Below are 144,179 nucleotides of genomic sequence, written 5' to 3'. Positions count from 1 at the left end.
TGTCAGGAAAGCTGCACTGTGCAAGTGGTATCATGCATGTACAATATTGCCCATGTTCCCCGGGAGAGCTAGATTTGCTGGTCATGCACCAGACAGGTGTCATCTGCAAGCACACAGCTAATGTCATTTTTACTCCAGGGTTTCCTGTATTGGAAAAACTATGTCCTGTTAAAATAATGTGTAGAGCCTGCTCTTTGCAGCTATCTTCTCCCAGGAAAGCACAAGTAATGGGTGGCAGGCCACAAGAACTGGTTGGCATAAAGGGACCCCATATCTGACTTCCCATTTTCCTGGGGTCATTGAGTCCTTCTGTCTCATGTGACTTCCTCACATCAGTGACATGGGAACAGCTGAGGGGATTTGAACAAGATTTTCTGATCCAACAATTCTGATTTTTTGGTGCCTAAATTGAACAGTGTATCTTCTTTTCTGCTTCACTCTTTCATGACTCAGGTGCCGTTTCATGCTTGTCATCATCAGCTACCTCCCCTGAGAACTTTGTTTCCGTCAAAAGCTACTTCTTTTGGATGCCATGCAGCTGGTCATTCCCCAGTACTTATTACTAAAAATCAAATTCTCCTTGCCCTGCCAAACTGCTTGTCTACAAATGACATTAGGTCTAAGTTAATTTTTCACCCACTAATATGGTTGACTGAATGATTTGGAAGATGACTGATTGACTTCCCAATGATTAATCTCTCTAAATGTTTCAGGTATCCATTAAATTGATCTCTTTCATGCCTCTGAAAAGGCTAAGGATGAGCTCAAACACAAGTAGTGCTAAAAATAACTCAAGTTCACTAATATTAATAATGGTTAATTGACACATAGAACATTTTCATAGCACTGGTTATTAATGAATTGTCATGAGCTGCCATTATTATTAACTTATCCCCTATCCCATCACAGAATCAGTAACTGATGGGCCACTAAGTGCTTTATCAATACAGACCAAAATAAGCAGCAATATCTCCAAAACCAAAAGGTTTCCAATCTAAGCTTTGTTTCCCACGTGAGGAGGGACAGCAGTCAAAATTTTAGCTGACAGGGCTTCCACCTCCTAGCCATTGCGAGAAGATATTTGTGGGGTGACTGCTCAGCTTCTGGAAAGGCTGGGTCAGAATGAGAATAAATACTACTTCTGTTGTGGCTCAGTTTGGGAAAGTCCTGACAGGTCATAATGGTTTGTATAGGAGAAAACAGGAATTTGCGTATTTGTAGGGAGATACTCAAGCTTTTCACATGGACAAGCACAAACACTTCCCTAGACTTACAGGCAAAGAAAAGCCCTAGTCAACCTATTCACACAGTCCTAGAGATTCGTTTATTGAAAATATTTTCTCTGTAATCCCTGTGTTGTCTTCAGATCTTAAAGATAAAAAAATAATGACAGTTGGAAAAATTCTCTACAGAATACCTTAGTCAGCTATACATATTTAACTCACTTTTCCACTCAGTGGATTAAACTCAGTTGTTCTGACAATGCTTGAAGGGACAAACCTCCTTTGCTGGAGCCAAGCCAAGGATTTCAGCTCTGCAGAGGACTGCCAGACCACAGTGCCTAATGCTCAATTACTAATGCAGCTACGCAGTCACTGCTCTGTCCCTTTGGGAGCGGTGGGATTTAGGTGAGCGGTATCTGTGCTGTTTCGGACAGGTTAGAATGAAGGCAGGAACAAGAGAAGTGGAAAACTGTTAGCATTACCTCACTTCTCTCCCCCTGCTCTGCCCACTTCTGAGAAACGAAAACCAAGAACAATTCTTTTATATACACATATATATATATGGTTGTAAATATTAGATAGAGGAAATAGAGGCCTTTGCAAAAATTCATGATTCTCCTGTTACGAGAGTCATGAGATTCTCTTACAGAAAATAGTGCAAGTTTACTTGGTGCCATATGGGTACAAGTTGCTATTTGAGGATGGAAAATTTATTTCAGCAGAGAGGATAGTTCCCAGCAATGCTTATGCAACTTCCCTACAACAGCACACGGTAGGAACTATCACTCCCAAAACTTTCAAAAGTGCAGCCCAGTGACTTCTCAAGTAAACAGTTTACTTAAGATTTTGTTGAAGATTTAAAATGGTTTTGAAAAGACAGTCAGAGAGCTGGAAGAGATCAGGAGTGCTCTGAACTGATCTGCTCAGGAATGTCAGTTCCGCGGTGAAACTAAAGGGATAGAGCAAGCGTGAGATCATATAACAGAAAAAGGGAAAAACCTTTACAGATGTTCTGAAAGCCTGCCACAAAAGCGTCGTCCCCACTGCAGCATCCTGAAGCTCACTGCACTTGAGCAGACCGGCGCAAGGGGAGGAAGCCGGGAGCCGGCGCAAGGAACGGCCCTGGGAACGTGCAGTGCGGTCCCGGGCAGGGGTGACCGGCACCGCCTCGACACCTTCACGGATAATGCGTGTTCAATACTGTCATGCCACCACGGTCCACATGCGGTAAATACCAGTGTTTAGGCTTTTGGTTAGAGATGGCTTTTAGGGCATTCGTGAGGGCAAAAGATCTGTTATAAGTTAGAAGGGGATATGAAAAGAAAAAAAAATCTTTTCTAATAGTTGGCTGCATAATTTCAAGCTGCAAAAAATGAAAGGGAACTAGCTTCTATTTCAGTCTTTCTGAAATCCAGGCATAAAACTTTTTACACATGAAAATTAAATTAGCTGTGGATTGGAGCTTACACTTTTTGGTATCGATATTTAGCAAGTTTCTGCAACACATGCTAGTTCGCTTATGAAACTAAGTGATCATTCCTACAACTACTGAGGTAAGAATAAAAGTTATAATTCTACAATCTTTAAGAAACTGAAAGAGCTAGAATTTTAACACAAATCCTAATTTCCAAATCAAAACTTCTGGAGCATGGTCTCATGTGTTACTGAATCTCTCAGAACATACAAGCTATTGCCAGTCTTTTTTTTCTGCCTCCTAGTCAATAACATTTACATTCTGCTGAAAAAAAAAGAACATACGTCTGAAGGGAAAGTGCTTGATGAAATCAAGTGAAGTCGGGTGGTTGAGAGTTAGTGTACTCCACTGGATGAAATCCCTTCTCCTTTTTTCCTTTGATATGAAGAAGATTTTTTTTATGCACAGTTGGACTCAATTCTTTTCTGCACTTTACCTTCCAATGAAGTCACTTAGCCTAAACTCTGGCACATATTGTTCCAATTTTGATATTAAAGAAACCTGTGGCCCCATTCTTTAGCACACGGTAAAATAAATATAATTCAGTCTTCTCTTTCTCCATCATGCCTTGCTTTGTCATCTCATAAAATATATAACTCTTACAGACAGCAATACTTACCTTATGTGCAAAGGTAAATCAGAAAACATTAAAAATCCTCTCACCATCAAGGTAATTGTCTCATGGAGTGAGCATCAGCTGGGAGTAGTGGCTGTGCTGGTGAATATATTTTGACACGGGTAGAAAATTGGAATAGATCAAGAAAGATTTGAGTGGACAAAGACTGGCCACTCTTACTACTGGCTGAGGAACTGAGCCCACAAACCTCTACCAGTTCAGTTACTCACCTCATCTCACGTGCAGCCCAATTCTGAGGTTTGGTGAGTTTTCAGTATGAAAAACTCCCTTTTCTGCCTATCATTTATATTGCTTTGGTTAACTGAAAGAAGATGTACTACTAGTATTATGGCCTACAGGTTGCAGGGAAGAGGGACCCTTGAATTTCTAAGAGGCAGAAGCAGGAAAAAAAACACAGCTCTAGTAAAAAAAATGGAAGACTGAGAAATTTTCTGCTGCATTTCTTGTACTCATGACCACTAGTGACAAACTATTTCAAAGGAAAATTTCAAAGGAAAATTTACAGTGATTCCTTTGTTAGCGGTGGGTATCCAGCTGTTGCCATGATCCCAATGCAGAAAAATGCACCTTCCTTGTAGCAGGATTGGCTAAAAAAAAGCAGTGACACTGGTGAAATCATCACCTACAGTTAGCCCCAGAAACACTGACTTTGCGTTAGTTTTTACAAGCAAGTCATGATCAGAGGCAGCTGCTGACAAGAAGGTTTTCTCTGCTGCCTTTGCAATGCTCTCCCCGGGGGCCAGGCCTCACCACCAGCCTGACAGAGAAGCAGGAGATCGCTTCTTGTTTTACTCCTGCTAAACCTACAAAGATTTTCTTTCAACTTGCAAAACAGCCATCAGATTGAACATGAGGTAGTGGCAGGGTGGAAATGCTATGGCTCCAGGAGGGGGTGGCCTGCGGAGGCAGCTGGCGAAGGGAACAGCTGCACTGTCCTTTTCCTGGAGGAGGAGGAAACAGTGCAGGTGGAGGGAGCTTAAAATCACTTGCAAATGTGTCATTTTCAATTGCTATGGATGAAGAAGTCACACTGGGACAGAACATTGCGTTCAGTCCCCCACCACCAAGAATGGCGGTCAAACACTTGTAGAAAGACCAAGCAAAGGAAGCAGCCAGGAGAAGATGCAAAAGGGGCTCTGGGTCATGAAGTACGACAAGAATGAGTCATTCTGAGGGATTGCAGATGATCTTTTTCATTCAGACACAGAAGAAGACACTAAGAATTTGGCTTCTTTTCCCAGATCTGTTTTTAAAAATTCTCTCATGGAGTTGGTCAGAACTAGGAAAACTTCGGTATTTGCTCCCAAAATTGGTACTGGGAGCTATATGCCAGCCAGGCAGAGCAGAATAGGATGAAGCCATTCATATAGAGAAATACAACGAAGATAGATTCTGGTGGAGAAGTAGGAGTGAGAAGGTATCCCTTCTCTATCCTACTTCTAGAGTAAAAGACACAGCAATGTAGGCTGTGAGGACTATACTTTCTTTGTGAGGATGGAAGTGCCAAGTGTTATAAGCTACTTCAGTGAGTAAAGTTGTCTGTGTTGAGGGGTGGTGGTGGTGGCAGAAATCAGTTGAAGGTAATGCATTGCTATACACATCAGCACAGATTAGACTAAATTTCCAGTCTGTGATAAGAGGTCACCTGTACCTTTAGGCAGGTCCCCAAGTCAAGGGCATGAGTAGCGTAGTGCCCTGCAGGCAGAAACTGAGGCTCTAGAGGTCTTGGAGCTTCAGCTTCTCTCTTGTGAGGGAAGCAACTCACTTTTCACCTGTTCTGAGTAGCCAGGTAGATGAAAATTCTGGGTAATTCTGTACTTTTCTCAGCCAGAAATGAGGTATATGGATTTTGACCCTTGATTGCTTTCATGTCAGCTGAAAGAGAAGTATTCCTGCTTTTGTACAGGAAATTCAGAGAATCCAGGGAATTTCTGGAATCTGAAAAGACAATATGGATTTAATCTGCCATGTATTATCCTTACAACACCTTTTATCCATTTTTTCCTGGCTCTTGACAGACATCTTTCTTTACCTTTACAAGCCAGTCATCTTTACTATTTTTGGTGTCAAGATACCATCTAAGAAAATGGGCATTATTGATGTGCTCAGTAACAGCACTGGTCTCACTGGAATCACAGGACAGTCTGACCTGGCAGTCCCTAGAGTGAGCTGTAGGTTGGGGCTGAGATCATCCTAGCAGTGACTGTGCTTTACCCTTGCAAACAACCTGACCTGCCATCCAGTGAAATGAGAGGTTATGAGCAACAATAAGGTTGAAGGCTGCAGATTGGTATATTTGAAAAATAACATCCTTGTCTTCAAAGTTATTGTGAACTCACTTGATTTCTTTGAAATGCACCTATTGAAATAAGTATCATAAATAGTAATGGAAGGTCCAGAAAAAAATTCATAATTTATCCTCTGGCCACAATAAAATTGTATATGCTGAAAACATACCACAAGAGCCTGTTACTTTAGACCCTTTTTCTTTTAGGGATATTTTAAATTCCCCTTTTCTGTAGCATTGGACTACCTCCCAGTTTACCAGGGCATTGCCTTTACAACTGCCTTACAAGATAGGGAATCCATTTTCGACTAGTACTGGAGGTGCAGGTAGGTTAAATGATTTCCATGAGGTTGTTGAGATGTCAGCACACACTCATTTCTTGTGGGCAGAGCCATGTCCCGGGGAGAGCCTGCTCAAGGCAAGCAGTGGGGCTCAATTGCTATGAGAAGAAAAAAAATCAGAGCCTCACTACAAACAAGTGTACAAAAATACCTACCTCACATGTGCCCTTAGGGAACCAAGATGTGCCTGTGAAGCGAGAATCTTGAGCACACCTCGAAATAAAGCACCCCAAAATAGAAACACATTGTCTCCACATCAACACCCATCCTGGGGTCCCAGAGGCTGAATCACGGATTTTGGTTCCTATAAAGAGCCTGCTGAGTCTAAGCCGGCAAAAACTCACCTTTGCTTCTGATGGGTTTATAAGCCAGGGCTGAGTCAGCACTCTCCACTGATGCTGGGTTATTTCCTTACCAAACTCTGCATTTGCTGTGAGTAGGCTCATGGTTGTGTCCCACAGGCCAGATCACACAGTCAGCTGTCACTGTACCACAATTAAAGCATTTTCCCATGCAAATTGAAGATGAGAGTGTTCCCATTTCCCCTGCAAGCACTCCATTGCTGCAAGGGAGACTCATGTTCATGGGAAGCTGTGGCCTGACTGGTGACATTACATATTGCTCTTTCCCCAGCTCTGCCCATGGATGCAGAATAACCACAGTGTCATCTTTGGCCATGTAAACCTGGGGCACTAGCTCAGCTGTAACATGGAGCACATTAGTGCAATGCTGCACAAATCTGACAGTGATGCTTCCAGAGATGGTCTGAAGCCAGCAGCTGGCAGCTGCTCTCAGACAGTAAAGCGGGTCAGGGTTTGTTGCAGCTCATGGCTGACATGGGACCCCCAGAACAGAGACATAGCATCTGTGCTCAGATCCAGCCAGGTTTGCAGACCTGTTACGGAAAGCAGACCCTCCCTAGTGCAGCATCTGAGACCATAGCTGTGCCTAGGATCCTGCTGCAGGGCTCCTGCAGTGACACTGCTCCGGGTGACACTGCTGCCCGACCACAGGCACCTCAGCTATCTGTGCTGCAGCCTCCAGCTCTTCACTCCAACCAGATGTGCTTGACCTCTGTCTGCACAGGTCTCAGGAGGAGTTTGGAAAAAGAATAATCCTTCCTATAATGACTGTAAGTGGGGAAAAATGATTAATACCCACAGTGGAAGATGGGGAAGCTGCTGAGTAATAATTTGAATTGAGGGCAGGGCTGGGTTTTCTTTAACTGAGACAAATTATGCTATGCTGTTTAAGGGAAAGTGCCAGAGAAGAATGAAGAGCTAAGGGGAAGGCAAGCCACTGAGGGATCAGGCGTGGGTAAGTGCAGCATGAAAGAGACCAGATGAGACATTTTGACTGACAGATAACAAGGATGAAGCAGCTGTGGAAAGGGAAGTAAATGAGGAGTGAGGATAGAGTGGAAGGTATTTTTAAATATTTTTTGTTGTTGAAATGTTGATGCTCTGAGTGGAGAAGGGAAGTCACAATGTCAGTGAGAAACAGTCCTTAAACAGTCTTATAATTTGTTCTTTCAGTATTAGGTCTTTCCTGTTTACTCCTGAATTGCAGGACTTATTTGTATTTGTTTTCACTCACATAATGGTTATAGATTATCGCACAATTTATAGATTATAACACAGTTGCTACATGTTTCTCAGATGAGACATTCAGACCGATTGAAGAAAGACCAGGAGAATCCAGCTGTCTCTGGCGCAGGTGGGCTGAAGGGAATAAGAACAACTCTTAAATGGTCCTAAGTGCCAAGGAGCAGCTACCCTGACTAGTCTAGCTTCAATTTCACTTTAGAAAATGTTATAGATTCACTGGTTAGTCCTGCTTGGGCTTTACACTGCACATTTGATAATGGCCTTCAGGTGCAAGCTTGAAGTACTGAAAGGGCAGAGAACAAAATACAGTGTGAAGCAGCAGGAACGCATATTATTTGCCATTATAGGCGAGACAAGCTAGTAAATGACTAAGGAACCAAATGCTTCATTTCTTGTTATTGATTTCATTTTTTCAAGGCTTCCCCCATTCCACTTCAAGGCCATCTGTTCAGCTGACATCAAGGGAGGAGCCAAATGGCTCCAAGCACTGCTCTGCCAGAGCATGGCACCCTTTTAATTCTCATTCCTATTCTTCTGCAGTTAGTGGGGAAGGAGGGGAACTTTTGTTTTGGAAGACCAGATGTTGCTAGGAGTCTCAAGGGTAGCACTGTTCATGCGTGTATCATTAGCAGGAGAGTTGGACATCACTTAAGTTACTTAAGTTTCAGGCCTTAGGTAACAGAGAAATGTGATTGATTTTTCTTGTCTATTCCTATAACAAATGACGCCTACTTTTTGAGAAAAAATAAAAAAAGAAAATAATTTGAATCTTGCTTCTAACTATCAGCTCGACAGCTGATCTGAAAGTTGTCCCAGCGATGAGCCCAGTTTCTCAGAACAGGCCCCAGCGGCTTAAATTTGCCTTTAGGGTCTGAAAAATGGTCACAAAAGGGGCAGATAACAAAAATATTTTTGATGCACCTTTGAGCTTCCTCACTGCTTTTGTAATCTCAAAATCTTGTAAAAAGTACTAAATCTATCTCTTGGAGTCACACACACTAAGGTATTGCCTTCAGCCTGACAGAGGTTAAGGGGTGGCAGGTCCATGACAACATTTGGTGGATGCCCTGAAAACCTGAAAGCAAGGTCCAGCTGAGCATGAAGAATAAACCAACCAGAACTGCTACAATTTTTTTTTGGATGATATCAGAAGTTTTTTGGCAACTCAGAAGTTACTTCTAGTAACATCTGGAGCTCTTTGGTGGCTGAGATGAATGCTTGAAAAAACTGCTGACTTAGCTGATAGCTATCACGCACACAGTCAGACAGATTTTCTTGCCAGCCACATTTCTTTAAATGGCAGCATAGCTAATGTTTGGGGAGGGGAGGAAAGTTTATAATGAACAAACACAAACAGGTTTCTAGTCCTGATTCCTGGTTTAAGAGAGACATGGAGCTACTGGAGGGAGTCTAGCATAGGGCTATGAGGATGATCAGAGGGCTGGAGCATCTGACCTGTGAGGAGCAGCTGTGAGAGCTGGGCTTGTTTAGCCTGGGGAAGAGAAGACTGAGGGGGGATCTGATCAATGCATGCAAGTACCTTGAGGCAGATGTAAAGGGGATGGCGCCAAACTCTTTTCAGTGGTGCCCAGTGACAAGACAAGAGGCAATGGGCACAAACTGAAACACAGGGAGTTCTGCCTGAACATAAGAAAAGCTTCTTTCCTGCGAGAGTGACAGAGCACTGGAACAAGTTACCCAGAGAGACTGTGGAGTCTCCTTCTCTGGAGGTATTCAAGGCCCGCCTAGACCTGATCCTACCTAACATGCTCTAGGTGACTCTGCTCAAGCAGGGAGGTTGGACTAGATGATCTCCAGCGGTCCCTTCCAACCTCAACCATTCTGTGATTCCTATAGAACTAGGACTGAATAAAATCTCTTCACTAACTCTGTTAAAGCTTTCTATGAAACTTAATAATTTACATCTGTAAATCTGTGTCTCTGTAGGCAAGTATATCCCATTTATGTAAGTGACTCATCAAGCACTTTGCCTTCTTACATGTTGTTTTGAAGTCACTGGGAGCTATAGGTATGTATCACCTGTCTCTATTGCAGGTTGGGTTGATTTTCCCATTTAAATATGGCACTAAAAAAGGAAACAAATGCACAGCCTCTGCAAAGTTTAGGAATAGGGACATTTTTTCCACAGCTCTGCAGGGCCTGTGACACTCACTGCATTTGCACACCACACACCTTTGCACACCTTTTTGCTCGACTCTTATTCAGGAGCAAAGTACCCAAAACTGAGTGCCGCCTATTCTATTCTATGAGGGATTTTTGCAAGCATGGAAATTTTCCTTAAGACAAAAAAGAAAAAAGAAAATACAATAACTTAACTGTTTTGATTATTCAGAAAGCAGGGGCCATGTGTGCACATGGTGGGGAAGGGAGAAAGTAACATCAGAATGAGTTTCCCCTCACAGGATCAACTTTGAACAATTTAATTTCCTATCTTACAGGCAGTATAGCGTAAAGATGTTTGGTAGTGCGCAACGGTCATGGGCAGCGGTTGAGTTGGGTGAAAGTCCATTAAGTTTTAAGATCAGCTGGATGACATCAACAGTTCTGAAATTGGGGGGAAAAAGGTTGAAAGCCTTTGAAAGGCTGTCACTTTGTGATCTAGGCCCTTATCCCTTGCGTTCCCTGCGCTATTACAGAAGGAAAGTAGATTAGATGTAAGATAAGTGCAAGGCAGCTCTGTCTCTGGGGCACAGCCATTGAACCATTTTCGCAAGGGTTCAGGAGAATCCTTACAGTTCACCAAAGGAATAAGGGTGTTATTTGTTTCTGTGTGTTTCTAAAATGAAACAGTTTGATCTGGAACTGATCTGAAACAGGTGCATGGCCTCAGCTTAATAACAGAAAAACAATTTAGAAAACTTTGATTTGCTTTAAATCTGCGGTTTTAGGAAAGACTGTTTCCATTCATTTCACATGCTTACCTTTCACCAGGAGTATTACTAGCTAATAAAACTTTCAGTGCATCAGTAATTATGGGCATTGTTTGATGGCTCCAGCCAGCTGGTTACAGAGTAGATATTCCATTGCAAAAAATAAGATTTCTATGGTCCCAAAACTTAAGTAATGACCTAATCAGATATTCATCACATAATGATTTCTTTTTCTTCTTTCAATTTCATTTTCCAGTTTCACAGAAGCCTTATGAATGACACATTTTGTTATAAGATGACTCAGGATCATTTGTTTTTTCCTGATGGAAAAATATCAATAAAACCCAAACAAACCCCAAATGATTGCCACCCAGGCAGGCAGCTACTCAGTGCTCACAGGGCTCACTATATTTTCTGCTGAGTTTAGTCAAGTCCCATAGACACAGTAGCACTCTCTTGCTTGCTCCACAGAAGGGAAAAAGCAGCAGGCAGAGAGCACTCTTTGCAATACAAACATGGGAAAATTTTCACCAGGGTACAAAACCAGATCAGCTGCTGTGTTCACATACACTTAATGGCAAAATAGCTTAGAAATGTTTCACCTAGGTAGTACAAGCATAGCATAGTCTCTTGCTTTTGGTACAAGACTGAGGGGAAAATTTCTCTCTCTCCTCAGCAGAGGGCATCAGCACAGGGAGATGTGCTTCCTTCCTAATTTTGTACAGAGCCAGATGGCACAGGCAGGAATGGAGGTATTCCCCTTCCTGGTATTTGCAGTCACCTACAAGTGATAACATCAGGTCCCTCACAGTGTCACACAGCTAGTGAGAAGGCAGGGGAAAAAATCACCCTTTGGCATCTTCCCCTGAGCAGTCATGTTGAAGGAACCATTTAACTCCAATAAAAATAAGGCCATTTCTTGCCCTCTACACCAGATCAGAATACCCAAATATCATGCTGTCCCCAAACCAGCAGTGTCGTATGTCATAGAAAGGTGATATTTACTATAAATATTGGAAAAATATTATACAACTAGCCTTCTAGCACATGGAGAGGTTCAGTTAATTAATATTTGAGACCATGGGATGGTTTCACAGGATTGTAGTATATTTGGTATCTAGCAACATGGACTTAATTCAGTTATATTTATTTTTTTTTAAACAGAATTGCCTTCCAATACTTGCTATTTTGGGGACCTATGAAGCAAGACCATCCTTGGAAAAAGGATGTAGCTCACATGTTTAAGAGCTCCTCTGACATTTCTAGAATTACTGGAAGACTGGGCTGGTAGTTTCCAAAGCAAGTCTGAACTGAGAGTGTGAACAAAAGATTTGGTTGCATCATTGACCTGATCTGTTCAGATGACCTGGTCTGAGAAGGTTCTTGCTCAAGGAGATCAGACAAGAGAATCACAAAATTGTACTCTCCCTTTCCTACGGGGAATCATTATCACTGTCAATTAAGGGATATTCTGAACTCACTAGCTCATTTGAGACACTGCTGTAGAAATAAGTGTTATCCAAGAAAGAGATGAAAAGGTAGGTAGAGTATGCAATATCAGTTAGAGCTAAGATAAAATTAAGGACTTAGGAAAAGACATTGAGTTAAGTACATACACGGGTATTTACTGCAGTATGCAAACATCCAACAACCTGTCTTCACCCTCACAAGCATATCATAAGGGAGCCTATCATTTTTATAGGTGGAAAGCTAAGACAGAGATAGGCAAATTCCCTGTAATCACATGGAAGATCACTAGCACCATTTTAATTTGTACCTTGCTCCAAGGCAGCTGCCTCAGGCAGGTATCCTATGATTTCTGAATAAGTAGAAAGAAACACTTTACTGCCCCATGAACTTCTTGCCTCTTGCACTCAGGCTCACTACCCATGTAAGTACACTTCACTGCAGTGCTTTACTGCCACCTGTACCCCCACCACACTTACACTCACTGATCTTCCTCTGCAAAAATGCTGCAATTGCCCAAAAACAGAGCAGGAGCCTGAAGAGCAAAAATCGCAGCAAGTAAGTAGTAGCCTCCTTCAAAGTAAGCAGTTGATTAAAACCCAGAACCCCCTCATTTTCCATAGCAATTTAATCGTTGAACATCTCCACAAAGTAGTACCAGCTGTGAGAGAGAAAACAATAAACACAATGGGTGCAATTTAGGAATCAGACCTGCTTGGGTCTTCAGGAGATTCTTAGCTTCTTCTGCACTATCAGGATCATCCAAATGGTTATCCATAAGCATTCAAATATATATACACAGCATGTATCAATCAAGCTGGGTGAGTCAGGCAATCAGCCTGCTAACTGCGAGAAGAGCACTCAGCTGAACACAAATCTGCTCATCTAAAGCTCTTACATCATCGTCTTAGCACAGCTCCATCTACAAACATGTGGCATGTGTGCACCCAGGTTTCCAGATCATGCATTTCTCACACCATTCAAATGAGTGATTGCAGCAATATCAACCCGTTATTACTGAAGCACGTTAGGCAACTGAGTTGTACCAGAAACCTCTAGACAATCGTTCACACATTTTTAATTTTTACCAAGCCTATTACATTACCAAAGGCCTACATTATTAACTGCCTCAGAAGGATTTGTATAAAATCTAGTTTTCCAGAGGAGAGTTTTTTTTCTTGAATGGATTCCATAATGCTTATTTAGGGAAGTACAGTGCATGACAGAATTACAGATGTTTCGCTAGATTAACTCCTTGGTGCCTAAAAAGACTGTAAAGCAGATTTTTTGCTCTGCACCCATCTCATTAATTTTGCTTGCTCCATGAGCACTGAGCTTTCTGCTGTTAAAGGAATGTGAGTAACAACACACAGAACACCACACTCACTGAAACACAGTAACTTGAATGCAGTTCAGTCCTGCTGGGTACACTGCAAACTCTGCTATATTTTGTTTAGAAAGTGTGGATATGGAGGTTTGTTTACCGAGTTGTTTCGCTCCGGTGTGGCTGACAGTATTGACAGTATTGTCCCCTTCAAAGGCCTTCACACCAGCTCAGATAGGGACCATGCTGGGGGAATTCTTGTTCTAGCTCAAAAACGTAGAGAGATGAGGTAAGTGAGAATCAAGTGCAGATTCCTAGTGGAGGGCTTGACCACAGACCCTCGACCAGTTCAGCACAGGGCCAGAAAGCAGGGAAGTGGCTTGAGCTGATGCCCAGAGGATTTCATAAACATGTGTTGGCAGCTCAGCTCTCATCTGCTAAATACCATCTCACTCCCTCTCACTCCACTTTCTCCATAAACATCACCCCAAAGCAAATGGTCCTACTTCTTCCTGTTGGTGGTGCTGGAGAGGAGGGATCTCAGTGGTACAAAATGAGCAAATTTGGAGAATGAAGCTCACGTGCTTTTCTGTGCAGGTGACTGACAGAGGTGGATGGGGAATGGGGGAGAGGAAGGGGAGGGAAAAAGACCAGTAAGGGGATAAGAAATAAGTGGTGGCAAAAAGATGATGATAATGGCAAAATGAGACAACACCAGAACTTAATCACTTGGAAAACACATATGCAGATTCTCATATCTGATGTAACTTGCATTGTTTTCAGAAGACAATAGCTCTGAAAGAAGACAAAAACAATTCTCTTTCTGAGTGTGTTACTGACTGGGCCTCGTGTTACAGTCCGGTGTCAGCCCATGCTGGGCCACCCTGATGATCAGAAAGAGCAAGAGTCGCAAGATGAAGTTGGGACCACAAAACAAAACCTGGCTTATCTCAGGATGACATGTGTCATGGAGGATGGAAGGGCACCTCCGCTAGGTTTGGAAGGGCTTTCCTCCCAGGGTCACGAGGAGGCTGGGAGTACAGTCACAGGAGCAAACAGCTCTGGCAGGAGGGCACGTGGTATGAGGGGTTTGTAAGCAGTGGAAGTCCTGTGACCCCAGACGCTGCCTGCAATGTGGCCACACTTGGTTAGCTGAAGGAGACCCCAAGAATTATTAGGCTGCTCAGGAAAACAAGCTCTTCTCTTGGACAGAACTGTGAATGAACAAGAAATTAGATCCTCTGTAAAAATACTAGTTCAGGTTTCCAAAAGGCTTTCTGGGAAAATCCTGAGGCCTAGCAACCTCAGAAAGTCTAGATGGACTTGAGCAGTTCATTTCTTTCTTCCACGTGCCTGTTACTAATCATCTGAGATAACAGTCACTTGAGAGGTAATGAAGGACATCCCTGCCAAGTGTCGAAGACCTGCCACTTTGAACAACAGCTTGCTGAAAGCAGCTTCGTTCATTTCTGAAACCACTGTGGCCCACAACCCTTCGATTTAAGAGACAAGAAATTTTGTGCCATGCTCAGCCTTTCCCTGCACTATGCTGCTAGAATCAGATTTGTCTATTTGCTTTTGGCACCAAAGATCTAGCACTAGAGCCTGCCCACAACTTCCCTTGTCTATGTCTCCACCTCTGGATGCCTGACAGATGCGGCAGCTAGAGACAGAAGGCAGCTGCAGCCTGTGTTTGCCCTCGGAGTGAGCGTCAGAGAAGCATAGACCATGCTGTGTGTGACAGTCTCTGTCTCTCATGGTTAGCTTTAGGCATAGGCAAAATAGAAAACTGCAGGATGGCTAAATAGCACCACTAATGGACATCCACAGTGCTCTTCTCTGTACAGATCCTGCTAAATGTTTGGCTGCTTATCATTTTCCTTGGCTATCTGAGTGCAATATAAGAAGGTCCAAGGCTCAAATGTGCTGCTACTGCAAGAACAAGTCAGCATTGCATGAGCTGCAGTCTCTCTTTTCCTCCTCTCTCTACTGCTTGCAGCTCACAGACTGCAGGAGCACTACCAGCTGGACATTTCCAGGGGAAAATTTAGACATCCTCTAGATCTATGTGAAATATCTTCACAATAACTTACATTCTTTGAAATTTGCCTCTTCCTTCTGTACAAAAGTAGTGCAAGTGACAGCAAAGGGAAATTCAGCCTTACAAAGCTGGGACTGTTTCAGCCCCTGAGGGATCATTGTGAAAGCCAGTGATCCTGCTTTGTGGAGCACCTCAGTGGTATGACACACTGTCGCTGAGAGGCATGGTGTTACCCATGCAGCTGAGCTCCACTCATGCCAGGCTAACTCATGCTACCCCCCTCAGTTTTAGATCCAAAGCTAATCTCGTCTGGGCATAGTGCTCTGAACAGAGCGGGTCTCCTGCAAATAGTAGCAAGGGAGTTGGGGATGCTTACCTGCTCCAGCTGACTGCGCACTATCATCCCAATCCAGTACTCCCAGTGCCTGAGCAATTCCCATCATTCATCTGCTTGGGCTCTGCCATCATGGACCCGTTCAGACATGTAGCAAAGGCTGTCTAATATGGTAACCTGTCAGTCAGTCCCAAATCAAGTGAATTTTTTCAGTGTTGCAGAGATGGAGCCAGAACAACTCCAGTGCTTTTGCTTTGTCTGCACTAGAAGGAGTAGGGATCTTAAAAAAAAGCATTATGTTTCAGTTCTAAAGACATAATGCATCATTGAAAGATGAGTTAAATACTGTGTGCTGAAGTTCATCATCTCATGGGCAATCTGCGGTCCCTAATTTGTTTTCTTTCACTTTTGCTTTACTGAAAACTTCCCTCCTTGACCCCAATTCAGAATTACAGCCCTCTTCCTACAGCTCCCACACCGGTTTTGCAGATGTGGGTTGAATTTAGTGAGCAAATAACTGCACATTTCACCTTGCTAGATCAACCTCTTCTGTTTATGCTACTGAGTCCAAAATATTCAAGACCTCCTCTGACTGAGAAGCTGATTGATTTCCACCTCAGGCCTGGGACCACCTGCTCTCTCACAGTCATAAATATTGGTCTCCTCAAAACCACCTGAAAGAAGCAGAAGAAGCAGAAATTAAACAGATTTTTTGAGAGTAATGGTATTAGTAATATTTCATGGTAATTGATTATGAAAAGTTTCCCATGCATCATTGCTGTCATCTGTTCTTTGCATTACCACAGGGTTTAGGAGATTCAGTCACCACAAGCAGGATTGGCAAAGCCGCTTCAGCTGCTGCTCAGATGTGTATGCGTGGGATGACTGCCTGTCCCCTTGGAAGCAGGCTGATGCACATCCCAGATCCTCCAAACCGTTCCCTAATCCCCCCCCCCCCCCGGGTCTCATCCGCAGAACAAACCAAACACCACACCAGAGCAGTGCTAACAACCAGTTTCAAATTCGCCTTCTGAATGAAAAACACTGTCAGAAAATCGCTTTCCATTTCCTCAGGAAAAAAGCAGAAAGGTTCTACAATCTATCAGCATATGTTGTCTGAACCTAACTGAAAAGCTGAGCATTATTGACAGTCAGGGAAGTGTTATGAGGGTCAGATGAGATTAAAAGTGAAACTTTTATTTATACTTTTTGAGCTCAAAGATGTCTAAACTAAATGTTTTAATGTTGTCATTTAAAAATTATTTGGGAAGAAACTGCTAGGTGGGTTCAGCACAGATTTCAGGAATTGCTTTGGGCAACCCAAAACAACCTGTTTGGATGAACAGAAATGTTGACAGAAAATTTTCACTTAGTCAGAAGCCCCTCTCTTTTTACTATGCAGCTGACCTCTGCATCTGTAAATGGCAGATCCCTAAGCATTTGTGAAAAAAGAATAGCAAACAGCATCTACATTATTTGCTCTTCTTCAGGAGGGATTACTCATGTCTGGTCTGGTTAATGTTTATGATATAATCTGGGCTTATAGCACTGCTCAACTGCGGAATCAGTTGACAAAGCAGAAAAGTAGAACAGACCGAAAGAACACTGCCGCTCTGACTGTCTGCCTGTGGACTTGGAATAGTTGGCTAGAGCACAAATAAATATCTCCTACAAATTAGAAGATGTATAAACAGCTTCTGAGCGCCAACTCTTCCATAAAGTGAAATCCCTAAGGGCTCAAAGTAGCCACTGGTAGCAGAGCTCAGACATTTCTACCTAACTTGCATTCTCCAGTCACTTCCACGGTCGGCATCACCCAAACAGCTGAGTGCCTTTACTCATTTTCAAATTAATAAAGAGAGATTCTCAGATTTTTTAAAGAAAGATAGTAAGCCAAAAGTCATGAAGCAAAACAAAACAATACAAATCTTTGTATTACAAGAAAAAAAGGTTAAAAAAGAAGGTAGACAGGAGAACAAGGTGCTTTTATTGGTTAAGACACATTTCAAGCTGTTCCTCTTCACCTACAGACCTGAAACAACTCTCACATGGTAATACCAGTGCACACTAGACACTCTTCAGCTAGACTGTGCTGGCTGTATCTTTGCATGCCCAAATTACTAGTGGAAATGGTCAAGACCAACCAGCTTTATTTGCTATACATCTGTAAACACTATTTTGTAAACAGTAGCAAACAAAATACAGTCAATGAAAGCCAAAACAGAGCTAAATCAATGCTGAAGTTGCATAATGGACTGCTTAGGTATTAGGAAACACAGAAGTTAATGAAGTACTAACAACCTGGTCTCAGGTCCCCCTGTGCAGACATTCTATGTTACTATTTTACATTTGGGTTTTCTTGAGAGTCCATCTTGTTTTTACCTTGAAGAAGTGCTGAATATCACTTATCTTAAATATATGAATATCTAGGACCAGAGGTGAGACTGAGTTCACAGAGAGTGGGATTTTTTTGCAGCTTGATCCATAAACTTAAAGTCACAGCGGAAAGCCAAAAGCTATGGGTTGCATAAGCAGCTGGTAATCGGGCAGAGCAATGTACAGATGGCAGAATTGCAGCTGAATAGAAACTTAAGAAGGATTTTTCCCCAGGTGCTGGCAGGCACCCAGCCAACACAAAAAGTCCTCTCTAGAGGAGGGTGAATTCCCTCCACTCTGTAGTGGGACCAGAGCAAACAAGGAGAAGCAAAGTCACATCTCCAGCAAACCAGCTTTCCCTCCTGGGCATCCCTGACCTGAGGACAAGTGCGTGCTCAGAAGAGCAGTCTGCCCCTCTGACATCTCTAGAGTCTCACAGCTTCTTCATACAAAGGGGGGAAGAAAGAAGAGGGGGTTGTGTCATGCTACCCTACACACGCACACGCACACACAAACACACGCACGTATTGATAACACTGAAAACTTTTACGTTACTCATCTGACTAACTTCCTCTTCCTTCAATACAGTCAGAATTCCCTACCCTTGCAAGGGTCTTGAAAAGAGTCCTAAAAAGTTTTAGCTCATCAAGACCCACTTTGAATCTCATTGTGAGTAACATTTTCTGTGAACAATTATTCCTTGGCTGGAAGAAGACAAGCTGGGATCAGTAAAATGTCTACTGAGACCAAAGCCTCTTTAAAGGTAATTGGTTGCAAAGAAGCGATTTTGCTTAACACAGAATATGATTTATGTTACTTTTTAGACAAGATGATGCTTTTACAAAAAGCAACTAAGATTCAGTTGTATCTGTGCTACTCTTTTGCTTCATGTGATAGTTCACAGCTGTCATCCCTCTTGCCCAGGAACTGTAGTGAGTATGAAGATCACAAACACACAGACTAGTAAAACAGAATGTAAATCAAAAAAGAACATCTTCTGAAACATTTTCTACTCCCAACAGCATTTCCACCACTTTTGCACTGTTGGCATTGGATAAGAGATCTACCATGCTAAGTTGAAAAATGAAATGTTTTCCCTTTAACCTGTTAGAGAGTTGACAAGAAGGAGATGATAGGCAAAAAGCTCATGTCATCTCATTAAGATGCTAAATTATTCAGACAATGCCCAGATAAAGTTAAATATGGGAAACATGGTGTTCATAGATAAGTGGATGTAGCTGCTACAGATGTTTTCAGTTGTTGCCAAAAACGTTCATGAAGCAGAAGCTTTCTTTAGTGACCTTTAGCACTTCACCAAGACTGAGAAGCAGATCAAGAGCTCCAAAAAGCACATGAGATAATCACTAACAATGTCAAAAGTCTTGATCCCTCAGACATACCAATGCTTCTTGTCAACAACATTTTTCTCAACTGTAGGAAACAATGACAATTTAGTAGGTAAATATCTGCCAGATCTCACTTGTTCATTCAGCCCACCACTCCCATGCCCTGAGGCTCATTTTAACATCAAAAATCTTCTCAATTGTCTAAAGATACTTGAAGTAGGAAATTTTTTTCAGGTGAATAACATCTGTATTTCTAATGGCTGATCACCCATTTCAATCCTATTATAGTGCAAATAGTATTATAATTAACTTGTAAAGATGGAATTATAGTGTTTAAAAAATGTTGAAAAATTCATTGAGGAACTATTAAAGAGTGCATGGGCATTTCACCGTGAGATACTTGCACAAGAAGACCTAGCAGGGGTTATACAGGGGACTTCCCAAGAGATTTCATAGCACGTGGTCATCATGAAGATTTTAGAACTGCCTTGCATACATCCAGGAAAATTATATTTTTATATTGTATACATATATTGTCTATAGTATAAAACATGTACAGTAGCAACAAATATTCCAGTTGGTACTTCTGTTGAGGAGAATTTAGAACAAATACGAGGATATCAGCAAAATATTGTTTTAATATAATAAAAGAAGATCATTCTAAATTGTAGCTGCTTCATTTTTTCAGAATGCCCTTATTTTCAGATAGTCCAGAAAACTTGTCCAAAAGAAGCCCCATTAGGAAAATAACATTCACATTTGCGTAACCCTCTGCAGGAAAAAAGTAATTTCACAATACGTAACCCTTAAACTGCTTCTCTTTCAGTGGATATTTTACATAGACATAAAACACTGAATTATGCAACATAGTTTACTCTTCTCTTGACTGGAGGACTAAGTGATAAATTAAACAAAACCACTCAGGAATGTGAGATGACTTTAGGGCACGAATAGCAGCTCCGGGACATCAGCGTCTCAGTTGTGCTTCAGCACCTTGGAAGCGCATCTCCTGGCGCCCTCACTGCATCTGGTGAGCCTCACGGCATGCCTTGGAGCACGGGAACTGGGCTCCTTCTGGGTGAGACTGGACTGGGCAATGCCTTCAGGAGCAGCTCATATGTCTGCTCCCCACCACCATGCTAGAATTAGTCCAAAGGGAAATTCCTCTGAAATATGTCTAGTGGAGACACCAGGCTCTCAGCAAAACCAAAGGTTTTGCTGCCCTGTCATTAAATAGCTTCATATAATGCTAGGCTTATTAAAGAAAAAGGATAAAATAAGGCTAACTTATCTGAAAAAAACAGTTTTAAAAACCTAGGTAAGCTCTTGCTGAATGCTCTAGATCATCCAGTTCCCCCCCTTCCCAAAGATCTCCCTTTTTTTCCTGCAACTTAGGTACTGAGGGAAGTACTGTGCACAGTGAAGAAAAGGAGTAGGTAATAATATTCAATCATTGATCTTGGTTATTTATATTTTCAGTAAGTGTTTATGTTGAATCTTTTTCACACCAATTTTCACTGAAGATATTCACACCTCTTTCCTTGCTATTTTTCCCCACTCTCTCTGATATGTTCTTCTGTATTTTCTGTGAGTTTAATACAAAACACACAATATATTTTAAACCTGAAGTTTATAAGTTATATTGTACAAATCTCTAGAGCAGAGGGGTGATTATGTAGTGTGTGTAAGTTGATACTGGTTTGAGCACGTTGTATACATGCAGATCTAAAACAAAACCTGTGCCAAAATCTTCTCTCAGTTGCCCTAATTATCCACACATGTGCCAAATACTGCCATCAGTCTCCTTAACAACACAAGTGGTAGTTTGTGCTTTTAGTGTTCATGAACGAAGACTTTGTGTAATACATGTATATGTGCATGCAAAGTTTTTACTTTGAACATATGGTCGCTTAAATGCTTTAATCTTTATTGTAGGTTTTCTTTTCCTGAACTGTGGCAAATGTTTGTATATCCCAAGATTGTCCATGTGCCTGCATTGACACGCTCAAGGAAAACGAATGGGATCAAAGTATTCACCAAAGCACCCCAGATTTGGGGGGAATTATTGGGAAATGAAACTGTGATTCCAGGCAGGCATGCAAAGCCTGGATGTGCCTACATGCCTGAGGTGCTTGGGGAAGGGCCTGCCTGCGTACTAGGTATTTTATCAGCCCTGATCCAGGCTTAGGAGCAACTCTTTCTTATTTTCATGGAAAAAAAATGTGAATAAGATATTTTTCCTAGCTAAGGACCTTCATATGCTCCACAGAGATGATGGCGACTTTTTGCTTTCTGCCTGGGCTGATACCAGGACCAGCTTGGCCCCCAATGCAAGTTGGGTTGAACAAGGCAATTCCCGCTCTGCTGTGACCTCTCAACCAACAGCACCACCTCATGGATCACTTGTATTAGGTCAAGGTTAGACACTTTGCCAGCCAGTAAACCTCATTTGTTTAATTTTGTTTTTTTTCAACTACAGACAAGAGTGTACAGCTATGCTTTAGAGAAAGGCCAACCATTCTGCTTGGACCTCTGAAGGAGCAACTTCAGCACACATGGGACAGGCAGCTGCTGAGATTGCTCTCCTGCACCCAGTGCCTAGGGCTTCTTTCTGAACATAAGTTTTCCCAGCATTTTGCCCACATTGCTGATGTTATTTACTACTAAACTAGAGAAGGAAATCCTTCCTCTGCCTAGCGACACACCTCAGGATAGTGAAGAATAAAAGTCACTTCCAGCTGCCTCTGGAGGAGAGACGGGATCGTGAGAAGATGGGAAAAATCCATGAGGTTTAGAGGGAACTCTGCCTGCACACAGGTGGGGAGCCACAGGTGGGTGTTGTTGCCACATTGGCCTAAAGACTGTTTCTCGGGAGATCCTTATTCTGTCACAGACTTTTGCTGAAATTTTGACTTGGAGTTTAGCCTTGCCATGGCTTGATTTTCCCTCTGTTACTTTACAGTTATCACATTTCACATGGGCCTTGTGTGCACTGAAAATAATGATGTGCAGTGATACTCAGTGACGAATACTTTCCAAGGTTCCAGTTTTTCATTTTTCACATATCAGGATCTCAGTTAAACTGATTTCCAATTGAATACTAGGAAAAGAGAGTTTTACATAAAGAAAGCAGAACTTGCAGGCTTTCATTCTTTCTCCCCTCCCGGAAGAAAAAGCCTTCTTCAACTCCAGATGTCTAGAAGTTAATACAAATACTGACTTCATGTAAGCACTCACTTGAGTTACAGAATATTGGAAAAATTTGTTGCTCCCTTCTAAACACCTGGCTGTATGCCCTTGTAAAGCAGACCTCTCCTGTTGTAATTCTCAGTGCAACTCTGCCGAAAGCATGAGAGATGGATTTAACCTTGAATTCTCAAGACCCACAGTTGGGGATTTCTACCTAAAAAAAGCACAATGACTACAATTGCTTCTGCAGTTCACTACACTCTTTCTGCAATAGTACTGCGAGACAGTTTGCTGTATGGAGACTGCAAGATCAGTCCTGTGTGCTCCATGAAAGCCATTCGTGATTTGTCTGTTCAATGGCAAATTCTCTTATGAGCAGTTCAGATCTACAAAGACTTCTTTATAAACTCATATGTCTCATAATTGAGAGGAAACAATTACTTCTTGTTATTTCATTGCAAAATGTTTTCCTAAGCCTGTGCTTGGTGAGAAAGCCATTGCTGCAGGAGATCCTAACATGCATGCAGGACCAGAAGTAACTCCCTCTTCAGTACATTGATCATCCTCTTCCTCCCACTGCCTGTTAATAGGCCTACCAATAGCATTCTCATTCTGGGAAAAACAATGAATCTCTTGGCAAAATACATACTTGGCAATTCATATTGTTTGTCTTTGATGTACTAATTCCAGAGGGGCTATAAAACTTGTTCACATCAAAAGACACCTATAAGGTATGTTTCCATAATGGTTGCTTTGTTACTAATTAAAAGCCTTCAACTATTAAAATAGTTGGAGGCGTTAACACTGCCAGCATTGACTATAATGTGTTCTACATAATCAGGCATAATTTCATCTTTATCCTTGTGTGTAATTTGTAGTCAAGCAGTAGCTTGGAGAAGGGGAAGGGGTGCACCCTCATACACATCTCTTTTTACAACTTTTTTGTGCTCCTTACCTCCAAACTGTAACTGTTTTGAGCTCCTCAGATCCCACCAAACCCCCAGAAAAGGGTAGACGAGGCTGTCTGGAAAACAAGACAACATTAAAAAAAAAGAAGATGAAGAACAATAATTTTTCAGAGTATTGGAAAAGGATAAAAAGTATCTTTGTTCAGAAAAAGGAGGAAAAGAAGAATTAGGGAAGTACAGGCCGCTCAGACCAATTCACATTCTTGGAAAAATGCTGGAAATATTAATAAGAATAAAAACCATGGTAAGCATCTAGAAAATAACAAGATGATAAATAACAAAAAAAGAAAAACACAAGATGTCAAAAACAAAATTTTTTTTTCAAAAACAAACCACATCAAACCAACCTAATCCCCTCCTATGACAGAATAACAAGCCTTGTCATTAGGAAGTAGTTGAGCTAAAGTACAGCTTAGCTAAGCAATGGCTAGGTTATATTTAGTTTTAGTAAGGCTTTATTGTCTACATGACATATTTTTAGATTGGGTACAGGAATATGTACTGAAAGATTGATGTGAGATTGGAAACCATATTCAAAGTTTTTAATGGTCCGATGTTAACCAGAAATTGGGCTTCCTCAGAAGGGTGTTCTGGGTCTGGAATGGTTCAATATTTTCATCATTGGTATAAAACCCTTTGGTGTGACCCCACAAACAGCTGTGGCAGCAGCAAGAGGCCAAGTGCAGCACAGGGCAAGATGAGGCAGCTGGGTACAGAGAATGGGGGGACCTCTGGTTTGGCCACTGGAGAAATGCAATGTCAAAGCAGTCTGAGCAGACCTCCAGCAGTCCTCTGTCTCTGCTCCAAAAGCACAGCAAAGCCACCTTAATCCTGACATTTCCTTACTGCTTGAGTTCACAACAAATGTGTCCCACAGAGGAGTCTGGTACATGATAGTCCGTCCTCACCCCACTCCTGCTCGTCCTCCCCTGGGGCATTGACTCCAGCAGAATGTAGTATCAACCCAAGAGACCCAAATTTTATCATTGGCAGGACCTGGTACTACCTGTTTCTTGGGCATCTAAGGACATGATAATCAAGACAGATGATAAATGTGACAAAGAATGAAGTTCTGATGGAAGAAAAGACACAGCAAACACTGGGACAGTCAGCCTAATGCACAGGAGACAACAGGAAGACTTACAGGGTTTAAGCTCAAGCCAAAGAATAAGCTAGCTTTCAGTCTGCTGGAACAGCTATATCCGTAAGCTGCCAAAGTCTAAATTCCTAGCCTTTGAAAGAGACCTAAAGGCATCTTGGCAGAGGTGAGGTGCATTTTAAGGAGAGATTTGAAAGAGGGAGTGTTTCTACTGAGCATGTGCAGGCCACTAAACCTGGCACCCTCTGGGCAGCTGCCAGGGTTTAAATCTCCATGTCTCACAGAGAGGGGCAAGAGGCGGAAGGAAATTTTAAGTCTACAGAAGCCTATGGCTTTTCTTTCCTCAAAGAACCAGTCATGATCATAATAAAGATATAACTGTATGTTCAGACCATAACATTTAAGAACACAGAAGCAACAGATTCACTGAATCTTCCTTTTTCCCTGTGGTTCCCAAGAGGGAATAACTGCAAACAGACATAGAGAAGAATTAAATTTGCCCAGATGAAAGGTGAAGAACTGTCAACATTTGTTCTCAGACCCACTCACATATATTGTTTATTCATGGCACAAGAAAGCAGAACATAAGTCTATTCAAATAATTTAAAAATGTAAATGTACAAAACAAATTAACATGCATGGAACATTTTCCAAACTCTGATCTTCTGTGCTAAAGGATATTGTTAATAATCAGAGACAATTCTTTCCTCAATAATAACATGAACTCATCTCTGAAGATGCTTCATCTGTCCCAGGCCAGCCACAGAAAAAATGAATATGTTGAGCCACCTGCTGTAATGCTTCTTGTACAACTCTAAGGAGGCAAATACTGGAAACAGCAATATGGGATCTTCTCAAGTGCTTGAAGGCCCAACTAAGGGCACTTTTTGAAAACTGACCACCTTTGACAGGACCAAGGGTTTCTTTGGCAGCAGCTTACTCCTAATTTTGAAATAGTCCATTCAAGTTCACCTATTCTAAAGCTAACCATTTTTGATTCTCCCCTCCTGCCTAGACTTTTAAAAATCACATCATCACCAGGTCTTAATATAGATCTAGAGATATCAAGGAACCTAAATGGATCTGCACTGAGACTACCATTAGTGCTGCAAAGTTTTGAGGTCTCTGAGGAGAAAAGCACAGTCTTATGCAATGCTGCAAAGGCTGGGACCAGGCGGTATTACACAGTGGTGCACGATGCCTGTCTCAGCTGTGACTTGAGCGGGTAGCACAGCAGATGGTTGAACAGATTTGTTTGTTCCCTGTATGTGTATCGTCTGCTGTGTTCTGGTAAAGGCTGTGTTGGGGCAGCAGGAAGAGAGGCTGTCTGTTTGCCTTGTACTGGCTTCCTGGCTTTGGGGCTCTCCAAAAGACAAGGGGGACAACACCTTCCCGGAGGGGCTGAGTGTTTCAGGAAAAAATTTCTAGAGCCAGGCAGGGAGGAGCAGAAAGAGATATGTCTGCAAGGTGAAGAGCAGATCTGCAGAGTGGAGAGAGGGACTTCTGCAACTGCAATGTCATAGTCATTTTAATTAGAACCATAGAATAATCCAGGTTTTAAGGCACTTCTGGAGGTCATCCAATCCTATCACCTGCTCAAAGTAGCACCAGTTTAGAAACTAGAAACTACGTTGCTCAGGGCCTTGTCCAGACAGGTTTTGAGTGTCTCCAAGGATGAAGATTTCATAGCTTCACAGCAAAACATGTCCTAGTGTTTGACCACCCTCACTGTGAACATGATTTTCCTTATATCTAATTTGAATTTCCCTTGCTGCAGCTTGTGTCCCGTGCCTCAGATACTATTGCTGTTCATCTCTGGCTCCACCACCTCTCTTGTCTAGCCCATTAATTAGCTAAAGACAGCAATTATATCCTCCCCTTTGTTTTCTCTTCTCCAGGCTGAACAACACCGATCTCTCCTCATGCATCTTGTGCTCTAGCCCCAGACCATCCTGGCAACCCATTGCTGGACTCACTCCAGTGTGTCAATATCTTTCTTGTACTGGGGAGCCCAGAACTGGACACAGAAGTCCAGATGCAGTCTCAAAAGTGTCAGATAGAGGGGAATCAGCCCTTCATTTAATCTATTGGCTATGCTCTTGCTAATGAAGCCTTGTATATGGGCAGCCTAATTAAATCTGAGTGCAGACTCATCCCAAAAGCAGCAATCAAGCGCCGAGCATGCTCCTAGCTACATCTTCTCCCTTCCTTCTTTATGTGACTGCTAGCACTTGGAGAGTGGAAAAGTACTGGTTTTTACCTGTTTTTTCTTTTTTTTCTTTTTCTTTTCTATTTTTTTTTTATGTTGGGGAAGTACCTAAATGTGCTGCAGTTGTTGCAGGAGAGATGGCAGGAATGCAGGGTGATGAAAAATCTCTGGCAGTGGCAGCCTGCACTTAGGTCAGGTTAAAGCAAGACCATAGCTTGAAAAGAGGAGGAAACAGACTCAAAGACAAATTCCAGAAGCGATGAAGAGTAAGAGTCTCCTAAGGATCCAGAAGGAATTTACTGCATTGCACAAAGCCACTGAATGTTGCTGAGGAAAAGACACTTAGAGAGAAAGCAAGTGGAAAGGCTCACTACAGCAGCACAGTGGGCAGGAGAGTGCTGCATGTGTGTCCCCTTGGTGAAGGACTAGAACAGATACTGATACAGTCGAACCACAGCTGTTTTGGCACTACAGGTGACTTGCTGCAGAAGGTCACTTCTAAACTGTTTATGTGATCAAGGGTACATTTCCCTTTGAAACACATGGGGAGAGAGAGCACTGAAAATTAAACAAAGCCTGGCGTTGGCAAGAACGATAAAGCCTTCACCAGCTCCACACCGACATTTGATTTCAGCGGTATCACAGGAGGGACTCTGGTGTGCTCTCTGTACTCCAAAGGGCATTAGCCCAACAACCTCCCATCATGTTTTAAAACCACTATCAGAGTAATTAGTTAAATATTCTATGCCAGAGAAGCAAGCATTAAGTTTTTCTAATTTAAATATTCTTTTCTTTATTATCACCAGATTGTTTCCAAGGAAATGTTTGCTGGATGACTCCTGTGAACATTGTCAATTTGGTGAAGATGAAATAGTATTATTACTAAAATCTTGTATCTAGTATTATTACTAAAATCTTGCAATAACAATAATTAAAAAAAAATCTTGGAGTTCAAAATAATAAGTTCTCTAATCCATAGCATTAATATTTTGATCCAAATCTACAGGAGCTAATCGAAGGATTTCTAACAGCATAGTAGTTAACAAGGTGTCTTTCCAAATGTCAGAGAAATGACTACATAAGCCTATTTCCTGCAAAAAAGGGAATTGCAAGTTCATATGCAGCATATTCTGCTATCTAATATTAAAAGAGTATCTGAAAGTTTCAGAACAATTTACATGATAGTATGAAGCTGCTGTATATGTGAGGGAAAAGAAGTAGAGTATCATGTTGAAGATAATACTGGAGATTGGTATGGATTAGATCTCACTTTTTCTCTGGTACCTGCATACGAATGTCAACAAGTAGGGGACACTCAATTGCAAGACAAAATTGTTTTTAAGTGAAGTCATGTGAAGTCAGTTGCGTTCTTTCTCACTTTTCTCAGTGACTTTACTTGTAGCTGCATTTTTCTCTTTCAGTGCATTCCCATTTGCCTCTCAGTGCACATTTCATTCATCTTTAGTCTGCAGGCATCTGCAGGTAAGGCTCTGCAACCTCAGAGGTTGTCTTCATGTGTTATTTTAAAAACATACTGTCTGCTTGTGCTTAACTCTTTTATCAGATGATAAACAGTTCAAGAACATGGTCTAGCAGCCAGGATCAAAATTTGTACCGAACCAAAAGGCTGCTCACCTGTGTGAGTCAAGTGGGTGAAAGGCATCAGCAGAAGAGACAGAGAGGAGAAGCCAGGAGAGAAAGCAATGCCAGCAGTTCCTGCAGCCCTGCGCGTGTGGAGCCAGCCACGCTGCCCCACTGCTGGCTTCACACATGCATGCAGAGATATTGGAAAAAAGAGGAAAACAGATTCTTCATCTCATTCTAACTAGGAGGAGTGGTCCGGAGGAAAAGCCACTTTTATCTACCAAAACGCCATCTATGGCGTTTGCTACGGCACAGCTTTACCTTCTAGAGTGTGTTTTTATACCTTTCCTTAAATTTTAGCACCTTTTCTTTGAGCTCCAACCCACCATAGCAGGTGCAGTTGTGCTCTGCTTTGAACCCACACGTGGTCCTGATCGTTTATAGGCTCAGGACCTTTCAAACTGAAACCCCTGTTTCCAAACACTCCTTGCAAAGAAAACCCTCAAACCTCTACAGAAGAGTGAGCACTGCCTCCCCCCCTGCCGCCACCTGCCACCCAAGGGGTCCCAGTCATGGGTGGGAAAGGTATTCGGGTCTGGGCTGCCCTACAAGCTTTTCCTAGTCCCTCAGTTATCCCCATATTCACGCAGCTTCTCTGATTGCAGCCTCAGGGGCTGCACGAGCACATGTTCCTGTGCAGAGCTGAGACATGAGGAGGATGGCATGGATAGTGACAGCCTGGCCCCACGGCTCCACCTTCACGCAAGAGCATGCTCTAGCGTGGGCCTGACCCCCTTGGCAGCATTTGGGGAGAGCCTGTCCCATGCAGACCTACTCGCAGAGCGCACAGTGGCAGCTTGTCCACCCACCGTTACGGCACGAGGCGCAGGGCAGAGGGAGCCCATGAGAGTGCACCGGGCATGGGGGCTCCTGAGAGGCCACCACGGCAAGCCTGCGCCTAGCTTGCTTGTGCTCCCACAGCACAACCCAGTGCGTTACTAGCACGTGCCCTCGGGCACACTGCAGTCCCCGTCTGCGTGGAAATGACAGCAACCACCACGGAAAGGGAGCCCGAAGGATACCCTGCACCTGCTCGCGTTGGGCTTGCACCATGTTACAAGCTAGGCATGCCACTCATGTCCGCGTGGGTCTCCCGCATGCCAGATCCTCTGCCAGGAGAGCCTGAGGTGGATTGGTATTTATGCTAAGGTCATCTGTCAGGTGTCAACTGCAATCATTTTTGAGTCCAAATACAGTAGACTCTGCCATCTTGTCACTGTTTCTATAGCAACCTTCAGTCACTACCAAACACTGGAAATACCATTTTAATTTTATGTTTACTAGTGATGTCTCCAGCTATTTGTCATTATTGAAGGCAATGTAGATAATTAAGATATAATGGAGATTTCAAAATAAATAGGTCAAATAAAAGCTATTCAAAGTCTGGTATTGAGGAAGTAAGATATCTCTGTGAAAAATACTGGGAAGAGATCCTGCCGCAGGATCCTGCATCTAGCTCCGTCTTTTCCTTAAGTTCTTGTCTAGCATTACGTATGTGCTTGATTTTATTCGTTTCAGCAGTCCTACTTTACCTAGTCAGTCTGTTAACACAAGTTAACAATGCATGCAAAGTATTTGCTAAAGTACAAGGCTAGATTCCCACCTGGGAATTTTGTGGAAATGGTGGAGAATTCTTACAATTCTTGAAACTAAAGGCACAGTTAGGCTGTGCACATACAGCAAAAATTAGGTGCCTTCCCCCCAAAATTGTCATCACTGTTTACTCTGCACTGTTTCTGGAGTAATAACACTTGGCTGCCCTGGTTAATGTTTTCTAGAGGACGCTTTGCCTTTCATAATACTATCTAACAGTATAAATAAGAGGGAGCTGCTGGGTAGTCAGGGTGAAGACAGCAGTATCCTTGGAAGCTGTTGTAAGTAGCGATTTTTTTTGTTTCCTATAAAGACTTGAAAAGCATATCATTTGGTTGCATGCAATTGATTTCATGTTTTTTCTAGGGCTGTATCTTATATTGAAATATGTTTTAGCAGTTGTTCTAGGAATAAACAGGCATCTTTGGCCACCTGGGTATAAAGGACATCACCATCACAATTTAGGCATGGAGTTGCCTGTATGCTAGGTGGCTGGCAAGGAAAGTAGAAATCTAGTGGCCAGAGTGAGGTGGCTAGCTGCCTCGTGGGGAAACAAGGTGATATCTGAAGCCAGCTAATCCTACACACCCAAGAGTGGGTCTTTCTTGGATGTACCCTCCGGCCACTTCTGCTGCAGAAGATCAACTGTGCTCCATTCAGACACAGAGGATGGGTGCTTAGAGCTTTTTTTTTTTTTTTTTGATGCACTGGTGATTCTTTTTAAGTAATCCTGCTGATTTTTATATTCAAGGCCTACAGTAAAGATATTTAATTAGAGAATGGAATACGTGAGATCCATTTCCCTTTTACATAAGACACCTCATTGCTCTAGTCTTCAGATTACAGGAGAACTGAGTGGGAATGAAGGAGAATGATGTCTTCCACACCCTCAGGAAAACTAAGATCACAGGTAGCCAGCATGAAATGTTCACAGAGCCAGAGACAGGATAGTGGTCAGATGAACACTGGAAAGCAGAAACCTGTAACTCTGCTCAGTCTGTTTCTGCTTTACACAGAAAAGAAAATCTCCTCTGTCCCAACAACTGCTCTAACCATTGCACTGATTCTTTCTGGCCTTTTTTTTATCCTCTAGTCTCACTAGTATTTCACCCCTGACGGCATGTAGTAGCTCAGGTTCAACAGGCAATACTGAGGGTTGCCTGGCAGAAGAGTAAGAGCTCATGTTCACACATTTCCATATAAAAGGAAACCTGGAAGTGTGCAATGCTGCCGTTGGAAGGTGCATTGCCCAGGTGAGTGCTTCGCACACGGAGCTGTCTTGCAGAAGACAGATGATACTGGGAACAGCTCTGATTTTAGCGCTGTTTCCCAAGGAAACAGTTATGCAACCATGCCATCTGTGTGCCTTGCCAGCGTTTGTCTGTCTGTCACGCACTCTCTTCCCTTCTACCAAGGTGTTTTGGACTTAGTGTCTGCATTCAAACAAATTTGGCAAAGGGCTCAATGCTTCAAAGATGCTAACTTCCCCAAAGTTTCAAGTGGTTTATCGGAAAAGCTTCCTCCAGGCAGGGAAAAACAATTCATCCATATAGTCATATACACTTCTAGAGGATGCTGTAAACTTGACTTCTGGGCTTCTGCTGCTCAGGGTGTACTTTTAATGAAATAGTCCTGGCTGTGGAATTCTTTATTGAACCCAGGGGCCTTGGCTTGTGCTTACCATCTTCTGAGGGGACTCAAGCACAGAGACTTCAGAACTCTGATTCACAGGAGAAGTAGAGAAGTAAATGTATAGCGAATCAGAGTGGAAAAGCCCCTGCGCATGTCCAGGAATGTAAAATGAATCACCTAGATTGCTTTCAGGCCAGTCAGAAAAACACACGTGCCCTGTGGTGCTCCTGCAAGCAGGCAGTCCTGGCTTTCTGCATTGCTTTCTCAAATACAGATGTGACAATTCAAGTCTTTCTTTTCTTTTCTTACTTTTTGTTTGTTTAGAGGGATTTTTTCCCTCTCTCCCCCCCCCCCTTTTTTTTCAATATGGTCATGAGTAGCTACGATTAGGTGAGTAAACACCACTGATGGCAATGGGGCCATGTCTTGATGAGCCCAACGTGCTCTCAGAGTGCAGCTTTCAGGAACCAGACCTCTTCAGTTTTCCTCCTTTGGACACAATCGAGAGGGAAGCAGCACCCTCTGGTGAGCATACATACAGACTTGCAGAGAGCTTTTCTCTTTCATACCTGCATGTGTTTTTGAGCACAGCAGTTTCCAGGTGGTCTAATATGAGTTAAAGGTAAGGACCCCTTAAGAGAATAAGGCAAAAATATTCACCTATTCACCTATATTCCTAGAATACTGCATCCAAATCTGCAGGCTGAAAATTTTCTTCAGAAATGTCCACATCACAGAGACAAAAGTCAGCCCTAAAGTGGATAACTTAGCCAAATTCACAAAGAAGCAATTTCTGTCTGTCAGAAAACTTAGTCCAGCCCACTTAGTAGCCATCTGGTGGAATTATTTTAAGGTAACTTCAGCTAATCCCATTTTTTTTCTGTTTTCTTTCTAGGATATACTATCATAAATAAGCACCGCTATTCTGGGTTGTATGATAGGGAAGATGTAATAAGTTCAACAAAGGTTATCACCAGATCTATTACATATATATTGCTTGAAGCGTAACTATCCTCCAAGTCTTGGCATGTTCTTGCCATTGTCTGGTTTGATTGAAAGCTCTTCTTGAGAGGAACCATTTCCATACCACAAACATATTGTGTATTGTGTAACACGGACAAAGGGAGTAAATGAGGCAGAGAGTTGAACTGGCTTCCTTCCAGGCTATTCAGCACATCAGTGTGGAATTAAAATTCAAGAGCACTTTGCTTCTGCTCCAGTGTTTCTGGGTAATCTGACAGATTGCCTCTTAGCAAAATGTTCTTATGGAGGTGGTATGAGGAAAGGTCTGAAGATAGGAAGCTATCTTCAAAATTGGTTTCTTCAGACAGAGGATTGCTTAAGCACTTCTTAGCTCAGTTATCTGCTGTTTGCTTTTTAATAAACTGCTAGTAAGTATGCTTGGTCGGGAAAATCCCTCAGTCGTGAAGACCATAGGAGAACCTGTATCTTGTGCTTCACACTGAAGTGGTCTTTATTGCTAATTTTTCACTGGCTGCTCTTCTGTTAACCTAACAGTCACAGTAATATCAAGTACAACAGTAAATATCAAGTATAAAGCAACAGCTCCCAGTCTTACTCTAAAAATTTCAAGGATACAAATTCTATTATAACCTATAATAAACTTTATGTTTCAAGAAGAAGCCTAAAAGAGACCTGTTTCTTCAAGACTTACTTAAACAACAAAAAAGATCTCTGGAAACTGTAACTACTGAGTCTTTTATAAAATCTCGGGATTTTTAAGTCAACTATCATCAAGATTTTTGTGAGGGTTGAGTCATGAGTCTTGAATGTTAGTGATTGGCCAGCACTGAGTAACAGATGGATGATTCAGATTCAGATTGTATTTAATTATCTATGAATTCATAGATATAATAAAATGAAATTAGTTCCATGAAAGTACATATATCAACCACAAAATGCAAATATCTCATAACTACATAGTGCAAAGATACAAAGATAATAAAAGAAACCTCCAGAAAAACTGTAACCAATATGTTAGCAAAGTTCTTACTGCAAAACCATGCTTTATTCATTAGTTATAATTTTGAAGCCAGGTCAGTTAAATTTCAAGTCTACTCTGCATTCCAAATAAATAGAAATTGGCAGTTCTATGTGTAATAGAAAATTCCATCTATATGGGATGTGTTGTGTTATATGGAATGTGCTGGGTTTTGTTATAAGCATTAAATGTGATGAGATAGGTAACAGGTGGTGACTTCTGTTTAAAATGAAATATTTCTTTTTTTCAGTATTCATGTTATTCTTAATAAATTATGACTACAACTGAGTAAACAGTTCACAGTGAACAATTTATCCAGAGGCAGCTTCTGAATCAGCCTGCTGGATATGTGGAAATAGATTAAGCGTAGCTCTGACACTTTTGTTTGGGAGCTGATTTCTTTTCAAAGTCTGACTAATACATTGGCTCACTGATAGCTGGCTTTAAATATTCAGAAGTGGAGTTCTTATGTGGAGTTAGAAGTGGCTAGATATATTGAGAAATATAATTTCAATGTCAGAATCAGAGGAGGAGGCAAAATTTTAGCTTGAAATTACTGTGCACAGAAATGAAAATGTAGCTACCAAGAACACTAACAGCTCTTCTACTTGCCAATAACACTGCAACCAAAATGTGAGTAGGCTTGCCTTTTAGAAAAACTTATGTCAGTTATGTAAATGTTTGAATATTTGACTATAGCTCAAAAATATGCTGTCATTCTTATGCAGGTCCAGTTGTAACTGGGTATTCAAATACTAATACAAATTTATCTCTCTGGTGTTACAGAAAAAGCAGGACCATGGTCATAGTTCTTCCCGATGACAGTCTTTTCATTTCAATAATGCAGAACAGAAAGATACTATTGGTTTAATATAGCCTTTCTTGCTCAATTTTTAGTAAATGTGGATCATTATCTCCCAAAACACTTTGCAAATCTCTCACCATTTGTATGCCCCAGGTTCCTCTTCGTAAATGAGGCCAGCTGGGACATTCCTATCCACATTACATTTCCAAGTTCCCTGCATAAAAGCTTATACAATGTCAGCTCTGCAAAGGAATGCAGATACTGCAGCCAAGAGCAATAGGTTAAGGTAGGACTATTGCCCTTTGACTAGTAAAGCATCTGATTAGAAATAAGACCTTGTTTTTATTAGCATGGACTCCTTTTGCAGCTTTCATAATGAACCTATTCCAACAGTTTGACTTGTCTAGTAAGAGGCAACACATTGTTCAAAGGTCTTAGCGTTACATCACTTGTTTTCAGAAAGAAAGAGTGCCTTAGAGACATTTGGCTTTATATTTGGTTTGCTACTAAAAGAGGCCAAACCATTTGCCTTCTCTTGAAGTAAAGTGCCTTGTCAGTCTGACCAAAAGTTTTTTTAAGAACTCATCCACAAATTCTGTGTGGATGTAGCTAGCAATGGCTTTCTACCTGCATGAATTTCCTCTCTTTTCCTTTACTCTCAAAGTCCAGTGATTAGCCAACCTAACAAATGGTGTTTTTTCTGACAGGATGTTCTCCCTGCTCTCTGGCCTATTGAGGGTGCTGTCTGTTCAACTATTCTATGCTGAGATTTGCCTGACAGTCAGGATCCCAAGTTTATCATGAGGCTGGCAGAGAGATTTGGGGGAGACTTGCTGGGAGGCCCGGGGAAATACAAAAACACCTGGCAAGAATTGCAGAATGGGGAAATCGAACAGAAGGGGAAGTTCCACAAAGTCTCTTATTCAGATAGACTATCTATCGCTACTTGAATTGTTTACCTTAGTAATAGGTTCTTGCTTTTTTCCAGAGCACAGTAATACACGAAGATGAAGACCACATTTTACATGTGTTTGCTACTGGTTGGGCTTCATGCTACTTCCCATGGTCAGCTCCCTCCCAACCACAACGGACACGATCCAAATGAATCCAAGCACCATGCACATCATGCAGGTGAAGTGATGACTTGCCTCAAACTAGTGCCAAACAATGCTGACTTTGCATTTCAATTTTTTAAAGAGGTTACACTGGAGACACCTAACAAGAACATTTTCTTCTCTCCTGTAAGCATCTCCACCGCCTTTGCAATGCTGGCCTTTAGTGCTAGATCTGCCACTCAGACTCAGATCCTGGAAGGACTTGCCTTTAACCTTACAGAGATGCATGAGAAAGATATACATGAAGGCTTCCACCATCTCATCCACATGCTGAGCCATCCTGAGAGTGAGGTCCAGCTCGACGTAGGAAATGTCATGTTTCTGACAGAGAAGCTGAAACCACTAAAAAAGTTTTCAGATGATGCCAAAGCTCTGTATCAAATGGATGTTTTTACTGCTGACTTCAACAATCCTGCAGAGGCTGAGAAGCAAATCAATGATTATATAGAGAGGAAAACACATGGGAAAATTACCAGTTTGGTCAAGGACATAGATCCACAGACCATAATGCTTCTGGCAAGCTTCATTTTCTTTAAAGGTATTTCAAGTCATCCAGTGTTCTTGTTCACATTATTCCTCTTATCAAACCATCTAATCTGTCAACTACCTCATTTGGAGGCAGTTACTCTGGGGAGAATTTCAAATGCTCTTCACTGGAGCAGAAAAAGCAATGTCCAGCTTTCCACTCTTTGCATGCCAAAGCAGCACCTCACCATGGGGCAGGAGAGCAAGTGGGGACCCGCTCATCCCCAGGACGCAACCAGGGAGAGGACTTTGCTGCTGCTGGGGGCTCAGGGCATAGCTGCTCAGCTATGCACCCGCCCATGCAACCTCAGCTTGTTTTCTAGGGTTTAGCCATAAAGCTGGTTGTTCAGCTTTCTTTTAATTTTCAGTGATGACACTGAGACAAACGAATGACCTAATCTTTTAAAAGAGTGCTTGACTGAATTGTCTAATTTACTATATCCTACATAGTTTTTTTTTTTCCTTTTTTGCTATTGAAGTCCTTGAAGTGTATACACACTACAGTGTCTATATGCAGAAGATGCTAGTGATGCGCAGGTAAGTGTCTTTTAAGGAACAAAGTGGAAGCAGTGAACTTTTGATGTGGGTTAGATGATGTTAACACTAACACAATAGAACTCAGATATGAGATCTAGGTTAATTTTATCCCCAGATTAAGGTTTACTGTTAAAATCAATAGAAATCAAGGGTATACATCATATAAGTGCACATTAATGATGTCAGATAAGCCCTTAAATGATTTAAAGATATGCCTCTTAGATCACATGAATAATGGCAAGAAATACAAAGAAAATGCCTATTTTTTTCATTACTGACATCTGAAAAATAAGGTGAAATTGGAATCTAACACATTCTTTTGATAGTTAAAAGATTCTTGCCTTATTGTGACAAACATTTTAATACAGTAACTAAGTTTGAAAATTCTGAATTTAACAAATGAAGGAATAGGTAAATGTTATTTGTAATATAAAATTCCATTTATGATGGGATGAGACATGGGATGTTCATTTGCATTCTTCTCTCTATCAGGCAAGTGGGAAAAGCCTTTTAAGCCAGAGCTCACTGAAGAAAGAGAGTTCTTTGTGGATGAGGAAACAGCTGTGAAAGTCCCTATGATGCACCAAACAGGCATATTTGACTTCTATTTCGATGAGAAGCTGCCTTGCACCGTGGTACGGCTTCATTACAATGGGAGTGCTACAGTGTTCCTAGTTCTGCCAGAGAAGGGAAAAATGGGGCATCTAGAACAAACTCTGGTCAAGGAAAATGTCCGTGAGTGGTCAGAAAATCTCTTCCAGAGGTAATCTTCTGCCAACCTGCTGCAGTGGCACCTGCATTTATAGTCCCTTCCCTTCCCTTCCCTTCCCTTCCCTTCCCTTCCCTTCGCTTCCCTTCCCTTTGTTTTTGTTTTTGGAGTGCAAACACAACCATCTCACCTGGGCTCCGGGAACAGAGTGGGTTATTTTGGCTTGTGCACCCTAGCTGTAAGTCCTGTGACTGGCTAGTATTTAATTATTCTGTTGTTGATGCAAAGGTTGGAGTGACTTTTTACTCCCTGGGCCGGAGCAAAGACCTTCTGATGGGCTCTCAGGAGCACAAAGTAGCAAATGTGTATTAGGGTTTCTAAAATAGTCTGTTGACTGAGTGGGAAGGTGGCAATTTTAAAGTAAATCTCCAGAACTGAGGTCTCAGCAATGTTTTACCTCGTATTTGTCACTCACACATCTTTACTCAGACATATGTCTAAACTCTGAAAAAAGCAATGTTTTACCTCGTATTTGTCACTCACACATCTTTACTCAGACATATGTCTAAACTCTGAAAAAACATAACTTAAACAGTTTGTAGTAACACACACATACGTAATACATCCTAACCAAATATCTTCTTTTCAACAGCAGTACACAGCAGTGTTTAGGACAGACTAGTGATTAATTGTGGATTTCCAGATTTTCTAGCACTATGCTTTTAAAACTATAAAGGTCTAATGAACTTCTGATAATTCTTACCATTGACACTAACATCAGCTAACACATTTTATGATCTTGCTTGTCTGGGAAGAAAGAGATCTTAGCACCAGTAGGCAAGTCAATTAGGCACAAGTCAATACGTGCCTAATTTACCAAGCTCTTTCCTGATTAACGGTAATAAGTCTGTGCAGTTCACACCCATGACTCTTGATGCACCATTATAGAAATGCCGCTACAGATACTAAAGGCATACTGTGTAGCAAATTAGATAGGAACTAAGAGTGTGATACCTCAAGTATGAAGAATAAAAACGTGCAATTCTGAGCTGCAAAATCAGAAAAATCTTCATTTAAATTAATCTGTTGCGCAAGTTCCTTTAAAAACGACATAGAAATAAGAGCTCTATGTGAGAGACTGTGAGAACCAAGCGGCAATTTCAATTCTAGTATTATGGTGAAGTCAATGTTAATAACTTAGTCCTGTTATCTTCTAATGCACTAGGCAGCATCGCATAAAGGCTACAGCAGCAGATTTGGATCCTGTCCACTCTGCTGTTAAGCTCAAATTATCTGAGAGAGAGACAGTAAAAGACTTGAAGTACCTAAAGGGTAATTACTACAGCAGGGGCTATTAGGCTCCTAGGATCCCCAGACAGTGCATGAAGAGAAATCCAAACAGAAAGCACACTAAGAAGGAGCAGCCTTTAAATAGGCAGAAGAGGCAGAAATAGCATCAACAGCGACTCAGAAGATGCAGTTTGATCTCTGGAGATGGGTAACCCTTCAGCCCAGGGTTACTGCAAGCACTGGTGTGGGTGAAGGAGCTGGCACAGTGATTGATGAAGTGCAGGACAGGGAAATCGAGGCCCTTCCTACAGAGACATTTTGTCTCTGCCTCTGGAGCTTGTCTCCACCAGAGCTAGAACAAGGCTTGGGTGAAGGTGAAGGATTGCAGCAGCATCTGCAGAGAGAAATCCAAAAGCAACAGAAAGGGAAGGGAGGCAGCATTACTGCTCCATCTGCTGCTCACTGCCAAAGGCACGCTTGGTCATGGCCAGCCAGCCGGAGAAAGACTCCTGGAGGAGAAATTAGAAGGAGAATATAAACAACTCACTGCACCACAGTGCAAACAGCACTTACCACCACAGAAGATCCCTTTCTCTGCCCTTTTGCCACCAATTCACTCTGCCTCCCTGCGCCCCTACAACCTGCCACCCCTGCACACAGACACCACGGCACCTCCCTGAGACCCGTGCGGAGGACCATCCTGCCCAGGGGAAAGGGGAACTCTGGGGGGTGGTGCAGAAACCCTTCGTGCTCCAGGAGCAGCAGACTGCCTCCAGAGGGTAACCAAAGGTGCAGGTGGTGGGGACAGACCCATGTGGGGCAATGCCAGGGCCATGCCTGAGCTACAGCTTTGCTTTGGAGAGCTCATGTTTGTCTCATTTTTTCCCCCAAGCAGAGCCTGTCTGTATCCTACTTCTGCTCCCCTCTTCCTTGAGAGGTCTGATCTTTTGCCTCTGTGCCTCATCTTCACTGTCTGTGAAACAGGGCTCATGTTATTGCCCTCTGCAGAGTATGCCATGATTTGCTAAAGCAGAATGCCAGATAAATATTGCTATTACTATGAATAATACTGTCTGTATCTCTCTGAGAAACACTGGCAATTGGATTAATGTTTACTCTATGTTCAGGACTATCCTGGGGTTTAGTAGTCATAAGAATTAAATATTTTTCCCTTCTTACCACTGTGTGTGCTTCTTTTCTTTTAAACAGGATGATAAGCCTGTACTTGCCCAAATTTTTTATCTCTGGAAGCTATGAGATAAAGAACACCCTGAAGAAGATGGGAATTATTGATGTGTTCACTGACAAGGCAGATCTGTCTGGCATCACTGGAGCCCCAGAGCTGAAGGTTTCTAAAGTAAGTCTGCATTTGCAGGCCCTCTCCTGTCTTCTCACGAACACACAGCATAAACCCGTCCATGGAAGGTATTCAGAAACACCAGGCAAAAACCATCTTTGCTTCATGGACTGCCTGCTGCTGGGGGCCAGGTTCACCCTGGTGTGAGTCTGTGAATTTATACCTGAGAGGAATCCAGCTCTCAGTGAGTGTGGAGCTCAGATTAGTTTGCTGTACATCTTTTGGTCCAAGCGCACTACCAGTCAGGTCTTCTGGGATATAGCTGAAAAAAGGAAAAGCAACCAACCTGCTCATCGGGAGAAGCAGCTAATGTTACTGGGAAGGCCACAAACCCCCATCCTCTCACCCCAGAGATTAAATTTCAGCAGTCCACAGCTAGCTTCCCAGGTGGGAGACTCTGTGCCCCTGGGCGCACTGAGTGGAGTACCCAAAACCCACGTGTTTCTGGCTCCTGAGGGCAGGCTGGTGAGCACAGCATCTTGGGTAGTCAGGGGAGTGCAGGCCAGGGCAAAAAGGAGGAACTGGTGAGAGGAGCAGCAAGTAGAAAAGGGAGACTCTCAAGAATAGAGGATGAAATCTGGATAAAGAGACTCTTTTTCTTTTCTTAATCTCTCTTTTGGAATTCAATAGAGCATCATTTTTAGTGGCAGCTTATCAGTATTTGGCCAAATCATCTCTTTTCTTCCTCTTCAGGTGACTCCTTTCCTCAGAGGCAACAGGGCAAATAAAGGCATGTAACTCAATGCAGATCACATGCTATTCTTCTCTACTTACTGTCTCAGACAGCATGACTAGCCCTCAAACATTTCAAAAGTATTTTGCCACCTTTCACTGCAGGGTGGATTTCACTGATGAGCTCTTAAAAGCAGAGCCTATGTCCTCCATCCAAGCTCTGGGACAGAGGACAAACATTTAACCTTCTGTGATGAGATTGGCGCAGATTCGTCTTTGCTCTCATTTGAGGCAGCCACAACTACAACAAAGCTCACTTCTCTCTCCACCGCCCCTACTCACTCCTCTGCAGTAGGTCTTTTAAAGCAGGGCTGCTTTAAAAGCAATCTGGGTCATCTCTCATGTGCCTCTTCTGTGTCCAGAACTACTGTGGGTGTTTTCTTTCTTTGTAGGTTGTCCATAAGACCGAGCTGGATGTTGATGAGGGAGGTACTGAGGCGGCAGCAGCAACTGCTGCTGAAATAATGACCACTTCTCTTCCTCTGACCATTGAATTCAACCATCCCTTCCTCATGCTGATTTTTGATAGAGCTACAAACAGTACACTCTTCATAGGAAAAATAGTTAACCCCACTGAACATTAGGTAAAGTTATATATGAATTCTAATTGTTATTTCTGATTAAAGAAAATGTGAAACTGCCTGATGTGAATTATTTCTATTTGTACCCATTTAATGCAAAGTTCTTTTTTACCAAACTTTCACATTCCATGCTGTTATCAAAAATCTGACCATGACACCAGCTAAAGAGGACACAAAGAAAATATTTTTAAATTCAGCTAGCAAAGAATATCTCTTTTTATTTGAATGAAAGCCAAGGAAAGATTTGTAAATACCTGCCAATATTCAATCAGACGTGTTTGTATTACGGAAGATTCCTGCTCAGTATGTGGTCATCAGTCAGAATAACAGATAAAATGATTAACATTCCTATTAACAAAACAGAAGCAGTTGTAATTTACCATAAGTACATAAGTAAGAAAAAGATGGAAAGAATTGGATCAACAATCTGACATGGATTGTCCAGGGACATGGAAGGCTGAAGCTTCTAATGGAGTCAACACGGGAATGTGAAAACTTTCTTAAAGAGAGAGAGAGATCTGAAACATTCTATCATTTTTAGCATTAATCTAGCAGCTAATCTACCTGAAAGAGTTTCTTTCACCTTGAAGCAGAGCTAGAAGATCGAATCTGCTCCTCAACCTGAAGACTTTCAACCAGCGATTGTCAATTAGACATGCTTAGACAGCCTGTATGAGTAGCTGACTTCTCACACATGCATCCACCAGTGGTCAGAAGGAGAATGTCGCTGGATGTGCTGGTGAGGTATTATGGATGGTAGTTATACAAGACCTGAACTGCTGTGAACTCAAATCTGTGGAAAACATGTAATGATGGTCTAGCAAACTGTCGGTGTTTCAAGTGCCACCCTTTTACAACTGCTGAGCGTTAACCGGGAGCACCCAGAAAGCCAGGCTGCCTCACTAGGGCGTGGTGGCAGGCATCGACGTGGAATTTAGGGCAGCGCAAAGGCTGGCTGGTAACTGCTTCCAGCAGACCTGCCTCAGCAGCCGTACCATTGCCCTTTCTTCCTTGCAGCTATGTTTTTTGGAAGTAGATGAAACAGCATCACAACACTCATCCCACCAGGAATCTCAGTAAATGGCTTGGGAGGCTCACACAGCCTCTGCCCTCTGTGAAGAGCGACTGCGATTTCATCAGTCTGTTGCACGTGTGAGAGAGAGCAAATCACTGTCTCCCCTTTCCCAAAGGAAAACAACAAATGGTCTCAGAGCCCATTTCTACTCCCCTTACCTTGTAAAAAACTTATGTTAACTCTCACACTTACTGGTTGACAGGATTTTTTTGACTAAATACACATAATCTCTGGATAGATACGTGTATGAACAACTCTCTCTGGGATTCCTGCCATTGACACTTACAAGAGATGCACATGTGCTAAATCATCTTCCTGGCTCCTTCATGCACTTGCTGCCATCTGTTTGGATGGCTCTGTGGCACAGATCTCTAATGTGCATGCAGCCATAATTCATAAGGCAACCTATCTGACAGCACAACTTTCTTACCTTCCTGAAAGTCAGCAGCGTAGTGCAGCACTGGTATATGGTCAGTCTCTGAGCCATTATCACTCCTACTGTTAGCTGATGTCAGAGAACTGGCTTTCAGAAAAACAGCAGTAAAAACTAGTGATGAGAGAGGTCAGTGAGGTGAGATCCTCAGCTATGCGTTTCTTGAAATCTCTGGAGTCACATGAATTTGTACCAGTTCCAAAACTGATCTATTTGATTTTAGTGGAGTGACTCTAGCCTTATATCAAGAAATGTGGAAGAAAGAGAGGTCCCACAGTTATCTGTGGCAGCTACAAGAATAAATATTGCTACCTCCCTTGTAAACCATTTTGGAGTAGATAGAGACATATCTATATAGATATGGCATATTAGGAGGAAGATGGTGCCCATGTGGTTTCTGGGAGAGATTTGAGGATTAAGAGGTTCCTTCACAGCAGCTGAATCAGCTTTTACAGAGCAGAAAACTATATTTTTGGAGGAAACTTCTTTCTTTCCTGCCCTCAGTATGCTGGTGCTCTCATAAACGTATGCACCATTCAAAAGCAGGATGTGGGAATTCCAGTTTTTCTCAAGTGTTGCAGGAGAATGATACCACAATGCTGTCTGAGGGAAATACAGGGAAGAACTGGAGCTCCGTATCATGTGCTCTCACTGGTGAGTCCAAAAGCTAATCCTTTATACACAGAGATCCTACAGGAGATGTAGCACATGAAAAGGGGGTTGGAGGGGTTGCAGGGACTGCAGGAGACATGATGTCTGTGTGCTGGCCATAGGAACACAGAGCGATGGCAGTGAAGAGTGTCTGACATTCCCACAGGGGATTTCTTGCCAATGTCAAGATCAGTGTCCAGGAGCTGTCTGCCAGGCTTGCTTCATCAGGCAACAGCTCCTGATTTATTGACATCTTGCTGTGATTTTCCACTGCAGAATTTGCCAGAGAAAGTGTTGAAGTAGAGGCAGGCACTACACTTAGCACAAAAGAGCAACAGACAGTTTGCTCTCTGCCTACATCCACGCTGTGCTGTGCTATTTGTTACGTGGCCCATTCTCATCTCTCTCCTCCGCATCCTCCAAGTCCTACTCTTCTAGCTCTGTTCTCGCTGCAGCAAGGAAAACCAAACAGATTTTCCTTATTAAGCTTGCTCTTTGCATTTCCTCTCTGCACCAGATCTTTTTCACAGCCTCCCACTCACCCTCCTGCAAGCAAATATTTTATCCCTCCCACCTGCTCAGGGCTGTTCATGTGGGAGAGGGATGCTGCCAGCTCAGCTGTAGCACCATCTTGACCTCCTCCCTGTGCCAGGTGCACTCACCCAGCAAGACAGACAGATGGATGGAGGCTACAGAGCCACTCTGCCTCCAGGCTGTCACTTCGGCACTCACAGTATGGAAATGCTGGGCATAAAGGTAGGGCTTCAGGCCACATACTTTACTGAGCTATTGCAATTTGGTGCAATGAGCAATGTGTGGATGTGAATGAACCAAAGTGCTGCATCTCGTGAGTGATGAAGGATTAGGCTGATTAGACACAGGCACTGCTATGGTGTGTGGGGATGGGACTCACAGCCATGCTTGTGGCAATCCAAGGTTTTGGTGAAAAAGAAGAGAGAAAGTGTGAGCACCTGGTGAGACAGAAAGTCCTATTTCATTCTCTTCTACAGGGCCATGACATCTACTGTACCCCAACAGGTACCCAGTTCTGACACAGCAACATCCCTCCCAAGCTCATGCACTGGAAGAAGACATTTTGGATATAGTTTGCTCTTCTCCTGCATTTGTCCAGGGTATACCTTTACTTCCCACCCCATTGTCCTTCAACTCACCTACAAAAAGGAGTCAAGAAAGAAATTCCCACATTTACACTTCAAGAAGGTGTAATCTGATAGCTCTTGTTCAGCATGCAGAGGGGAAGGAGGTGGGTCAGCATAGCCATTAGCTCAGCAGAGAGGATGTTGCTATTGCTTGTAACAAGCTACCTGCTTTGTATTAAGCTAACAATACAGACCTCAGGTCTCAGTACAGGTCAGGTTTTGCTTAGACTTGTCTTGACCTGCCTGGGGCTTTGCTTTAGCGTGTTTAGTTGTAACAGTCCAGCAATCAGGTGACTATTACCTATTTTTTTTTTAATCTGACTTTTGGTTTATACAAGTATAGTATAACACATTGTTATGTATGTGTATTTCTATGACTAATATGTATTAACAAAGAGTACTCATTCTATGTAAAATGAACTATCTAACATTTTAGAATAAAAAATAAATGAACAAATGCATGGTGAGATGATAGCAAAGGACTTGAAAGTCCAGGCACAGGATGACTGGAGATCTCAGGACTGTAAGCCACTCACCAGTTCTCACTTACTGGTAAGCAAAGGAGTGTTTCCTTGGGAGCTGGGTGAAACCAGTTTGGGGGATAACCAAGCAAACAGAGATGAAATATCCAGCATATATGACAAACACCATAGACAGTAAATTCAGCCGTAATGTAGATCTGTGAATCAATGGAGAAAAAGTAAGGTGTAGAGCATGTTAGAAAAAAGTATAAAAATGATCCCTAGTGGACCCCAGAGCAAAGAGGTTGAAACCGTCAACACCATGTTCTTCCTGGCAAAGAATGCTGATGACTTGCCATACCTCCCCTGCCTCTCCAGACCGAGATCTTTGACTTGGGGACCCCACAGGACAGTGGAAAGGTGAGTATAACACCAGAGAAAGGGATAGATACTAGAAAAGTTGTTCATATTAATTTTAACTATAGATATTTTGAACTGTAAGTCTTGGTATTGCAACCAGATTAATAATAATTTTTGGATAAGACTGTTAAGATTCTAAATACACTAATGGTAAATTTTCATCTTTGTATATAAGGCATATCTTAGATATAGATTTGGGGCATGAACCAGAGCCTTGGCCTTTCAAGAACAGAGAGTGCTGACTGAAAACACAGTATGATCTAAAGATGCGAACCAAACATGACTAAAATCTCTCTTTCTCTCAATCATCCATAATCACTGCAGGATGGTTAGAAATTTAGAGATACTGAGCAAGGCCTCAAGACTGCAGAAAACTGGAGCTTTCAGCACAAAGACACCCAAAGACATTAGCACCCACTAATCCACAATTATCTGTGATCTGCCATATATTTTGATGAAACCTTTTCTATTTCCAGCAGCTCCCTCGGGTACATGAAGTCAGAAGGGCAGAAATACCACAGTGACGTACTAGTGACAGCAGACTTGCCCAGACTTGGTCTCTCTGGCCCAAGGGAAAGGTAGTGGACAAAGTGCTCCATGGCATCCTGGGCTGTGGTGCTGAAATCCCTCTCTTGGAAGTAAATAGGAGGAGGTGGGCACACAGGGGCTGATAGGGGACAGAAGGGAAAGTGCTGGAGGGAGTTGAGCAAGGAGACATCCCTGACTGGAAGCCAAGTGTCCATTGCCCTAGGAGGACGTTTGCCAAGCCTGTCCTCCCAGTAAACCCATTATCATTACTGTGTACGAGGCTGGAGGATTTCCAGCTCTTCCCTGCAAGCTGTCCAGAACTCAGGGGAAAATGAGCATGGGGTCAGTAACATCACGGATGGGTGAGACTGGGACGGCCATCAGGAGAACACCCCATGACCACAGCTCTGTGCCCAGGTGCAGGGCAACAAGGGCCAGGAACAAGGCAGCCACCTTCTAAAGCCCAGGAATGAGAGAGTACCAAAAGAAGAGCGTTTGTACCCTGGGACCTTCCAGGTGACAAGCTGAGAGACTTCATTCCATTTTGTTAAGGTGATCAGAGAAAACCTGACCAAATGACAGTATTTTGAATGAATTCTTCAGTCTAGAAACTGAGGAAGGCTGTATAAAAGGCTTCTTATGATTTCTTTTTCTTTGCTTTCTTATCTTATCTAATACACTGATACTCTGTTATTCAGTCACTAGATATTTAGCAACTTGACCAAAAGCACTTATTTTTATTTGCTGAATAGTCATAAGAAGTAAGATTTCATCATTGTTTATTCTGTTTTATCTTTGGTAACCAAGCCAGTCAGCGACAAATCAGTGTAATGTATCAGCATGTCACTGTTCACTGAGGTGGGAAGATATCTCACCAGGAGTAGATGAAATCACAGCTAGAGACTCCAGTAGATCGTTTTGTTCATGGTTACATGGAAAAAATATTTTAAAATGAATGTTTCAAATGTTAAATGTCTACAGCTACACAGAATGATCTGTAGCAAAATCTCTATGTGCTCATTCATGTGTCAGAGTTAATGCACTCAAGCCTAACTTCTAGCTAGAACTGAAGTCAAAAAATATACCATGTTCACCAATTAAGTTTAAAAGGCCGTGTTTAGGCACTGATGGCAAAGCATTTTTAAGGACAGCATGTTGTAGGCTGGGTGTGAATGTGGTTGTGCGAGTTATTAGTTCTAAAAGTGCAACATAAGATTTTGGTTGCATTTGTGACTGTTCCTCAGGCAATAGAAAAACATGGATTTGAAGGGTTTTTCTCCAGCTGGATTTATTTATATCCATTGTTTTACATGAGTTCACTTTTTTTTTTTTTTTTTTTTTTTTTACAGAGAGAATGAATAGAGAAACTATTTCCCTGATAAATGATATAGCTGAGAGATAATCAGACTATCTAGCATGTTGAGATAGTTGGCCTCAAAGAAGGAGAGATAATTGTTTAACTAATGTAACATGTTTGGCCACAGATAAAAGTCTAAGGTGACTTAATATTTGCATAACAGCTTAAGCTTTGACCAAAGCTTTAGCAGTATACTTCTAGAAGGATTTATGTTTCCTATATTCTTTAACTATATCCTGGGTGGATGTAGTAGAGGAAAAGGACATACTTCTGGAGCCTGAGTCATACTGAACAGTAAGGGTGATCCTGTCCCAGGCTAGCTCGTAGCCATCAGACAGAAAAACCTGGCTGATATAGCAGCCTTTCCTAATAAGCAGATCTTGTGCATAGTCTTCTTCATGAAGAATTTATCTGGTCATAGAAGAAAAAATTCCTAATGATTCCAGATTTTAGTGAAATACAAATGTCAGGTTCAAGCAACAAAGGGCATTTTTAACCAGATAGCTGCAGAAGAGCTCAGCCTCCCTGGTCAGCGTGGGAAGAGCAAGCAGCCATGCCCAGCCTGCTCTGACCCGGTAACCTGGGACTGGCCTGGCTGCACATGAGCCCACTTGCGTTGAGGAACCATAGGTGCCCCTACAGTGAAGACTGGAAACAAATAAGAGCTCTGGTAGAGGCAGCCTTGAGGTTGTGGCTTGCAACTTTCTCTGGCTAAACAGGGTGCCACCAGAGCATGATGTATGAACCCTGGTGACCACACCACCATGCCCATGCCAGCTTTTCCCAGGTAGCACAGATATGGACAGCAGAGGAAAGGAGGGACTCCCACAAAGCTGGAAATACTGTCAGGAGTAAACATGTTTGGTGCCATCCTTGGAGTCATGATTTCTCCTGCAGGAGAAGCATTAGCTTTCAAACATCCCCTTTACCTGATTTGAGCAAAAAGTAGGTATTTAGGATATATGACAACCAGTCACATGGTTCATTTAGGATATATGACAATCATACATACTGTGTTATAACCCACGCCTCTTACAGGGCATTTGTCAACAATTGTTCTTTAAAGTGCTTTAAGAGACCGGTCCTAGTCCCCATGCAGATGGAAAGTGACAGGGCCAAGGCCATATAGCAGGGTAGCACAAAATCTGGACATTTTTAGATTGCTGTCATCATATTCTCCCTGTGGTTTATAACAGAGACTTATCCCCAGAACAGATGAATCACTGACTAGATTACAGAAGAAACAGTGGACAGTGGCACTCGGCTCCTTCCTGGCTGTGTCTGCCCACAGTTCAGCAGAGCTTGCGTAGCTTGTCATGCCAACAAGCTCTCACGGAGTAAAGCTTGCTCCACCAAGGCACGCTTTCTTCTCGCTCCCTTCCCCACTTTGCTCTCACGGGGTTGCAGTCTACCACCACATGCCACCTGCACAAAGCCCGGCCAACAGATGGAGGGACAGAATCTGGGTCCTGCTGGCTCCGCAGCCAGTTGCTCGGGATAGACTGAAACCTCTGCCCTGCCCAGGCTTTGGAGGAGTTTCCTCTGAACCAGTGTGTACTCTGGGAAAGCCCTTACCTGTTTTTGCTGCTGTGTTTGTAAGAAGAGGAGCATAACGGAGATCAGGGTCAGTAACATTACTGTACTTTAAATTCATTCATGTTTATCATGCATGGTCTTCAAAAGCATTCAGGGTCTGTGTTTTACAACTGGAATAGCTGAGGCAGAGATGGCTATTCTGGGCATCTACTGCGGTGCATACACTGCAGAGAGCAACAAAAGATTCAGACCATCTGTTCACCAGCCTACCTGCCCTAAGCAGTGAATTTATGCTGTCTCCCAGGAGGACCTTTGTTATACACGGAAATAGGACTTAGCAGCCTTGGTTCGTAGCCTTGCAGAACTATTCTCCTGAAATACAGCACCACAGCTTGTGGACTGGATGTGGCCAGAGGGATTTGCTCCAGCTTGTCAGAGATGAGCAGGCTGCAGCTCCTGTTCCAGCTGCTGAGCTCCATAACTCACCTTGTTTCCAAAGGGAAGTCTGTAACACCTTTCCTTATCACCAAATCTCTATCATTATTTTTATTTAGGCATCAATCAATAGTGATTGTCTCTGTTGCATTAAACTCTTTGCTTTCAGGACTGATTTTAATGTCTCTTAAAAGTTCTCCTTGCATTTAGTTACGTTCAGTGCCCTCGTGTCTCTTTCCTATAGATGTACTCTACAGATGTAGTCATACACAACTGCATGCACTCAGTTCAGTTGTGTATTTTGCAGTTACAAAAGTATTAAATGTAGTTATTGCAAGTAAACAAAATTACTCTATAGGAAATTGTGGCTAAGACACCCTCAATGCATAGTGGAGATCATCCTATAAGAAAATGCTTTGTTAGCCTGGGGTTTTTTTTCAGCCTTCCAGGATAAATTTAAGATAACCCTAACATTTGCTTTGCAGCTAGCATGCTGACCTTGCATATCTCTTTCACACCCCCCCCCCCCCCCGACTCTCTTTTTTGATTTGAAACTTAGAGACAAAACTCTGGGCAAAAACTCCTTTGCACAGCTTATTTTTCTTTTCAGCAGGACTGGAAACAAGAAGACACATTTATACTTTGTGAGTGCTTAGGACCAAATTTCCAGCCAGGCTGCAACTTTTTTTTTTGCAACCTCATCTGTTCAAGCTTGTTTGCCTGCAGGTTTCAGTGTGACACTGCAAACTGACCTTGAAACCTGCATCTATCACATCTACCTGAACCAGATGTGCTGTTGCCAACATAAGCTGTAGCACGTGCATAACTAATTATTAAATTGGACCTTGCCTGAGCAAGACCCACAGCCTGCCCGGTGGAGGAATGCAGTTATGTCGTTATATGGCCAATTCAAATGAAGACTGTTTATGCCAGCTCCTCTGAGCAGCCCGAGTTGTACTGTCATAAGCACAGCTGTACTGGTGTAATTGCTCCTACATTGGGGTCTGTTGCTGGCTCAGCCCTCTCTCAGTGAGAAGTTGAAACCCCTAACACCACAGCTGGTCTTGGTACAACTAGGGTAAAAGCTGATCTGGTAAGTATGTCACACAGATGAGAGCAGAGGACAATATGCACGTCCCTGCAGTGCTAGCTAGCTAGCAGGGGAAGCTGTGAATTTTTGCACAGCCTCACAGGTTAAGAGTTTGGTCAAAGATACAGGATCAGTTGCATTAATTTGCAAAAATTGTTTATATTTGATGAATAAATCCACCTTCATATTACAACTGTATGCACACAAGAACAACATTCTGCTATGAGCTAAAGGACTAATTTAAAGCCACATAGTCCCAAAATGAAAATTTTCTGTATAGAAAGTTTCATGCAGACAGCCCTATGTCAGTTGAATTAAATCATACTGATGCAATGATAAAACATATCCATATTGAAAAAACTTAAGTTAATTTTCCTCTTTTTATAATTGCAGTGGTCTGTATTTTGCAGGTTTCTTTCTTCAGAAAGGAAAAAATTTGAGTTCTCTATCTTTTAATGTTCTTTAGTGTTTCTGGTGTATCTGCCAGAAGACTTTTACCTTCTGCAACCCACTATGTTACATATTACCCAGAAAGAACAACTTAATCAGGTACCTAATAGCAGGAGTTTGAACATCTAAGCACGCATATGGCCCATACTACTTACATACAAGACTGAGAAGGAGTTGTGACATGGCCTTCAGAGTGTGCTGGAAGTACAGAGCACAAACTCGCTTGCTTATACAATCTAAATGGTACAGAGTACAGACAATTTAAAATATTACCTTATCTGATCCACTATAAATGCCAAAGTACATCTAATGACTATTTTCACTAGGAAGGGACTACAGAACACCTTTGCCCCAAGCTTAGGTCCTCCAATAAGGATACGATGCAGCCAAGGTATGACAGCTATGGCCAAGCTGAAGACAGGAGTCTGGGTGACAAGTGCATGAGCTACAATTCTCACTATACCAAAATGTGTGCTGCAGGGCTCTCCTCCCTTGATTCAGAGTCCTAGGGTTCATGCTGTTACTGTACTGGTGTTCACAGGAGCACTTGTTTTCTTGCTGGTCGGAGAGGGCAGAGCTTTGTTAAACATAATCACTCAGTCAACAAAATGTAGTTAAAATATCCTTTTCATCCTCCTTTTATCTTCTAGTAAACAGAAACGTTGGCTAACAAAAAGTCTGACCAAAGGACTGGCTTTCCTTTAGAAGGACGATGACTGGAATCTGAAGACACCACTGCTCGCTGAAGAATAATGGATGGTGAATTGTAATTTAAACCTCCTGTCAATGCAAATGCTTCTATAGTTATTACAATGCCAAAATGAAAAATGAATACCCCCATCAAAGGCAAATTATATGATGCAGAAATCTCATATTCATTCTGTAATTAGCCACTGACTATGGTTACTATCATTCAATAAGCGGTGGCTTAATTGGATCCAAAATTTGTTTCCTTATAAAGGGAGCAAAATAGGTGCTTTCAGTCAAAAATGACTAAGAAAGAATAAACTGAAGACTCGATATGAGACTGGGAGGTAGGAAGGATGCTTTGGATGTTTTCAGTGGCTTATTCTGATCTGGCCACAGACACTAACGGGAAGTGCCTGAAGTTAGACTTGTTCCCATGCTAGAAACACCACTCCATTTAAAGAAATATATAATACAGTGTATTACAGGCTCTTACAATCTTCAGTTTGGCACAAAATCATGACTGCATCATGACTGGCACTCCCATCATGACTGGGAATCTTTCCAAGAAATGGCATATAGAGCAATGCTGAATATATTGCCTATGGTAGTAGCATAGAAAAGCAAGATTAACCTATAGCTGGATCTTTACAGACACCTTGATGGTGAAGGTGCCTTAAGCTCGCCCATGATTCACATCCGTGAGTCAGCATTCAAGGAGACTGGGCTGCCAACGTTAACAACATGGCAAAGCGTGCTTGCTAGCCAAGGAACAGAGCTTTGAATGGCCACCTTTTGCTTCATAAAGTCTTGGGTCAAAAGCAACCAGCTTGATTAGCTGTTCTGGATGTCTCGATGGCAGAAGCTGCAGGATTTCACTGAGTCATGTCTTCATGAGCTCATACAGTCAATATGAGAATACTACGCACAATATGAAATCCCAAGAATGATCATTACAAATCTGCTCTAAATGTGAAGCTTTGACTTCTGTGTGTTGCTGCAGAAATCCCCTGTACTAACTCAAAGAGGAAAATCTTAATATACTAGCTATTGGATTAGTTTCAGAAAGCACCTTATACAAAATCTCACACTTGAACATCTCAGTTCAAGTATGGGGCAAAACAAGAGAAGGACAGTGATGCACAGAGCTGTTCTGAGACTCTGCAGCTTCTGTCAGCGTGCTATGGCTCAGAGCTGTTTGCCAGGAAACATAGAGGTGCTGTGGAGGCTGAAGGACCTGCAAGAATTCAGACAGTGATACAGCCTCTTCTCCTGGGCTAGGATCTTTAGCTAGCCTCTAGTGCTGCCAATAAACTAGGAACAGATTCTTCATGCAGAAAGTTTTAAGTAAAAACCGCAATATTGTATCACTAAGAAATGTAGTCGTGATCTAAAGAATCTGCAGTGAGTTTGGGTGAGGTGGGCTTTGGTGGTCCTACCATCCCCGAAGCACTGGTAGAAGAGGCACTGAAGCACAGAATACTTCAAGTTGGAAGGGATCGCTGATGATCATTTGGTCCAACTCTTCACTCAAAGAAGTGCCAACATATAGCAGCTTAGGGCCTTGTGTAGCCAGGTTTTGAGTGTCTCCAAGGATGGATACTATTTCTGAGCTCTGTTCAGTAAAGTCTCAGCTTTCTACTACCTTGGCTGTTTTGTTCTCCTCCTCCTCTCCTTCCAGTTGTCCTATTACCACCTAGGGTGTAGATAAATGTATTAAAACTATTCAGTTTGCGCATATCACTGCTGTTTGTTATCAAATAAGTGAATATCAAACTGCTTTTACTTCCAACTCACTGATTGGCTCAACTTACCAGCACAAGTATAAATATCCAAAACCTAAAACATGAATTTTTTGTGTATAAAAATAGTTCCTGATCTACAGAATCAGTGAAACCTGGTTTCCATAGTGTCTCCACGGTTTCCCTGATGGCTAGCAAAGACAAGGTCATCAGCTCCTCCCACAGTGCAGGCTGTAAAAGGCTCTCTGTCCTAGAGCAGGTGATTCAACTTCATGAAATTTGTCTGAATTTGGTATGTTTATGGTCTGGGGTTTTTTTGGTCAACTTTAATTCTTCAACAACTTCAATTTCCTTAAGAAAACAAATTGAAAACCAATTGGTCACAACTGCAAGGTTAGATGGCACTTTGGCAAGAAAATATAAAGAACTGGAAAGACCAACCAAGTGTTGTAGTTCTCCAAAGGGAGCCTGTCAACAGAACTAGGAAATTTCCACACAGTTCCTGCCAGGAATGAATGAGATTCACACACACTCTCTACATTCCCCTCCCCACTTTTTTTTCCTGATACAAATGTTATTCTCACTAACAATCTATGTGCACTCTTAAATATTTTTTCTTTCCAAAACAAGTAAGGTTGCTAAGTGACATTAACACTTCACATCTGGCACTGCTTACATATCAAATATAATACAATATTGAGACAAAAAGAAAATCAAATTTCATCCAGACACTGCTCCAGAGAGGGGTTGTGGTCCATAAAAGCATTTCACTATTCAAATATCTACTATTGTGGGAAAGAGTCAGTGGAAATAACAGAAAATTTTTTCAGCTGATAGTGGATTTTTTGTAAAATACTTATGTCTGTTTCTTGAAAATTGTTTTGATTGAGTGATAGTAAGGATACAATGTCTCTGGATATCTCTTTATATGTAGTAGTGTGTAATTTATTATCCTTTTAACCCTTCATTCCCATTTTATTTGCTTAGGTTTCCATTTAATCTCACAAGAACTATACTGTTGTCATATGGCAACTTCATGCAGTGTTTGAAGAAATTTCTCTTCTTCCTAGAGTTTTTTTTTTTCTTTGCCTTTCCTTCTCTACTTTATTTTTACTCTTTACAATTAAAGATGAGGCCTGAGTTTAAAAATCTCAAGAAGTGAGACCAGTCACAAGATCAGCAAATGGAGGTATGAAGAGAAGCACATGAATATTGACTTGTTTCACGGAAGCCCAGGTTTTGTAAAGCATGTAAGCAGAAGTTTAACCTGAAACAAACATACTATGTCCTGTGTGAAACTTAGCACATGCCTACATACCTTGCGAAAGTACAGCCAGGCAGATACATAATTTTTCCACGAAGCTAAAGTTGCCTTTGAACACCCACTGCATGCAGCCTACCTGATGCCCACATTCAAACCTTGCAGTTTGAGAACAGGTACCAGACCAATGAGGTTATTGTATTTGATGATCAGGCTTTAAAAAAAAAAAAAAAAAAAAAAAAAAAAAAAAACAAACACGCAGCTATTTGCTGTCCATTCTGACCAGCTTGCACACATTTGATACTTTGACTCAGTAAATCACAGCACATTTCACAAGGGCAAGAGAGCATCTTTTGCCTCTCTTTTACAGAGGCCAAAAGGCACAGATTTCTTCATTACACCAAGTAATTGCTTTAGGCCAGACAGTCAGAGTGCAAATCGTAGGAATTCAACTTGATTCAGCAACAGTAAGAAGATCCATGAACAGTGCATGTGAACACAGAATTTGGATAAGGAATAGTGGGAAAATACATCATGTTCCAAGTTCACACGATCAGAAGTCATTGAGGCAAATATTTTTTGCAGCTTTGCAGATAAAATTATGATTTCTTGTTCACTATGCATACCAGTATCTAAGATGCCTCGTAATTCCTACCTTTAAAATTGATTCTTCTGGGAATTTAAGATAGAAATGTACATGCATTTCACATCAGCTGGAGAAACTTTGAGATGCCCTCTCAGGAAGACAGAACTATCTTACAGTGATGGTTGTTTAGCTTTCTTTTCTCCTGCTTTCAGGAGTCCTGCCTCAAAACACAAATTGCATAACACAGAGAGGGTAGAAGTCCAAAACATACAAAATTCTACTTCTTCCCATTTGGGAAATAAAGGTTCTGATGACACCTGCTGGCTCTATGGGGACTAGACAAACACCAACCAGCACCTGCTCAAGTTCCTGAATGCTTTCATGTATAAAAGCAGGTCAAACAAATTATTGAGGAGAGGGGAAAAAAAAAAAAAACAAACAAACAAAAAAAAAACATTCCTTTGCTATCTGTTAGAGAATCATAGGACATTAAGAGCGATTTACTCCGTCCCCTGGAGCAAAGCATGCTTCATTTTATTTCCCTCATTTCTGATGGATGTTTGTTTAACCTATTATTGAAAACTCTTAGTATTTCTCTGGACACCTTACTCCAGTGTTTCATCATCTTCACATTCCCTATAAAGAATACCACACTAAGATATCCTATAAACAAGCAATTACCATTTTAATTATGCAGTTCAAGAACAATTAGACTATGATTGACTATGAAGCTGAAAATATAAAGATATTTCAGCTGTACATTATGAAATCCTACTGTTTTACTGCTTTGTCCATCTGGTATTACTAAGCACAATACCCCACTCAACCCACCTCAGGTAAGCTGCTGAAATACACACATTTCAGAGATGCTTTCCCAGTAAGAATTCTCCTAATGCAATACAAATAATTGCATAAGCCTAGCTCTCTAAGTAAACAGTCAGGCCTATAAATAGGGAGGGTATGGCGCCACCAGGATGTTTGAAGCCAGCTGATTTCAATTATTATCAGCACCCTTTGAGTGTGAGAAGCAGCAGCCACCTTGATGAATCACCTAGTTGACAAACTAATTCAAAAAAATGCATAAAGAACTCTTTTATAACTGTTAGAGCACATTAGTTTATATTTTAAAAATAATTTCATTGTGATATTTTGTAGAAAAATAATACAAATCCTTGCAATTCTTCTCTGTGTATTTCCTGCATTATTCCTGGTACACTTCTACTTTTAGTATAATAAATGTCTTAGAGAGGTTAGATCACATTCAGCTAATAGGATACCCAGCTCCAAATATTTTCCTGAATTAACACTTTTTACCTTACTTCTTCTCATCAGACTACAGATTGGACAGAATTTCTGACTGATTTCAATCAGCTACATCAAGACAAAGGCAAATATCATGTGTCTACCTGTGAGAAACCAAATGGTAGTAACTAGCTAAAGTAATTATAAAAATTCACAGGCCATTAAGTGAAATGTATTTATTTGGTTACTGCAGGGAGAGGCCCTTGTTTGATGTACAGCAAGGACCACAGTTCTAAGTATCTCTCATAGAGACCCTGGTACAAAAGCACTTAATTACATCACCAGCTTCATTCCTAGAACTTGATCTCCTGTTTCTGGGATCATGCCCAATATACAGTCATTTGAGGCTGAGCTGTGCTGTGTTACACACTGGCCTGGTGTATTAAACAGTGGCATTGTAAACAAGCACAAAAGTTGTAGGCTAAGGACCTTGTATTTGGAAGGAACCGCAATTAGCATGGGGAAGCTGTGAAAAGTTCAAATACAAAATACTAAGATGCCCAGCTGCTCCACTCTGACTGAAGGCTTCCTAAAATAGACTGAAGGAGCTAAGGAAAGTAGCATTACTTTGGGGAGAGGAAAAGCAGCCTTTGCAGCAGAGGTGTTGACAGCCCCAAATGAAGAATTGTAGAATGATGAAAGAAGTTCGTAATAGAGATCCTCTGTATATCCGGAAGCAGGAGAATCTGTGTCTGTCTCTGCAGGATCCACCTCCATCCACCTAAGACTCACAGGACCTCTGGCCAACAGATTGGTGAGAACCTGGACTACATGTCACTGCTGTTTTGCAGCTGTACCTGCATTCAAAAAGCTTCTCTGTTAGAGGAACAACAAACAGTCTTTATTTCAGCTGCTGACTTCCCAGCTGCCTATTCCCCAGGCTTACACTGTGTCAACTTTGTACTGGCAAAAACTAGCAAAGATGCAACTGGGCAACGACAGATGTGTATTGCTACTCCTTATCTTGGTCACAGTGGTGGTTTTGCCTTAAACTGATGAAAAATGCAGTTTTGCCAGGGTGACACACTGGTAATCCTCTCTTACTAAATCACTCTTAGAATATGTATAGTTTGACAGAGCGTTATCCATATGATGTGTGGTGTCTTTCTGCTCAGAAAGCTCTGCTGAATCCATGCGGCTACTGACAACATAAAAAGTATTTGGTGGGAAGAATAAATTACTTCCAATAGTATGAAAGGGATACCCTCAGCAATGTGTTACCAAGCACAAAAATCTAGCATGGGCTCCATGAGTGACTATGGAGGAAAACAATCTCAAAACTCCGTAGACAACCAAATATATATTAAGCAGCCTCCTTTTTCTTCCAGAGAAAAGACGTGTTTTAGATCACGCAGAAAAGATTTAACTGAGCTATTCAAAGATTTTAGGATCTCTTTAAACCCTTCTTTTCACCATCACTTCTACATATTCAGCTTTCAGTGTTGTTACCAGCTTGACTCAGGCAGAGGTTCCAGTGCTGACCATGCAGGTCAGAGTCCCGAAGTGAGGACCGGGATGAGGTTCAGTGCTAATAACAATGCTAATTTTGATAAGAAAGCATAGCAGCTGCATTCGTTTAGTATATACCAGGCTTTCCTTGTATTGTCTCCTTAGGCCATACCTCAACAGTCCACAGAATATGAACAGATTTAGTACCACACTGCAGAAATGCAGTTTTTTTTCTCTCATACCAGATGCAAATTTCTTCCATGCAATAATTAGAAATTGGAATTCTAAATGCAGTTGAATTGATTACAAAAAAAATAGAGACTAGAAACTAGAAGAAAATATCTAGTCACCAGAGAAATGAAGTTCTGGAGGCATGACAGCGGAGCTTTTCATGTTTAAAGAGCAAGTTGTATGATGCTAGGACACAGCCTTAACTCAGTTACCCAGTCTTACATTCCTGTATCTTTTAATACATTGTCTATACTTCAGGCCCATTACAACAAGGATTGTTTATAAAAGGATTTAAAATTTAAAAGGATTTAAATCCCTAAAATGCAATTGAAGCAGAGTTTAGGTACCTAACAGCAGCGACCCTTCACTTCTATGTTGAACCTCTCAAGTGTCTAAAACCCACCAGTGGCCTCCCGTAACCAGGCCCAGGAACTCCTTGTTCTTCAGCTCCTGCCAGAACTGCTGCCACTGCGGCCGGACCCAGCAACGCAGCTCCACCACCTCAGAAACGCGCGTAAATAGGTGGTGCTCTGGAGCACCACCACCACTGGCTGACAGGAGCAGCCTCCACACCAGGCATAGCAGCAACAACAACTTTCATCAAATGACATAGCTTCTGGAGAACCTGCTGGCCCTAGTCTCTCCTCTAAGAGGAATGGCCTAATTGCAGGGCTAGAGCATGAAAACATCCCTGCAAATGCACTGTATCTGCTCACTGCTTCCTTTTTCCTTCTCCTTGCCCTCCCTCCCCTGCCTCAGTGAATATTGATCTATCATTCTTTTGAAAACCACATTTAAACAGGATTGGATACTGCTTCTGACACTAAGCAGCTTAGGGTCTGCCTGTAAAATAATTTTTGTAGGTTACTAGATACATGGGTCCAAGTCCTGCTACAATGCAGAAGGGCTGGTGCAAAGAGTTTACTGTTCTCCTGTTTCTCATGAAAGATATAAAGTATTTACTGGAATACAACCCTCCCTCATTATGCCATTTATGGGAAACACAACACTCAGTGTTTATAAATCAGTTAATTTATAACAGAAAAAACAGACAACTACTCTTTGGAATAGCAAATATTTGTTGCAACCTATATGGGGCAGTCATCTTCATCAGTTTTTTAGAAGTAGTTGAGTGAGAAATGTAACAGAGGAGCTACCTAATTGGTAAGACAAGTTTTACATTATGTCATATTGCAGAAAGGAGGATTTTTATCAAATATTCTCTAGTTGCAATGTTTAATTTAAATACTACTAGATTTTAACCAGTATGCTAACCTATTAGATTTTTCTCATGCTGCAATGTCTTTGAAAGAAAGACACCTTTGAACAAGAAGCTTCTTACTTTGAAATCTTAGGCTACTATAAATGATTATTTCTTAAAGTAAAAATAGTCTTAAGTCTTCAAGTAAAAACTTGTTTCTTCCACTATATTTTGCTTGTATATTTATTAATGAACTATCTATTCTGCTTGTAAAGTGTGTTCTCTGAAGTTAGTAAAAGTTTCACTCTCTAAAATTACAAGCCTTTCTATATGTGCAAAAATATCTTTTTATTATTGCCAAAACTGATTTTCCTAGTCCTAGGCTGTCTTTCTGTTATTAACAGTGAATGACAAAGTTCCTCTAATTTTAACTTTAAATTGTTGCAATCCTTAATTTGCAGCGAATGTTTAGTGTAATTGTGAGATTCTTATTCCTGTGAGGTTCATAGCACACCCAAATCAGCAGAATTTGTGTACACTTGAGGAAACGGGAATTTTTTGATTGTTGAACGGTCTGGCATGTGGCTGTAAATAAGGATTTCTGGGTTTGTCTTGCACTTTCAGTCCAAAATCTATTTGTGTTAGGAAGGCAGAGCCATCTGGAAGGCGGCTCATCACATTCCCCATTCGGTTCCCCGACATCTTCAGGCATGGGATTTGGTGCACCTCCTGAGCCAAGTGCCCAAGCCAAGTACCCAGACCTCTCAAAAAAAGATTCAGCAATGATACCTGCCAAATGCAACACTATCAGGTAGTGCAGAGCTGCGGCACTAGCCACAGAAAAGGAAGAGAAAAGCTGATTCTCTGCCATGTCTACTGAGCAGTTAGGCCCAACGCTCTGTTGGGAGGACGGCAGCTATTGGAGCAAGCCCTTCCTCCATAACTCAGTGCTATAAAAGGTAAAATTTCCCACTCCTGTCTCTTTGCTAAAGCTGACTCTGCCTGTGTCCAGGAACGCCTCTTTGAAGGAGGGATAACTCTCTGAACCAAACCCCTCCATGCACATTTGCAGATCCAGAGGAGATCATCTCTTCCCGGGACAGACACAGGATTGTGGCAAGAATAGCCCAGCAGTCCCTTCCCACAAGAGTGGGTCTTTCTAAGGAGCAGAGATGCATTGCAGTTACTATAACAGCTCTTACCTGCTCTGCTGTGCTGTGAGGAGAGGAAAAGTAACTATCCCAACCCTGTAGATTTTGTTGATGCATCATTTGGCCAGTGCGGCAGGTGTCTAATCCAAGTAAACCCCTTGCCTATTCCAGCCATGCAGAATCAGACCTCCAAGGTGCCACAAAGACCCCGCACAGGATCTGAACAGTGGGGCCACTGTCTGGAGCGGAGAGATTTTTGTTTTTAAGTGAGATTTGGGGATTACCTCAAATGCAGGGTAAACAAGTATGAAGATTTTCATGATCTGCATCTTCAGCCAGTAAGGACATTGGGAATCCTACTGAAAATAAAGCGAGAATTAAAGGAAAAAAAAATATCCACAACTGCAGTAAACTCTGTATTTTACTATATTCCCTGACTAACATGCACTTGGGATGAGGCAAAGCATTCAAGCATTTCACAGCCTCTTGATTAAGTCATTAAAGCCCATCTGTGTTACACCAAGTACAGAACGTGACCTCTTATTTCAAAAGAAAATATCACACCACCTGACTGCCAAATACACCCTGTGACTTGGCACCCAAATGTCTCAATATATTTTTTTCAGGACTAACTCCGACAGCCTGAGTAAGGCAACTGTGAAATTCAATTGACCTCTGAGTAAATGGCAATCAAATAAAGCCAGGTTTCCCCTATGCCAAATCATAAATTATACAGCAACCATAATTTACTGTTACAGATCCTTAACTAGAAAGGAGCAGTTAATAGTTGCCATATATTTTCTAGATAGTTGAATCACTTACTACTTTAATGATGGTCCATATAATCCATCTTTCCATCCAAACTCTTTCATCTGTTCTCATGGCATTGCTATACAAAAGCGTTCCTTGTAGGCTTGGTGGTCTTGAACATCCTGTTTAATTTACAATGGGAAAATGCTTCTCCAAAGATTATGGCAACTCAAGATTTTTCCATAAGTGAAATTCTATACTATGCTGTATAGAGATAAATTCATGTATTGCTTTTTAATGTTTCACCTGCTTTTTTTGCATAATGTCTCAAGACTATGCTTAAAGACAGCTGGCTCTGTGAAAGAAAAAGATGAGCACCTTTCCAGTTTATGATTGAAATGTGCAAATTTACACAAGTGAAGTTTGATGCTAAAGTTTGCCTAAGGGCTTCTGGAGAATGTGTTCAGTTCTCTGAGGGCTTGTTGGACAGACCAGACCTTATATTAATTGAACTCAGAAACCACAACTTGCTTAAAATACTTTATTTTTATGCACAGAAAAACTGTTTAACCCTCACGCTATCTGACATTGCAACATATTAGAAGCATGAAGGATGAAAAGAGAAATTAAATGATGCAGGGCAAGCATTCCTCGTAATGATAATGTATTCTCTGTCCTGGGTCTCATAAACTTTTCAGCACTTGGTAAGTATAGGCAGTAATACGGAATTTCATGTGGACTTACTAGAAGAAGATGAACCAGGCTGTTGACAAGAGCACAGTAACAGGCACAGCACCTTGCTCTGTGTAGATGCTGAGATTAGAATTTCTCTTTGCTCTCTTCTGGAGCTAGAGGCTTCCCCTGTTGATCCAGCCACGCTTTAGGACGGTATCAATAGGGATTCCAGTTAAAGGTGGCTGGGCATGACGTCAGCCATAACGTTTCCTTGCGTTTTATTGTGTACAAAACCTAGTATGTCTTTGCAATATTTATCTAGGCTCTTGCAGAACTTTGACCTTCTTTCTGACATTAGTTTTGGCAGTGGACTGCCAATCAGGTTCACCGACAAAAATTTCCTATGCCTAAACTCTTCCTGTTCCTCCAGGTTCACAACAACACACTCCTTCACATTTGTAGAAATACTTCATCAATTGCTTATAGACAAAGCCACAGCTGTTTTATTGTTACTAAACAAGATAGTTGCTGTTTTACTCTTGTCATGACAGTATCTGAAGTCCACCTCTTCGCTAGTCTATGAACGCAATATATCAAGGGAAAAATTGACAAGAGCTAGCACTTACATTACAGTTACCATTAAAATCAGGAACATCAAAATCAGGAACATCTCTTGTTTTTCCCCAAATGCAACTTTTTCCTAAGTCAATCAAAGAGCAAAATAAAGTATAAAAGCATCCAACTCTAGGTTCCTTAGAACAATCTTTCAACAACAGTCAATATTCTGAAAATGATAATTTACTTGGCAAGGTAAAAGCTTCTCTTAATCCACATTAACATTAGGACTCCTCTTTTCCTTTAGATGTGAAAGACTGCTCATCTTTACTCAGTGTTATTACTATGCAGCTGATTATTATGCTATGGCCACCTTACCTCAAAACAAGACTTTCTTTTCACTTATTTAGATGAATGAACGCATGAAAGGCCCATAGGTACAGATTATGCCTTGACTTAGTCCAGGTTTGTACAAACTGTATGTCAGTGGGGTTAATTCTGATTTATTCTGATAAGTTTGGCTTAAGATAGCCTTTTTCAAAGACAGATTGTTTTTGTCTGATTTTAATTTTCTACAAAACTAGAAAAATATATATGTCTAGAGAATTTATTCTGGAAAAATAAGGCGTAAGTTTCATGCTAAAATTCAGTTCTTCAAAGCAGTGTAGAACTCTTGCATTTGCCAAGTCACTTCTGAGATATTTTCTTCAAAAATACTTAAAAATTTAAAAAATATTTTTCTGCTGGGCTCTTCTAATTTATTATTTCTGGAACAAAACCTAGTGGCTGTAGTTTGACTTTCGTATAAAACACACAGATACTTAAGAGTCTGTTTTTAAAAAGACAATTTTTAACATAATATACTTTATCTCTCAGGAAGTAGGGTGTTTTCTGTTTTGACTTTTATCATACTATAAAATAAGGTAGTTTTTGTACTTAAGTGTTTTTTTCTAAGGAGTTGAATTGAATCTTGTTGATATGGCATACCATTAATATAAAACCAGTAATGTAACAAATATTAGAGAGAAGCATTTCTAGAAAAAGGATGGAAACTACTTTGAGTCTGGCAGGCTACAGCCATTAGAAGGAATAGACGGAGCCCATGAGAATGTGCAATCATGATTAAGACACCTAACATGGGGATTACAATGTACCCACCAGTGCCAACGAAGCGGAAAAAGGGAGCTACAGGTCTCTTAGCTCCTCAACATATTACTATCTGTATTTTCCAGGAATAGTATCAGAGCTCTGCAGGGAAAATGTAATTTTCCAGCACAACTCACCTAGAGACCTTGTGCTTACAGATGACGTCAGTATCACATAGAGTGAAAGGTGTTACCCGTGTCCAACAAAGTGATTCCCCATCTTTGAGCTAAAATATCTTACTTACAAATCTGAGTTTGATTTTATTATAGAATTACAAGTTGGAACAGGAAAATCAATGAAATTCTTCTGGAATGAACTACTCATAGCATATGATTCTGCAGAAGATCATAGAATCAGTAGGGTCACAAGGCTTCCTTTAGATCCATTACTAATGTTGGAAACTTCTCTCTTCCACTGACGTAAATTAGACTATTTAGGTAAGAACTAGGTGTCCATACTATAGTGTCAACACCGAAGAGGCAGAAAGATCACCTTGCTACATCCATGACCTTTTGCACTGTGAATTAAAGAATAAACTAAACACAAAAGTCACTGATAATGTTGCTTCTCTCTCCCCCCATCTTCTTTATTAGGAAAAAAGCTCACTACTGGATATCAACATGAAAACAGGAATTTATCTACTTTTCTTATGTGAAGTATGTGTTGAAGTAAGCAAGACTGACATAAAACCTAAAATTCTAAAGGAGGAAAAGGAGAACTTCTTACAAAGAAATAAAGATGTCAATATTTCTGAGGAGTGGGATCAGCATGAAAACGTCTCTAAACCTTTTGAAAAGCAAGTTCTTGAAGATTTCGCTCTTTACAACTTCACTGAAAAGACTGCGAATTTTGGATTTAATCTCTATCGAAAAATTGCAATGACACATGACAAAAATGTGGTATTCTCTCCCCTCTCTGTATCAGCTCTCATGACTACGTATATGCTTGCAGCCAGAGGGGAAACATACAGCCAAATTGTAAAAGGCCTAAACCTCCATGCTTTGAAGGACAGAGAGAATCAGCATTATTTACCAGCCTTGTTTAAACAACTGAAAGATAATATCACAATGAACAAAGAACTACTTCTTGTGCAAGGTACTCTTTCTTTTATCCAAAAGGACTTCAGACTCAGGGAGTCTTTCCTCAATTTATCTAAACAGTACTTTGATATGGAATTCCTGAGTGTGGATTTTCAAAACATCACACAAGCAAAATTTGTTATAAATCAAAATATTAACGAAAGGACCAAAGGAAAGATCACAGAGCTTTTCGAAGACCTTGACCGCCATAATAAACTGCTACTTGTGGACTACATTTTCTTTAAAGGTAACTACTGATTTTATTTTGCAAAATGATTACTTATGGAAAGAAACAGCACTCTGACTTCAGTTACATTAGAAGAAGTTTAAATGAATTCACATGTCCTGTTTTGCCTCCATCTCCTTTGAGATTTACTTTCTTCTTCTATTATGTTTATCTAATACTAAATATTTTTTTAATGATAGGAACTCCAAATCTTCTATGCTTTCAGGGTGAAGGAAAGGAACAGCCATGACGTGCAGTGTGTCCTGTGGATGAGGGTCTAATCTAGTATCAAATACGCTATGTCTCTCTTCCTGCTGTTGAATTTTTTTGACTGCTGGCTTAGCAGACAAACAAGGGACTCACAAAGAGGGTCCTGCTTATGGCAAGGAGCAATAGCTCACATTCTACTCCAAAACAGCCATACAGAAGCCAGTTGGCACATGGTCAGGTAAAAAAGCAAAGATGAGGAGCTAGAATGAAAAAGGGGGAAAGAGGAATGCTGTGCAAAGAACCCACAACCACAGCCACTACGCGAGGAAGCAGTCCAAGGCAGTCAGCAGATACCATCGAAGGAAATTCTGCCAAAATAAATGCACACGTGAAAACAAAATTATAGCCACATAGCCTCCTTAGAGATTAAATTTATTCTTTTGGATTTATAAATATGCAGTCTGGCGAATGCCAAGGTTCCCTTCCCTGGCATAAAATCAGAGAAGACAGACAAATGGTTGTGGCTGGTTTGAAAGCAAATGTAGAGATCAGTATCATTAATACAGAACAGGTCACATTCCAGAGCACTTCATAAGACAGTGCACTGCAAAAGACTGTATAATTATTTTAAAAACAGGATGTTGAACAGCTGGTAGAGATTTTTAGATAAGGTGGCATGTTAATAAAAGACGGATGTTCATATGGCATTCAATAAACAAAAGAGATATCAGTTCTGAACTTGACTGGTAACTAATCAGCCTCAGAAAAGAGATTTTCCTCCTTTCCTCGGCAAATTAAGTAGTTTTGTGCATTACTGTTTTCTCCTGAGGTGAAAAAAGTAATGCATATATACATTAAATATATATGCATAAATATACCGCAGTTGTCATCCACTTATCCCAAACACAACTGATAACCACTTTAACTAACTACAAAAAGGATTCTATGCATTTTTAATGGCTTCTGAATATTGTTCTGAATGCACATAATTATTTCATTTCTGTCTTTTCTTAGGCAAATGGCTCTATCCATTTAATTCTAAATTTACTGAAATTGAGACTTTCCATATAAACAAATACAGAAGTGTACAGGTACCCATGATGTTCAAGTCAGATAAAGTTACCTCAACTTTTGATGAGAATTTAAGATGCAATGTGATAAAGCTTCCCTACAAAGGGAAAGCCCACATGCTGGTTGTCATCCCAGAAAAGGAGGCAGATTACATTACACTTGAAGACCATTTGACAACAGAGCTCGTGGAAGCATGGCTTAGAAATATGAAGACCAGGTATTGCCTCTTTTTCTTTTGACATCTGCTGGCTTTAACATCTTTTATATCTGCTGTAGCAAAGCAAGAATGCAAAATAAAGATTAGCTGACTTTCATAACTCATTTAATATGTTGGCATCTCTGTGGCATTAAGTATATAGATTGGACAGGCCATTTTACAGTCTACCCACATCTACAGGCTATTGCGTTATGAAAGTTTCTACCATTAGCACATCACTTAAGTCTGTGATTCATCTCAGCAACAAATGTCTGTCTCTCTGAGGGCATAGTCGATATCATCTTTCCAAATTCTTCCTTAGGCCCTAAATTTAGCCCTTCCAGGCAAACTGCAAAATAAACCAACATATACAGTATGTTTATGAAACCTTTCCTACCAGTGGAAACCCAGTGTAACAGGATAAATTTAAACATGAAAACATAAATTATTCCTGTGAAATGAGATTCCTGAAATGACAACCCTTTCCAGTGATTAATAAACTTTGCAACCCTGGCATCAGGGCACTGGAAGTGCTGGTGGAAATACACAGAGCAGGAAATGATTTCTAGCATCTTTGGCAACTGACAAGTCAGACATGATATTCTGCCAATCTGAATACCTGCAGATACTCTTCAGCTTTTGCCTGTAGCGGAGGATATTTGGATAAAGTATAATCCTCGAGTAGTCTGCGTTCAGCAGTAAAGTGATCTGCTACATAGTCTAAGCTTTTGTTGATTTTTTTTTTAACAGAAAAGTGGATATTTCATTTCCCAAGTTCAAACTAGAACAAAAATACAAAATGAAGAAACTGCTTTATGCTCTAGGAATTAAAAATCTCTTTGCACATACAGCAGATCTTAGTCATCTCACAGATCAAGGATATGTAAAAGTTTCACAGGTAAGCTTTCTAAAATTATTTGCTATTTGGCTTGTAATACTGTCTACTTCGTGCAGTCAAGATAATATGTCATACAAAGATATAGTGACGCTATTAGGAAAGGACTTCCTCTGCAAAGTATATGGGACATATACAGTTTAAGCATAGCATGGATCCCACTTCAGGGATGAGATGTGTGTAAGTAAGGGGTAGTTATTTTTCATATATGTTCAATACCTTTCTTAGACCAGCCCGTAACAGGAAGAAAGTCTTGCCTCAGGAACCACACAGAGAAGCAAAAATAAATAAATAAATAAAATAAAACAAAACTGAACAAGAAAAACATTGTAAATGACAGTCATTGTAAATGACAGAGTAGGATTGATAATCTAGGACCAAAACTCTGGGAGAGACTTTTTTTTTCAGAAAGAATACTTCTAAATTACTGCTGTTGTTTCTACAAGTCTTCCTACACCGACTCATTACAGAACCCTTTGATTGCGATTTGCCAAAACCGCTAATAGGTATTGTCATAAATAGTTCCATACAAATCTCAAGAAATTCTAAACTCTGAACTAGAGAATTTTGCTGGTTATGTAGTCTTAAAAAAAAATTCCTGAGAAAATGTAACATCCTAAGCAAAAATACTAAAATTGCAGCAAGGTTCAGTTTAGTATCAACTTCTGGAAAGTACAACGGCAGTGCAGCACTTTTCTCCCTTCCCTTTTATTATATAATTATGCTTTGCTGTTTCCCAGCTGCTAATTCTGATACTACAAACCAATCACACCTCCATAGTAGCTGACTGATATCAGAAGCAATATACACATCAGCTGACAAAGTACCAGAGAAACAACCTTTCCCTATGAATCATGCTAACCTGCTTTATTACTTAAGCATATTTAGCAAAGAGCTTCACACAGGCAAGTCCTTCAAGTGTCTTGACATAAAGTAATTTCTAGAATTAAGAGTTCTGGAGCTAAGAATTGTTAGCTGACCAGACATTTCACCAATACAGACCCAAATATAGGAGATGTTCTCAGAGATCTATGCAGGCTAAAAGAATAAAAAAGGGAGAAGAATCTGACATTGCCAGGCTGTCTCAGAGTGATTTCTGTGGGAAAGGAAGGTCCTCAGCAGAAGTCAGGATTGTACCCTACAGCTGTCTATACTAATAAATGTAAGAATTAGAAATATACAGGAATAAAATAAGACTGACGAATTTACCTAAGCTGTCACAGAATGAATGGTGAATGTGATATTCAGCCATTCAGTGTTTCCGATAGAAAAAAGCACCTCCCACTTTTGAGAAAACTTCTCTCTCTGGGAGAGACTCAGGAGTACACGCTAGGTGTAAAAGAGGAGCACTGTGTAAGTGCAACGGTTGCTTCATGTTACCAGCTGTAAGAATAACACCTCTGCTTGAGTTCTATGCTCAGAAACATGGAAAGATCTCAATAATACCTGAACTAGCATTAGCGCCCTAAGTGCATCAACTCTTCTGCTTCTGAGGTAGGCGGCATATGGGTCTACCAGTAATAGACAGTGCTAGGTCGCACAGACCTGCCTATTTTAATCTCTAATAGAGACCCACACTTCAGCTGAATATCTGGCACTCTGAAAAACATTTTTCATGTTAGCATTAATTTCTGCCATTTAAATGATTTTTATACTGCATTTCAGGTTGTCCAAAAGGCGGTAATTGAAGTGGATGAAAAAGGAACCGAAGCAACAGCAGCTACTGGGTCAGAAATAACTGCATTCTCAGTACCTCCTGTTATTAAAGTGGATCGACCATTCCTTTTCATGATTTTTGAAGAAACTTTCAAAACATTATTGTTTATGGGCAGAGTGGTTGATCCAACAGAAATGTGAATAAAGGTAATAGTTTCTATTCCATTGTATAACAGGCTTTATTTTTATTTTCTTCAAACTGTTAATTTACATTAGAATAAAAAGACAGTGAAATATGAAAATGTGAAAAGCTGTTTTGCATTTCAAACTAGTAATAAGTCCTCCTATTAGTATTTTATTAATGCCTAAGGCACAAGCTTGCTTGACTAAGTAACAGAAATCTGTTCAAATTTTCCAAGTTTTCCAAGTTTCTAGCAGCCATCTTGGAGTAAGTTTATAATTAAATTCGGGGGTGAATTTAAAATATTGTACTGTATCATATACAGGTATTGTATTTATATATGCAAGCTCAGCAAAATATCACAGTTCAAATGCACTCATCTTTTATTCATTTAATTCTTCCCTGAAAAAGAAATCCATCATTTTTCACATACATATTTAAGTAAAAAATAGATGCTTGAAAAAAAAAGAATCGAGCTGTAAACAAAAATTCCTAAGAGGTCTGTATTTATTTTTAGTGGAATTAGAAAGTAAACTATCAAAATGGGTCTTGTAAAACATACCACTTAAGAAAAAGATAGAAATGATCTTTCAAAATTCAACATTTTAGTGAGAAGGCTGAATGAAAACCAAAGATTCATATGCCCAAAAACTCCGAGTGCTCATTCCCATACACTGTAGTTTGAGCGTCCTCAATGTTGCAATGACAATTAAAACCCTGCTGACATCAATGTTAGCAGACTTTTGCCACCTATAAAAACAGAACCTAGATCAAGCCCAAAAATAGAATTTACAGCCTTTGTCTGGATATCTTTATTTTATTACTGTAGAACTTGTGCAGAAATGAACTTTGCATCTTTTGGAACGTTGGCCTTCTTTCAAAATGTTTTTCTGAATATCAAGTCATCCTATTCTGTCGGGGCATATGAGATGCCAGTTTTTAAAATATCCTTTCTACAAAAGGCAAAATATCTCTGAAAAACAATTTAAGTATTAGCTACCTGGGAAAATTTGAACTTGTATTACTTCTTAATGTCAAGCTTGGCCTCTCCTAGAAACAGGATTTCCACATATATTATCATTTAGATACCAGAGAGAACTACATAACAGGACTCTGCCTAAAAGACAGACTTTGGCAGAAAAAAACCACGCCTCCACAAAAGGGGAATAAATCTATTCAGAGAGTTGAACCTAAAATAAGAAAGCTACTTCCAACATGTTTCAGACAAATATTTCTATTAACAAAACAGATTCAAGCAATGCAGGGATTTTAGTAGGACACTTAAAGAAAAGACCCACCTTTTTAACATTCAGTAAATTTTAATTAAAAATAGGATCCTGTATTAAATTGGAAACAATGCAAAAACTACTTCTGACTATGTAACTAAAAGATCTAAGCATTATTCTGCTTGCTTATACAGCTTTCACGAAACAGCTGTCCAAAAGGGGGCAGAAGAGTTTTCAAAAATCATTTGGCACAGAAGCTTCAAAGGCATCTGCAGCAAATGCACACAGATGAATTCACAAGCGAAGAACTTTCACAAGGCCCAGAGAAGATATATTTGCATTACAGGGTAAAGTCGATAAATTTCTACAGCTCTAAAATAAACAACCGCACTTACTATTAGAAGTCTACTCACAGCAACCCAGACAGTGCGCAAGCCAGTCACAAAAGGGTTTACCAGGCAGATTCTGGCACAAGAGCAGACTAGTAAGGTGCTGCTAACTCCAGAATGCAGCTTGACTATACCAGAGAAAGAGGAGAATCACTCGTCCTGCCAGATGAACCATTAATAGAAATGTCATTAGAGAACCACAGAATTATCATTGTGCAGCAGATCTCCAGCTGTTATTTTGAGTTGCAGGTAAAAATAATGCTACAAAGGCTTCAGAAGTACTGTTGCTGACCAAGCAAATTAACAGGGAACTTAAGGATGCAAATAATAAGTGGCCATATAAAAGATTGTGGGATTGGAGGTCTGTAGTGTAAAGGACTGACAAAAGTCTATATAACACACCAGGAGCACTGTACAAGGAAGATGTGTAGACCAAGAAATGTCTAAATAGAGAATTTAAAAATTATATAGCATGAATTTAATACATGGCAAGGGTTAGTGAGTGGAGCAGGTGTGATTATCATTAAAAAAAAGTCGATCAGTTAAAAATGATGGACAAATGACAACCAATGAGAAATGCATGGCAGAGTGTATACAGAATTTATCACATGCTTATACAGGGCTTGGATTCAAGTTTCTGAACTTGCTAACCGCTTTATGTTACTGTAATAAAGGCACCTGAGTGCCAAACACAGTTCCGGGTCCAGTTCTGTGGCTGGGTACTGACTGAACTTGGTCCCTGGAAGAAAGAGAACTGAGAACAGACTAAACATGCTCCTGTGGCCCATGGGTGAGCCACTGTACCTGGTATATTGAGTCAGTTGTCCCTGGGGAACTGCAAAGTATATGTTTTCGTTAATGAAACTAAAAAGCTAAAGACAGTATAGGAGATTTGTGTATCTGCATCAACATTGCATCTCAAAAAAAAAAAAAAAAAAAAAAAAAAACTCAAAGATGCTTTTAAAGAAATCTGTGATCTACAAGATCCTATGCCAAGCTGCAGAACAAACACTGAAAACGTTTCCACAGAACCCTAACAATGCCTGTGAACAGACTAAGACTACATCTGTACCCAACCACAGTGTAACAAGATAAACAATTCAGATAGTAAAACAATGCTAGATCCAGAGACACATTTTGTACTTCATATAAGACAGCATGAATCTAGCATTATTTAAAATAAATACCTTCTATAGGTAAATGTCTTTATTTTTAGTTATAAAATATGACTGAGGAAAAAAATAGTTTTTTTCAAGAACATGCATGTACAGCATTGTCTTAGGTTTTATTTTGAGTAAATTATTCTTCTTTTTTTTTTTACATTGTAAAAAGTAACCACACACGCATATGCATTCACAAACCAGATCACCTTTATCATACACCAACAGATTTAAAAAACAGATATTTCTGCTATCAATATAGTTATGCTGCTTTCATTCTGAAATAGAGAAGCTGACAATAGCTTCATAGGCTTTTTCTCAAGTATTGGCATAAACAGAACTTCTTAAAATAGAATTGCATGTTTTTCCACAAACAAGTTTTGCTAGAAATATTAGCATTAATACAAACAAATGCAGATGACATTGCTGAAGCATGATAGCTTGCAATAACAGCTAATTAAAAACTGGAGTCATCATTATAAATTTTTAAAGTGAAAATACAATCTGAAATACCAAAAATTAGAACAAGTATTTATATAATAAAGCTTTTGAAATAAAACTTTTTTAATATCATCTGGAGATATCTACTTTCAGATTGTGTTGAAACTTTGATGGGATTTTTATGAACTTAGTACTTGTAAAAACATTACCTCTAAATTCACAGCACAATGCCACTAAACCGAGGTTTTTTTGTTTTGTTTTATTTTGTTTTTAGCTTGATCAATTGTTCTGAATTCTGGTCATAGATTAGATTTTAAGTTTCTTTGAAATGTGGGATTACTTTTTCATATTCATAACAATTTATTCTATTTCTTGCACAAAACATGGATGCGAAGAATTGCTAAAATTGTAAGCAAGTCCAATTAAGTGATGAATATGTGTATTCTAAATCCAAAAATTTGAACTGGAAAGGCATAATTAAAGAAAAAAAAATCCTGTCTCTATAGCTGCAGTAGTTAAGAGCACATTGCTAAAGTTGTATTTCATAACATTTAACTACAACATTGGAATTCTGCAACCATTACATTATTTATATGAACATATTTTACAACTTAGAATTTTATTTAAAAGATAGAGGTTTTAACATTGCAAGATGCATTTTTTCACTCCGGGCATTATAGAGTCCCATCTGTTGCTCCTGACTTATCGCACAAGAACGCTGCTTCCAACAGTCTTTGGTTTCTTCCTTTTTCTGACAGAAGATCTAAGAGTTTGATTTTCTGTTTTTTCTTTATACAAAAGAAGAAATACAATATGTTGTCGCCATATTATTAAATAACAAATCATAACAAAGTGCTGTTGTGTGCAATATTTTAATGAAAAGGTAGCTGCTCTAATTGTGCTCTACTGTACCCACTGAAAAAGCCAACGGACCCATCTTGAGGGCATTCTTCACTGAAAGGTGCACTTCTCCAGTAAGTTTGCTACAGAAGGTGGACTTTAAGGTAATGCAGAGATTCCTTTAAGTGGGATAGCTAAGGTACTAGAAGCAGTCTAGTCATAGCTAGAAATAATGCCACTACTATCCAGCTGGACCCTGATTAAAAAAAAAAAAAAAAAAAAAAATCCTGGGAAAGTGGAGAAGGGGAAAAGAGAGAAGTTTAGAGGTCCTTACAGTGTTATTTGAAGCTCTTCTACGGACTACAATGTGATCTGTGTAATTACTGCAATTATCATAACCCTATTATTTTAATCTTTAGAAATGTTGTTCTTCAACTTCACAGACTTGTGGCTATGTCAACTAACCAATGTTTGTAACGATCAAAGATTTTTAGAAGAGCAGCACTTACTTTCAGAACTCTCTGGAAATATTGGTTTTCATCAATATTTTAGAACGTGATTTACTGTTCTGTAGTGTTACTGTTCCGTTTCACCACTTAAAAATTGCTGATGGAACCTACTGCAGTAATATACCAGCAACAAGAAATACGTTGGCTTCACCATGGAAATAGGACCATCACACCCCATTCCCACTGGACTTCAGAACTCTTACCAGCTTAAATGGCAGGAAAAAAACATGATTAAAACCTTAAGTAACCAAGTCAAAGTATAGCAGATCTGTGGCAGAAATATCTCATCTTGTGCTCAACTTCCTAAGCAATTGTATGACTGGATGAAAGACTATTTAAGGGTACTAATACAAATCATTGTTACAACATGGACACACATCAACATGAATATATTAAAGATCAGTTGTGTCCATCTTGTAGAATATTAATTCCAATTATATCATTAAGAAATTGAATTCAATGCATAGTAGATCTGCTCCCATTTTTTTACAGGATGGAACTCCTCGTTCTTGAAGTTAGCTTACATTGTTTTGATTGAAAGTAAAATAAAATCGGGCACTATCTGTATGTCTATAGACAGGATGTAAAATTCTTAAATGTTGTATACAAAGCTGGATATTTTTATTGATGAACCTATAAAGTATAGAAAAATGCTAGCTTTTTACCAATTGCATTGGTAACTGGAATCAGTTATATTACAGCAATGTAAAACCAAGCAAAACAGTAATTCTTATCTGAAAAGAAAATATCTCCTAAAAATGAAAGCATAAAAGAAGATAATAAAGCTAAACAGTATAATGATAAGATTGGATGACTTTATGGAACTCTTAATGTGACTTTATGGAACTCGTAATGTTTATGAATCATGTCAGTTTCTGCACACGATGATCCACAGTCTAACACTGTCAACTCTTTAACAGAACGTCAGATCAGCACGTTTTCTCTGCACATTGACTTAAATAAGGTCTCTTGTGGGCTGAAATACTTAACCAATTCTCTTTTTGATTATTTCATATTCCATAATGTGCTTAAAATCAGATGCTTATCTTTTCTGTGATTATACCATTAAGTTACAAGGGTGCAACTTCAGCATAATTCCTGCATTTTCTATTTCCTGGAGTATTATGTTAAGCCTATTAAATCACACCAAAGCTAACGGTCACTTTCCTGTTATCTGCTTGGGAGCACTGAATCAGGCTTTACTGAGAATTTTTTTCTGACATACATATTATTTTTAAAATGAGGGAATACTTTAATCTTCATATACCTCTCTATCATAGGACAAACATCATGATTGAATTCAGGAATATGTTAAGTAAAAACCTCAGTTCTACACCAAATTTACTTTGGTTTTTGGAAAGTTCCTGGAACAGCACAAATATTTGAAAAATAAAACAAAAAATGTTCATCCCCATGAGTTGCATTGCACTGTCAAATGTGAACAAGTGTGCATATGCACCAGAACAGTTTTATGGAAAAAAACAGATTTAGGCAATTAAGTAGTATTTAGTCAAAACATACATCACTTCAAACTAGAAATCATTAATTATATCTTATTACTATTTATTTATTAAATATTATTGCCCAATCTTCTATTATTTACAGACATGTTATTACCTAGAAAACTATATTAGAAGTTACCTTATTCATGCTGCAAAGCTAATAAATTAAAAGCTGGGACTTCCCAGAATTTAGATGGCCAGTGCAATGGTTAATCAGCACATATCTAAGTATACATGATGATATAGTCTATATACATACAAGTTTCCTGCCTTACAGAGTGCACAGAAAAGGTGACACTCATTCATGAGCATATATTCAGTACCACCTCTTGGCTTTTCAAAATGTGGTCTCATTTATTCTACGATTTTCAAATTCTTCTCTCAATATGAGTTTTATCTATAAACTGCTTATATGTTTTGATATTGATTTTTTCTTTTGCTCACTGAGGTTGCACTGAAACTGGGTGGGTTTTTTTATTGTTTGTTTTTCAGAACAAGGATAGAACTTTCTGATCAAAAGAAAGATAGAAAGAGGTACATCAAACCACATTTGCAGTCAAAAAGAATAGGTGGATGAATGTACTGGCCACTGACCATTCCTAAAATCAGTATCTCTTGACATCTCCTGGCAGAGCTGTGGCAGTTTTTAATAAAACAATTAAGTACGGGCAAGCTGACAATAGAGAAATTGAATCTCCAGTGCAATAGGCAATACACCAATTTGGGAGATGTGTTTTCCTGTAAGAACAAAGAACATTAAAACTCTTATTTTTAAAGATAAATATAGGTCATTCTAAGCCTGTTCTTTATCCAAAATGTTTTTTCTTCCCCTGGTGTATCTTCTTGGCTTCTGACACTACGCAGTTTAGGGATTTTCTGAACAAGAGAGAGCATCTGGATCATTGTGTTTAATCATATACCAACTTTCAAATATCTTCTGGTAAAGTATTCATTTGGGACTATTACACAGAGACTTGAAGCTGGGTCTCCTACATTCCACTCTCCTGCCTGAAGTCAAAGGTATAGATTGTTCTGTCTGGGTCTTCTTTCTGTTCCTTTGTAGTCAAACAAAGAATATCAGTTTCATTTTAACTGACAGATGGAAAAAACTTCAAAATTCAGAAAAGTATGGAACGGAAAAATATGTCTACTTAATCTGCTTTATGAATATTAATTGATTTGCACAAAATCCTTGTGAGATGAAAGAGTAATTGGTATTGTTAAAATGGCAGTTACAAAAAAGTAGGTCACAAAATTTAATATATTTTTCTGGTTTCAAAGAGAGGGAATAGAGGAACACAGTAATTAGAGTGAAATCACAAAAGCTTTTGAGGCCTAATTTATCAAATTTTTTGTAGCACTGTACATCATTTTATGTACTTAAGGTACGTTTCCCATTTGATTATTACTGCTGTACGTGTTCAGCACATATTCTTATCTAACTACTGAATTTGAAATCAATCACTTTGAAATAAACATCATCTAACAATCAACTCTGACCAGTTTGAAGTAAGTTTGTGAGTAGCATTTAGAATGCATTACACAGGCAAAGACATATATAGAGTGCAATTTGACAGGGCAGCCATAGAGTACATAGATGTGAAACCATAGATTTGTCACATAGTTCTAGAAACAACAGGCCACAATGTGAGCTTAATTTCTTTCCAGAACAAATCCCTCCCCCTGCCCCTCCTGGGCCCTACAAAAAAGAAAACCTATGCAACCACATAGCAAGAGACCACATCACGATGATGATGTGTACAGGTGGCTGAATACAGGCTGTTTAGTGAAATATTGAATTTTTTTAACTTCTGAATGTTTGTTTTTACAATTTAGTAAGTATTGTGGCTTTATTTATTACTATTTTTAAAGGAACCTGAAAATATTGAAGTAGAAGATATAAGTTCATACAGCTACCTACTTAAGTCACTAGAAAGAACCACTGAACAGGTATCACTGTCACTGTTGTTTCCTCCTCATACCAGGCAAACTACTGCCATGTCCTTCTTCTTTCCTATCTGCTGCCAGTCTCCATACTTCGGCTCCATCATCTTTACCCAGCAAGTCATGACTTCATATTCTGGATTCTCTTTTCATTCCTGGTGTATCCTACCTATTCAGACTTCTAAGTCACAGCTTATATTTCCCTATCCTTTCCAGCTACTAGTTCCAGTTTCTAGTCCATTTAAGCCTGCTTGTGCCAAACAATCTACCTTTCATTGTATATTTGGCTCTTTTCCTTTCTCCATTCCACCTTAGCTAAGCAAGCAAATCACTGACCACAGAAAAGTCTCTGGGCACCCAAAATTACAGCTAGTCCAATGACAGCAATTCAAGGCTAGAAGCTATTGGGTAAAATGAATCTGCAAGGAATTATTTATTAAAGTCTACAGAATTTTGACTAACTACACTGCACAGAAATAAATTTTTTCTAAGAAAAGACTATTATAATTTTATCACGGGAGATAAAAACTCTTCTTTCATTTTGTTCTTGTGAAGTATTGAACAGTTCAGGCTGATTTTTAAAGAAAACGAACCTAAGGTAGACAGTTAGCATTAACTTTTTTTTATCTAAATGCTTAATACAAGGCAAAGAAGGTAGCCTTAATGAAAAACAACACTACCAGTTCATCATAACTCTCAAAAATTCATCATGAACTCACTACATAGTAATTCATAAAAATATATTAACACATAAAAGGAAAAATTAAATTATCTAACAATACATACCTTCTATTCCTCCAACTATGGGCAGATAAATCACAGTGACTGTAGTTATTGTGTATCAAATGCAGTAACCTTCACTTTGTCCCCTTCTACCTTACCCATAACATACTAGCTGAATAACATACGCAAGGGAAACAGAACATGAAAGACTAATTAAAAGGGAACATAATGCAAACTTAAAATGCTTGTATTGAACACATCACATTTCTACCCTACTGTTTATTTCAAAATCTGGGCATGGAAATATCATAATATGGGCTTAATTTTACAGAGTTCCTAAAAGTTCCTTTGAAAATGTATCCCATAAGCTTGACCTAACCCTTTGTCATCCACTTACATGCTCATTTTTCGTGACTGACTGTCTTTATTTCCATTGTTCTTTTGGTCAGCTGAGTTAGTTGAACTGCGAGAAGTTGAGAGGGAAGAACTAGAAGGGAGGGCAGCATTCCCATTATTACCAGTGGAACGAGTCCGGAATGAATCATCTGAAATGAAGATTTACAGCTTAGACAAATTTGTCTGAAAAAGATACATGCAGTATGAATAGAATAAGCTGCTTTTTCTACTAAATAATGCTTAAATTTTGATTTTCTATAAGGAAACTGTTGCAACTAACTTCTTCGAATATATTTATGAAAAAATGATAAATAAAAACAGAACATACACTGTTTGGGAGAAAATATGAATACATGTGAAGGTATGAAAACAGTTAGATTTATCTGGCCAGTCTTCAGCTATTTAGTCTACGCTATTTGTCTAGTATGTATTGATAGCGAATGGAAATGTAGTGAATACATTCCTCTGGAAAGCAGTTCATCCTATTTTAATATTTAGTCTAAACTAATTATTCACACTCCTCTACAATCAATGGAGAGAAACAGGCATTTCCAGACAGTAGTTTCCCCCCTTAACTTAGGAGATAATGTACATTATGCTTGGTTAATGGTACCTCAGATTCAGCGCTGTCACAAGAAAGTAATCTACAAAATAGTCTACTTACCACTAAAAGATAACACAGAACTCTTTCCCATTCCTGATACAGAAGATGTATATCCTGTAGCAGCACTTCTACTAAAAAAAAAAGTTGCTTATTACAACTTATTATTGTTCTTTTAAACTGTATAATTTCACATTCTTTTGTTTGATGATATTTGAGCTTGTTTCTGAGTTTATATGAATAAATTAAGAAAGGTATGCCCACATTTCTTTAAGACACGTACAAATTTAGATCTAGCAGTTCATGCTGAAAAAAACAGTGTATGATAAAAGGTGACATACATTAACATGACAAAAACTCACAAGAATTTGTTGACCTCAGTGTATTGCCTCCTTCCGTACAAAATTGAATACCTTACCCATTTAAACAGAAAGCTGAAAAACTAGGCTACAGTTCAGAGAGCTCAGTGAGCATATTTCTACTTGTGTAGATTCACATATATCTAATTTTCTAAAAGTTGTTTATTAGATAAGTAATTAAAATGATAAAGATACTTAGGACACTTGTCTATGTTGCTGTATTTTGGATGTAGTGCTTGAGTACTGAAAGACTGACTTCGAACCAACTTGGATTTCTTGCTTTCTTTGCCTAAAATACATAAAAGTAGCAAACATTTTTAATATGGAAATCATTGCATTTCCTCAGTAATTAAGAATATCTTTTAATATCACTTTTTGTTAAACTATGTTAGGTAGAGGAACTGATACAGGTACTTATATAGCACTAAATACTCCTTACACCACCTGTTACGTACCAAAGAATAAAATAAAACTAAAAAGCATAGAAAATACATTCAGTTATAGGAATGGATCTTTTTCCTATGTGTTTTAGGTGAAACTCTCGCCGACAAGAGCCAACAATAGCTTTGCTGGATTTCAAACTGGTTATGTGACATGAAAGCATTCTAGAAGAATTTAGGAGTTCTTACCTGTTGATGTACCAGCAGAGCTTCCAGGAAGAGAAAGAGGTACATTTTTTGCCAATGCTGATGATGTTTTACTGTCTCTACCTAAAAAAAGAGTCTCGTATGAATACTGCTTTCTGCTAAAGAGTCTAACTTTAAATAAAGGAGGAGGATATAATATATCACAAGTCCTAAGGTAAACAGTAATAATATCTAACCCAGTGCGACTAGGATTTTGGAATTATCACAAATTACATTGCACCCTAACAGGAAACAAAATATTGATCTAATACTTTTAAGTATTTTACTAATAAAGCCCAAAGTCTTCTTTCTAAATAGCAAAGCCAGTTTTCATAAACATTTTTAAAAATACATTAAAAAAAAATCTATTGCCATTTCCTTATACTCTGATATTAACTGCAAGAACAAAGTATCCATATTCTGCTCCCTTCTTTCCCTTTCTAAGGTTAAGAATAACCCACGCACATAATATGTACTTAAGTATATAAACTTACGCTTCTTTTCAAACATCTTATCACTAATATTAGTGGATCTTCCTTCATTTTGCTGCTTCTCTTTTTCTAACTGTTCCTAAAATAATAATAGCAATAAAGTATTACACAGAAAATTTTTAAAAATAAATTGTATTTCAAATAGACCAGAAGTTTTCAAAAATGAGCATGCTTCCAATTCACCAAAATACAGTTAACTTCTACTCTTTTCTACTATTAGTGTTAAGCTTAACGAATATCCGGAGACCCAATTAAATAATATTGAGTGAAATGAGGGTATATATGCTATACAAAAATCATACCAAAAGATACTGATTTTATTTGTGAAGGAACCTGAGAGTTAAAGTTCCCATTTATAACATTTACTAATAAAATTACATCACGTATAAGGTTTTCTTTTTCTTTTTTCTTTCCTTTTTTCTTTTTGTTTTTAAAAAAAGTTGAAAAGACAAAGAAATTAGCAGCTGACAATGGAAAATTATTTTGCTACACAGCTGCTCTGACACAGAATGCCAGATCGGGCTAAAGAGGGGCATAAAAACACAAGATTAACAGTAGTAGGCTATATTTTTAATTCAAATGTACAATTCGATGAAAACTTTTTCCCAAATGGTATTGTTTATCACATATGCTCAAGTTTTTTCAAGCTCTAAATTAACATCTGCAATAGCTAAGCCATTATGGAAAACAAAGTATTATTATTCTTCAATTTTATGAAATCTATTTGCCTTTCTATAATACTAGGTACCTTTAGAGATCACAGCCATAGCCAGAAGACAGTATTAACACAGCTATATCAATAATTTCCAGCCAATATTTGCTTCAGGCTTCTTGGTAAATAGATATCACTCTAACTTAAAAAGTTATATAATATTTTTTTTCTGTGCTGCACTCATAATAAAATGTCCTAAGTGAACCTAAATTGTTCTATCCTATTCTTTCACTTCATTCTCATTAATATCCAAATAAGAAAAGAGGTAATTAATTTAGGTCAAGGTTGCTGAAATGTAGTTTCTGTTAAGTCACTTACTAAAATTAAGGATCTTATTAACACATTCAACATTACCAATCAGATATGCCTAACTGTCGAGACCACAGCATGTCACAACTTATTCTGTGTATCGCCTGTTCCACAAATCATGCCTCTAACAGACTATGCTTAACAAGACTTTTACGATAAACAAGATATGCCCATATTAGTGTGATACCTCACGGAAGTACAGACTTCACTTAAAGTCTAGCTACAGAAACAGGGTGAAAAGTAGTATTATTTTAACGAACAGCTTCCGGGACTTGAGCTAACTTGTGCATCTTACAACACAGAGCTCCCCTATTTCATCACAGGCCCAACTAATTTCACTATAAAAACATTAGTTATATCTACCTAAAAATGTCAGAATCTAACACTAAGTTCAAGTGTTTGAATCTGCGTGCAATGGCTGAGAACAAAGTTTGAATCTCTGGCTTGAGATAACGAGAGATGGCAGGATGTGAACATGGTAGAGGGAGGTTAGTGTGCATTTCTGGTTACCCTTTTCCAGTTGACTCTGCTTTGAGTAGGAAGGCTGAACTAGATGATCTTCAGGGCATAAGAACTATTCTATGATGCTATGATTCTAGCATGGTACAACTAGAAGGTGAATATCTGGAAGTATAGGGCTGTAGCAATTTGACACTGACCACAGGTTCATGCAACACAGATCCAGTACTAAAGACAGAATTGATCAGACTGTGGAATTAGATAAGCTATGTAGGAGAAAACTCACAGGGGAACTTAAAGACTTTTAAGGGAACTTATTTAACTCCCATCTCACAGACATGTCCTGATCCACAGTCTCAATTGCTAGAAAACTGCAAACAGAAAGATAATTACTGGATTGAGTACATATTTGAGAAACCAGAGCAGTAAAACAGCTAGGAACGAAATGAGTGAGTTCTAATGTATTTCCAGAGGTATGGGCCTGAACTAATATCTTTCCTGCTCAGAAAGTCAGACAAGGCCAGGAACTCTGTTGCTCATACTCAGCAGAGCTAGTGGAGAGGTCTGAAAGGTTGCTTTGCCTGTGAAAGAAGATACCAAGAACTGAGAAAATCAACTGCCCAAAAGCAGTTGTTCTATGGTACCTATTGGTATCAAAGAGGGCCACATATATAGTTTCTGTAGCAGTCCTGCAGAGGAAAAAGTGACATTTTTTCAGATAGTCTTGAAATTGCTCTGATTCACTACGGAAGAGTTCTATTGCTGCAGATTAGAGGAACTGCGCTAGAGTTATCTAGCACCTTCTAAAGACCATTAGGTTCTCACACCTTAGCCCATAGAGGAGAAAGAACGGAAGACCGCAGTTTTTGAAAGTAACCTAGTCTGTGTGAAGATGTTGTAAGCTATGTGAGTGTCTGCTGCAGCTTCTGCTTACAGCCCAGATTGATGATAAATAGTTTAAGCTGGAAAGCATGGAAACAATAGCATTCTACAGACTTCTCTTCCAAGAAGAGAAGATCTTGTAGATCCTTCTGCTCTATGCAGCCTACCCTAAGACTCCCTCCTGCCAGGCTGCAGCTGTCAGTGGCCTTTCTCCTCTTTCTTTCATTCTCTTCTTATTAGCCTGTAACACACACACAGTCCTCTTCAGCTTCCTTGGTACTAAAGAAGTTATGACATTAGTTTCTTTGCCTACGGAAGCTGTATACGAATTCCAAGATATTTAACTATTCAACTCATTACGTCACACAGGTCTGACAAATTGCTAAGCTCCTTCAAAAAAAATCTCAGAAAGGTGTACTGAAGTAGCTGGAATTTTAGAACTATAGAGGCGTTAAGTGAGAAAAATTCTGTAAGAAATTCCAATTTGCCTTTCTATTTGACATAGTACATTTATATAGCAATGAAATGGAAACTGTATGTTATTTTGAAAGAGTTAACTCTATTGTAAAGAGTAAAATGAAACCATATATTGATTATGAATTCTCCAAGCCCCTCCACTGTATGTACTTCCTTTATCTTAAAATTCTTTCCCCATTAAGCTTTCTACTGTTAACCAAAAAATGATAGAATGTACTGATAAAATATACCATTTCCAGAAGGAGAAGTTCTTGTCTCTCTTTTTCTTGGTCCAGTAAGTCATTTTCATAAAATCTTTTCTGAAACTTCAAAATAAATAAAAAAAATCAATAAAAACATGTATCGTTACAGGAAAATGGGAATTAAGAGTACTTAATAAGTGTTAAAGCTAGCAAATACTTACACCATCTACAGAGATCTCCATTCTGTCCAATTCTAACACTGTCTATAAAAAAATTAAAATATTATTTATCTTTAGTCAACAGCATGCCACATTTAACTAAAAATCTGCCAAGATAAGAAAATTTAGGAGAGTTATATTCAAAACTAAACATGGCTTTCAGGAGGTTTTCTTTTATTTGCTTTCCTTCCTAAACATTTGAAGCCCATGCTTGTACTGCTGTGTTACTAATGCTTAAAGCTAAAAACTGCCAGAGAGCCTTCTGAGAGCCCCACTAACACTCACAGTGAAGGACTAATAGATCATCCATATGCAATTAAAATACACTCAAAGGGAACTTGGGCACATCATTGGCTGGAGCATGGATCTAGGAAATAAGTACTCTCGGATAGGTGCTCATCCAGTCCCTCCTGCAGCCTGGCTCTATCAGGAAGCCAGCTACTTTAGCTACTTTACTTCATGACATCTTTGAAACCAAGCACGGACACTAGAGATATATCTTTTTGTGAATGTCCTCATCACAAAGATGCTGTAACATTTTAAAATCCTGTATACATAACTAAGGAAACACCAATGCATTATATATCATCTTCTTTTAATCGTTCACAATTACAAAAAAGACATTAGAGGATGTTAGCCTGCTGTTCCTACATTAAAAAAAAAAAAAAAAAAAAAAAAAAAAAAGAACAACAGAAAGCATAACTTTGACCATCTTAAGCTGTTAATAAACCCAACATAAAGTGTTGCTGGAAAGGAAAAATGCTTACTCTTTTTACAATAGTCAGCACATCTTTATCTTTTTCTTGACACAAAAGTTTCCTTATACACAATTCCAGCTGCTGAAGTAAAAGTTTGTCAGTGGGAATCTTCAAAGTAGATTTAACTTTTGGCAACAAGTAGCACAGCTTCATTCTATTAAAAAAGTAAATAATCAACTTGTGATGCATTATTTGTATAAATAATAGCAATAAAAAAGAAATTAACAAACGTGCTAAAATGTTAAATTGAGAAGATGAAGCATATAATCAGTAGATATTATTCAGAAATTATTTTAAATTGTTAATGTGTTATTTTTAGACACACTGTAACATTTTAGAAAACTTCTCCATAAACTGGGACTCTGCAGTCCCAATTTGCAGTACCTATATTTGAAATTCAACCAAGACTTTAGAGTCTTTCTTTTTTATATATATATAGAAAGATAAACAGATCTGTAAATTCTGAAAATTATCTAATTCCTGTGGGTACCTCTATATACTCTTAAAATATGATCTATTGGTACATAAGAACCTAATGCCTCACCAAAAATCAAGTGAATATAGTTCCATACAATTGCCAGGATGAAGTTGCATCAGATAGGCTAAATTGATTTAACTGTTTACTGGCTCCAAAAGGAATCATGTTTGCTCTCTGCTCCCTCTGCTTATGTTGTGCTGTCTCTGGTACTGCCTGGACCTTTCATTAGCTGATTAAATCCAGCCTATTAATGCACATACATATGTGCAAACAGTTCCATAAAAACGTACGCATTGCTTTTTTTATAATGCTAAAAACCAAAATTCTTTATGGATTAAACAAAAAATATTTCATACATTTAAGAAAATAAAAATCACTGCATTTAATCAGGCTGCAAGAGCATCTAATAGTGAATGGCAAGAATAGATTTACAAAATGTACATTATATATACGTTATATATATATACTAGTGATATTTCCCTACTATGTATTCTGTCAGTCTCCTCTGGCTTGTGATCAGAGATTTCCTGTGCCAGAGATGGTAAATTTGTATTTAATAGCTGTGAAAAGATTCATCTGATATGAATTTGTCTGACTGTTTTTCATACCTTCAAACATTTTAGCCTTCACAACATCTGTATTACAAAGAGTTATACCATTCTGCAGAAAACTGGAATAATATCTCCCTAAATTTGTTTTAAAATGACCAACAAATATCTAGGACTGACTTTTTCACTTCACTTCATTACTGACTGCACTTAAAAAAAAAAAAAAAAAAAAAAAAGTTAAGGAATAATTCAGGAAAGAATTATGACAAAAACACACTTAATAGATGACAAGTTATTTCAAGTTTCCATTAAATTTTACTACTCTATCCATAGGTTTTTTAATTAAAATATTTTTAAGAAATAATAAACTATTTAGAAATAATAAAACACACATTTATTTCATTGTTTTACTATGATCCTCTTAACATGATGACATGAGACATGAATATTAATTAACAAGCACAAAATAATTCAGTTCATGGGTTTGGGATCCTCTTGAACTGATCTAGGTTGTAATAGCTACACTACACACATGGTCTATCTAAGCATTGTTTAACTGTACTTACTGAAGCTAATGCACACATCTAGTTGCAAAATATTTGTATAAATTTCTATGCAGCATCCATATTATATGTTTAGATATCTAAATGATGACAACACGAATTCTACATGTCAGAAATAAGATTAAAAGGCTAAAAATCACACAAAAAGCTTAAAACCACATAATTTTCTAACTGTAATAATTATTGAACTGCCTGGTCTCAATCTGTTTATGGAAGAAAAAAACACTATAAAGGAAATATTAAAAAAAATATAAAGAATGGATAAAAATTCTATACAAAGAAATAAAAATTCTGCATACTAACTCTTCTTATATTCTATTCTTTTTCAATTTATTGTAATGAAGTAGAACATTTTTGCACAGGGTGAAACTATGCTAACTTGGTAAGCTCTGACCATTGAAAGAATTACTTATGTGTTAAACTTTAGGCAACATGATGTTGAAATGGATGGAAATTAATGAAGACTATGAAGTTAAGCTTGCCTCCCTAAACCCAAGTAACAGCTCGTTACTTTCTTCTCACCTATTGCTAAGTCTCCTACATCTGTGCTCCTTTCTCATGACTTCGTACCTCCAGATCAGTCCCCTAAACAATACCCTACACCCAGATTGACCTACTTCTCCGGTTTTCTGTCACACCCAGAGTCTCTGTGTGTTCAATACTGATCATGCTGAAGGTTCTGTGCCTTCTGGGGGAATCTATCTTTTTATCAGGTAATCAGCTTCTGCTGTTTCAGGTAATCAGCTTTACAAAGCTTTCGTGTATGTGACTTTTTTTTCATTTTCAACATTTAACAAATGGATAAACATAAAGTAAAAGCCACTTTCTTAATCCTATTTATTTGCAGAATTATAACTTTAATCTCTCTTTTACTGACACAAAAAAAATCGCAAGTTATTGTTTGCTTTTAAGAGACTTTTTGAACAATGGGAAAAAAGTGTTTATTTAAGTTCCCTTTTCTAAATGCTTTGCTGATACTAACCATGTGAAATCCTACGAGAAATTTTACATGCATCTCTCTCAAATTTTGTGATGAAAACAAATTGATACCACATGTTTGAATACCATTTACTATTACTATTTACATTATGTTAACGTTCATTAGTATACTTAACAGGAAATTTTTTCTTCCCTTTCATTTTATGTTTTGAATGTTTTATAATTTTTTGTCATTAAAAAAATTACCTTTTTACTCAAGTCATATTACTTAAAAAAACCATAAAAACTACAGCAATATTTCTTAATGTATTATATAAAGCTTTTTTCATGTATCCTGTTTAATACTCTTGGTACAGTACCTCACATTTGCTACTGGATCATGTGTAAGTTCAAGAACAGGTAGAAAGAAGTATTTACAGAAGAATGATTTGGAAAACAATTCCATAATGAATTCACAGGTATCTAAAAAACGAAGTCTGTTCCAGTAACTTTTTCCTTGGCCCAGTTCTGAAAAATAATGATTCACATGTATTACCTATAAAGTTTTCACTGTAAGTTAGAAAACACTTCAGAGATTAACCTTTGACTGAAACATGAAAATCTTACTTGTCACAAGGCACACTTTCTCAGCCTATCTCAAATCTTCCTTTAGGTGGAAGCCTAAGCCCACTGATTTCAGTAAGCATTTTTGTCAGTGACTACAATGAGACAAGAAACTCAACCTCTGTCACTTTAACCATTTGGAAAAAAAAAAAAAAAAAAAAAGTCAAAACCAACAAGTGAACTAGCTAATATGTTGAACATAACCCTGTGTACCTTTAAACCACATCACTGGTGCATTAAAACAACTGTGTAAGGACTAAGGATTTTTAATGAGAACCTTTCAACCTTCTATATTATCTCTGGAACATATAGCATAGACCAGAAAGTCAACTTAGAGACTTCAGATATATTCCTCAAATATTCCAAATATGTTTTGACTGGTGAGACTGTGAGCCAGAATATCTTTTAACTGTAATTCTAACTCTGGCGGTCGGGAGTTACAATGAATAAATATAACCATGCTTAGATTTTCAGTCAAAATTAACTTGCTTCTCTAAGCAATCAAAGAAAAATTATCTTACGTTCAATAAGTTTCTGAATGACCTCATGCCTCTGTTCTTGTTTGCGATTATAACGTAAGTAAACACAGAGAGTTCGAGCAGCTGCTTTTTGGACTGGCAGAACATTCTTGAAAGAAATAAAGGAAATATAATTAAATATAACTGAAAGAATATGACTAAAAATGTATAAAAATTTTTGAAACAGAAAAAATAGCTGAAAATTAACTTTCCTAACTTTATAAATTTTGAAATAATAAAGAATGTGTTTATTAGATCAATAGAATGCAAAACCAATGTACCTGTATGCATTTGCACATGGTAAATCTAAGAAGAAAGAAGGTATAGCTAAATTTTAAAATTCGTTTAAATTCCCTAAGAACTCAAGTTTTTTTAAAATAAAGTAGACCAAATGTTTTATTAAAGAATCTAAATCCTAGTGCTTTCAGGTACTTAAGTAGTAAAAATAGACCATTTTTGAAAGTACTATGTACTTAAAACATACAAGCACTTTTTCCTAACACTGTAACACTACATTAGCCTTACTAATGACTGAGGTCTTTCTCAGAGTGAAATGCTAGGAATTTATTTTCCTTTTTTCTAGTAATACAACTATGCTACTTTCCTCACTTCAGGATTAATAGATATCCTAGATTCAAAATTATTTCATGTCTGCTCAGTGGAAGTTTACAGATACAGTCATTTAATGTTTTACTGTTTACTTTTTATAATCCAAACTTTCATCAAATTACAGATTTACGGCTGCCATAACTGCCTCATTTGCAGATACAACTACATTTAAAATGCTGGTTGCCCTAGAAATTTTTCCCTGAAATTTTTAAACAATAGCATGTTTCATTCAAATATAATTTCTTGTATAATATTTTCTCTTAATTTTAATTCCAATAATGCACTGTATTCCTATATCAAAAAGACAATGACATATAACAGGTATCATCCTACCAAGCAGACTTGAAGAATAGGAATATTAGTCTAAACCAAAATGCAATTCCCATGAAGCACAACAACAATTTGTATTTTAAGAGAAGAGTTGTCAAGGAAAAATGCACATTATTTTGGTGTGTACCAGCATTTATAGTTTCTACTATATTGCAAAATCACACTGATGAAGGGTATATCAATAAAGGACATTATCCATTCACTTTGTTATTCAAATATTGGAGGCTAAAATAAAGAATCATTCAGTTTTGTTTAAGATTTTAATGAAGCTATAATTAAGTTTAATTTATGTTTTAACTTTCAACTACTATTTCTATTGATAAATAAGGAATCCAGATTCTTCCTTTTATGACTTTACCTGTACAAGAGCATAACTCCATTTAACTATTACTCTAATACACCTCACAATAAAATTGGCATAATGTAACGGAGAATAAGGAAGTTTAATCAATTCATGGGCCATCCACTTCTTTATTCCTTCCACCCAACTTGTATACTAAACTATTTTGTTTACTAAACTATTTCTTAAATGCCGTAAATTCATCTACTTTTGGAAGGCACACAGGCCACTATATTGTGGACATAGAAAATAAAAGTTGCAACATCATCTCTTACAACAGAGAGTTTTACTCTTGAATAAATTCAATAAAATATCAAGCCAGTAACTCTAAATGAGCATTCATTTTCAGAATTAAGTATTCTTTCATAAAGAATGGAATACAACGCAAGGTAATCTATAGAATCAGGAAAAAGATGACATGTCAGAGGAAATAAATTGGATTTACCTAGAAACAAACTGATGAAGAGCTAAATGAAAGAAAGGAAATCTGGATGGGGAAAAAAACATGATGATCTCTCCATCCAAATCCTGCTCTTCATATGGGGAAAAAGTAAGTTCTCAGAGCATTTTCTCAATCTTACATGAAAAAAAAAAATCCCGATACAGAACATAGAGTGAGAAGTATTACCTTCAGATTAATATATAACATAAATAGTGCTATAGATGGCAGTATCTGGTGCTAATTTTGCTAAAATATAAACAGTAGAAAAAGATACACAAAGGCTCACATTTGTCAAAATGATTGTCAACATTCTATGAAGAAAACGATAATAAATCTGATCACTTGATATGATATGAGGGAGACATGCATATTTTTGTAGTAACTTCTCGTGAGTTCTCCACTTTAAAGAAGTTGCTGCTCTTTGTTCTGCTGTTGTTAATGCAGGTATCAGGTCTGGGATAGACAATAACTAGAAATAAAAATATAAGCATTAAAATTTTACATCTCCAACCTCTCTATCACACTACTATGCTTAAAAAACAAGTCACAACAATGCAAGGAGGGAAGAGATTTAAAGGGGTCAGTTAACTGGTCTACTCAGATGGGATCAACTATATAGAGATTGTTTTTGGTAGATGTTAGACTAACTTACTCTCAAAAAATTCTGATGGCTGGGATTATATAATCTCCTTCAAGTAGTTTGTTTCAATGATTAACTAGTCAAAAAGCTTTTCCAGGATCTAACTAAGTATATCTTCACTCTATGTTAAGCTAATTTCTCCCTACCTAACCTCTTCCCCAGACAATGAAAGACTACTAATCATTGTTGTCTTTGCAACAATCTTTTACAAGAATAAAGATCATTACTTATATCCCTCCTCAGTCCTCTTTCTCAAACCAAGCAAACCGCTTTTCCCTCTTAACCTCTAAAACTTTGCAGTTATTCTTCTCAGCTCCCTACTTGCTTTCAGTAAAAACTGTGTATCTTAAGTAGGAGGTAAACAATTTATGGCAGTCAAGTGGCATTAGCACTAGGCAAAGTGAAATAGATACTGCTACACTTCGCATGTCATTACTATTATATGTGATATAAATTTTAAATGGTAAACATTGACCTATTCACATACTAAGAAAATTGATTTTTTTTTTCCATACAAAAAAAGAAAAATCTGTTCTTGGTCTTTTGGAATATATGATGTATCTCTACATTTAGGAATTAATCCTCAAAACAGCATCTCAAGGCTGAGGATGATCTTATGTCCTATTTTACAGCTGAAGAAATGGAGTCACTGAATAAAGTGCCAGTGCCTTCCAGAGCCACAAGTAAAGTAGAAAAGCTGAGAACTGTATTCAGATCTCCTAAGTCCTAGTTCAGTGCCTTTACCTTAAGAAATAGATTTATGCCTAGCAGAAATTAGGTATGAAAATAGCGTCTGGGGGCAGTTAGGTATTTACAGTCACTTTCTGAGCATGAAAACAATTTTTTAAAAAAATCCCAATTTGGATTCAATTTAATTATTGTATTTCAAAATTTGATCTATTTAGTAGCTTTATAGTTAATTAGAAAAAGAACATGGATACTTTTTTTTTTATTAAGTCTAATCTTCCAAAACCTTTTTATATATTAAAGGCTATAAAGTCAACAAACAATCCAAAAACCACAGAAGCTTTTGTTTCTCCAAAGCAGGAACACAAAGGCAAGAAAACCTTTTCATACAAATACTTTCAATGATCCTGGTATGTCTGAAACAGCTTTGTTACTAACTTTCTTTGCATTTAGAGACTAAGTTACAAAACATGAGGATACTGACCTTGTTTTCCGATCCACTGTTTTCTCCTCCATTAGTCATTAGTTCAAGGATTTCAGGAAGGTGACCTACCAGTGCATCTAATACCTATTTAAAGAAAGCTTGCATGAATCAGGTTTGTAAAATAACTTGACTCAATTTTTCTCTCTAACCAGTATGTCCGTGCTGACATCTCCTATGTGACTGTTCTCTCATCAACATTAAAAAAAAAAAAAAAAGGAACAAAAAAGTAAAAAGAAAAGAGTAAGGTATAACTTATTTGCATTGATGATGACTGGGATTTAAAATTTATATTTTAATATAAATACTTGAGTAATGTCCAACTAAAGAAACTAGAACGAAAGTTAATAAAATCACTGTGGGTTTATTAAATTCAAACATCTTCCTATCTTCCTCTTTAATCACAGAAGGCTTGCATCTTTACAAAGAGTCTGTGAAACAGAAGTAAAAACTATCTATCATTTCAACACTTTGTCATATTACAGTTATTAAACTTCAAGATAATCTGCCTTAATGTAACAAACAAAATAAAGTTCCAATGAGAGTACATTACCTCCAGTGACTCATCCTGTAACAATGTTACCAGTTCTTTGTGTATGGTATACACACCAGAATTTAAAAGCTTAGCAACCTAAAAATGACAGTAAGATAAAAAGGTGAAACACACTTTAGCTCCATGGAACCACAACAGTTATATTACACATGCTTACTTTTCAGCAAGCGTAAAGAAGGGATGCAGAACAACTGTTTAGTACCAGTCTTCTAAAGTTATATACTTTCCTGCTTGTTACATCAAGAAAAATGCTAATATAAAGAAAATGTGACAGAACTATTGTCTAACCACGAAGCATGTTTTTAGGATTAACTCTATTTAACATGTTTTTCAAAAGTGTTTAAGACTGCACTGTAAGGCCCAAGAAATTCACTCCGGAATATTAAATATCCTACTTCACGCTCCTCAGGAGAGTTAACAGTCATTTAGCTACATAATTTACAAAAAAAGAAAACACAGAAATTGGCTTAGTTAGTTCTGGACTTTAAGTTTCCCTAATCTTCCTCTCTGCAGGTTTCACTTCTTAACGCAAGACTTTATTGTTATTCATACGTCACATATAAAGAAGTCTTGCAGAAACACCAGAAGTCAATCTCCAAACTATAAAAAACAAGGTTTTACAACAAATATGAGATATATTTGCAGTTCTGAGATTTTTGCTATTTGTAGTACTTAGATACTTTTAACAATTTTCTTTGTTTGTATGAGTCAAATGAAACTAAGTTTACTTCCAAACAAGAAAAAGCTTTGGGGAAACAGCTAATTAATTGAAAAAAATATGTATCCACCTAGAAGTGAATGCTATAAATTACCCGTATCTGGCTGATATGTGGCTGCCTAGTTATGGTGTTAAAAATAAATCAACTAGCAATAAATGTGCATTGGTCTAATTTTACAGGTCTTTTTTGCTGAGTTAAAATAACTTATATATAAATAAATAGTACCTTAAAAGTATTACACATCTGATATTATAAAACTCTGTATAATAACATGCTAATTCTATAATTTCAGCAATTAATTTGGATTAGCATTTATTAAGAGAAGCCATCAAAAGGTAAACAGACAACTGGAAATCCATCTGCCTTCCTTAAGATGGTGGAAGTAAAGTTACCTTAGCTTCATTTATGGCTCTACTACAGATTTAAAAGCTTCCAGCAAGCTCCTTAATTTCTCATTTTCTCCAGATACAGAATGAGATAAAAAGCTAGCCCCGGGACCGAAACATTAAGTTTCTCAGCAAAATATTACAGAAAAATTCAACAAAGATCTCCCTATATAGAGCATTAAAATCAGGAGAAGTGACTGTATATTCATTTCTGGAATTCACTCCATATAGCCAACAGTATGTAACTAGCTGTGCATTTTTGAACTTTTAATGAAAATAATACAGCACAGCTCACATAAAACTGAATGGAATAATAAAAATTTGTACACTTTTGCATCTGCATAAATTTCAGAGTAGTTACATATTAAATTTGAGCAATTAAATTATATTTGAGACATTTAATAGGTTCCACAGATAGGTTCCATCAGTATAGTAACAGATTGTACAGTTCTAAAGAAGAGTTTCAGGACCAGAGTGGCAAGTTCTCACATTTTCTTGTCTTCCACATTTATCTGCTTTATCTTCTTTTCCTTAATTCCTTCTTTCAGTCAGTTTCATATGTTCTGCTTTGTGAAATCAAAGAACTCATCCTGCCATGATCCTAATCTGTTCTCTGACCCATGGCCACAGTATTCTAAGTCTTCATATACCCTGATTAATACAATCATTTACATGATTTTGTAGCACTTGATCATTTTAAATTTCTTCAAAACTTTTGTTTCTTAGAAACTTGGCTATCAATAATAGCCTGTTCTAGCCAAATGTCAAGCCATTTAAATAAATATCTGTACGTAGGCTATAATTGTGTAGCAGAAGAGACTGAATACATCTGAAAAACTAAATCATGTTAATAAGTTTTCCCAAGTCTTTTTTTTTTCAGTTTAACAGTCACAATTTTAAGTTTAGAGAACAAAGCAGTAAAAACAAAAAAGAACCTAAGTAATAACAAAGGACCTTCGTAGACCTACTTCATAGAAGCCCATGGCTATAGTGTATCTGACAGGAACTTCAGGGTCATGACAAAGGCAGAAAAATGTAGAATACAATTCCAAATGGAAGTTCTTTGGATCCACAAAAACAATCATGGCCTGTCGAAAAATAAGGTATTTTTTTTTAACAGTACAGCCAGTCGTCACACTAATCAGAGATTATCAGATGTAAATACTGAGTTACAACCACAAAGACACTTGGAAATAACAATTTTAAAGAGCGGGTGGGGCATTTCAGATGACCTGTGAAAACACAGGTGTCAGATAATTTCCAGACTGGAAGATCCCCGATCTGGATTTATGGACATGCTGCAGGATTTTTCTGATGACATAGATTAAAAAACACCAAATATCAGGCCTTATTTTTATAAATATTGCAAATGTTTCTGTAAACTAGTGGAAGCTGCAATAGGAGACTTCAGAAAGAAATAGTGTCTTAGCAAGTGGCAAAGCAAGCATTTGAATTTCAACATAATTGTGTGTGTACATACCTTGCTTTTGCTCAAGTAAACCAACAGATGTCTACCTACATACTTGGTGCTTGTCTTTAAAAGGCAGCATAAAAATAACTATCTGCTGGCTCTTGGAACAAATACATTTGCTTTAAATATAAATGCAAATATCAAAATATAAAGTAGAGTACTAGGTAAAAAGTCCTTAAAAGATGTTTTGCATTCAGGAACAAGAGTAAAACAGGAGCCTAACCATTCACAGTCAATCTTCAACTCCCCAGAATGCCAAGACACAGAGTAAACAGAAGATCCACTTTTGGAGGATTTAAAAATGGGGAGTCTCTTTCATAGCCATTTTCTCAATGCCTTTGTGCTAAGGGTTTTGAGAGAATGTAAATAAAAGTACTCTCTTAATCCAAATTTTCCAGTGCTTTTCTTGAAACTTTGCAACTAGGAAGCTTTCTACTAATCTGTCTGGACAATATCTACTTTAAGCCATTCACTTGAACTTTGCTTGGGAGGGTTAGAATATAGCTAAAAATGTATAATGTGGTAATAATTTCCTTATATTTCGTGTAGCCCTACTTAGTGAAATGTGCACAATACAACACAGATAATCTTAAAATATCAGGTTACTTACTGGAAAATTGTAAGCACAGTTCTTCCTCACTGAAATATATTTCTTTTCTTGTTCCAAAGTTTGAAGTTGTAGTTGATTATCATTGTGTCCATTTGCCTGCTGTAAACCCAATGCGCAAAGTTTCTTATAAAATTCTAAAAATCGTAAGTGCTGCTCAGGAGTAAAAATGCCTCAAAAAAAAAAAAAAGAAGAAGAAAAAAAGATAGTTGTTTGCTTTTCTCATTACAAATGCTATCAATAATGTCCCCAAAGTAGATCTTATTTATGAATCCATTAAGTATACCAATTTTTATTCTCCTCTCTCCCCTCAAGTCCAGTGGAGTATAATCAGTACACATTATACAAAAAAAACAATTACAGAAAATGAAAGCTAACTACAAAAGATTGAGTCTCAATTCCTGATTACGTATTATCTCGAAATATTTAGAATTTTTAGTTGCAGGATTGTGACTGTATTTGGTTGTTCTACTAATAGTTTCTTCATGACTAAATTTTCAGCTATTTAAGGACCTCAATGACATAAAAAAATATATGCATGCAGAAAGTGGAAAAATTACGCCATGTTGCTACAGATGACAGAGAAGAACATGAACATGTAAGGACAAAATTAGAAAACTCAAAACAAACGAATACAAACCATAAAGTGATATCAAAAATTAAAAGCAACCATTTGATAACTACATCAGTAACAAGAAAAGGACCAAGGAAAGACTCACTCTGTTAATCAAGATAGAGAGGAAAGCTACTAGCCACTGATATCAAGAAGGCTGAAATGCTTAATTGCTTTTACATTTTTATTATATTTTTTGTCTCTGAAATTCACTAGAATCATCAAATATGATCAGGTTCAGCACAATTAATAACAGTGACAAAGAAGAAAGATTTAAGCTGCAAATATAAAAGGAACAGGTCAGCGAATGCTTGGACAATGAGAGGTTTTCAAAATTTGCAAGGTCAGATGTGCTTCATTCAAGTATTCAAGAGCATTTAAAGTACTAGCTGCTGAAATCTTAAAGGAGTGGACGCCAAACTGCAAAAGGGCTTAAGTATTTAATATGTTTAATATTCAGACAGGGGAAAGGATATGCCATAAAATTATAGATCTGTCGGCTTAATTTCCATTTTTGAAAAATATGGAATAATCCCAAAATCTACTTGTGAGCACCTAAGAGGAAACAGAAAAAATGAGTAACAGCCAACTAATTTCATTTCCTTCTAATAGTGGATAACAATACTGGTGAACGAAAAAGAGGCAGGAAATGTCACATATCTTGACATCCTCATAAGCAAAAAAAGAAGTCAGAGCGATAGATGAAAAAATCTATAAAATTACTGTAAAACTGCTTAGAAAAGCAGCTAAGAGAAAGTTACCCACAGTTCACTGCCAAGACAGACAAATCTATAAAGAAGTCCTACTTCAGGTACTATTCAGTACCTTTCTTTTTTTTATTTTTTGGATGATGGATTAGAAAGTACGTTTATTAAATGCGCTGAAGACAAGCTAGGAGCGAGACTGCTAGTTCTTCAGAAGATAGGCTTAGAGATCTTCACAAGTTGGAGACATGGCCTTAAAACATTAGATATTAGTATTATTGTGTATTAGTACAAAAGTACAAAGCTAAGGTACTGTGCTTAGCCAGATATACATCACCTGCTCAAATCTAGGAAAGAGAAAGAGTGGCTAGGTGGCAGTTGTATCAAGAAAAAAGAAAACCAAAACCAAAATAAAAATCAACAAAAATAACTTTTGAGATGCTTCTGTTCATAGGCTGCACATGAACAAGCAATGTAAAAGTGTTCCAAATGGTTGCAAAAGAAAAAAAGTAATTTTTTAGTGTGCCTCAAAAAGTGTAGCTAGCACAGAGGTGAGCATACAGTTAATATCACATTGTGTTTTCACAGGTTTCTAGTTTCAAAAGATTAATCATCCAACTCACTCAGACTTTCCAGAATATCCAACAAGGTATCAAAATAAATCAGTCAAACCAATAAACCAAAACCATCTCTGTTCCTGCCTAAACGTAACAAAAACAATAAACAGATGGATACTTACAGGAAATTCACACAATTCAATCTTGACGTAATAGACTATTTCAGACTTTCAATTCCCTGTTTACTTTCATAAACATCATTTCATTGATATATTCAGGCTAACTGAATATTTTCCAAATATTTCAAATTTTCTCAGCTCCTCTCATTTTTAAGATATTTTTGGAGGTAATTAAAACATACCATATAGTCCATTACATAGTTTCCCAAAGTGGAATGATAAAGAAACTAGAAGAGATTCATCTGCTTTGAAGGATTTTTCACAGAATGATTTCACTAAGGGGAGAACAGTTTGACTCCTATCATCTGAAAAATAAGTAGGATTTCTCAAGTTAGTTATTGTCATCTAACATTTAAAAAGGAGCATGTACAGTAAGCTTCCATAACAAGTTGTGAAAAGTATCTTTTAACATGCAGGAGGTAGAGAGAATGATCAACATATTACCATAATATAGATCTTGATGTTTAAGACCTTACCTGCTATTCCATTTCTTCTTTATATTTTTTTTTTTAAGGGAGGGCACCCACTAAAGAAACACTTTCCACCCGCAGCATATGAGTAAATGAACAGTCACTAACTTCTCTTTTAACCAAGATAGCTATTTATGGAGCTAAAAAGAGAATATGACTATAAACGTAGAAAGAGAAACATGGGTCTGTTAAAAGTGAGTTTTTACAAACCACTGAGAAGAGGTTAAAAGTCTTTCGGTAAACAATAAATTCACAGAGAAACAGAGTAATTAAGGGCAGGGGAAAGAAATTAAACTAATTAGCAATCAAAGTCAAATTGAGCGAATAGTGCTATGTGCTCTGTCTCCCTATAAAATGAAGCAGCAAAATGTTCAAAATAAAACATTTTGACTTGTGTGATATTGTATTTTAAATGGTCACATTTAAAAGTGATTAGGATTTTTCTACGTGGTGACATAACATCCAAATTCAGCAAGTATTTGGGCTGAATGAAATATTTAGGTTGACCTCAAGCAATGTTTTCATTTTGTGAGAAAGAAACCCTAGCATATAATTTCAAATTACCTGTGAAATCTTCATTTTCTAATTCAGTCATGAAACCAAAAAACATGCAAACCAACCCTCTACAAATGCATTCCTTGCAAACCTATAAATAATCCCCGATTGCTTTTCTCAAGCTCTTTTTCAATAACTAAAAGTGATAGTTACAATAATTATTTTGTCAGGGTCGGGGGAAGACTGGGAGGAGCAGAGAAGCACAAACCTGATCACATCAATGTAAAGGCCTGATAATTTGAAAATTAACCTACTATCATACTTACTAATACAAGTGCTAACAGCTAAAAAGTCCATTTATGGTATTCTCCCCCAACCATCTTATTTCTTTATGTATTTCTCCATATGGCTTATATGCAATCATGTGTATTTTAGTAATTCATCAACAAGTTCCTGAAAAGTAAATATTTGCTCCTCAATTATGTACCAGGAAGGAATAGCATAGTCAGCAAGACAGGAGTGGGAAACGTGGTGCAAAATATATAGTCACTAATGAAGATAAACAACTGAAGAATTTGGAGAAAATGACAGTATAAAGTGAAAGGTGGCAAAACATGAGTAGTGATCAACCATCACTAGCTCAACAGAGATTCTTTCTTTTTCTGTCATATATGCTGTAGCAAGGATCTCTTACCTGCTTTGCTCCTTTGTACATCTCTAATGGTACAAAGAAGATGGAGAATATATTGACACAGAGCTAGAAAAGCTGTCTGTTACTGTCTTCTACACACCCCTGAAAAGTTCAGGACAGGGTAGGTGGCTGGAGCACAAAACATTCCAGCTACCCAGAATGTCCCCTTACACTGGAAGTAGTTCTCAAAGTTCACTCCAACCAATGTTGAAGTGAACTTGGGATGAGAATCTGAGAGCCATAAATATAGGCATCCCACCACCACTAAGCCAAAAGAACCAGATATTACACAGAATTTCCCCTTTCTCACATGAACATAGACACATTCATCTCTACATCTGGAGAAGAATGACATATGTGTGCTCACTGGGAAAAAGGTATGGTGCTGGAAGAGACATAAGCATTTGCATTTTTCTTTTTTAAATACAATAAAAAGCTTTAAAATATATGCACACTTTCTCATTGTAAAGCAGAAAGCTTTCAGTGCCAAATACACACAATTTTAAAGGGATTTAAACAGCAACTGCTGGTACTTAGTATATCTTAAAAATGGATCAATTGTGTATAGCACAGCTTACAGGTCATGAAGAAATATTTTCTGTTCAGAAACTTACAAATGTATCTGACAAAAAAGTGAATGCTAAATCTGCAAGGCTTGCTGATGCATACAAATATCACATCATTGCCCCAGCCTAGCTTCTTCAGCTTTATATTACTTAAGAGATAAAAACAGTTAACTGTAAAAGAGTACAAAAGTTCCTATCTGTTGCACAAGCATATTGTATTAAGCATATTGGTAGTATTAAGTAAAAGACAACAACATATCATTCTGATCAGTTATAAAGCAATTTTATTCAATTTAGTCTCATTATATTAGAAACCTGGAATAAGAAAGTAAGTGATTTTATGAACAGTTGGTTCACCTTCCTTAGAAATTATTCTGCCTAAAGCATTTTAGGACATGAAATACACAAATATAAAGGATAAAAACTGTAAACCAAATAAATGAAGTGTACTAAAAGTTCAGACAGAACAGAAAGCATTTCAACACATTTGTAAGATGTATTAAAGTCTTAATAACTGGGCTTGTCAGTCTAAATTAAGCTCTTACCTGCATCAAACATTTCAAGTAGATTCACTAACGTCTCAAAGGCTGCAAGACGAACACTGCTGCCTTCATCTCTTGCAAGTTCTACTAATTCAGGAAGTACCACAGTTTTTGTTAGTTCTGTCCTGCAAAAGAAGGTGAAGAGTCAAGAGAAAACATACAATGAAACAATGTCTCTGTAAGAATTCTTACTTATTCAAACATTTGTTGGGTGGCCAACAAGGAAAAATTAACAAATCTGTAAGAAAATGAAAATTAAATAAAAACAATGAAAAAGAAGAGGAAGATAGACCAGGAATTTTAAAACAGTTGTTCATTTAGGGACCAATCCTGAATGTGTAGTTAACATTCTAATTTATTATGTTAGAATATCAAGTTCCAGAATTTTTTCTATGCCTATATGTACAATATTGAGAGTCTTCAAGGCTAGAGTAAAAGCTGATACTGAATTGAATTTTGTTTCAAATACAAAAACACTTTTACCATCCTTTTACAAAAAGTAGCACAGTAGTTAGTATAAACTACTAATTCTTGCCATAGTCCTCATTCATTTTTAAATAGGTCTTAATCTAAAATCTAATGACATCAGTGGATAATTCAAATGATTCCAATAATCTTTATATGAACTCCTTATTTATCTACATAAAAAAGTGTTGTTTACATGGTTCAGTAATTTTACTATCACATACAAATAAAAATATAAGAATGGAAAACCGCTAACCGCACTTCACAAGAACACATCTATACACTCTAAATTTATCATTGATTATGCATGAGTTACCATTAAATATTTTAGAGAGAGAGTTTGCATTCAGTAGCAGTTATGCGAATTGTACTCACCCTATTCCTTGAGCTATATGTTCCAGTTGCCGACACATGCAAGTTCTAACTTCATACTCTACATCCTGGCACAGTGATTTTACCAATGGCAGAATGTCTCTTTTAATACTAAAAATGTGAACATTATTCATTAATATACAGAACAAAAACATATAAAAGTCACTCTGCAATATTCAAATTTTACCACTGTATTACCTCTAACTGCAATTTAAAAAAATAATTTAGCATGCATGGCAACTAGTGATGCAGAAAACTGACTTTTCTGAAGCTAATGCTTATAAAATAATACTGTACTTCAGATAAAAAACTATAAACAAAAAAGGATTTCTTTTCAGAAATAGTCATAATTTGCTCATATTTTATCTAGTGTTTTTTAAAAACTATGAAAATACTAGATAGACTTAGAGGTCCTGTCCTCTTTCAATAACAATCTTCAATACAGTTTTTAAACAGCTACCTTCAGAATACAAAGAATTATATAACAAGAAATGCAAATTCCAATTAGTTTTATCTTTACTCTGAAAACAGATAATGGGAATACTAATAAGAGATTGTTTTATTGAGATAGAAATCATGACGGAATAAGACAGGTCCTCTGATTCACACGATCTTTTCCTATGTATACCAAAGATATTCCAAATCACATTTACACACTGCTGTGGGTCAGTCTTCTGGCATGTTTCCAAACTTTTATGCAGAACTTTTATTCTTGAAGATAAATACAATCCACACAGCTTGAGTAGGCTCTGCAGGACCTAATATCCAGCCTGGTGCTTGTGTTCTGCAGAAACTCAGCTGCCAAGTGAAAAACAGGCTCTAAGTTTTTTTCTCTTTTCAGATTAACCAAATTTCAGGAGCTACTGAGTAGTTTATCTAACTGTAAAGCAAAAAAACAGTGATCCACATACTCCCATAATTATAATAGCCCTTAGGCTATTGTAGGATCACATAATATGTAGATGAAGTTAATTCTAAGCTTGAGTACAACTGATGAAGGTAGTAAAATCTTCCATTTATTTCAGCTCCAAATGTGGGATGAATGCAAGACTACAATTCATACACTCTTTGGCCCATTCTTGAGGTCTAGAACAGTACAGTCTTCATGCATAGATACATATATATATTGTTAAGTCTAAAGAGAATTCAAGAGACATAAAAACATTGAAATGAAGGAAAAAAAAGAAAATGTCCTGAGGTAGGAATTAGTGACACTTTAGTGAGAAGATTAAGTTATATTCTGCCATCTTGTTTGTTTGTGTGGCACTTAATGAGATATCACTCCTAATCATGTTTTGAAATTCTTCTAAAATAAAACAACAGAACAAAACAACAGAACACATTCAGAGGAGGTGGCTCACTTGATGTTCACTAATACTTCATTTTCAATATGCATCTATCAAAGAAATACTTAGGAATAAAATTGAACAATCCACAAGAATTTAAGATTAAAAGCTCTAAAACTGCAATGATTTTATGAAAGTATACCCTAGTATTCATGTAAAACCAACAGCAGATACAGAAAAACTATTTTGAATTCTGTTTAAGTAAAAACACAGACAGTAACTTGGCAGGTTCAGCCACTGCGTTTCCTTTCATTGCCCAAGATTGTTTTGAGTATTCATAAAACATCTCTGTCCAAACTCCTATTTTGCTTTAAAACTCAGAGAAAGGGTATGAAGACAGAAACAAGAACATTTTCAAGCTGGTTTGCATATCCTCCATTCATCCCAGTGAAAATGAATTTGATTTTATAGCAAATGCTTAGCCTGAAGTTTCAAAAATTGTACCAAGCCTAGGGAGACTGGCACTTTAAAATACTCTGAAGTAGCAACTGCTTTCAAGAAAGACTTGCTTTTAGTCAGCTGTTGGAACAGGGTGTAAAAAAAGCAACGTTTTATTTCAAGGTCATGACTATGCCAACGACCTACACAAATATCCTGGAAGTCATGTGAAATATGAAAGAAATTTTTATTATAGTATAAATTTAATGAAGAAAAATGGTGCCTTTCTGAAGAAGAATGTGAAGATATGTTTCTATATGGCTAACTCCTTAGGACAGATACCTCTCCTGAGCCTACAGCATGATCTCCCCCATAAGGGGAATGATAGGGTTTCATGAATCTTACTCAGATTGTGCCATAATCTACACCTGCGGATCAAGATCTCTTTCCATCACCCTCCACTACACTGAAAAAATTCTAACAGAGGACAAATATATCTCAGAAATTTCTCAATGATCTTCACCTAACCTGTCTGTAGCTTCTATCTAGAAATGATGCTGCTATCAGTTCACTGAAATGAGGGGTTCTCTATTTCTAAAAAGTAAGCACTCATATTAAAAAAAAACAAAAACAAAAAATAGGGTTATTTTAACTTATTGTGCTTAAAATTATAACAACTTTTCTTAAGATTCCAAGTGATCTGGAAATTCACTTTATTTTCAGGAGAATGGAACACCATATAATTAAAAGCAATCATGATTTTTCCAGATTCTTGCAAATTAAGATTTTGAAGATAAAGATTTAAAGGCTTTGGTAATGTTCTCAGAAAATATTATTTTACCATGATCATTACTTCTGCATGTCTGACAAGTATACTCAACTTCTAGCAAAGATGATACGTTCTTTTTGTTTGCCTTTAGTTCTTTCTCATTGAAGAAAAAAATAAATTTGTTTCTAATGATCTTGTCATATGGTCCTGTTGTTCATCTTTTCTATTATAGTGAATTCTTGCGTCTTGGGGTGAATGAAAATCATCATTAGAGAGAAATTCCTAAACTAGATGCGGTTTCTGTGAATTTAGTAGCCTTCAGTTGATTTATTTCACAACGAAAAGGACATGAATAGAAAACATTAGGCAAAAACACATTAGGCTGGACAAGCTGTCCAAAAAATGTACTATTTCAACTGTTTTTGTCAAGTAACTTATCCAGTTTTACTTTCATCATTGTTTCCATGTTCTGCATCATTGTTCAAAGCCACAGACACTTAATTTAATAGCTGGACTAATATCAGTCAAAAGCAGTGGCTCCTAATCTGTGTACATATAATTATGGACAGAAAAAAAGATCCCTACAAATTATTGTAAAATTTGGGTTAAAAAATAATAATAAAAAAAGAAGAACAAGGGTTCTTAAGATTTTTTTTTCTTTACGTTATGAAATCTTACAGTCTCCATGAATTGTAGAGACAGCCACCGTTTGGCTTATTTCCTAGTAAAAAAAACGGTATGAAACAATGATGTGAAAATGGTACCCAACTTGTAGAAGAACATATGAATTGAAGTTAGACATTGGTGAACATCGGCAACTGTGAATATACTGAACATTTTTTATCATTAATTACTATTCAGAAAAATGGACCTGTAAGAAGAGAGTATTTAGTTATTGAGATAAAGTCCAGTTTTCTTGTAATAATTTTTGTCCCCAACAAAGAAATGTTGATATACATCATGGAATGAAAATAGATGTACAGTCTACTCACATATGAGCTTCAAATTTGCTAGCTAATTTTCCCATGATTTTACAACTGACTAAGCGAGACTGAAGTGTTTGAGAAAGCTGTGCCTTGGAAACAAGTGGGTTCAGGATCTATATGAAGGAAAAAAAAAAAGAAAAAGTTGAACAGTAAATAACATTCTCGCCTTTAAAAAAATAATCTAGTAAAATATATATCCCAAATGTCATCTACTCCTTTCCTAGGATTATTTAGTGTGAGCAATAATAACACGTATGTACATCAACAGCCTACCAGAAACCTGCATTTAATATTCAGTGTTAATTATAGTATATTACATCCATATCTTGGCCCAAACTGCAGTTTATGATTCACATCACAGCCACAGTTTTACATCTGTCTACTTGTGTCTTTATTTTGAGACTAAGTTGTACATGAATATTTATAGCTATTAGCTGGGAATTTTCACAAAAAATGTTAAATCTATTCTTGCACAGAAAAAACAAAACAAAAAACAAATAAAGAGGAAAAGACAACCTCTCTGAGATTCTTTCCGACCAGTTTTCCTAGGAAACACCACATCTGATGTGGAGTTTGGAGGCAATAATCCCTCTCAGTTATGTATACTTGGGGAATCTGTAGGGAAGAGGTTTCATTTCCATATAGATGCAGAAACTCTGCAGCTTATACTGTAGCTGTGCTGCCATTTGTTGGATCACCTCTATAGCACCAGAGATAAACTAAGAAAGGACTGTAAAGTACAACATTCAGGGATACTACTTTTTGCACAGAAATGGTTGTGGAAATCCAGGTGCTGAGTCTGGGAGAACACTACAGAGAGGTAACTCCTGTAGCTTGCCACAATTCTTAATATCTCTTGCAGAGCCCCACAAAAGGATAATATACAGGACAGAAAAGCTTAACAGTATTCTAAAAGCAGTCTCCACCTCTTAGCAGCAGAAAAATTGAGGCAAGACAATTTTCCCATTGTAAGAGCACAAAGATCACCCAGGCTTGAATTAGTATATAGGTATGTTTCTAACTATAGTACTGCATGTCATTAGTGATCTACAAAACTATATTCTACTTACTTAGTCTTTGAATTACAATAGTGAACACACACCAGGTTAATTATTGACCCGGACACATTCTCTCCCCTGAAGTGGCCATGGTTAGAGACAGGACACAGAATTAGCTTAACCTTTGGTCTGATCCAACACACCTGTTCTTGCGTCCTTGGAATCTAAGATTGTCCTGTGATTTTAACTTACAAACAAAAATTTAAAAATAGAATATCCTAGGTTTTCTGATACAAAAAGGCCCATTTTCAGATGGCTTCTGTCTAGGTGCTGAATCAACATTGCTTCACCAGTTGTTATCTTCTCAAAGCAAATTTTTGTGGAAGCATGCAGAAAAGGACCTGGGGATCCCAGTGGACAACAAGCTGAACATGAGTCAATAGTGTGCCCTTATAGCAAAGGTGGCCAAAAGTATCCCTGGCTGCATTAGATAAAGCATTACCAGCTGGTCAAGGTAATGATCCTTTCCCTCTGCTCAGCACTGGTGATGCCACATCTGGAGTGCTGTGTCCAGTTCTGGGCTTCCCAGCACAGGAAAAACATGGACATATTGGAGTGAGTCCAGTGAAAGGCCACAAAGATAATAAAGAGACTGGAGCACACGTCAAATGAGAGGCTGAGAGAGCTGGGACTGTTCTGTCTGGGTGAGAAAAGGCTCAAGGGAATCATGCCATTGTTCGTAAGTATCTGATGAGAGGGTGTAAAGAGGACAGGGCTAGACTCTTCCCAGCGGTGCCCAGTGACAGGACAAGAAGAAAGGGACACAAACTGAAACAAAGGAAATTCCACTTTAATACAAGAAAACACTTGTTCACTATGAGGTAGTCAAACATTGGAACAGGTTGTCCAGAGAGGCTGTGGAATCTCCATTCTTGGAGATATTCAAAACTCAATTAGACATGATTCTGGACAACCTGGGGACCCTGACTGATCGGGGGGGCTGGCCCAAATGATCTCCAGAGGTCCCTTCCAACACCAATTATCTCCAGTTCCGTGGCAAATGTTTTCCTGTATTCCACAGAAAAATCAGGGGAGAAACTAAGTTATATTTAAATGACATCTTTAAAATTATATTACTAATAGATTCGGAGCTGATGAGATTAATTTCTCCTATTTTCCCCTTAAGTTTTCACCTTTTAGAAATTTTATTTATTTATTTAAGTGCTGGATTTCAATTAGTAGCTGATTTTAATGTGTATTTTTATACTGTGTAAACAACAACATATTTACAGCTCCATATAGTTCTAAATTATAAACAGAATAAGATAAACCTACCTGAAAACTTTTAAACTTAACAATCAAATAGGGATTCTCAGCACAAAACTGAATAAATGAGCAGAGTAAAGAGGAGGTACCATTATGAATTAGTGACAGAATTCATTCATTTTCCTCAAGCTGCCCAGCAGAAAAATACAGTGTTTGCACAACATTAGATTACACAGTGAGAAATATCTCTAGTAGTCAGTCCCATCTAGCAGAAATCCAAGTAACAAACAAGATGTTTTTTCCTCATGAAGAGACAGAATGACATACTACCCTGTAAATCGAAACAGCAGACATGATAACATTTCTAAGAATTCTATGTGTAATGCAAATGTTAAAATATATATGGAACTTATTCGGTGAAGACACTGAAGCTTTTTAAGGTGACCTTCCTGTCTGGCCTCAGCACATTCCTCTCTCACAGCATATTCCACAAATGTAACTGCTTTTCACAAGTGTAGAACTGAAACAAATCTCATTGACGTGAATGAAATTTGCAGGAGACTCCAATCTTTTGAAAAACAGAACGTTAATCTTCTGTTAGCGTAGCAAGAATATTATTACCTCATGTCTGATAGTCTCTTTTGGTAAAGCTTCTATTACAGCAAGAAGAGTTTCTAGCCATGCATTGCTGACACCTGCCAATAAGAAATAGGTTATATGTTATGACGTACGAAAAGTATAACCGAACACACATTGATTTTATACAATTAGTTCTCACTTCTTGCATTCATCTCTTCAATGAACTATATATCTAAAGGCATTAAATTAACACTGAAGACTTTGTACTCCCACTAGGCAGCAGCATACATTAGAAGCAAATTCTGCCTCCATTTCCTTATTCTTTTTAATTCTGGTGCAGGTAGGGGAAATAATTATTCTGTCTTAAAAAATAGTTTTCTTCATTTAGAAGACGTGTATTCCTTCCTTTCTCTTGCACCTAAATGTTCTATGTTTGCAAAAGCAGGCCATTTTTTATTTTGTAATCTAAACATAGTGTCAAAGAAGTTAAAAAACCCAAATAATCATAAAAGAAATGTCAATCATTCTCCATTTTCTTAGCCAAAGAATTTTAGTAATCCTGAATTTTGAACTCAGTAAAAACTACAGAATTTAGTCCTCCAAACAAAGTAAGTATTTTTCTTTGCTTTAATCAGCAGAAGATGACTTGTATTTAAATACCAGTAAGTTGTCAGCATGCCAAAATGTTTTAATTCATGCAAATGTAGAAAAATAAAGTCTTAGTAACTGCACTCAGTGCTTTACACAGTATTGTACAGTTGCTAAGGAAACAAAACATATAGAACTAATCAGTCATCAGCATAGTTGTACAGCCCTGACCTGCATCCCTGTGTTCCAGATTCTGCAGAATGATGTGTAGAAAGGAGTGGGAGTACGTATGAATGGACACTGATTCCTCTTGCAGAATAGTCAAAAATGAAACCGCAGCTGTTAACTGCATTTCCACTCCTGCAACATGCAGCACTTCCTGTATAATTACAAATTGTATCAATTTAAAAAGATGAGCCAGAAAGTTATTGAAAGAACACTCAAAGTTTTTACATTCATTTTTAAGAATCAGTATGCAAAAATCTGGGTAGATTACAAAATTGGTTGTAAAATCATTTTCTCTTAGTAGTAATTACTTAGAAATATTCAAGTCTCTTATAACACTTAATAAAAGTAAAGTTAATTATATTTTTTGTAACTTCAGTTTCATCTACGTTTATGTATGGATTTCTCTACTTTACAGAATAAGATGTAAAAACAAGCCAGTCAACACTTTTACTTCCTCTGTTTGAGCAGATGAATTAGAGAGAAGCATTTCCTTCTAGTATTGCAAGGCAATACTAAAATAGCAGCACCAGTTTAAATTTCAGCCCTTACCAACTGGTATGGAACACAAATAAAGATGTACATATACTCTCTTAAAAATAAAGCAGTATGTATTAGGATATTTAGTCAAATAACTCAGTATTTACTAATATTAAAGTTTACCATATAACAACATAATTAATTAGGCTATCGTTAAAAGTACCCGTTCAAAAGTTAAACAATGATAATATGGAAATTAAATTTGATTAAATTTCTGTGATGAAATAAAAAGCACATTTCATTTTCAGTTATATGCCAAGAGCTTGCAGTATGTAATCTATGACATAGTAGTCATTATGAATATGTACATATCTATCAGTTATATGTTTCATTCGTTTGTCTAAATGCATCTTTCTGCCTGATGAGACAATTAAGTGCATTAAGTGCATTTAGTCTACTAATAAAGCATTACGCTCATTTCATGAGCGATTTCAAACTTAGTAACTGCTTAGAGGCTACATTTTCTATTCGATACTCCATGTAGGAAGCTCTTCTGTTTCTTTTCTTGATGTGCTTGAGATGAATAGTGTTTTCTCAAATCACATTTTAACAACCAAAGATAATCTCATTTTTAATTAAAAAAATCAATCTATACTAATTTTTAAAAAAATATCCATTTTATACATTTTTTGCAGAGAAGAAATGAGGTAAGCATCTGGAAAATGAATCAGGAGACTGCTTGCTTTATAAAACTAAAACAAGCTGTCATTAGACAAATGCCAACTAGTTTGTATCTGCAAGTGTATACCTTTTCAGTTTATCTGGTTTTAAAGGAAAATTACTACTTATCTCTCAAGAGCTTTCTGTAAATGTTTATACCTGAATATTTATAACAGCATTCTCTTCCCACTACAAAAAACAAAAAAAGCCACAGTATTGGGCAGCTAACCAACCAAAAAGTGTAACAGAATTAACAGAATGCATTCAATAGTCATGGAAACTGCACTTTTGTTATCTCCACGGTCTATCTCTGTCCTTGTTCTACTGTTACTACAACGGCCATGGCAAAGAATAAGGCTACTTACTGAATTTCTAACATGAATGTTTCTGGAATCAGAATACATATGCATATTGCTCTAGGATTTTGAGATACAATTTTTCCCAAAAAAAAGAAAGAAAGAAAAAAGAAAGAAAGAAAAAGAAAGAAAAAATAAATATGCAACTAAAAAAAAAAAAAACCCTCCAAAATCAGAAGAACCATCCAAACACTGCAGATAAGACACTGCCTTAGATTAAAGCATAATGGAGCTGAATGCAATTTTATGGACATACTCAATTTGTAAATAATGCAATCAGGCTTACTTACCATCAAATAAAGTTTCCAAATAGTCTCCTCCACAGATCCACACAACTCTGAATAATCATGTGTGAGAACACATTCTCTGGATGTGCCTCCTCATGGACCTCGGGAGACATTGAAATGTAAATTTCTAGATTGCTTACACATCTGCCTGCATTGATGTTTGCACTCAGAACTGAACAGTTCTGCATACAAAAATGTGTGGGCCTCCCTTCTCATTTCAGTTTCACTGATCTCAAACTGAGCAACTTAAACTCACATAATATAAATTTACTTATTTACAAAGTAATGTATTTTTCTGTACATGGAATCACCGGAGATTCTCATTCTGCAAGAGAAAAGCTTTTCCTCTCTATCCTACTCAAATAAGGACATTCAATGTCTACAAGTTAAGTTCAGGCATCAAAACCTTCAAAATTTAGAAAGCATGGCTTATTCCAGTAATTGGAAAAGAGAAAATTTAGTTCTAATTTAATATGCTGCAGGAACAGAATTCTCTTGTAAGAATACTGCAAATAGAGATAGAGTCTATCAGTTTAGTAATTGCACTGATATGACAGGAATTTTCATTTAGGACTGGAAAGACATAGAAACAAAGGGGAATTACAAAAACTCCAAGATACCAAGATAAACCTTAACATCAATGTTTGGTAGAAGACAGGGTGAAAATCACCCTAGTTCTTCCTAAACTCCAAAATCAACAAGGATAAAACAAAGCTGTCAAGGGGACATTGATAAATCAGGAAAATAAGTAATTATGAAAATGAGTGTGAAACAACTCAGACAGCATTGAATAAGGCCTGATGTACACACTTTAGAGGCAGTCACAGTTTTCTGTAATCAAAACATTTGGAAAAATCTCTTATTAAAATAAAAAGAATAAAATCAATCAAGTATTTGAAACCTCCCTCCATTGCTTTTGGTGGCATTGAGTAGTGAGGAAAACAGGAAAACACTACTAACATCACTTGAAAGGAACCATTTGGTGCACAACAAGAAATGCTCGGAAGCATGTCTAAGCTTTCCCTACACTTGCATTTCAATGACTTCCAAGGTTCATGAGGAGGTGCATGCAGAAATCTAGAGAGTGGGATCTCCGTGCAAAAGAATCCATACCAGATGCCATTTCAACTGTACAATTTACAAACATATTTCATAATCTCATTCCTATGTTAGCTTCAAAATGATAAATAATGTGTTCGGTTTTTTTTTATTAGCTTATCACAAATACTGACACCTAATTTAATCATTACTTAGATCTGGTATGTTTACTTAGGTATGGCTTACTTGATTTTGCTCATCTCCGCCCTAAAAGAGCTATTGCTAAATACACGAAGGGTCTTAGACATCATTTTAGACTAACTGGTTTTAAAGGAAGATAATAAATCTGCATATATCAACTTCTACATTTATCTATAAAAGTAACCAGGATTATGAGTTTCTCACAAGTGAGAACAAAATTTCTAATTCAGTCAGCCAGAATATTCATTACACTTATCTTCTTGAATCCGTTTTAGCCTCAGCTCTAATAAAAGTAGTATTTATTTTTGCTTTCAGGTTTCTCTAAGTATACTAAACAACCAAACTGTTTTTTTTACCTTGTTATATAGCCACAATACTGTTGGACAAATATCATCCTGCAACTACTACACAACTTACTTTTCACATACAAATTTGAATTCATAAGTGATCTTTCCCAATTCACAGACATGAAACCAATGCAGTAAACTAATGGTCAGCTTAGTTCCCTGTGATGCAAGACTATTTGCAAGATCCTAACTGCAAATAAGTTGGATTATGCCTCTATAGGCTATACAAAATTTCCACTTAATAGTCAGGACTATTTCTCCAATAAAAATAAGGGTAAGAAAAGAAATAATAGGTCAAGTGGCTAACGATGCCAAACACTATTTTGCAGTCAAAGTCCTTGAGGCATTTAAATAGACGCATTTAACTCATTAAAACTGCAGCAAACATGAGTACAACTGAACTATTCTCCTGCTAATGAGAGTAAATGTTAAATAAAAGAGCACCTTAAAAGTATCTACTTTATAACAGTATCCACAGAAAGATATTTCACTCATATTTACTTCACAGAGTTTTAATTAATAAAGTTTAAAGCCAAAAGGAACACTTCAATTTAGACTGATCTCCTGTATATCAGGAGCCATTATATTTTGCTCTTTTACTTCTGCCTTGAGCTCATCAACTTAAATCTCATTGAATTTGTCATCTAGAAAGGCATTCAGTCTGAATTTAAAAGAAATCACAAGATGGCAAATCTATTTCTTTTCTTGGTTGTTTGCTTAAAGGCTAATTACTATCATTATTAAAAATGCTTCATTTCTAATTTTTCTCTGTCTTCAATTCCTAACTCTTGTTTTTTCATACACTTTTTCATTTAAATATTCTTTCTTATCGATAAGGAAGATACTTTTACCAAGTACCTCTTGATCTAAATATATGGAACTCTATCTCTCACTGTACAGATCTTTTTCCAGGCCCTGATCACGTTAATGATCATGCTTTTTAATTTAATTTTAATTTTTAATCCATCTCTATATAAAAAGTCACCACGTGAACCAAAGAGTGTATTCACTTATTAGACTTATTAAAGGGTGTGAGAGAGAGAGAGAGAGAGAGAGAGAGAGAGAGAGACACTCCACCATTTTATTTCTCCCCAGAGTCATTTCCTGTTTATACAGAAAAAAATTCTTTTTATCCCCATATCATGTGGAATTTTTATTTTCAACAGCTTATCAAGTCTATTAGTTTAAGAATAAAACTGTATTTTCCTTTTATTCTAACGCATAAAAACATCACTTTACTAATATTTAAAAAATTCTAACAGAAAATGGCTTTGAGAGAAACGAACTTCTCCGCTCTGTAATATATGCCAAATTATAGTTAAAAATATACTTTTTTTTTTTTTTTTTTTTTTTTTTTTACTGCATTCCTCCTTTTCAGGAATTACTCAGCTTTCAAATCATAAAAAAAGAGAGAGAGAAATGGATTCAGAATTTAAATAATAACTTTTCTTGAAGTCAATAAATGATAAAATGTCAGAATAACATGTGGTAGTAACTGTAAAAACTTGGTTTAAGTTAAAGGTTTCCAACCACTTTGCCTCATTAAGTCATTATTTTTCTCAAAGCATTACATGTTTTTTTTTTTTTAATGCCTATTGACCTACATCTTAAAGCACAGAATCTGGTAACAGAAGCCCTTCAATGTTTTTTAAACAATCTCTCAGTCTGTGCTAATCCCGAGTTCCGAAGACAGCTTTTTCTTGGCCATTTGCTGAGTTCAAAGAATCAGGTAAGAGCTGGAACAACTCCTCCTGAGAGATCTCAGGAGAGAACAGCAAGTGGAAAGGTGATGTCTGATATTAGAGAGTACACCTACAATACGGAACCAAAGACTCTTCTGCCGAAAAGTATGCAGTAGAGCTTGCATTTAAATATCCTACAGAAAAATATTTGCTAACTAATCATGTTGAAGACTTCATAGGTATTTGTTTTTAATCTTTCAGTCTAACAACTCCTAACAAACGAGTAGAATAGAATTCACCGGTTTTTCCAAAAATACTGAACTGTGTCTCAAGTAGCTTCTTCCTTAAAATTGGGAGAGAGAAGATACCGTTTAAGATTAATTCCACAGGCAGTAAGAAAAACAATTTTTCATAATACAGTATGTTTCTAGATTTCTTTTGTTAATATAATGTTAAAGTAGCTGGCTTAAAAAAAGGGGGGGGCAAAAAAAAGCAGAGAGATACATGCCACACAGTTTTTCAGTAATTGAAGCAATCAGTTTCTTTAAAACTGCAACAAAGGAAATAATGAAATACACGTGATAATTTGCCGGAACAAACAAGTATCATCATTTTTGCATAGACCCACTTTTCTAGTTGGTAATCATCTCTGCAATGGAGAGAAAATTGTACAACAAAAGCATGGGATTCTCAGACATGTCACCTTTGTTATTATTACAATGTATACTATCTTACACTTTACAATGAGAATCTGATACAGATACAGCAAAAAAACACACAGCAGCTACTACAGAAGGCTGTTTTCATTTTCATCTTTAAAGTGCTTTAGATAAAGAGGACAATGCAGCCTAGGAGATTCTTAACCAAATTCAAGCTTCCAGTTCTACTTATTGAAGATCATCATAGAATCATAGAATTGGTAAGGTTGGAAGGGACCTCTGGAGATCATCTAGTGCCACCCCCCTGCTCCAGCAGGGTCACCTAGAGCATGTTAGACAGAGTTGTAACAACAGGGACCCTCCCCCCCCCCACCCCTTGCTGAAGCCTGGGCTTGAACCAGAGACATTTAGATCTTCAGCCTAACACTCTTCTAATTCAGCTTGGACTAGTAACCAGTTAAACTCTTTTTCATCTTCCTGAAGTGATCTAAATACCAATCGTAACCATTAGTTGGCTGCAACAAGAAAATAACTTTCCTGTTAGCAAATAGTGCTGAAAAGAGATTTTTAAACCACGTGAGAAAAAAAGAATTTAAATTCCACACTGGGGGCAGGTTTAGCTCGGTTGGTTAGAGCATGGTGCTGCTAACATCCTAGTGAAATCATTCATGAATCTCTCCAGGGAAAAAGCCAAAGGCAGATCTAAAAGCAGATAGGGAAACTGAGTCTGTCCACAAAATTATAAAGATAACTCAGCTCAATGGTGCAAAAATAAATTTCCTAGGAGAAATCTTCATGATTAATTGCCTCTTCCCAAACACAGCACGTATTTTCAGCAGAACAGCTGCTTACAAACATAAGTTCTTTTAGCTGAAAAGCTGTGTATATACAAGATAGGCTTAAAACAAAGCGATTAGTTGCAGTAAACCAGACCATAGATTGATCTGTTTCAATGCTTTAACCACAAGAAAGCTTTAGAATCATGAAAGTGAAAAAAAAGAGTAATTCCTAGGATTGACCCAGGATTGACTAAATAGTTTAAACAGCTGACACTGAACAGTCTACTATTTATTAAAATCTGGGAAAAAAAAGAAAAGGAAAAAAAAAGGCCTTTCTCTTAAGATATCATTATCTTTATATAGTGGGATCCTGATCCTAACAAAGACAAACAGGTATTAGTGAAACTTTCTACAAGGATTTTGTTTTCACTCACTTAAAAATAAACCTTACAATACTTTACTTCTACCAGTTCTCTATCTATTCAAAATCACTGGGTTCAAAACCCATGCAGATTTAAATCGAACAATAAATTTTATCTGCCTTTATTTGAGCAGGAATTTGAGGAAAAGTGGAAGCAAGTGACAAGAGTCAGTAATAAAAAGAAAGTACAATCTCCTTTACAAAATTAACAGAAGAATGAGATGCTATGAGTGCTGAAAAGAACACTCATTTACTATTGGTGACAGCTCCTCAGCCTTAATAGTATTTCCTTTAAGAATGAGCCAGCATTAGTAGTCCAATTTATCACCTATCCCAAAGCCAAAATAATGCAAAACATCCATCAGTTATTTCTAGATTTAGAAAAAATGTAGCAAATGACAGGCGAAAATGCAGCAACAAAAACAGATGCATATATGCTCAAACATGACTGAAGAGACCAAGGACTAATTAGAAAATGATTTTTAATTAAAATTAAATTGATTTAATGATACAAAAACAGAGAGAAAAATGTTAATGCTATCAGCAGAAGAGGGTCAATACTCTGTTCCAATGAAAATAGTCCAAATTTCCATCATCAAAACAAATTTTCAAATATTTTGATAGACAAAAACAATGTATTTTTCAACTCAGCTGGTAGCCTTAAACCTATTGAAGAGGCAGACTAACACATGCAAAATATTAGCACCTGCTGTAGCCTTATGCAGCTTCAGAGTTACTAGGATTTGCATGTGAGTGTGCATACCTACTAGGAATTAAAATCTGCCTTTGTGCAGTACAGTCTTATATTGGCTGAAGCTGCTCCTTAAACCACATCTGAAATGAATCTTTTCATTTCTGCTATGCTATATCAACCAAGGGGTCACAATTAGAGCAGAGCAAAAACAGGAAGATATTCATGCCCTTTAAATGATCCTTTTTCTAAACAAATATCTTTAGAATATGTAAACAGTATTACTTCCGTTTTCTTCTCCTGTTATAACATTTTTCCAAAAAATATAGTATCTACATAAATTCAGTGAATTAATGAGTAAGATCTGCTGAAGACACCTTTTCCTAAGGAGTCCAAAAAGATATAATATATCTTATATAAGATACATTAACTCAGTTTGTAATAAAATTATTTGGGATTTTTTCCCTTATCAAAATACTTATATTAGCAGAAAAAGATGGATGCAAAACTCATTGAATGCAAACTTACTCTGATTTTTGGCAAAACCCGACGAAGTGTTTCTGCAGGATTCTGTCGCATCAGGACTGGCAGATTTGCCACCACGCTTGTTCCTTGGATATCCTGGCCAGAGCTTAGAAAAACACATACATTTTAAACACTGATCTTAAGATGGCCACAAGCTCACAGGTTTCACTAAAAAAAAAAAGTTATCATGTAATCAATAGGCATTAACTCTTTTCCTAAAACAAAGTAATAGAAAACAACATTCAAAGAATACCAACCATAAAAGCCATTCTATATTATTTCTAATATGAAATGTTCTAATTTTTAATGTAGGTTTGGGAAAAATGCAAGTTTTTTTTTCAAACTGGATCATCAAGTCAGCGGCTTTGCGGAAGCTTTCCTATTATTAGGATAAAGATGATGAAGCACAGGATGAGGACTAACAGAAAGAAGCACACGAAAAACTTCACTCAACATACAACAGTATTGCAGAGACCTCTAATTTTTGCTTCTTTGTTGTGGGGAGGAATAACCAAATGTATGTTTATATTGTTAAGCAAAATCAAAGAAACATCAAAAGCACACAAAAACTGGAGTAGATTAAGATCTTCTACATCTTCTTCTACTATGTTCAGCAATTCATTCTGTCTTACTTGATGATATCCTGCAATTGAAAGAAACCAAAAAAAGGGGGGGGGAGGGGGGAGGGAAAGGGTAGACACCAATGAAGGACAGAAGTGAGATGAAAACAAAAATTTCCCAAGTGGATGAACTTCTAAACTGGAACTAGAAAGTTCTGTTTTTTCTGGATGCCAAAATTAACAATAAAACTACATATTAAAATGTACTTTTTCCTATTTAAATGAATAAAATCGGTTTTGCTAAGCAAATGCAGCTATTCAAACAGCTAAAACGCTTGTTCTTAAGCACACTAAACTCAACTGTACATTATGAACACATGCAAGCATTTTTCTTAGTGTGACATTTCAATTAAATGTACAATATGATTATAGACATATTTTTAAAAGAAACTCATATTAAAACTGCTTTTAAATACTTCCATATAGCACGCCCTATCCCATAGCCATTCTCAGTTTTCTTAGCAGGACATATAAAGAAAGAAACTATGTACATATAACAGCCACAAGACAGCAACTGTCAACAATCTTCCAGCTTTGTTCTTCCACAGCAGTACATTAGGGTATTCACAGAGCCTTCTTGCAGCACTTAGAGCTGAATATATCATCACACATTCCACTTATGTTCTAAAACATCCTCAACATTTATGTCTTTCAGAAGATTAAATGAAATTATAGTTATTTATTTACAGGTACAAACAAGCAGTCCAATTTAGCTCTATTTTGCTAAATGCATACAAATGCACTTTTACAAAGGAGAACACGTTTATGTAATAAATGAGAAGCTGAAGTAAAAAGCTTTGACTAAAATCAATGGAGACTGGAACACCCTAACAGAAACACTATAATGTCCTATTGGAAAGTTTTTTTATTATTATTATTGTTTTGTGTAGTACTCCATAATGCAGCAGTAAAATTATTCAAATGCTAATTAGGTATCACTAGTATTAACTTAATAGGTTTAGCAACCTACATTTCAGGCATATTTTTGAAAGACAGTATTCTTCACTATCCTTACAAAGGTGATTTTCCACATTAGAAGGCAATATGAAAACTAGAAAACTAAGTACAGGCTGAAAGGCAGCAATTCCGGAATTCAAATCCTTGTTCTGTCTTTTCCTGCTGAGTAGTCATACACAAAACAGTTCACTTCTGTATTAGGTTTCCATTCTGTAGATGACAATACTTACCAAACGCACAAACTATCATTCTACGTAAGAGTCTTAACATGCGAAAAGCTCTGCCCCAACAAAACCTTCCCCTTCCAAAAAGGATAACTCTTGCTATTGCATTTATATCTCGTTCGATGACAGATCTAACATAAAGGTGTCAGTACTTCCAAAGCATGTCTAAAGTTCAGCACACATGATTTCATTAACCTGACCTAACTTAGACTGTGCGTGGCTACCTCTAAGATAATTTTCTTTTATAACCAAGAGAGAAACAGGTCGTACTAGGGAACAATTTATCTCAGAATAAACAGGTCAGATAGACTGTACTTTACAAATGCCTGTTTCCTCCTACTGCCTATGTAAAGGCAGACACAAAGACTAGCTCACCTGTGAATACTTGCATTGTAACCAAATGACAGATCCTGCCTACAGAGGCCTTTGTCTTACAAGCCTTTGTCAAGTTATGCTTACCTTTATCACTAAGAGTAGTCCCACTGGTTTCCCACACAAAAACATATAGCAACCTCCGAAACATTTGCACAATTACAACACCTAGCTAAAATAACTGGTCTGAGACAGTATCAAATATTCCTGGTTTCCAGATTTCAGCAGCAGTCAACAAGGGTATACCATCAACTTACTTAGAACTGTGTTCTGAGTGAGTGTTATGCACCATAAACTCCATGCATCAGTGTTTTTTATTTGCAGGCCACGTAATTCTTTAATATTAAGAATAAAAAAAACAAATAGAAGAAGAGTTATCATAAATTCTACAATGAATAACAAGGGAGTAGCAAGCTGTGAACACTGTACTAAGGTTATCACACAGTGTTAATCAAGGCTGCAATATTCTGACCCATTCATGAAAATTTGGGACTCTCATCCAGAGCAGAGACTCCATGTTTATAGTTTCTATATATTTACAATAGCTAAAACCAAATAACCTCCATCCCCAGCTATAATTTTAATAGAAAGGTAACACTAACTACACATGTTACCGGGTAAAGTTGAGAACTATGGTTATAATGCGGCAGCCCAAAAGTATTCTTTCCTGTTAAATGTGGCTATTTCAAATTTTCATAAATTACTTGTGTCTTCTTCTGGTTGCCAGAAATAGTATGGTCTGAAGAAAGGTTAAAAGATCAAAATTAGCAGCTTCTGAGTTCCATTTCTATCTAGATCAATGATCTACCACATGATCTTAATATCAGATAATTTAATTGAAGGATCATGAGTTTAGTGTCTCTTTCCTCACTTTCCATTTTGTTCTTCTGTCATCAGAAAGATGATGGAAATTTAAATCTTCATTATTTTATACATCTCAAATATTATTTTCTAATTTTCTGAACTTTCAGAAAATTATACTGAAATATATAAAACTTACATGGAAATTTATAAGAGAGTGTAATAATAAAAATCTTAACCAAAAAATCAACAGCCTAAAAGACAGGACAAATTGAAGATACATAATTTCAATGCCAAGGAGAAAAATTTTGCAAACAGAGTATAATAATAATCCACATTTCCTGTATTTTTTGGAGAGGAGTTATCTTTTTCTTTTGTTATATACCTTACGTTTTAAACACAGATGACGACTGATCCAATATACACTATATTTTAAAAATAAGTAGTATTACAACTGAAAAAAAATGTATCAGTAAATTTCTAGTTTAATCCTCTGTAGTAAAATCAAGCTACTGATGCGGAATTAAGCTACTGTGATTTTCTTTAAGAGTAGCAGGAGCCAATTTTCTGGCTTGCTATCGTCTACACTAGTCTATTTTAAGTGTTGTTTGCAAACACAAGAATGTTGACAAGTTTCAACGGTCAAAGCTATACTAAAGCCATTTTCAAAGCCATTCAAAAATCAAGGAGAAGAAACTAGAGTACACATTTTCAGATTGATTTTAGTATTAATATCCCTACAACATCATTTTGCAAACATGTATGAGCTCTCTCAATAATAACATAGTCTCTCAGTAACATCTAAATTCAATGAGAGCACAGTATTGTTACCAGTAAAAAAGGATTTAAATTAAGATTATTAATCTATTTACAGCTTGCAATATTTTTACATTATTCAGAAGTATTTTATTATCTGATTTAAAACAATGAATATTAATTTTTAAACACGAATTTCCATATTTATGGAACAATTCTTTGAGTATGATATACTAATTCCAACAAAGCTTTAAAGCAGAACTGGAAAGTCTGAAGCCCCAAAGTGGAAAAGGGTTACAAGATGTATGAGGCCCAGAACTTCATAGAATTCAACTTGCAACTTCATCAAGGAAAAGATGTGTACTTTTGTTCTATGCAGTTATAATGCAAAGAGTAAAAGTAGTTTGGAGAAGGTATTTTATTGAATACTTTATTCATTTTGCATCAAGATGGAAGAAATTAGAATTGCTAAAAAAAATGCAATTTTATGAGTGGGTAATGAAATGAAAAGTGGAGTGTTCCCCTTTAAACCAGAAACATTTAGTATCTGGCTTGCTGCCAATTAAGAATTTGCATCAGGAGGCATTTCACCACCTACACAGCCTGTAATTTTCCAACTGTGGAAGATTTTTCTTGTATTTCTACCAAAGAAGCTGTATCATGGATTCCCTTTTAATTATTAAAATCTCCAGGATTAAAGTGAATTACTGCTACACAGTCAGATTAAGATTTTTTTGGATTCAAAATAAATACTGAATAATTATTTCCTTCAGAGTCACAGTAAGCTCAATGTTATAAAGAAGCTATTCCTTTATTAACAGTACTAACTATAGAATAACTGACAGAGCTGTAGACTTAGAAGCAATTTAGCTCTACCTCCTTTGTGTAAGCAAAATCCATATAGATAACATTATTTAAATATGAAACTTCAGGTCTTGTTTTCTGAGTTCATCCTACGGAACACACACTGATTTAACACTGCTGGGAATCCTCAGCCAGGAAGGGAAGGTTCCCTGGTCTGGTGGTACTAGAACTGATCTAACTACAGGCTTCATTAAGGAGTTTTCTACAATGAGATGACTGACTCAGCAACATCAGGAGTGCAAAGCCTAGCTGGCAGCCAGTCACTCGCGTACTCCAGGGCTCGAGGCTGGAGCCAAAACTGTTTAACACCTTCATTAATGACCAGGATGATGGGACTGAATGCACTCTCAGCAAGTATGCATGTAATACAAAACTGGGAAGAGCAGGTGATATGTCAGATGATTGTACTGCCATTCAGCTGGAGAAACATGCAGGGAGGAACTCATGAAGTTCAACAAAGGCAAGCGCAAAGTTTTACCTTTGGGGGGGGATGATCCCATCCAGTAGTAGAGATTGTGGGCTGACCAGCTGGAGAGCAGCATTGCAGAGAAGGACCTGGGGATCCCGGTGGACAACAATTTGAACATGAGCAAGCAATGCACTGCTGTGGCAAAGAAGGCCACTTCCTGGGGTGCATTAGGAAGAACGTTGCCAGCAGGTCAAGGAAGGTGATTATTCCTCTCTATTGAACACTGAGACCCGCCAGTTCTGCACTCCCCAATACAAGAAAGACATTGACACACTGCAGCAAGTCATTAAGATAACTAAGGGATTGTAGCATCTAATGTATGATAAGAGGCTTAGATAGCAGGGACTGTTTAGCTTGCAGAAGAGAAGCCTCAGGGGGAAATGTATAAATACCTGAAGGAAGGGACTAAAGATGGAGATAGATTCTTCTCAGTGGTGTCCAGTGGAAGGACAAGAGACAAGGGGAGCCTCTGAAACTGAAATACAGGAAATCCTACTTAAAACTTTTTTTTTTCCCCTCAACTGTAAGGGTGGAATAGGCTGCCTGGAGAGGTTGTAGAGTCTCCATCTTTGGAGATATTCAAAACTAAGCTCAGGACAAGACCCTGAGTATGTTACTTTAATCGACTCTGCTTTGAGCAGGGAGTTGGACTAGATGATCTCCAGTGGTCCCTGTTCTCTAATTCTATGATTATATTCAGGATAAGTACTTCCAAGCTTGAAACCTTTTGAACAAGCTCAGGGCAGACAGTAAGGTTTCTTATTTTTTAGATAACGATGATAAACAATATTGCTAATGCTTTAAAAAAACAAATTTGAATTTAACTTAAAGGAAGTAACATGCATCTTAGTTCTCTGAAGACATATCACCATCACATTAAGACCTTATGAGCTTAGCTTAGCATAAAGCACTGTGGACAGTAACTAGATCTCTTTTAATGTTCACAGTATATTTATCTTTGAGCCAAATATAGACAATCTCTCTTACATTCAGTATGTGTCTCTTATATGAGCAAAGGCCTGCAGCATCAGAGTCTTATTTGAACACTACATTTTGAAGGACATTTTAAAAACATATTCTGCAAAATAAAAAAATAGAGTCTCCCAAAGTCCCTGGGAACTCAATTAGGAACACTTATATCCTGAAAAGGAATGAAAGAGACTAACGCTGCTTCTTCTACAGCTGCTTCTTCATACAGACATTCTACATGTCTCTCTGCTTTGCTGGCACTAGTCTACAAAATATGACAGGAGCAGAATACAGCATAAAAGAGAAGAATGAGGTAGAGTGTCTACCTAAGCTCAAACTAAAGCAGTCTGTTTATAAGCTGACTTTTATTTAATGCTGTGTCTAACTGCCAAATAATTTAGCAAAAATTATTTGCTAAATAGTCATTGCTGAATCACCCACTTAAGTCTTGGCTTTGCATTATTACCTAAATATGCATTTGTTTAAAACAAAAGTAAAATTTTACTGACTTTAGTGAGGGAGGGATTTGACTAACACTGAGGAGCTCTTCAGAATCCTATTCTGAGTTTTCACAGAACGCATATACTTTGGTAGGCTTTTAAAGTACAGTCCAGTGGGTTAGAATGCACTCATGATACATTTCTAAATTTAGCTTTTATTAGACTTGATAGAGGATCATTAATACAGATTTTCTACTTTGCTTCATATATTAAGGTTCAAGAGAATAATCATAGCAATTCCAATTATATATTAAGAAAAAAATTCCCAGAGAAGTAGTCAGCATTGAAACAGAGTGCCAGAGGTTTGGAAATCCTTGGAGACATTCAAAATTCAGCCAGACAAGGCCCTGAGCAACCTAGTGTAACAACAAAATTAGATTTGACTTTGAAGGTTGCCCTGCTTTGAGCAGTGCATTGGACCAGATGGCCTCCATAGCCACATCAACCTAAACTATTTGTTGATTACAAGATACTAAATGTAATCTCCTATTTATTTAAAAGTTCAGCATCTTATAGAGTTTAGCCCTTTCCAGAATTATGCAATACTAACTTTTCTTACAGGATATCAGTTCCCTTTCTGTATAATATACTGGTTGCCAAGGCAAGCTAGAAGAGGAGCACAAGTATAAATATCTGTCAATGATACAAGAGTACATGGTGCACAGTGCTTCCTTAAACAATTTACTTTTATTGTGAAAATTTTTGCATAGCAATCTTTCCTATACAGAAAAGGAAACTCAGTCTTAAAAAATATTAAATTGCTTTCTCAGGACTATTCTTGCTAAATAAAACCTAATATTTAAAGAAGTTTCTGTTTTTAAATTTTGTCTTTGATTCCACAATTTCAGGATTTTGGTAACAGAAATATCCTACAGAGTAGAAAAATGTCCTGAAATCACAGATATTGACAAGTGATTTTAAGACCAGTTTTTAAATTCACTTCAAGGTAAATTCTCCTTCAAGATAAGACAATCTGCTATTTCTGTAAAAGTTTCTTAGCACTGGCGTAAGGCATATCTGAAATGCCCTAATCTTTATTTCAGGAAGTGTTATCTTTGTTTACATTTCAAATTACTTCTGTAAATCTAAGTCTGTAACAATAATACATGTCTAATCACTTATTTATTTGACATAGGTTCTAAGTATATAATAAACAGACCCAGTTCCATGGAAGGATCTGTCACTTCATTAAAGTAACTTCGTTTAAGAGCCTGAGTTAAGCAAAGACTGAAAAATATTAGCAGTAGAAATACTAGCACAGTTTTGAAATTGCATATTTCATAAGGGAGATTTCACAAACAATGTAAATGGCACAGGAAATTATTCGGAAGTTATCCTCTACTGTGTAGCATACAATGTATACAAACATCTTGAATCAAATAAAAAGTTTTTTTCTAAGAATTTGAGCCAGGATTTGAAACTGCAAATACAGTATTCCTGATATACTTTTAAAGATGTATCAAAGTACTCATATTTCTGACATTGTAAACAGTAACTGCTAGAAAAATAGGCATTCTTTCCGAAGAAAGCTAGTATGAGAATTTAAAAGATATTACTCATTCATATATACACGCACATACAAATAATTATGGATATATACATTATATCGTATTAATTATACTTTGTATTATATATGATGAAACAATATTTGGACTCCCACGCAGTATTCCTGCAATTTTTGTCTGCCAGAACATATTTTAAGGGCCAACAGTTAGCTGTGAACATCACATATCAACCCCTAAACTAATTTATGTTGTCCTAGGAGCCAATAGACCTTTTCTCTATGTACTAACCTACATGCTAACATTTAGGTATACAAGTCTTCACATATACAAAATATATGAAAAAATATTCTCCCTATTCTAGAACAGGGAGACAAACCACGCTCAGGACTGTGATACAGCCAAAGTCACCTCGAGTAACTTTACCCTTTAACTCTTCCCACCCAGCCCCTGCTACCTGTCTAGCAAGGTCAAATAAAGAGGCTAATCTACACTTGTATTTTTAAACTTTTAAAATTAAGCTGCAAATAGGACAGAATAAATCTGAAATTGTAACACCTGATTAGTTTTCATTTTAAGTTATCAGATATCTTGACATATCACAACATTACTGACTTCTTATATTTTACATTGCAACTCTTTTCTATTAAAATTATATTTTCTTCAAAAATACTTTCTCCTCCTAATCTTAAAATGTATGTGACACCGGTCATTTTATACCATATCTGAATCAAATCTACACAGTCTTTATGTTAAAGAAAGAAGAAAATCTCATCTTAGTACATTCTGTGAACATGCACCACTACATGTGAAACTTCTAGTACAATTCAAACAAGAATGAAAAACAGTATTTAGCTGATCAGTAGTTATGTATTCATAGCAACCTTGTTTACCAGGATCAGTTTGTTCAACTTAAGTTTCTTATATCTGTTTGCTTGCTGAAGGGCTGTCAAAGAGAGAAGAATTCTAATTCACATAAATAGTTCTTTTTGACCATGTGCCAAAACAAATGTACTACAATCACACAATAACTTGATTCTTTCTAAGATCATGAGCTTCTATGGGTTTAGACATTAATTACTATGAGGAAACATTAAGCTCCTCTCCCTTGAATTTTAAAAAAAATTTAAAGAATACAAAAGTTCCCTAAAATGTGTTTTTTTTTTCCAAATATTAGTCTAGTATCAGTATTACTAATCTCCTAAAAGGTAAGTGCTGGTCTCTGGTTAGAGTGTTCACCTCACTGTTTTTCTTTTTTCTTTTTTTTTTTTTTTTTGTCTAAATTTAATAAGTAAGATCAATCTTTTGACTCCAAGATCAAGATAATGCACTTTCCAATTCCCAGGTGATGTAACACAAATGAGCTAGTAGCTGATACTACTCTTCCCCTCTGCCCAGTCATCATTCACTGACTTAGAATTTACAATTTTCACTTTCAACAAGAGTTAACATTTCACAGCATGCTTTATAGGAACCCTTCTGAAAAAAATCACAGACCCATTATTTTTCTACATACAAAGTAGCAGGGGAAAAAAAACCCCACAGATGCTGGTCAAATGCTAGGAAGGTAAATTACTTTTGCTTACCCAAATTTATCTTATAGCTTAATTTAGACATAGGACCTTTTTTCATTCAGCCTTATCTGTTGCATCAATATACTTCATCCACAGTGATAACTATTTCTCATATGCATAAAAGCAACAAATGCCTTAAATGGCCAAAAATATACTAGCATATAGTTAGTCTTTTTCAACTCAAAGGTCTTATAAATGTGAGGCTTTATACCTTCCAAAGCCAAAGACTTCCATATCATTACTTATCTGTGTGTCTTTTTATCATGTATTCTCATCTCCTCTGACCATGATCTATTTCATGCCACCTCAACTGCACAATTCATAATTTTCTTACTAGCCCTAATCTAGCATTTGTGAAGTTGATGAGAATCTTCTTAAAAGAAGTTTTTAAAGGTTCTTGAGCCAGAAAGCAGTATTTGTACATTTCAACCTCTCCTGTAGAATAATACCTTTTAGGCCTAAAATCACTTCTAATAGAGTGTAATATCTTCCTTCACATCTTCCCTTGCTATGAGTCTCTTCAATCTCTTAGTACCTGAGTATTCTACACTAATTCCATCAGCCTATCACTAGGAACTCCTCTGCACAGCTCTAGGAGAAATACATCATAGCTTAGGAAAACAATTATTACTGCTCTGTTTCTGTGTAACTTCATAAAAAAGCCTTTTTTATATATAAGCAAGCGCTTGTTTTAAGGCAAGGATTATGGCAAAAGCCTGAAATTACCATCTAAGACTTAAAATACTAAAATTTTAAGCCATCTTTCCCCCACCCCAAACAAATCACTTTGTAGAAGTGGACATCTTTTTTTCCAGATCCAGAATGACAAACTCTAAGTTGCTGTATCAACCATTGTAACATAGGCAAATCATACATAAATATACTTGGTATACCAGCTGATCATCCATTTTCAAAATCGCACAGAAGAGAGGACCAAAAAACTGGAAAAATAAGAACAGACATCAGAGACATGTCTAGTAGAGACATAATGAATGCTCAGTACAGAATGAAAGGACATAAAAGCTTAAATCAGTGAATAAATGAAAAGCAAGAAGGAACAGATAAAATAAAAATTGCTAAGACAGCTTCAAACCCTTTAGTGTTCACACAGTATTTTTCCCCCATATTCAAGAGAAAAGTATTACATATGTATCTCTATATATCTATCTGCATAATATATGCATGATAGATAATAGCATAACAGATAAATTTTAGATAGATATTATTATGTATAAACTGAGCTCTGGTATCAATTTGAAAATTATGTGAGTAAAATCGTGAAAAATATAGATGAACTATAAGCTCTTTTGAAGAAGCTGCTGAGGCAGTTATTCCTTTCCAAGCAAAGATATCTGACTGTGACCTCAGACTGACTTCAAATCCCTAACACTAAGATTGTACCAAATTATTGTTGTTAAACTCAAACATCCTGGTCACCCAAAAGAAAAAGTTCATGGGTGGGGGGGGGACAACAAAACAACAAAAAAAAAGCCATGAACTTGCCCCTCATATAAATTAGCTTCCAGACAGCTTGGAAGTGGTAAGTCTTGCTTGTTCTCTATCTGTTCATTATTCAAGTATTTCCAAGTAGTATTAGATACCTACTTCAGATTGAAGCAGTTACATGCACCAACAATATTACGTCAAACCAACGTAACTACTGACCGTAGTTTTATTTCCTTAACCATCAGAAACAACTACAGCTCAAGAGCAACTTTCCCACAGAAATAAGCGAATAACTAAAAATTACTCCCATTTCAAGCTGTTGTTGATTCACGTTCAGTTAAAAAGAAAAAAAAAAAGGAAAAAAGTGCTTTACTTGGTTCACATTCAGTTTGGAAAGTAGGATGAAATTCAGCTGGCTAATTAAGATGAAGAAAGTCAGACTCACTTCTCAGAAATATATGGAACTCCTTCAGTTGTCAGCACAGGGTTTGGAGTAGACAGATAATTAAGCAAAATTATACAAGGAACATAAATCTTTCAGGTTTTCAGCTCTCTGGCAGAATAATTTCAAATTGTAAATAAAAATACATATAATATTATATATATAGATAATTCATCTGTGTTTAGACACCTATTAAAATGGTTACAAACACAATGCCAGGATCCTCCCACCTACCCAATGAGGTTTAGGTAATTATAATCCCAGACCTTAGTCTTAATAATGTCCTCTGCCTTCAAAACCACTACTATGATCTTAAGTGGTCTTCTGTTAGACTATTTTTTTCCACATACTCGTATTTTAAATTATTTCTAACAGTACAATTATCACAAAAGGAGTTTGACATTCTGCAATGGAAAGAATAAATAAAGCATTTACCAGTAATTCCACCCACATTTACTAAAACTAGTTCAGAATCCTCTTCAGAAGAAAAGGATACCTCTTTCCTTTGAATGCATCTTAAATATGCTCAATTGCATAGATCCTTCATAGCACACCAATTTAAACTACCTGAATATCTGGCTTATCCATTTATTGTTGGTATCATCATCCTTCTATTGACATAAAGGAAACACAAAAATTACAGTAAAGTAACCACTGACACAACACCATTTCCAGACTGCATTTCTTTTTCCTTTTGTTGTGTTTATGTTTCTGTTTTTCACAAGCAAAGAAGCACCTCACAGATGACTAAAAATGAATAAGACAATTTCTGACTACTAAAAGGAATAGGTCAGTAAAATTTTAATCTAAACTCACTGCAGAGTATTAAAGCAATGTGTTACTTTCATGAACAATACTTTTACAAGGGACCTGACATGGCATCCTTGCAAATGTATACATACAGGTAGAATTTATCTTAAAAAAATAACACTTGCTGCTTCAAATTCCAACGTTATTTCACTGTATCCAGAACTCTGAAGTTCTATATGTATACCAGACGGACCACAGGGTCCTTACATGTGTTGTACAAACCACCTCAAGCGGTATACAGTCCTTTGAAGACCATGAGTTTAAGGCAAACTCTCAGTCACAGGAAAGACTGCACAACAGTAGAGGTAAATTTAGGAGTCACACAATTAAAAGGGGAGGAATAGTATTTGGGGGGGGGGCGGGGAATCAGTTTTCTAAACTCTAGACTCAGAAAGTGAGAGCAACAGAATAAAAAATTACCTAGCAGTTCTTTACTTCACCAGAAGCATGCAAACTGAATCCTAATAAGAAAAATTGCCCTCTTCATTAAACCAGAAAGTTAGATGAAGCATTAGAAAAGTACATACTTCAAATAGAGTCCTAAGAATTAGAAATGAACAAATAAGTAAGACTCAAAGATACTGATGTTAATTTTCTTGACCTAACTACTCTCTGATGCATCAGTTTCAAATAGTGATCAAAGTGCAAGAAAATTTATCTGCCCTTAGGAGTAGGTGTACCCTTGACTTTCCATACCACTATGCACCTCATCATTTATCACAAACACATGGCACAAGTGTTTTCATGTGTAATATAACAACCCTACAAGATTCAAAAGAAGTTACAAATAAGGTTTAAAATGTACCTACAGTTGGCCTTTTATGAAGCAAGAAATTAGAAGTAATATTTTTATGTTAAACTATATACTAAATAAATAGCTTAGTTTTAAGCAGTCATCATTCTTTTTGTCATTGATTTAGTGATTTGTACTTAACTCAGTTGTAAGAGACAAGAACAAAAATAAATCTTGACCTGAAGACTATATCCTAAATAACTTCTAGCCCTGCAAAATGGCAGAATAATAGGTACCCTAATCCAGATCTTTTTAGTGAAATTATATAAAGGAGATTAACTGTTTATAACATAAGAATTTTGGTACAAGCAGCAATGAGGCAGTGACTCATGTTTTGCTATTTAATATGGACATAAATCCTCCTCCTCAAAAACTCAGCTACAATATCAGCAGTGAAAATGGCATCTTTTCTGCTTCTCCCTCTAAAGCCAGCATTTTTATCTCCATGCCTGCACAGCAATGTAAGTAATGTTACCACGTAAATATGTCTATTAAAGCAGAAGTCCTTCACTTTTCTCTTTTACATATGCTTATTCTGTCAGAAAAAATACAAATAGTTCGTATTCTCAAAGAAAACACAGTTAGCATTTTTAAAGAATTTCTTAACAGTACCTCATCTCAATATAATTTGGAATTACTAATGTATTAAGATAAGCAACATCTCTAAAACTTTGAATAGTTTCATATCCATTTGACATACATGGAAATTGAGTCACAGAAGCTGTCAAGTATCTTCAGTAGAAACTAGAGAGCACACATTACCTTGGAAACTCAAACCACAAGCTGGTCAGCTGCATTTCTTATGTAGTATAGGCAAATAGTAAATTATCTCATTTTGCAGGAAAAAAAAGTAAATTTTTTTTTGCAAGTAAAATTTTGGGGTGTATTTGAGTGCAATAAGGCTTCTACTCTTGTGCAACCCCATTCATATCAGTCAAGCTATCACTGCTTGGACTCAGTTTGAATTCAACTTTCTTGCTCTTCAGCTGGCAAGGGAAGTCAAGGTGGAGTTAAACAGGCATCTTTGAACAAGTACTATATAATTTTAGCATTAGGCCTGTGACGTCTCTAGTGCTTAGTATTGTTCTTCATTATTAAAAAAAAATGGTTAATGGGGGGGGGGAAGCTAGTTGATACCCATCAAAATTGATCCACTGTTTTTATTTACAGAAATGTAAACTCACATTCTTTTTGTTCAAGGCACAATTAACAAATCGTATACAAAGCTATTCTCAAAAAAAAAAAAAAATCAAGTATATCACTTTGTCACTCTCACAGTGGAAAAATTTCCCCTCACGTTCAGGCAGAACTTCCTGTGCTTCAATTTCTACCCATTGCCTCTTGTCCAGTCACATGAGACAACTGGAAGGAGTTTAGATCCATCCCCTTGACACCCTCCCTTCAGGTACTTATACACATTGATCAGATCCCCCCTCAGTCTTCTCTTCCTCAGGCTAAAGAGGCCCAGCTCCCAAAGCCTTTCCTCAGAGGGCAGATGCTACAGCCCTCTGATCATCTTCATAGCCCTACACTGTACTCTGTCCAGTAGTTCCATGTCTCTCTTGTACTGGGGAGCCCAGAACTGGATGCAATACTGAAGATGTGGCCTCACCAGGGCTGAGTAGAGGGGCAGGATCACCTCCCTCAACCTGCTGGCAACACTCTTTCTAACGCACACCAGGCACCAGGATACCATTGGCCTTCTTGGCTATAAGGGCCCATTGCTGGCTCATGGTCAACTTGCTGTACACCAGCACTCCTAGGTCCTTCTCTGCAGAGCTGCTTTCCAGAAAGTTAGCCCCCAGCCTGTACTGGTGAAATGGGGTTATTCCTCCCTAGGTGCAGGGAGGTGCCTTTGTTAAACTTCATGAGGTTCCTCTCCAACCAAATCTCCAGCCTGCCCAGATCTCTCTGAATGTCAGCACAGCCTTCTGGTGTATCAGCCACTCCTCCCAGCTTAGTATCATCAGCAAATTTGCTGAGGGTGCAATCTGTCCCTTCATCCAGGTTGTTGATGCATAAGTTGAACAAGACTGGCCCCAGAACTGACCCCGGCGGGGGGGGGGGGGGGTATCACCAGTTACAGGTCTCCAATTAGACTCTGCACCACTAATGACAACCCTCTGAGCTCTGCCTTCCAGCCAGTTCTCAATTCACCTCACTGTCCACTCATCTAACCCACACTTCCTGAGCTTACCTATGACGATGTTATGGGAAACAGTGTCAAAAGCCTTGCCGAAGTCAAGGTAGACAACATCCACTGCTCTCCCCTCGTCTACCCAGCCAGTCATTCCATCACAGAAGGCTCTCAGACTGGTTAAGCATGACTTCCCCTTGGTGAAGCCATGCTGACTACTCCTGATCACCTTCTTTTCCTCCACATGCTTGGAGACGACATCCAGGATGAGCTGTTCTATCACCTTTCCAGAGATGGAGGTGAGTCTGACTGGCCTGTAGTTGCCTGGGTCCTCCTTCTTGCCCTTTTTGAAGGCTGGAGTGACACTGGCTTTCCTCCAGTCCTCAGACACCTCCCCTGTTCTCCATGACCTTTCAAAGATGGTGGAGAGCAGTTTAGGAATAACATCTGCCAGCTCCCTCAGCACTCATGGGTGTGTCCGATCAGGACCCATGGATTAAAATTAAACAGGAACATCAGGACTAAAAAACGCACCATAGGATGTTTCTGTAAACAGAGAAAGAGCAATTTTTGAATTACTCAATGACTAGCCATAGGATTTGTTAAGGCACATCGCATGTATCTAAAATCCATTAATACTTAAGGGGGATGGTCGAGGTCTTTTCATGATAATTAACAAGTTCACAAGAGTACAGCAATTCTACTCAGTCCTGCTGTAAATTGATATGACTTATAAGGAATGACTCAGCCCATCTGCACAAGAGGTGTTCCCATCCTCAGAACCCACAGCCACCCAACATGCAATAAAGAAAACTGCTCCTGACACAACCACTATCAAGACAGAGAGTTAGTCTGATGCTTTTATTCCTTAACATTAATCCCTCTTAGGTTAACACTTTGGAAACAGAAAGATACAGGAACACTGACTTGAATGCAACAGAAGCCAAGAAAGCACATTTTAGATAAAAATATTTGCATCATCAAGAGTCCAGTCAAATATTAATATGGATGTGAAATATCTGGTACATTTGACTGTTTATATAAAAATACCTGCTGGAGGCAATAAAGCATGCTCTAGACAGACATATCTAAGAGATCTAGCAGAAGTTTTCAAGTGGTTCTTTGTCTCTTTTCTCATTTTGTTTTATTATGACTCATAAGGCAGAAAGCCATTTTTCTTCCGTAGACAGTGGTGTTCATCTGACAGACTATAGGGAGTAAACATTCAGTGGGAAAAACTTCATCTTTTTAAAAACGTTTCCATCAGATCAGCAAGGTTATTCACGGAGAGAGAAGAAACTTCAAAAACTGTAGTGATTGTGATGGCCATGCAAAACTATTAATACACTCTTTGGAGAACAGTTACACAGCACTTCCATTGCTATCATGCTTCAATGAAAAGATTCTTGCTACTTTTGAATCATTAGGGTATCTTTAGAAGTCTTTGTCTGAGGGAATAATTCTATCTTTGGCTAGAGATACCATTTAGAGCATCCGTTTTGGAAAATGGAGCTAGTCACTTTGGAATCTAAAACTACTGTCTTTTTCAGGCACAGAGTCCTATAATAGTGTGTAATTTAACAGTTGATTCTTTAGCCATAATATGTTTTGCCAGACTATGTCAACAGAAGTCCACACCATAGAAATGTGTGTGCTTATAAAAAATTGCCTCTTATGTCCTTCTCAGTCTGTCTTCAAGATCTGAAGAGAACTTCCCGTCATGTTTTCTCCTGTTTTAAGATTTTTGCCTAAATAATAAAATAACCCTCGTTTGTTTTCTGTGACATTAAGCTTCAAGCTCTGAGACTTGACAAAGAGCTAGTGTAACTTTACCACAGTCTTGGAGCAAAGTGGGAGAAAGAAAAAACATTAGTGTTGCTAAAGCTAACTTATTTAGCAAACAGCTAAATAAAGCAGCTCTACAAACATACCCCAGAGAACAGGATTAGTTTTAAAACTCAGTGAAACTATTTCAGGTCTCATTCCTAATTACTCATGCCGCAACACATCAGTTAAGGCACAGGCATAGACCCAAGCCAAGTCCTAGTTCCTGAAATCCTTAGAATTTCATCTCAGAAAAGCAACTTCCCCTCACATAAAAGTGTGGAAATGTGAGCCAATCTATAATGGAGCGTTATCTGTCTCACCTTGGGGAGATCTAGAGGAGCATCTCAAAGAGCTCTAAACTGAAATGTTTGCCACAGCATGTAACAGCACTAAGAACCATTGTTCTGAATAGTCTCATAAAAGTACTTACATGGAAGACAAGCACTTAATTTTGGGGATAAGTAACAGTGCATGCTATTACCCTGACAGTCTCAAAACTGGATATCCAGTACTGCTTTTAGGGGAAGAGTAGCTGGCACAGTATTAACTGCTCCTGCTTCTCTTTGTCTCTGTGAAGTAGCCAGAGTCAGAGAGCAGGACCATGGAAGCATCACACGATGATGTGAAGACTCCCTATGCTTTAAACTAGCCATAATGATTGTCCTAAAAACACCAGAAGGAGTTTACAAAAAAAAAATCATTAAAAATTCCTTTCAGTCATCAGCATATTGCAGTCATTATGTTATAGGATAAGTGTCCATGTGAAACTGTTCTTAGATTTGACCCAAATGGGCAGCCTGACCTACTCTTTGAGGAGTCTGTACCTTAGATTTATTCCAACACAAAACATTATGTTTTTTGCCAACTATATATCCAATAGAAACTGCAAGAGTATATCTTCACTTCCTGATCTGAACCAGTGCAACACTAGTATGTTACCTCTTGCCAAATCAAGCAAAGGATACAAATATAAACTAGTAATATTGAGCAGCATGAGGATAAAAGCTTCTTACAAGTACAAAATGTTGTTATAAACAGTTGGAGTTTTGTAAGGAAGGTAATATAAAGGAGAATTATTAGAGTCATATGCTTGCACATTAATTATGTGTCATCTCACAATGAACTGTGTAACTGTTAAAGTCATTTATTAAATGTCAATGCTCATCTAAACAAAAACAAAACAAACTCACCCTCCTGCTGCGCAGCATGCTATCCCTGTATGGGATTTGTCACGCAGAAACAAGGAAGTATTGTAAATATTAGCTGGAGAATCTCATGAAGATCTTTTTTTTAAGTGAGCATGGTAAGATCTTCCTTGGTTGATAGAGCAGGTGTTAGACATAAGAATTGCTCTACTGTGTTTACTATTGAAAAGGGCATCCACACAGCTACCTAGTTTCTCTTTTATTATATCATGCAAGTAGATGCTCTGAAACATAAATCTAATTGACATCTCTGGAAGAAAATTTGTAAATGCGTAAGGAAGAGCTACCATTGATCTGACACATCATAGCACTCATGTAGACTTCAAGAAATCCGTTTAATGTCAAAGGGCTCAAATACAACTATATTCGATACATTATGCTCTCTAATCATTTCAATCAGTATTTGATTTCAAAGACTCAAAGCATAAATTCAAGATCAGCCTAGCCTGTCCTAAATCAATTCTGCTATTGATGGAAAAGTGGTCTACTACTATCTCCAGCCGTGACTTCCTCTCCCCTCATGCATGCCACTTATGCTAACAGGAGCAGTCATGAAATTGCACATTTTGTCCAAAGTGATGTACCTGAAAAACTTAAAATTAGTTATAGGTCAAATCAATTCCCTGATCTGGATGAGACTGCAGGGCTGCAATATTAGTGCCGGCATGCGAAAAGTAGCAGAAACCATGCAGTCGGGGAGAAAAGAACTACTATTTCTGATATAGTGAGAGCTTCAGTCATTTTAACCTGTCAAACTGTAACATAAGACCTTAACTCCATTAGTACCATAAACCAGCCAAATACGCTGGTTCACTCATTTCTGTTCCCAGGCCACTACCCACTTCTCTTGTGCTGGCACAAGAGTTTTTTCAGCTGCATGAGGTACTGAAGGACAGAGCTGATCTGGTTTAAAACTAACCATTATTTTCATGGTTCAAGTTTGGCTCAGATAAGTATCCAATTTGCTTGTGCAGGCATAAGGGAGAACGTATCACAGAGCCTAGAACGAGCAGCCAGGGAAAGGACTGGCACTACCATTTCAATGTATTGACGAAATTGTGGTCTGAGGAAGTGGGAAAACAGATATTTTTCTCTCTCAAATTTTTTAAGGTTTCCTGGAGCACTATCTTAATCTCTGCTCTGTATAATATTTACAAGCTGGTTCTTCATGTGCAGGAAAAGGAAAATCAAAAAAAAAAAATCACAACATTTTGTTAATAGTTTTAACATTTATAGTTAATATATAATGTATAAAAAGATCATTAAAATTTGAGAATAGTCTAGTTGATTTTGTTGTATCTCATGAAGCCATTTTTATCATCTTTATGCAAACTTGCTAAGTTTCTAGACATTTAATTCTTTCCAGTTTATCTAAAACACCAATTGTGTCTTCAAAACAATGCTAAATGCTTTGGAGGGTTTTTGTGTTTTCTACACTGAAAGATAGGATCATTCCAAATACAAAGTACAGTATGCTCCCAAAAGGGTGAATAATTCAGTCTTACGCCTTAATAACTCATTATTACTCTGTTATTTTGAATATGACAGAAATGTCAAGGCCTGGAAGCTTTAGCACTAAGCAGAAGTAGCTGAATACAAAATAATACAATATGCTTTGCAATGTAAAGCCACTGGAGAAACCTACCAGAAAAGTCTTCAGAAAACACTCTACAGCGTGCATGCCAGTAAGCATCTCTATACCTGAGCCAGATTCACATGAGACAAAGAATGCATAGTTTGCTATTGGCTTTAAGCCATAAAATGGTATTGTAATGTTACAATAACACAGAAGAGAGTAAGTTAGAACATCAGCTAGACATCATCAAACATGGAAACTAAGACCACTGGCAAAAGTTCATAGCAAGAATAAAGATTATTGTCCCTGAGCTACTTACTGCCACTCTCTTGCCAGAGGTCACACTTTCCAGAAGAGCCAGCAGAATGCAAAGAATTCAGCTGCTTCAGTGCAAACTCTGGCAGCTTGTCTTAATTTGCTGATGAAATGTTTTTCAGCTAAGTCATCAGAATTGACACCAACATGGATGAGACGTACATAGTTATTCTGCTCTCCTGTTTCTGCTGGAGCGGCAGCAACATCCAAAACACATGCAGAATATAACTCTCCAGTTATTCCAGCTAGCCTTCCAGAATTCATCAAGTACTCAGGCTTAAGTTCTGAAACTTAGATCCTAAACACTTAGATAGCTCACTCTCTTTAATCACCTAAATCTATTTGATTTCAACATGAAGTTCATAAATATCCCTGACAATCTGGTCTAAAGAAGCCCAATTCCTCAACCAGAATCAAGGTTAATTGAGATAAGAACAAATGACAGCCCAGTTGGCTACCACATTCTTATTAGATCAGAATTTGCTCAGTCTAGTAGAACTAATTAAAACTGATTACTGTGAGCAACAATGATCTAAGGCTGCAGTCCACCCATGCTTATATCTTATGAAAGTGACACTTCCTTTTGTTTGCACAACTGTTTATATATCCACAGAGTGAGCCAAATCAAGGAGTTGATTTAGCTGAAAACTAATCTGACTCTAAATGATTAGTTTTTAGCAAGATCATTTCATTAGCCCAGCTCCTTACACAGCTTTCTGAATAGCAGTACTGGCAGAAGAGCGGAGTTTGAAAGCAAAGTCATCCTTAAAAAAAAAAAAACTCAAGCAAAACAACCCCCCTCAAAAACCACAAATATATACAGAGACAGACAGCTGTTAGGATTATCAAAGTTATAGTTAGTAGTTTAAAATGTAAAATCAAAATATGACAGCTAATGAGAGAAAACGAATTAAAAGGAAAACATATCCCTATGAAAGTAAGGTCCAAATCAGTTAATATGCCAATGTCCTTATTGTGTACTCAGTAAACATGTGTAATAAGAATACAGTGATCAGAAATTTACAAAATATATGACAAGATATCATGGCTAGATATGGTATCTTATTCTGGAAATATGAGCTAATCATTAAATAGATATGAATACATGCTAGATGGGCAAAACAACTGTACGGATTGTGACATCAAGAACTATAAGAATACATCAAACTCTATAGTATTACTGTCAAATTAACAAGTAATACAAGAAGCCAAAAAAGAAAAATGAACTGATGAAATAGATATGAGATCTGGGAAATTAATGCCCCCTCATCTACACAGTATAAGAAGAATCAATCACGGGGGTGAGCAAAGAAAAAAAAAGGAAAGAAAAGAAATGCAATTCAGGCATCAAAAACCTCAGACAGTAAAAGGTTATACTAATCACTCAAAGTAGGGTGCCCATGTATCTGTTTGCAGACTATAATAGTAAAGATTTTGGAAGCAGAAATTGAGAAAAATGAGTTTCTACTGGACATACTACAAAAAAAATAGTGTTATCTAAGGGTGGACAGGATGGGCTGGGGGCTTTTTGGAAGGAAAGAAGATGGGGAAACATGATGAAAGTGGCTGGAGCTTTTGTTTTTGTAGAGAACGAAGGCCATTACAACATGAGGATTCTCTTTGGACTTATATGAAAGTTTATTACTAAATATTGGCTTTGCTGTAACGTACAAAGGCTTCATTCAGTATTACTCAGCTCCACTGTGCTGTACAAGCAACGCTATTTTAAAAATATCCCCCTCAATAAGTTAAAAATCTCTATCTGCAGATTAGGGCTACATAAATAAGTGACAAGAAGACATGACACAACATGAAGCCTTTTAATTCTCTTTGTACATATTTAAGGTGAGAGATTTGGTTTCTATTCTTGTTCTTGGGTTGGGGAAGGGGAGGTTTTGTTAAGGATGTGGGTATAGCATCATCCTCTCCAAACTAAGCACAGCTGTCATTGACAATTCATTTCAATCTTGCTAAAATAAATTTTATAGTGCGATACTCAGAAAAGAGAGTGTCCTATGGGATAACATCAAGGAGAATTCCACATAAGGGACAAGTTGAAAGAAGGCAAATAATGCACCTGCAGGAGAAAATGAGGCATGAAAAGACCAGGTTGATGTATCATCAGAGAGAAAAAAAGCAGGGCTATTGTGTTGTAATTGATAAAAATATTGGAAAGACAAAAATACATGTGCTTACGCACTAGATATAGGACACTACTTGTGTTACAGACAGCTTTTCAGCTCTGTTTGCTCATACTTCACTCAGTGTAGGAAAGGCAATGCACTACTGAACAGCAAAAGCTTCCATTGGATTAATGTATAAACACACCTGCATAACGTTGAGGTAGAGAGAAAGTAGACGAGTATGTCAAGAATAGTTCAAGGCCAAGTGAAAAAGCAATTAGTAAGATGAAAAATATGAAGTCAAACCTTTTAGCCTTTAACCAGGCAATGATCCAGTAATGACATATTGCTGGAAACACGATCTTTAATCAGGGAAGGAGCAAAGAAATCTACTGTTACACAGAAGGGGGGAAAAAGGAAAAGGATGACCAATTGCTGAGATAAAAGGCCGCACTGGTTTCTCCAGATTTCCCTAGAGCTAAAAGACTACTTTGATTACAGGGAGTACCTGCAGCAGCAGTAGTTTTAAAATCCATTACTTAATAAAGAAAAAACTGGAAAAAAAAAACCACACACACAAAATTCAGTACCAAAATACTACTAGTGGACAAAAACACTTACCTAAAAGTAACACCACAATTAAAACACTGAAAAATATATTTTTAAAACTGAGGTGGGCATAGGCTACATGAGCACTTAAAATAGCAGAATAAGCAAGCTACAAGGGAGCTGTAGCTGGTTCTCCAATTACTAGATATTGTTTAAAGTACATATTGAAATCAAAATCCCTCAGAACATTTGAAGTCTCAGAGATTACTTCTGCAGCAGAGTTGAAAAAGATCTGTGTTAGAAATCATCAAAATTTAAGCTATTTGAGTAACTGCAAATAGGTACTTTAAAGAGGAAGATAAAATGAAAAAAAAACAGAACATAGATAAATAACAAAATAGTATCTTCAACAGTATTTCCTAAAGACTATAAAACTAAGTCTTCTTTCCAGATTGCAAATATTGCATACATTTGGGCTGACAGCTCTATTATCAGTTTGTGGTAACTGCCTATGCCCTAGAGTGAAAATGAAGTCAATGAATGATTGCTCTTCTTAACACCAGCACTAAGGGAATCTTGCAAAACCAACTGCAGGGAAAAAGAAAATGAAGCACAACTCATTGCTGGAGAGGGCCATATTAGAAACTCAGCGAAGAAATAATTGTACATCCACACAGGCATCCCACTGCATCCACATTTAACAAAATGACAGTGTCTATTTTTATCTTGCCTATATATTTAATGTAGCAGAAAGTACAGAACAACTACTTCTTAAAGATGGAAAATAAAAGGACTAAAAATAATAGCACAAAACAACTATATGTCAGCCTGATGGTCAGCAGTGTTTCACAATAATACTTTAGGAAATACCTGAGTAGATAAACGGCCCTTTCAATATCATTGAGTTCTTCATCAACTGTCAGTCTTTCTATTTCTTCTGGTGTCTGTCAAGTGTGAAACACAGATTATGAATTTACGATGTCATACTATTTCCTTGTTTTAGTCTTCTGAAAACCACCCCTTCCTCCCCACATTCAAGGATAGTTAATTGAGTAATTTGAATTTAATCCTTGAAATCGCTAGCCAATTATTTTAAATTCAGTCAAATAAATCTTTTACCAGGAAGAGATGTGCTATAACAAAAGTAGTTTCATATCAGATACGCTCATTAGTAATCATTTAAAACACAGCATAAACAAGTCACATATAAAGACCTAAATTAGTCTATTTTTTTTTCTAGCTTAACATTCTTACATCAAAAATATCAAATTCCTGCTACACAGAAGTCAAGACTGTATATTCCAGTATAACTGAAAAAGATCTTTAATATTCTAAAACAAACCGCCTGGTCAGTTGGCAGTGCATACACATAAGCAGAAACAATTTCAAATGGATTTTAAAGCATCACTCAATTTTGAAGTATATACCTTCAGGCTCCTGCGTACCGGCCTTTCTATAATAGTTAGTTCCTGCAGGTCTTCTATATATCCAAATAAATTGCTTTGAGTAAAATCCATTTTGGAAAAGATTATTGGATGCATGTAACAACGAGAGCCGTTGGCAACCGACGCTCTCTCCGAGTCTCACATCGCACTGAAGGAGAAAGCACTGACAGCTCGCAACACCCCCTCCAAGTCTGCGAGCAGCGCCTGCCTGCCTCCCGCTGCTGCCGCCGGCAGCCGCCGAGCCCCGCCGCGCCGCGCCGCGCACACTGCGGCAGCGGCCCCGCCGCCTCCGCCACAGCCTCCTGCCGGCAAACTTTCTCCGGCCGCTCCGCCCCCGCCGGGGCGGGCCGGGAGCGGCTCGCTGCCGCTGTGCGCTGTCACCTCGGGGCGAGGAAGCGGAGGGAGAGTTTGGAGCCAACTTTCCTCTCTTCGCCGACTGCGCCCCGGGGCCCGGGAGGAAGGCGCGGCGGGGGGCGGCGGGGGCAGGAGGCGGCCGCCGCTTCTCCTCCGGCGCAGGCTGCGGGCGCAGGCTCGCTCCGCTCTCCTCAGGGGGGGCGGCGGGTGAGCGAGCAGCCGCGGCCGGCGGAGCCCCCCGCGGACGCCGCCTCTGCCCTGCCCGGCCGGGGTGGTGGCGGGGGAGGGACGGCGGCCGTGGTGCAGCGCCGCTCCCCTCCCCCGGCCCGCTGCCCTCAGCGCAGCCCCCGCGCCGCCGCCGCCGCCGCCTCCCCCGGCGGCAGGGAGCGAGTGCCGCGGCGCCCGCGCCGGGACGGCCCCCGGCTCCGGCGCCTCAGCGCCCCCCGCGCGACGCCAGCCGCCGGCACCGCGGCCGCTCCGCCGCCGCCGAGCCGGTCGCCGGGGCAACGCGCCGCTACAGCGGCCTCGGCGGAGCAAAAGAGCTTCGCGAGCGCGGCAATACGCGAACGCGCTGGGGGCGCGGGCGCGGCGGCTGCTCGCGAGGGCCGGGACACGCCCCCCCTCCCCCCCCCCCCGCGGCCGTTACCCGCCTCGCGCGCCCGCCGCGCGGAAGCCCGGGAGCAGGCCCGCGCCGGGGCGCCCTGCGCCACCGCCGGCCGCTCCCTGGTGCCCGAGCCCCCAGCACAGCCCTTCCTGCCAGGGGACGCGCCCTGCCGCCGGCGGCCTCACGCAGCACAGCCGGCCCGCTACACTTCCTCCCCTTCCAGTGCCACGGCCTCCACGGGCTTCCCTTCTACTGCCACGGCCTCCACGGAGCCCCCTTCCACTACCACAGCCCCCGTGGAGCTCCCTTCCACTGCCGTGGCCTCCACGGGTCCTCTTTCCACCGCCCCTGCAGAGCTTCCCTTCTACTGTCAAGGCCCCCACAGGCACCCCCTTCCACCACCGTGGCCCCCACAGGCACCCCCTTCCACCACCGTGGCCCCCACAGGCACCCCCTTCCACCACCGTGGCCCCCACAGCCATCCCCTTCCACCACCGTGGCCCCCACAGGCACCCCCTTCCACCACCGTGGCCCCCACAGGCACCCCCTTCCACCACCGTGGCCCCCACAGGCACCCCCTTCCACCACCGTGGCCCCCACAGGCACCCCCTTCCACTGTTACAACATTCTTGGCTTGAGTAGTAACCCTTCCCTTCTAGGTCAGGTGTGCCAGGACACATTCCCTGTGTCCCATTCCATTACCAGGACTATTTCAAAACAGAATTACTCACAAGAAATCTCCTGTTTTATAAGCCTTTCTGATTTTAATGAGAAGTCCAAAGCAGGTTCCTCCCCTGATGATTGCTTTCAAATTAATCTCAAGTTAAAAAAAAAAAAATCCTTTTGACATACTTGGCAGTGAGTCTACAATGAAGACTCATTTCCACTCTTCACCTTTTTTCTTACCTTTGCAGTCCTTTTCTAGGGCTTTGTGACCCACAATTAGGTGTCTACATTTTAGAAATTACTCTTGAAAAGCTTGTGATTCTTACTTTACCTGTTAATATATTCCCAAAGAATTAATCTGTAAATCAAATTACGTAGAGAGAAGTTAAAAATTTAGGTATCTCAGAATGTGTTGCAATGCCTAAATCAGTATGGGAAATGGAAGAACTGGTTTGGAGGATACAGAAGGACATGCCAAGAAATGATTTCAGAGAGTGTGCATTCTGGATTAAACATTAGAATTTTCTATGCAGTAGCCAAGGCAAAAAAAATATTTTTTGATTAATTCAAAAATGTAAAAAAAAAAAAAGTAATACATTTGGGTGAGCTCAAAATTCATTCTATTTTTTGGCTTAAAATAACTTTTTACATATTTTTTATTTCTACTAATCTTTGACAGAACATTTAATTTTGAAATGGAAGAGTTTCATTAAAGAACAAAATGAAATTAAACATTTAATTCTATTTTTCTGTTAATTTATATTCCACAAGGCATCAATGCCTTTTTTCTGTTGTCACTATGTAATTCATGCATTGCATAATCACAGTCCTGCCAGGACTCAGTTCCTAAATTGAGTGTGTGGCCATTTGATTCAGTCTGTTCCCTACTACCAAGATGGCTCTTGCAGTTCACTAAACCTTTCCAAATTGCAGCTTTGATGTTCAATCTAATGTCTTAACCGTACATTTCTCCCCTCATTTCCTTGTTTCGTACTTAAACCACTATCTCCTCCTTCTATTAATAACCATAGTACTTTGACTTCACTATAAGCATGACTGAGACTTAAATTTTTCAATTCACAATCTAGATAAAGTTTCTGATATAGAAATACTGCATCAAGAAAATGAAATGGATAAGAGCTTGTTTGCATATAAAAGTCCAGATTTAAAGGTATTTTGTTAATGTTTAGCTTAATAAATGTTAAGTATATTTTTCAGATTAAGATACTCCAAAACAAGATTTCTTACTCCGTTATGACTCCAAGAAAGAATGTGTACACAAAAAATGCTTTAAAAAAAAAAAAAAAAAAAAAAAAACCTCCATGTGAAGGTAAACTTGTAAGAACATTAACCTAAAAGAACCACACAGAAAAATCTGTCTACTTTGGAACAATTCTTGAAATGTAGTATATACAAATCTCAGTAAGATAAAAACATTATTTAGCATATTTTCCAGATTGTTGCTAAGAAACTGTTGCTTCATTGTCCTATTGTCATTTGCAATAAATTTCTGATTGTTCTTATGCCGCTTCTGTCAACTCATTATAACATTATAATTAAAAAAGCTGTAAGGGGAAACACTGGAATTTACTCACTGTGCTTTCATCACCTGTGAACTGTTCTGCAGTATTCTTCCCTGTGACTTAGTACTCTCCAATAAGATCTAGGACTCAAAAAGTGTTTAAGAGTATTTCATGTGTACACAGAAGATATCCTTTTTTATGCAATATGACATTTGTAACATTACAATCACTGCATTCTTATATTCTAAGAAAAATTAGCTCTCCTGCTGTGTCTAATCTGTTCTATCTCCAAAAGCAGTTAATAGCACATACATGAAGACAAAGTAACAACAGAGAAAATACATGCTATTTTTCCTTTTACCTTCCATTGCCATACCTACCATACCACCTATTTTATTTGTAGCATTTGTGATCTGGAGTAGGATTTAATAACAAATTGCTTTGTGAAGTTTAAGTGATTTTTTTTTCTATTTAAAGAAAAT

The 144,179-nt window shown here is 38.0% G+C and overlaps 3 protein-coding genes across 3 annotated transcripts; 2 read left to right on the top strand and 1 right to left on the bottom strand.

Moving 5' to 3' along the window:
- Positions 1 to 35,496: 35,496 nt before the first annotated feature.
- Positions 35,497 to 41,338, top strand: LOC134141287 (alpha-1-antitrypsin-like). Its single transcript, XM_062577397.1, has 4 exons — positions 35,497 to 36,142; positions 37,159 to 37,429; positions 39,875 to 40,022; positions 41,147 to 41,338. Exons 1-4 carry the CDS (start codon positions 35,497 to 35,499, stop codon positions 41,336 to 41,338), a joined length of 1,257 nt encoding a protein of 418 aa, XP_062433381.1.
- Positions 41,339 to 64,266: 22,928 nt separating this feature from the next.
- On the top strand, positions 64,267 to 69,201 carry SERPINA10 (serpin family A member 10). Its single transcript, XM_062577632.1, has 4 exons — positions 64,267 to 64,993; positions 66,197 to 66,470; positions 67,200 to 67,347; positions 69,010 to 69,201. Exons 1-4 carry the CDS (start codon positions 64,288 to 64,290, stop codon positions 69,199 to 69,201), a joined length of 1,320 nt encoding a protein of 439 aa, XP_062433616.1. The 5' UTR covers positions 64,267 to 64,287.
- Positions 69,202 to 72,888: 3,687 nt separating this feature from the next.
- Positions 72,889 to 116,343, bottom strand: PPP4R4 (protein phosphatase 4 regulatory subunit 4). Its single transcript, XM_062576913.1, has 23 exons — positions 116,278 to 116,343; positions 108,095 to 108,242; positions 107,318 to 107,391; positions 104,439 to 104,545; positions 100,957 to 101,064; positions 100,120 to 100,241; positions 97,535 to 97,657; positions 95,303 to 95,472; positions 94,190 to 94,309; positions 92,117 to 92,194; positions 91,567 to 91,650; positions 90,042 to 90,224; positions 88,038 to 88,143; positions 87,273 to 87,420; positions 84,395 to 84,539; positions 83,631 to 83,672; positions 83,458 to 83,532; positions 80,392 to 80,467; positions 79,901 to 79,981; positions 79,467 to 79,560; positions 78,976 to 79,046; positions 78,313 to 78,460; positions 72,889 to 73,185 (listed from the first exon to the last, which is right to left on the bottom strand). The coding sequence occupies exons 1-23, from the start codon at positions 116,326 to 116,328 to the stop codon at positions 73,161 to 73,163; spliced, it is 2,379 nt and encodes a 792-aa protein (XP_062432897.1). The 5' UTR covers positions 116,329 to 116,343; the 3' UTR covers positions 72,889 to 73,160.
- Between the last annotated feature and the right edge of the window lie 27,836 nt (positions 116,344 to 144,179).

This window comes from Rhea pennata, chromosome 5, assembly GCF_028389875.1.
Source record: "Rhea pennata isolate bPtePen1 chromosome 5, bPtePen1.pri, whole genome shotgun sequence".
Lineage (NCBI taxonomy): Eukaryota > Metazoa > Chordata > Aves > Rheiformes > Rheidae > Rhea > Rhea pennata.
Note: the sequence above shows the minus strand (reverse complement) of the source record. Positions and strands in the feature narration are given on the sequence as shown.

Bases quoted from the DNA above. Each gene is read 5' to 3' on its own strand.
- PPP4R4 (XM_062576913.1), bottom strand. From the start codon at position 116,328: ATGCGACAGAATCCTGCAGAAACACTTCGTCGGGTTTTGCCAAAAATC. The intron at 107,392-108,094 runs GTCAGGGCTGTA...TCTTATTGGCAG, and splicing joins TCTGGAACACAGGGATGCAG to GTGTCAGCAATGCATGGCTA. The intron at 79,982-80,391 runs GTAAGTTTATAT...CTCTTTTTTTAG, and splicing joins TAAGATGTTTGAAAAGAAGC to GTAGAGACAGTAAAACATCA.
- SERPINA10 (XM_062577632.1), top strand. From the start codon at position 64,288: ATGAAAACAGGAATTTATCTACTTTTCTTATGTGAAGTATGTGTTGAA. The intron at 64,994-66,196 runs GTAACTACTGAT...GTCTTTTCTTAG, and splicing joins GGACTACATTTTCTTTAAAG to GCAAATGGCTCTATCCATTT. The intron at 67,348-69,009 runs GTAAGCTTTCTA...ACTGCATTTCAG, and splicing joins GATATGTAAAAGTTTCACAG to GTTGTCCAAAAGGCGGTAAT.
- LOC134141287 (XM_062577397.1), top strand. From the start codon at position 35,497: ATGAAGACCACATTTTACATGTGTTTGCTACTGGTTGGGCTTCATGCT. The intron at 37,430-39,874 runs GTAATCTTCTGC...TCTTTTAAACAG, and splicing joins TCAGAAAATCTCTTCCAGAG to GATGATAAGCCTGTACTTGC. The intron at 40,023-41,146 runs GTAAGTCTGCAT...CTTTCTTTGTAG, and splicing joins CAGAGCTGAAGGTTTCTAAA to GTTGTCCATAAGACCGAGCT.